At 46.1% G+C, this 143,274-nt stretch overlaps 7 protein-coding genes and 1 long non-coding RNA gene across 15 annotated transcripts in view; 4 read left to right on the forward strand and 4 right to left on the reverse strand.

The window, feature by feature from the left end:
* Window positions 1-2,591: 2,591 nt before the first annotated feature.
* On the reverse strand, window positions 2,592-42,985 carry LOC135396787 (mitogen-activated protein kinase kinase kinase kinase 5-like). Of its 6 annotated transcripts, none has more exons than XM_064627951.1 (26): window positions 42,759-42,985; window positions 38,567-38,624; window positions 38,392-38,409; window positions 37,532-37,687; window positions 35,942-36,088; window positions 35,770-35,842; window positions 32,787-32,981; window positions 32,631-32,712; window positions 32,450-32,560; window positions 31,984-32,056; window positions 31,070-31,125; window positions 28,388-28,467; window positions 27,253-27,381; window positions 23,948-23,995; window positions 22,866-22,899; window positions 20,942-21,032; window positions 19,631-19,764; window positions 19,417-19,543; window positions 19,275-19,354; window positions 19,046-19,106; window positions 17,823-18,103; window positions 16,717-16,814; window positions 13,347-13,519; window positions 8,450-8,542; window positions 8,230-8,356; window positions 2,592-7,616 (listed from the first exon to the last, which is right to left on the reverse strand). In XM_064627951.1, exons 1-26 carry the CDS (start codon window positions 42,858-42,860, stop codon window positions 7,529-7,531), a joined length of 2,715 nt encoding a protein of 904 aa, XP_064484021.1. In that variant the 5' UTR covers window positions 42,861-42,985; the 3' UTR covers window positions 2,592-7,528. The 6 variants fall into 6 exon arrangements, with proteins under 6 accessions (XP_064484021.1, XP_064484020.1, XP_064484022.1 ...); XM_064627950.1 differs by having other exon boundaries at window positions 31,070-31,128; XM_064627952.1 differs by lacking the exon at window positions 38,392-38,409 and having other exon boundaries at window positions 31,070-31,128.
* A 3,159-nt stretch (window positions 42,986-46,144) lies between these two features.
* On the reverse strand, window positions 46,145-55,088 carry LOC135396790 (flavin reductase (NADPH)-like). Of its 2 annotated transcripts, XM_064627960.1 has the most exons (6): window positions 54,907-55,088; window positions 52,564-52,725; window positions 49,399-49,488; window positions 49,163-49,294; window positions 47,953-48,126; window positions 46,145-47,217 (listed from the first exon to the last, which is right to left on the reverse strand). In XM_064627960.1, exons 1-5 carry the CDS (start codon window positions 54,992-54,994, stop codon window positions 47,963-47,965), a joined length of 636 nt encoding a protein of 211 aa, XP_064484030.1. In that variant the 5' UTR covers window positions 54,995-55,088; the 3' UTR covers window positions 46,145-47,217; window positions 47,953-47,962. The 2 variants fall into 2 exon arrangements, with proteins under 2 accessions (XP_064484030.1, XP_064484029.1); XM_064627959.1 differs by lacking the exon at window positions 46,145-47,217 and having other exon boundaries at window positions 47,876-48,126.
* LOC135396789 (methylglutaconyl-CoA hydratase, mitochondrial-like) lies at window positions 53,407-54,873 on the reverse strand. The gene is made up of 2 exons (XM_064627958.1): window positions 54,507-54,873; window positions 53,407-54,118 (listed from the first exon to the last, which is right to left on the reverse strand). Exons 1-2 carry the CDS (start codon window positions 54,711-54,713, stop codon window positions 53,444-53,446), a joined length of 882 nt encoding a protein of 293 aa, XP_064484028.1. The 5' UTR covers window positions 54,714-54,873; the 3' UTR covers window positions 53,407-53,443.
* Window positions 55,089-57,835: 2,747 nt separating the features above from the next.
* On the reverse strand, window positions 57,836-59,114 carry LOC135398099 (uncharacterized). Its single transcript, XR_010423998.1, has 2 exons — window positions 59,017-59,114; window positions 57,836-58,881 (listed from the first exon to the last, which is right to left on the reverse strand). It is a non-coding gene; the product is annotated as an uncharacterized LOC135398099 (long non-coding RNA).
* A 1,927-nt stretch (window positions 59,115-61,041) lies between these two features.
* Window positions 61,042-61,791, forward strand: LOC135398659 (tetraspanin-9-like). Its single transcript, XM_064630044.1, has one exon. It carries the CDS (start codon window positions 61,042-61,044, stop codon window positions 61,789-61,791), a length of 750 nt encoding a protein of 249 aa, XP_064486114.1.
* A 12,248-nt stretch (window positions 61,792-74,039) lies between these two features.
* LOC135398100 (lactosylceramide 4-alpha-galactosyltransferase-like) lies at window positions 74,040-75,354 on the forward strand. Its single transcript, XM_064629525.1, has 3 exons — window positions 74,040-74,174; window positions 74,285-74,347; window positions 74,475-75,354. Exons 1-3 carry the CDS (start codon window positions 74,102-74,104, stop codon window positions 75,335-75,337), a joined length of 999 nt encoding a protein of 332 aa, XP_064485595.1. The 5' UTR covers window positions 74,040-74,101; the 3' UTR covers window positions 75,338-75,354.
* A 13,165-nt stretch (window positions 75,355-88,519) lies between these two features.
* Window positions 88,520-114,715, forward strand: LOC135396791 (galectin-6-like). The gene is made up of 11 exons (XM_064627961.1): window positions 88,520-88,716; window positions 98,219-98,307; window positions 105,288-105,495; window positions 105,549-105,677; window positions 106,149-106,237; window positions 108,102-108,426; window positions 110,684-110,755; window positions 111,974-112,042; window positions 112,145-112,233; window positions 113,399-113,573; window positions 113,636-114,715. The coding sequence occupies exons 1-11, from the start codon at window positions 88,648-88,650 to the stop codon at window positions 113,780-113,782; spliced, it is 1,461 nt and encodes a 486-aa protein (XP_064484031.1). The 5' UTR covers window positions 88,520-88,647; the 3' UTR covers window positions 113,783-114,715.
* A 15,494-nt stretch (window positions 114,716-130,209) lies between these two features.
* The window catches only part of LOC135396792 (uncharacterized), a 14,470-nt gene continuing 1,405 nt past the window's right edge, over window positions 130,210-143,274 (forward strand). Inside the window, exons 1-10 of one of the 2 annotated variants that reach the window (XM_064627964.1) lie at window positions 130,210-130,301; window positions 130,689-130,780; window positions 133,900-134,288; window positions 135,159-135,247; window positions 135,345-135,534; window positions 137,950-138,075; window positions 138,156-138,244; window positions 141,621-141,945; window positions 142,216-142,281; window positions 142,341-142,423. In XM_064627964.1, coding sequence (XP_064484034.1) covers window positions 130,717-130,780; window positions 133,900-134,288; window positions 135,159-135,247; window positions 135,345-135,534; window positions 137,950-138,075; window positions 138,156-138,244; window positions 141,621-141,945; window positions 142,216-142,281; window positions 142,341-142,423 — 1,421 coding nt within the window. In that variant the 5' untranslated portion in view covers window positions 130,210-130,301; window positions 130,689-130,716. Of the gene's footprint in view, window positions 130,375-130,688; window positions 130,781-133,899; window positions 134,289-135,158; window positions 135,248-135,344; window positions 135,535-137,949; window positions 138,076-138,155; window positions 138,245-141,620; window positions 141,946-142,215; window positions 142,282-142,340; window positions 142,424-143,274 lie in introns of both variants that reach the window. The other variant, XM_064627962.1, reaches the window with a different exon arrangement.

The following is a 143,274-nucleotide window of genomic DNA, read 5'->3' on the forward strand; positions in this document are numbered from 1 at the left end:
GTGGTCAGTAACGAAGCCTTCAGTACAGAGTGGACATGCACAACATCAGCTGAGTAGGACATGAAGCAAAACGAGAAACCATAAAAACATATCCGATAATGCCAAAACTGCAAGACCCAGTACACAGCATAGTGATTCTGCTTATAAGATGATTTGAGACAATGAGGAAAAGTTATGACTTTTTGTGTGTGCCTGCCTAATGCACCGAGGCATCACCCGCTTCCGAACTACAAGTCCTCTGCAGTTTTTTACCCTCCACATCTGCATCACTGCATATCTACAAACTGTCTTCAAATAGCTGCCAGCAGTTGACTTTAGACATCATGGGGAATGGACTGTGTGACATCATCAATGTTGTACCCACAATGTAAGCACAGCTGAGTGCAGTACAATGCTTAACAACACAATACAAAAGGCATTTTGTGCAATGATGTTGACGAAGCTGCACAAAGGCCTTTGATGTGGTCCCGATATCTTCGTTGCAAATATTGATGTACAAGAAGCAGAGTTGACAATGAATATTTCAGATGCAGGTGTGTGTACAGATGTTTAGTGGATGAGCTCATGTGTGTGCACTCGTTTTCCAATTATGAAAACTCATTCATGCTCAGCTTGAAATTGTGCACACAAAGTTGCATGCAATGAAAACCTTCTTTGTTGACTCTGAGTGGAGTCTGAACTTTGATAGTCCAGCTTGGGAGTCCTCAACTATGGTGAGTTACGGTTCACTGGAACCCTACAATACCCTCATGTATGGAAATTTGCTCTGGAAAGCTGCTTTGTGTACCTGGTGATGTTTGAAAGTTCCCTTTCGTTTATTTGTACATGAAGGACCCCTTATAGGCGGTTCTATATGTATAACAGACTGGACTTGTTGTTACTTACATTTTGTTTCTATACTTCTAAAATGTGTAAAATTCCATTATAAGTTATATAAAATATATTAAAAAATAAATTAAGTTTAATCCAAGTTCAATATGTCAAACATGTTATGTGAAATATATTGGAATTAATTAGAATTAGAAAAATATTAGAAAGTCGTTGTGCTCTGTCGAGAAATGCTACGATACATTCTATTCTCTCTTTTAGTGTTAAAGTGCTCTAATACCAACCAATGGGCATGAAATTCCAAATAACCTAATTCAATGTTTTGATATCTCTTTATACTTTACAACTGTTTTACGGTTTTCTTAAAACTGTCACATTCGGACCAACATAAAAGGGCTTGCCATTTTTTTCTTTTTCAACGGCAAATTACCACCAGTCATGTTGGCCGCTGACTAACTAAGCAGGACAACAGGCATTGCTGTAGCACAGCCAGAGATGGAATAGCCAAATTATCATATAGCTTACTTTATCTATGTACAACCATACAATTATGAGAGATGATGACATGGAACCCCCTGCATATGTTTTTCACCAGAAAGACAGTGAGTATGATGAAGATATGAAAGGAATAAAACAAAAAGGGGAATTCCAGGCAGTAGTGTAGCCAGAATTCTTCTTCTAGGAAAACTGGAAGTTTTGTGGATGGTGTGGAGACCAGTCTTAGGTAGTAACTAAGTTAGTACTTGTAACTGTAACCAGTTACTTTTGCAGTGACTAGAGTTACTTTTCTACAAAAGCAACTTGTAACTAACTAGTCACCACGTTTGGTAGATAACAATAAAGTAACTTTCATATAGTAACAGTAGCTATAACTAATTACATTTCAAAAAGAGTAAATGCAACTCAGTTACTTCTTTTAGTAGTAGCTTATCCATGACTGGTGCAGACATTCCTGCAGAAGATGCATTCCCAGTCAAGCTAAAATATTCAGGGGGTTTCAGCCCCCCAAACCGCTTACTTGCTAAGCCCCAGTTCTCTTTGAACACCTGTTATAACAGGGATCCCTACTGTCTGTCTTCTAAGTTCTACATGAACCAAAAGCAAAACGTGGGTACTGTACTCAGACACAACATGGGAGCTACAGTCACAGTGTTATAGTATCATCTTTAGTGGAGAATGTTGCATTGAGAAAAGGGATGGTGGATGTAGACAGACGTGGAAGCACATTTACATGAAATATGGCAGTCGTTAAAAAAGCCGGACAGTGGCAGGATTTGAACCACGCATTTCTCGATTGCTGGTTTGAGTGCATGAACCAATTACTCTATGCTGGCATCTACCCTTCCGACGACTTACCAAAGCCCCACCGTTACTTAGGCACCTTGGAGCTTGCATTGTGTTTGTCTGTTTCAGCAACAGTTACTTTCCATTGTGTTCACCAGATTTACATATTTTGGTACAAACATTTTACACATTTGCTTTGAAAGCATGCAAGTGTGCTCCAAGTATGCCATATCCAATGAGTTTTTGCAACATGGTCAGTGTACAATCCGCAGTTTGAAGCATGTGGGCACACTACATTGTGACTTACACACATTATACGCCTGTCTATGCCAATCATTTCCGTTTTCAGACTTGTGAGTGGAACTGACATTTCCTGAAGTATAGTACGGCATCACCAAAGCTACGTAAACAGAAGAAAGCCACTTATGGCTTCTCACAGCATTTTTCTTTTGTAACTCCAACAAGTGAAAGAAGTTACATGGTATTTCTCTGTTTATTCCTACGGCAGGCCTGTTCAATCAGTTACCTTCAGACACACTGACAGAGTCACACGGCACATGCTTTGTACAGCAAAACTGCATTCCTCGTTGTGCACTATGCATTGTGCACTCCAGTACTTATAAAAAGATTGGCATACTGTAACATCCAAGCATCTATTGGAACCCAGCATGCACACTGAACTTGCAGAGGCAAAAAGAAAAGAAAGGAATAAATAACACACATTTGTTTGAGTGTGATTTTTGCATTTTATGTCCAATGTCTCTCGAACATGTAAACTATACTCACAAAGTGCCACAATGGACTAAATCTACTGTTTCCCAAATCAAACCAAATTCACTATAAGAAAATGGATGCACGTATCATAAAATTAATCTCTGCTTGTCAGACATAGCATAACTAGGGCACGACTTTTTCGGGTTATCTATTCCAGCAAAATCAGGGAGTAAATATAGAGTTATATTTTGCTTCAATAATTCGGGTGTAATTGGGTTGAACAAAACCTGATTCAACCCAATTCTGGTTGAACTTAATTGGATCAGGCTTAAATCTTCAGTTTACTCGGCATAATACACGGCACACCAGTAGACACAGAGCATCAATATTTAGTCCATGTATCTAAAAGGCAGAAGGGTCTCTGTCTTGACAGTTTGTATGAGCACATTTAGGCATTTACAACACAGTTTCCAGAGTTCCATGTTAGTAGTGATGACTACAGATCCTCCTGGTCGAGCAGATTTTTGGGATCTGCCAGATTAAACCACAGATTTTTTTTTTTTAATTTAAATCGGGAGGTAAACATTGGGCGTAATTGGATATAACCCTAAAAAGACATGCCCTAAGTATAACTTCACATTGCGCCCAACGTGCCACCTATCTGGCAACATTGTTTCTCCAAGGTCGTGTCGTGTGTCCAACTTAGGGTGGAAACACAGACTGGAAAGGTGCCTGCACTGTTGTCAGCAGATGCCTGCCTCAGCACACACCCGGGTCATATGGGTATCGTGTGCTCTGGAACTTGACGTTGCCTACTCTTGGAGGATCCCAAACTATGAGCCTTGCTGGGCATTTTGAAAATTCATGGAGGTGTGCAAGGTTTGCTGACGGCATTTACATTTTGTACATCGAGTCTTCGCGCAAGTTTGATTCATATACAAAACAAAACAAAAAACGGCACTTTTTAGTCCAGAGTGGCACTTTAAAGATTCTGGGAGAAAGACATTAAACTTAAAGACGAAAGACAGCCAGTGGCAGAGCCAGAGATCGTACTTTTGGTAGTGCACTTGGGATGGGGAAAACGGGAGGTAAAAATCCTCCCCCCATGTAAAGTTCTAAAAGAACCCCTCTCTAAGCATTTTTCTGGCTACACTACTGGCCACAGCACGTCTCATGCAGAAGACAGATTCGACAGTAGGACAGGTAAGACCACAACGTGTGCAGCCACAGCCAGATTTAACTGTAACACTGGAGCATGTGGTCTGCGCAGATGCCACCAACGCGGAGCATTACTAGTGGACCAATAGCCTTCGGATTTGAGACTGTGTCTCAAACATAGGTCTGGAAGTACCGTAATTTCACGCGTATAAGCCGCACCGGAGATAAGCCACAGGACCAGTTTTTTTCAATACTTTAAAAATTTTCAGGCAGATAAGCTGCACTCACAGATAAGCCACGGGCAATACAAAGCGACCACAAATTTGTGCGACAAAGGAGACCATAGAGAAGGCCATAAACCCTGTGGTCATTACTCCGGGGTCGGCATGGTGTACAACAAAGGAGGTCAGTTCTAGTGTTTTACCAAGATCGGAATGTGCCCGTGTTGTGTTTTTCATGGATGGACGGGTTAGTGGCCTTCCAGAGGACATGAACCACTGTCACCACTTCCGTTAAAGCTGCTTGAGGGAAGGCTACTCGAAGATGGACGGCGCCCCTGTTATGCATTGTTCGTGCATTCGTTCATGCGTCGTTGGGTGGTGCTGTTTAAGAGACACTGTTGGTCCTTTCTTTAAAACCGGTGTATAAGAAAAATTGGGAAAACTAGTCATTAGATAAGCCACGCCTGTGAGAAACAAAAAATTGTGCACAAGCCGCAGCTAGGTAATTCGCGTGAAATTACGGTAGGCTGAAACATGCACCACCGCACAACAGTGTCCTGGCATGTGTAGTTGAGCAGTTATCACATCTACAATCAGCCTCTGCTCCACACTCATCACAGGCCACACTGCGTTGGCTGCATGTGCATGGCGACCTAGTCTAGTACCCACGCAAACGCTGCGTAGGCCACTCTCTTCTGTGTTACACTCAAGTCTGATGGTGGCTGTACTCCATCAAATAACTTGAAGGGTATAGTGTAGAAAGTCCATTCGTTGTGTTACATGTCGTCTCATGATATAGTTGTTATCAAACAGATTAAACAGGGGACACAGAGTGAACACTGTATGTGTATGACAGTTAGCAGGAATTCTTATCCAGTGGCAACACTATCACTATTTGGATCACTTATGTTGTCTTTTCAATTTATTGCATTGTTTAGATATCTACTGCTAGAGACTGACAGGCCCAGTCCTAGAAGAAAACTGTTGTGATGTTATATAAATCATGTGCGCACAGTTAGTATATCACAATCGAAAATCTTCTGATGTTGGAACGAAGCAATGTGGAGCGCTAAAAAATGGCAAAAAAAAAACACAAATGAAAGAAGACAAAAAAACAAACAAACAATTGAGCTCCGTATCATTAGCGCAATGAAATTTGCATTACCATCCGACATACCAAAATTTTAATGTAGCCCGCTGCTACGCTGATTGCCTGTATTAACCTTGGCCAAGACATTGCCAGATACAAGATCAGATTAATGATTATTTTTACTCTGAGATGCAGATGAACTACATGTTCTGCAGTTTGCACCTGTAAGCCTTCTATCTCATGAGCCCTGCATGCGTCACAGCACATGCCTGTACGTAGAAAACCGGCCTTCCTCTACAAACCAACAAGCTTAGACTCGCGTTTAAAGGATCCTGTTCATATAATACTATTTACAAGTTTATATATATGCATATATACAGTATGTCTGTCGTAATTATAGAGAGAATTTTAAAAAATTGGGAAATGCCTTTTTTTCTCCAATTATACTGAACTGCAGGTGTAGTATTAACAAATTACTGCAAGTAAAGTGTGTTAACAGTGGACATTTAACATTTCCTCGTGCTTAAAAGTATTTGGCAATAGTTGCAAACATAAATAGTCACAATACTGTTAAAGACTGTGACATGCAATATAGTGTCTGAAAAGAACTTAACTTACGACTAACTGCAATTAGCAGTCATATTAACAATAATGAACCAGCAGTGCAAACACTGGAAAGTAATGACACAGCTTAGGTTTCCACAGCCCAAATAGCCAGAGGATCGTTATCGAGGAACCTGGCGCTGCTCAGCAGCAGTTTCATGACATGGCCTATATTTAGGGTCAGACTTTTTCGGGTTAAACCCGATTCTGCCGCATTATTCTCTCCCGAATCAGTTTAGGACCATTTCGGGTTAAACCCGATTCCTCCCCGAATTCTAATCACGTATCAGGTTGAACAGGGTATCACGTGCAGTATTTCATAGCAATATGTATGCATATCTGACGCATATATTATTTGACTGCAACAATAAAGCACGCAAAACACATTTGATGTTACAACATGTGGTGCTCATGGCATATATGTTTGACCAACATATGCACTTGAACTGTACTCGGCTGGCTAGGTGGAGAGCAAAAAATCATAAGGGTGGCAAGCTGGGGTAGTTGGTTCAAGTTCAAATAAAAAAATAATAACCTGACAACACCCGAATGTATCAATAGCAGCCGATTTCATCCCGAATTGCAGGTTAAAAAATAGCACCCAATTTTTCCCTCCCAAATGCAGTAAAGACATTTAACCCGAAAAAGTCAGGCCCCACCTATAATGGCTTGATCCTTTATCTGAAAAACGACAACGGCATCGACTCACCAAAAAAAGATGTTGTCATCGTGCCAAGCTTCTATCTCTCGTAATTAAAAAGTTAATTGGTCAAAATGAATGAGGATAATGCCCCAGGAGGTTGCTAATGCGCTCATAAGGTGGGCCATTTGACTTAAAACATATAGCCGTTTCTCGTAAAAGAAAAACAAAACAAAACGAAACAAGTATTTCCCCATTTTATAAAATTCTGTCCACAGTTAGCGTGGACACCCTGTACATATATATGTATTTATCTTCCTTTTTTGCTTATTTCATAGTTCTACACATGTACAAAAAATACTGTACAAGGATATCTCCAGCAAAGCAACAAAGTGCTTGCATTGCCCTATGAGGTTGCAGCAATGCGGAAGCTGTCAACAGTTCTTGCCGCAATGATTTTACGTTCCTCTGCTGCAGATAAAGAAGAAAAAAAAATCTGTACAAGGAACACGTGGTTATCACATTCACTCCCATCAATGTATAATGCTGCATTAAAATTATACTTTACACCTTCACGCACCAGCGCAAATATACAGACCCCATCCTGCATTCATCTTCTTTTTAAAACACTGTCATATCATTCAACCATTGCATTAAGAAAGCATATTAAAACCTACGTGTCACACTGAACAAGTGCATTCTACAGGGACCTAGTCAAGTTTCTACAAAGCTAAAAAAAAGGCACCCTCAGACAAAGGTACTAAAAACGGAGAGTACCTAACACGACGGCCGAGAATGCCGTTAAATGAACCGGGTTCTAATGTAATATACTTTGCATCATAGGTAGACCCTCCAAGGACAAAGGAATCTCTCGATGGCAATGTCCCACGAACTGAGTCCTGTGTTGGTGGGTGATTGCCGGAAGGAGGAGGGATGACAGGGTTGCCTGCCCATTCTTTCTGGTCAGATGAGCACCCTCAGGTGATGGGCTCAGAAGCTGTTCTCATGTCCAGCAAGGATGTGAAGATTTGATGGCCCACTGGGCTCCTCGGTAGGACTGCTTTCAAGCACCACGATTCTGCGTGCCAATCAACCGAGTTAAAATAGTCAAGCGGACAGGACATTTTGCTAAAACGTGGCTGCAGTGAGGAAGTTTCTAACAAGTAACAAAACTCGATTTTATTGTTATTTTTGTGTCTCAATGAATGCAATAGCAGCTGCAACAGTTGTTGCAACGGCAGTTGCAACATGGTTGCTGCAGTTTACAGAGGATTGTTACAGAAACAGCTGGCGTAGGGAATCCCTGTGTTCCAAATTGCTCTCGCCAGTTAGAGAATGAAAGTTGCGAGAACAGCGTGTGTTTGTTAAAACTGTGACTGTGAGGTGGCTGAAGATGTTATGGCATAGTTTTGTCGCCCATGGCGCAAGTTGACACACACACAAAAAAATATATATAATAATTGGCACAACATTTCTGCCTGAGCCTACCAAGCGCTGCCTTCGGCAGCCAATCAAGCGAGGGCTTAGCGCGCTATACTCTGTGCGCATCGGACAGCATAGTTCCGTTAAAATGCCTTCAATGCTAAATGAATTACATGCTTGACACTTGTAACCATTCATACTGCACTACACAATAAAGATGACATGGACGCATGCTACGCATGTAAAATTAAAAAGTCCCACTACATTACCTGTCAGAGCCAAGCACACGAAATGCATGTGTGGGGTCTGTAATTTCCTGCACCACCTGCCCGTCCAGCAGACTTCTGCCTTGCATTCCATGTCGGTGAAATGCCAACACACTGTCTGGCAGGCACACTGGAACAGTGTAACAAGCATATTTCTATGGTTATTTCCATTCCATCTTGATACCCTAGGAAACAAGGAAGGATAATGTTTACGTTGACTCACCAATGTTTTCCACCTTGAACTCAAAGCAGAGCTCTGTAGGTAGAGCTTTACTTTGCTTCAAGTGGCCCTCTAGGTCAAGTAGCTTCACCTTATCTAGATGACAAAAAAAAGAAAGAAAGAAAGGAAAAACTGGTGTCACAAGCAACAACAAACTAGCACTGATAATAATAAAGATCAAGATTTTATTTTATGTTTGGCTAGATTTGAAGGGAAGTTCCACAAATCTATTCACGTCGAGAACTTGAAGGTTAGTGTTCCCAAATCATTGAGCATCAGGTCTGGAGCTGCTGACGTTTTGAATAGACATTGCTCTTCGTCTGTGCAACAAAGCAAAGCAGTACTAATACTTCCCATTTGAGACTGATATGCAACACACATGCAGATCATGAGCAACAATCATAAACGATCAGTATTCATACAGATTGCTCATACCAAGACAGGAACGAAGTCAAACTGCTGTCTGTACCAATCCACATTTGACAAAAGTTGGTTATGTATATGCACCTGTGAAACCTTACAACATTACAAAACGTGGCACACTAGATAAATGTTAGATTTAAAAGATTTGTGTTGAAATGAAGGGAACTTAGGTATGTGCATCATCAGTACATATTAGTGAGTTTTGGGGCAACGTACACTATCGCAAAGACCCAGAGTTCATCGTGGAATCCTTTGTTTGGCATGGAATTCCACGGAATCCCTTATTTTTAGGGGTGTGCGGATATTCGAGTTCTCGAATTCGAATCAAATATCAATCACTCGATGTATTTCATCCGCGAATCGAATATCCAATACTCGGATTTCCGAATATCCGACTATTCGCAGAATATGAATGACACCTCCCGAAAGTGGGCTTCACCTGACGCTTCCCTGCACGAGGTGAAGCTTGCTTTACGAAAGTGTCCATGCTGCAGGACTAACACAGCAGTGTTGCGGATTTGACGAGTCAAATCGGATTTAAATCAAATCGATGTTTTTCGGAACACCGCAAATCAAATCCAAATCAAATCCGGATTTAAACATGAGGTGACAAATCAAATCATTTTAAATCCGGACTTGTTTTTGGTGTGCTAAATCAAATCCAGTTTTAAATCGGGATTTATCAAATCCGTCAACGAATCCGGGGCCTAAAGTTCCCGAAATAACTGTAGCATGCAGCTGACCATGTCTACAAGTTAAAATTACTACATGCATTCGCTGGATAAGACCCGTGACATGGTATAAACACTTATAAATGTCACCTGCAGCGGAGAGTATGAACAACCAACATAGCGATGCGAAGGTTGAAACTGTCAATTTTATTTTCACGTGGATATCGGAGTAACATATTTGTCAAATACGCCTACTCGGCACATATGAGAAAGCCACCTGTCGGGAATTATGTTACGTTAAATGCGATGGCTGCGTGCTGCACACCGCAGTTGTGTTATAACAAACTCAATGGTACATCCGCCCAACATCCGTAAGCAGTCTTATTCTCTCAGGTTTTTGTTTAGAAAGACCAGCTGCTCCAATGTAGCTGGATGCAGCCTGTTTCTTTTCACAGTCTTGATCAGGCTGGCTGCAGAGAACACTCGTTCAGCAACTCCAGAACTTGCAGGTACCGCAAATACATTGTTCGCTACTTTCGAAAGCAGCGAGTAGCGGGCCGCTGCGGACATCCAATAGCCGAGAGGGGAAACATCATCATCTACTGTGCACTCGCTTAAATAGAGGCCTACTTCGTCGTTCGTTCTTGCAGCACGAGTTCTGCAGTGGCATCAAGTTGGCCATAAGCAAGCCACTATGAAAAAAGGCGACCAACATTCACATTCCTGTTCCTGGACACAATGACCTCATACGACTGGTTCTCATGTGCACATTTCAGGACTTATTTTAGCAATCTCTGGGACACGAGAACGCGACGTCAGTCGCAGTTCAGAAACAACAAAACAGACGAAAAGCATGTATGGTACCCCTTTTCTCGAAAGTGCTTTGCCTGAGCTCAGCGAACCATTGCTGTGCTTTCTCTAATGCGTTCCATTTCTAAGAAATCATAGAAAGCTGTGATACCGCTGTGAATTAGACGTCAAACTGCCCATGTGATTATGTGTGAGAGTATTGCCTGACGTACCCTTAGTGTTCGGAAGGAAAGATGTAGGCCTCAGAGGTGGTGTACCTGACAGACAGACCACCTCTTAAGCTTGAAGCCGTCTACAGACAGTGTCCCTAGACTGCATCACGCAATCAAAAAATCACGGGATTTATTTTTGAATGAAACAGAATTTTCGACGGGACACTGGGAACCGAGATGGCGGGACGTAAGGCAAGCCATCCCAAATCCAAAAATTTTTTAAGCCTTCTCTTAAGTTGCATTGCGTCATGTGTAAACATATGTGAAATGCAATTCAGCCAAATGTCTTGTAAAAACGTAATTATATTGACGGCCTCGGATACGACTGACAAAAAATCTGCCTGCCCGGCAACGTCAAATTTTGCAGCAGTCAAAATCCAACCATTTCCCTTAGGGAGCTTGATCAAATACACATCCAATTCCGTAAAAAAAAAACGTGATTCAATCCAAATCATCTGTCAAAAATGTGATTCAATCCAAATCCTCGCCATATTTTCCCCGTAAATCAAATCCCAAATCAAATCCACGAGCCCTTTGATGGATTTAAATCCACAACACTGCAACACAGACAGATTGTAGTTTAGCACAAGTGTACGAAGTTGGGATAGTTGGTATCTTGACATGTTGTTGAATACAGCAAGAAACAACACAGAGGTAAAGGAGGTAAGGACTCCCCTTTTGCACTGGAGCAGCACCCTTAAGCAGCCGTGGCGTCAACTTCGTTCTTCCCTGTGTTGTTTCTTGCTGCATTCAACAATATGTAGTTTAGCTTAAGATAAGAGATTTTGATTTGACGTTTGGGAGTTTGCCTTTAAAGGCTCTTAAATAATGCCTACAGCCCAAAAACAAAAAGGGTGTCCTAAAGATGTGACTTCCACAGGGCATGTATTGTAAGCTCCTTCCTATAATCTTCCCATAAAGTTCCTATAAACTCTGTAGATGCCGAAAGATCTTTCAGCAGGCATAAAATGATTGCAGGCGACAGACGGCATTCTTTGTCAGAGTAGGGACACAAGATATCATGTATGTAATGCTGAGCCACAACAGTGCTTTGAATCTGTAATTTGATAAAATATTTTTGTTCCCACATTATCCAAGAAAATAAAGTATTTCCCATTTCAAGCAGCCGTTGCCTGCTTGCTGCAGAAAATCGCCGAATTTACAAGTCAGTGCCGCAGAATTTTGAATTTGCCGCAGCAGAAAACCACGAACCTATTGCCTTTGCATATGTAAAGGATATCATTGGTGCTACGCAAGTGCAAAACCTAGAGGGAGCTTTGCGCAGTGCACAGAACCACAACAGTATCCCTTGCGTACAAGGTGATAGCGTACGATGCACTAAAACACTCTATTATCAGAGATAAAGGAGTTATTCGACCAAAGGAACACGTTACACGTCATGAAAATGAACTTAAAGATCCGAAGTTACTTGCTATGTAATATGCATTCCTTAGCTCTTAAACCTCAGGTCTTGATGCAATGGGTGGGGCAAGGTATTTTATGACAGTTTTGATACAAAATTAGACAAATCTTCTATATGATGAAATGAGCCGCACTTCTATGTGCATTCTTAAGCTGGCGTCTGACAATTTTGGTGTTGATATAAACTTCTTCCACCGAGAACAAAGCAGGCACTGGAATTTTAGACGAGATGACTTGCTCAGTGCATATTTTGTAGAACCGCAATAAGTGTGACATTTTAGTTTGCGTACCAGAACAAAAGGAACTTGGAACTTACCCCAAGTTCCAAAGTTACATAAAAAAGGAACAAGTTTCTCAAGGAGTTATTGGGACTCAAAACTAACGAGTTAGGCTAAAACATACCAAGCAAAGGAACTCAGTTACAGTAACCCTCAAGACTGAGTGGTATAACAGGGATATGTTTTCAGAACATAGTATTCGTCTTTCGAGAGTCTCTTCATCTCTCTTGAGATCGAGATCGAATCTCTCGATTCGTCTTTCAAAGAGCGAGTACAGTCGCCGACCGATTTTTCGGACATGCTCGATTATTCGGACTCGTTCGCGGAACGGCCGCGGGTCCCATAGAGGTGATGTATAAGAACGTCCAAAATTTCGGACACCGTGCAGCTCCGTCGCTCGATATTTCGGACTCTGTTTGCCCAACCCGCGAATTTCTCTCATGGGGTGACGGAAAACACTGGTATCATCTGAAATTCGTATCAAAAGAAATCAACCAACTAAAATATTGAGGCAAAAAGATAGGCAGTGATGATTGTTGATTTCCCATTCCTCTGAGTGGAAGAGGTCTGTCGTAGCGCTTTTGCGTCTTCGTTTTTGGCCAACGGCCCAGCACGTGCTGTCCGCCCGCGAGTCGCGCGACAGCGCTGTAAAGCACCTTCACTAAGCTTCACCTAAAGCACGCATGCATTCGGTGAAGCCGACTTGCGGACTTGATGACTGCGGCGCCTCTGTCAGTGTACTTACAGTGACGAAATGTCGCTTCGGGAAATAGAAGCTGATGTTATCAGGCAGAGCTGGAAGCGCGTTAGGAAAGCATCGACAAATTTTTCCAGCCTACTAGGGCTTAGTAAATTTTATTTTGAAGCAAAATTCGTTTTTTCGGACTGCTCGATTATTCGGGCTCTTGCCCGATCCCTGTCGAGTCCGAAAAATCGGACGGCGACTGTACACTGGTCTGCTTTATAGATCTTATTAGGTATGTCTTGCTGGCGCAGTCTGCAACATCTGTCTCAACAAACAATATGTGCACGTTGCACTGTACCTGACATAACATGCATAGAATGGACCTCAAATAGGACTCACTGTAGCAGCAAAGAAGCAATGTGTCTTTGTCAAGCTGGGTCAAGTGGAGTGCTGGGAGAGGATCTCGACGTGGTACCATTGTTTCGCTTCCTTCCTCGTCGTCATGGCCAGCAAACCAGCAGGCAGAAGAATTTAAATCCACTGTGTCCAATTTCACGTGCTCTGTCCCATAGCTAATAGAAACGATAGACATGTGGCACCACCTTCCGTAGCTTTGTGGTGAGACACTTGACTCAGACACTGAAGGCCATGGTTCAAGACCCATTAGGTACGTACAAAACAATTTTTGTCAGAGTTTCAGATTTTTTTCCTCTCTCTTTTCTGAGCAAGCAGAGAAGGAAGTCAGAGAGAGGGAAAGCAAAGACTGTGCAACACCAGAAAAATTCAGTGCATCCATGAAAATGCATTTTGCATTACGACTTGCAGTGAACAATCCCACACAAGGGCTACACTGTGCTGCTCTATTTTTAACAGAGACACAGCGAATAACCTGCACTAAAGGTGGTGTCATACATAAGTCGACCTCAATTTTGTGAAGAAAAAGCAGGGACAAGACAGTCCATTGGTACGGTGCATGCAATCATTAGGAGAAAGAGAATATCCTATAGGGACTGTGCGACAAACTGATGGCGCCGCGATGCGGCCTCCGGAGAAAGTACCTTGCGTGATAGCCGCCGGGTAGCCAGCTTTGTTTACATGTGAAGTGCGGGTATCTTTTTTTGCCACAGCATTGCTAACTGTGCCAGCACCTAAAAGAACTCTTCATTAGGGACCAGATGCTTCATTTCTCGTGATTTCTATGCTTCCAATACCACCGAGGTCACTAGACTCGCAGCGAATAGCGTTTGTGACGCGCGTTCGGCCATTGCATGAGGTGTGCACAACATGAGCGAATATATGCTATTTCTTTTGTTCTAGTTTCAATGAAACTGAATGAGGACCTGCAAAATGATCAATGAATTACAGTTGCCACTTTCGTGACGGTGAAACACCGCTGGATACTGTACCAACGTCAAATGCACCGACCAAACGGCAACCTATTTCGAGATAATGATTGAGGTGTTTCATCGCCAGTGCCCAGAGCCGATATTGCTCTCGGTATGACGAGTCTCACAGTGAGAACAGAAGTTCTACGTTGTCCAAAAGGTTTAGTATTTACTCACCGACCATTTCACAGCTGTCGTCCCGCAAGCTTATGGCGGTAGCTGAGGTAAAAACTCATATACTTTCTTCTTTGCGGATCTCTTTAGAGTTATTGTATCTGAAGATACTGGAAAAACTGCAGTACAAGTTCAGGAAATAAGTTGTGACCCCACGTGTTTATTTGTATGGATAAAACGGACGCACGATGTAAATTTCAGTGACGAAGCTATGTGTGTGCAAAGACGACAAAAGGAATACAAGACTCAGTCAAAAACATGATATTACAAATGGCTGGAGTCAGAGGAATACACGTATATAGCCTTCGCTAGCAAGCCATTTTATGAGGAGTCAAATAACCTTCCTCTCGACGTATCACTTACAGGTGTTTTGACTGGGCGGACGCGAGTGGCTGTTCTCCTTCTGTACTGTTAGATGCATTATAAATACGGTGGTTGCTTCTGTGCAGTTCGTCTCTATTCTCTTCGTTCGCGCCCCAGAAAGGTTCCACATTATTTGCACTTCGAAAATTAACCCTTCTAATTACGGAGGTCGCCACGCAAGCTACGGTTCCACTTGAGAATGCATAGAACGGGCGGCGTGGTATCACGTCGGATACGTCCAAGACCGCCACTGGCGGCGCTGTCGTGACGGAGCAGCGCGCCCCCTGTAGGTGTCGCACGGTCCCTATATATATATATATATATATATATTCTATACCCTATATATCCTTCATATATTCATATATCCTATAAAGGCGATACACTGCAATCCCATTAATTCAAGCTTGACGGGGGTGGAAGATTTGTTAGAATAAAGAGGAGTTCCAACTAAAGGGAGCCACTCTGAATGGGGGCTTGATGCATTGGCAGCGCATACTAACTGCGTTGGACACGAATCATGGCTTGCTAGGCCTTGCCTCACGTTCGTGGCAGATTGTAATGGCGAAAATACAAGAGGCTCATTCTTTCCAGAACATTTATATACAGGTAGGCCAGTATATGGTGATGCATTCCATGCACCTCTTTCCTCTAGCAGACGTATTGCTTTTACGAGAAATGGACTTATAAGCAAACAATTACAGGACGGTTACGACTCGTGTAACACGAAAGTCAGCGTCAGCTTCGCGTGTGGTGAAATGAGGTAGGATGAAAGTGTGTAGACAAATGTATTTAAGCGTGATGAGTATTGATTTGTGGTCACTAAATGGTTGGCAAGGTGAGTGGTGTCCTGAACGAGGGGGCTGTTCTGGAACACCAAGTCTATGCATGACGCATGTCTGCGTAAGGTCCAGTGCTTCGGACATATCACTTAGGAAAGTCATGTTCTTGGCCAGTGAAACGTCCACAGTGAAGTCTCCGACGCCGAGAAGCTTGTGCGTGCGGTAAGGCGCAAGTGCATGTTTGATAAAGCGCCGCGTGACATTTCCCACGCCATCGGCAAACTTTGCAGACGTCCTTTGGTTTCTATCTGACCTTCCATCAACAGAGGTTGTAAACTGCACTCTGACTGCATTGCACTCAAATTTTACTCTATCATGGAACATATAAAAAGATATAATGGGACATAGGATGCTCTAAATCATATCTATTAGAATCTGACGCTTTAACTAGCTTTAAGCATTGCACTGATCATTATTACCAATACTTGCGAGTGTACTGAAAATGTCCAACGAACATCACAATAACAGCAACAACGAAAAGAGAAGGCAATTGATGTTCTGACGCTGGAACACATAGGCACTCAAGTGCCTAAGAATTAATGATGAAAGAAGGAAGTCACTGAAAAGGTTAGCCAGCTGTAGGACCCGAACCCACATCTTCTGGATTACCGGTCCAGGGCTCTTACCAATTGAGCTAAGCTAGCACACCTTCCCAGCAACTTCCAAGGGCGAGTCATCTGAAGGGACAAACCAACCACTCTCACTCATTCCACTTTCACTCAACAGATGCCGCTTGCGTCGATCCCAATGTATGAGTGAGAAAACATTTAAGAGTGAAACTGGAATGAGTGAGAGAGTGGTTGGTTTGTCCCTTCAGATGACGCACCCTCGTAAGTCGGTGGGGAGGTGTGTTAGCTTAGCTGAATTGGTAAGATCCCTGGACCGATAATCCAGAAGATGTAGGTTCGACTGGCTAACCTTTTCAGTGACTTCCTTCTTTCATCAATGAAAATAGGTATGGTCACAAAACTTAGAAGTAGAAAAAAAGACAAGTTTATGAAGCTTCACCTTTTCCTTACTCCGATGCATAACACAGGGTATTCCAAGTCTGGAGTGATGATCATCTCGAATACCTCCAGCTTTGATGGCATCATGCATTCAAATACCTGATGAAAAAGAAAAGACAGTGAAATTTTCTGCCCTTTCTGAATGCAGAAGCATGCTAAAATGACCTCAGCTGACATCAAACTCTTCCGAAGATTGTTCTTTTTTGTGCATTTGTCACACTTGCCTTGGCCAATGATTTAACAGGTGCTTAGTACTTGTTCATCATAATTAAAATCTTCATATGAAAGCAGGATTACTCGTCAGATATTCATTCAGGCTTCAAGTACATTTTTCTGAACAACGAAACATAATGTAGGAGGACAATGACCTGAGATTTGAAGTAAGCCCTCATTATAATGACCCCGCTTTATTTGAATTATCACTTGATTGAAACTTTTACGCATACCTGGCCAAAGTGCACGTGCTTCAACAAAGATTATTCAAACAGTACTCAAGCAGACTGTGAAGGGTGAGCCGACAGAAGCCCATATGACAAAACCATCTCCAGTCTTTTTCTGCAACTAAACTGCCAAAGTGCTTATCACCAACACTTATTTTCTTGTTTAAATACGTTTTTCAAGACTCCTGTGGTGCTTCTGTACATTTCTGAGGGTACATCTCTCTTTCTGTGGAGCATCTACTTATATCAAACTGCCACTTCTATAGAATTTTTTCGAAAAATTGTTCTTTTTTATATAATTCCATGTTCGCACCGTGAAGCAACTGTGGCTACGAGCAGCGTAAGACGTTGACAGATGGAGAGAGGACAGCAGGAAGGAGTGGGGGACAGGGAGGGGGGGGGGTTATTATGCGTCCTGGGCCGACTTCAGGGGAAACTGTTCCGACATTCGTCTGGAAGGTCTTCGGAAAACCCAGGGAAAACCTCAGACAGCACAGCGGGTGACAGGATTCGAACCCACGTGTCACCTCCCAGTCTCCGCGTGGAAAGCGATCATCTTAACCATTATGCCATTAGGGAGCTGGGGTCAGTCTTGTTCACTTCATTATAATGAGGCTTTACTGTACTTCGGTAAAATGCACACAGATCTTGCAACTGAAAACTGTACCTTGAGAAGCATAAACTTGCCCAGTGGGTCATACCACTGCATGAGGAACACCCTGCTGGGCTGGGCTCCACATAGGTACTTGTAGCCGTTGTAAGGATTTCGCCCAACACAGCACTTCATTGTTCCTTTGGTGTCACACACTTTAGTGGAAGCTGTATGACGCACAAATAGCCGTTCAGGCACCAAGCGTTCAGGTATTCCTGCAAAACGCAGGCTTCCTCCTCCCCCACTCCCTCGGTGGAGGGCAACGAGATCGTGACGATAAAGATGCTGGGCCTTGCCTGCACAGTGCATTACATTACATTAGCAGTTCAGCTCAAATGAATGCCAAGGGGCTCTCCATTAGGTTGAATTCTTCCCCCTTTTGGAAAAAAGCATTATTCAAACTTTGATTTGCTTTTGAAGAGCATAATTTACATCTGGGTGTTTGCATTGCAAAGGGTATAGAGTAAAACCTTGTTAATGACACTCACTAACACGACATCCTTGCTTCATGACCCTCTTTCTCAGGAACCGCTCCCTCCCAATGGCCTCCACACTAAAGGGACCGTGAAAGGATATTTGACGAGCCTATGATAATTTTCTTATTTGTTCCCCTGTACTAAATCATTCATCCCGTGAAATATGGTAATATTATTGGCTGAATATATATGGGCTAAATATTAATGGCCGTGGTCATACTAACAAGTTTCGACTGTACCCTCAAACTATGCAAAGCTCTTTCACCAGAATGCCATATTTGTAACAGTTGAGGAGATGCTACCCTTAAAGGTGGTGTCTGCGAGGTATCTGAAATTCTAAAGTTAATTCTAATGTGATATCCACTTGGAGGTGCCTTCCAAGGAGAAACCACAAAGAAAGTTTCACAAAATTTGCTCGTGTTTTTTCCCCATAAAACATTGAAAACATCGAATTCGAAACCAACTGCCAGCTTCCGGTTGAAAAAGCTAATTTTCTAATGTTTCTGACTGTTCCAAACGAACGAACGTTCATATGTTACCACAATGCACAAACTCAAGCGCGCAACCGGCAACGGCTTGGTAATGATGTGGTATGATATTTTAAGAAAATTGAATATTCCAAAGGGTTCGAATATCAATTTTCAAATACGAATCGAATATCCGAAATATTCCAAATTTTGAATATTCGCCCACCTCTAGACAACAGCCATAGAGCCCGATAAACAATGTAGGTTGGTATCAATAATTATCGGAATGGCTCACCAGATAATGACATGAGGACATTTTTTATGACAAATAGCCACGTTGTTCTCCTTGGAAATATCTGAAAGTATATTGTGACACATAAAACTTGAAAGCAACTGCACAAAATTTATAGGCTTATTCTTAGCCTCAAATTTCGTATTCTTTTTTCACATTTGAAGAGGTAAAAAAAAGCGCAAATTCTTACGAATACAAAATTAATGTGCACAATGGTCAACGCAAGACATACCTGGTCCATGCATGAATCATGAAGCTCATTGAGATTTAGTGTGTAGATGCCTTCCTCACAGCCAAATAATAAATGTTGATCTATCAAGTACGAATAAATCGTTCAGTATAATAAAAAAAAATGTGCAAGAGCAGAAACACACCTCTTGTGTCTGGGTGAATCCAACTCGCACTGCAGAGTATGTGCAAAGGACATCCATTGAACACTTTAGAGAAGCAGGCACCCATGTGAACTTTAGGTGTTGGGGGCAATCCATTACAGATAGGTTTCTGTAACACGGACAAATAAAAATGTAAATCCATCTACCAAAATACACATTGTAAAACAAACAAGGAAGAAGAAATGGGAAACACTACCGGCTGTGCCTGTCGATAAGGCCTACGCGACAACCGCGGAGGTGCTTCTGGTGGCTCCCCAGCTTCTTCGACAGCATGATGCTCTTCTTCGTTTTGTTGTATTATCACCTCTTCCGGCTCCTCAGGCATGTGCACTGCAGTGACGATAAAACATACCCCAATGCAATGCTGACTTGCAAAATGGAGCTGTGCACCAAAAGAGCAATAGTGGTGACATGAAGTGGGCTTCACCTAACTCTTGGATGTATTGAGGCGAAGCCCACTTGCAGAATGGCGATAATGACACCTCGCTTCAGTACTACATAGCTACAGCTACTGTATTCGAAAAATATTCGAAAATTTCGGATACTGAAAATAGGCTACGAATATCATTCGAATGGCATCAGATATTCGTTTCATACTGTATAACTGGTTAAATTCGCGGGCTCAATAATTCGCGAATTTGCGAAGAGCCAGGTTCATGCAATTATTCGCGGAACCTTAAATTCGCGGTACAGCAGTGCGTCACCCCCGCACGAGGCATCTTTGGGACTGTCCACCTTGAACTAACAAAAGGAAAACAACCCTCAACAATAACCCATTTCATCGCTTTTAAGCACTTCTGACTCAGAGTGCTACAATGAGGGGTCATTGCCGAATTTGTGTGTCTCCCGTCATTCTTGTGTCCGCATCGACACAGTGAACACAGTGACAGCTTCGTATTTTTCAACTCATTACCGCAATGTTCTTGCTCCAGTACTTGAAGGTAACATCGCCACGTCCTCCTTCTTCAACCAGCCACCACGTGCATGGACTGCCTGACAGTTCCGTCCTCCATGCGGTAGGCGACAAACAAACTTTTTCTGCTGCCAATGAACATGCCTCTCGCGCAGTCGCTGATCGGCACAACCAGAAGCGTAAACATCGCAACAACTACAGTACTGAAGTTAGGTGCAGAACTGAAAGCGCAGTATAAGGGCATAAATAAGATGCATCAGCATCCAGGGCCCTATTTCTTTCTCGTATTTTTCTGTCATCGCTTCGAATATTTCGCGGGACTTTAAATTCGAGGAAAAAAAGGGCGTTCGCGAATTTCGCGGAAAATAGGTCCTCGCGAAAATTACTACTTATACAGTATTCGAAATTTCGAATATTCGTACAGCTCTAGTACACAGCCATGAAGGCACACACTTGTCCTCCGTTTCCCTGTGCCCCGTGCATTCGCTTCTTGATGGAGTCACCCGAAGTGACGCGATTCGAGGTGTAAAAACGGGTTTTACTGCGCTTAACCCCTGAAGTGCAACAGAGAACATACAACAACTAAGAACATACCTGTGAGGGCCCCTACTTCCAGTGTGGCATCTCTTGGTTTCTCAACTTCCGCAACATCCCCATTATGTTGTGGTTGTTCTAGGTGCCATGCCTGTGGGCAAGAAGTTAGCTGGTTACCAAGTGACACCAAACTTACAGGAATCCCTGCACAGTATACAGGGTTTCACCTGAAGTGTAAAAAAATACTGCGAAAAAGCTGCTCATATGTAGTAATATAGGGGTCAACCCTACTGACCTTTCAGAAACCTTTGCAATGCACTGCAAGTAATTCTATGTTATGGCTACTGTGAGGAATTATTTTTCACAAATTGAGCTCTAAAATTTGCCTGCACTGTTTGGTCTGGAACAGAAAGCACGTGACAAAAGTCATGACAGTATGTAGTTGAAAAAAGAAGAGCAAAACTCAGAAAATTGTTTCGAGAAGCACAATTACCCAGCTCAATTCTCATTCGCTACTGAGTTCACTGTGTGATTACATCGAGAAGTATCATGACTGACACAATGCAGGCAGAGAATGTTGTGTACACAGTGTTGGCCAGCGCGTACTGTAACAGTCTTTGCTCATGACTTTGTAACATATTCGTACTGGCCATTTGACCTATTTGCTGTCCCTCCTTTCCCAAGCAGGTCGGGCTGCTCTCGTGCCTGACCTGCCCCCTTAAAACTAGGAGGAAGTCCATCATAAGTAGGGCCTGACTTTTTCGGGTTATACTTTCCAGCAAAATTGGGGGGGGGGGGGGGGGGGGGGGTATATATCGGCCTATATTTTGCTTCAATAATTTGGGTGTAATCAGGTTGAACTGAACTTAATTCAACCTAATTCTGGTTGCATCAGGTTGGATCAGGCGTAAATCTTTGGTTTACTCAGCATAATACACATGACACACCAGTAGACACATAGTATCAATGTTTAGTCTATGCATCTAAGAGGCAGCAGGGTCTCTGTTTTGACAGTTTGTACAGTCGCCGACCGATTTTTCGGACGCCGATTATTCGGACATGCCCGATTATTCGGACTCGTTCGCGGAACGGCCACGGGTCCCATAGAGTTGATGTATAAGAGCGTCCAAAATTTTGGACGCCGTACAGCTCCGTCGCTCGATATTTCGGACTCTGTTTGCCCAACCAGCGAATTTCTTTCTTGGGGTGACGGAAAATATTGGTATTGTCCGAAATTCGTATCGAAAGAAATCAACCAACTAAAATATTGAAGCAAAATAACAGGCAGTGATGATTGTTCATTTTCCATTCCTCTGAATAGAAGAGGTATGTCATGGCGCCTTTGAGTCTTCGATTTGGCCAACGGCCCAGCACGTGCTCTCCGCCCACGAGTCGCGCGACAGCGCTGTAAAGCGAGCGTCACCTAAAGCATGCTTGCGTTAGGCGAAGCCGACTTGCGGACTTGATGACGGCGGTGCCTCTGACAGTGTACACTGACGAAATGTCGCTTCGGGAGATAGAAGCTGATGTTATCAGGCAGAGTTGGAAGCGCGTTAGGAAAGCATCGACAAGTTTTTCCAGTCTACTAGGGCTTAGTAAAGTTTATTTTGAAGTGAAATTCGTTTTTTCGGACCGCTCGATTATTCGGACTTTTGCACGATCCCCGCCGAGTCCGACAAATCGGACGGCGACTGTATTAGCATATTTATGCACCACACAGTTTCCAAAGTTGTGTGTTAGTTGTGATGACTTCGGACTCCCCTGGTCCAGCAGTTTTCGGGGAAATAATCAGCTATACCCTGTTTTTCCTGAGTTGAATCAGGAGGTAAATATCGGGCATAATCGGGTATAACCCCCAAAAAGTCAGGCCCTAATCATAAGTGACAAGATTTGGTTCTGTAGAAATATCTTAAGCACATCTGTTCTGTTAGTGGATGCAGCTCGTCAACTATGACGCTACAAATCAATGTACAAGGAAACTTACACAGCCATCTTTTCGTTCCAGAGGAAGCGTAGCCCTAGAGCGGAAGAAAATCAAAGATTAGCCACCAGTGGTGGAAGAGCAACTTAAATCATGATCTTTTCAAACTCAGATTTTTAAAAGTAGAGACCCACATACTCACACACACACACTCGGAAAATCTAGTACACATATCAGATACTCTACGTCGTTAGACTAACGAGAGTTAGTGGAGGCAGTAAAATGCATTGTGCTAAGTAATGCTGATTTCCAGGACAAAGATAGTACCCATCACCAGTGTGTTGACATGTAAGAATAAATTACTAATCACTAATTATTCATATCATTACTAATCAATGCTTCCAAAGTACCAAATCAATTTATATAATCACCAAAACAAAGTTGCTGTGTTGCTTCTAAAGCATACAACAGCTACTGCAATGGCATTTAGCAACACTTTTAATTTATATAAACTAGTGAGCCTGTGCAGCACTCTCCTCCTACAATAAACTCGTCTGGGACTCCAGTATGTCTATCCTCCACAAGCATTTTTAGTTCAAATAACATTTTTGCTTTACAAAAGCCACATTATAGTACCACATATGGCACAGGAAGCTTCAGCCCTGTCTGTTGCCACGCTTATGTGAATGGCAACTCAGACAAAAAATTACACCCAAGAACACCTTATATGTACACTAACATACAATTATATTACATCAAGTTCAGACTAAACTCCACTTTACATTCGCAGCATTCCCCCGCGATTTCAGTGGTGTGATGCACGTAGCTCCCTGCTCTGACTACCTTCATTAGGAACTACATTTTTGTCAACAAACAGCACAATCTTGAAAAAAAGGAAACCCAGAGCATAACAAGGACTGAAGAACAGTGAGCAGCACAAAAGTAACTAAAATGTGCCAGGAGATGGCACACGGGACAAGACAAGTCAGTGCTGCTTGCAGCAAAGCAGCAGCAGCAGCCTATTCTACAAAGTGCTTTGCAGTGTCTGCAACCACCTAAAGCGGGCAGGGCAAAGCAATGTTAGTAAGAGCAGGACGAACAGCCAAGCAAGTGTTAGTGAGGACGCAGGTCTGACATCAGCTTACTCTTGCGAGTACTTGAGGTCCAGGTCAAACAGCCGTTCCGTGTGACCCCTGAAAACCACGGACATGTACAGAACACACCAAATATTTTTCACTCGATCATCTAGGCTTGTATGTGCATCAGGATGGTTAGTACACAGGGTTAAAAGATGGGCTAGCCGGCATTTCATCTCTGTCTATAAACACTGGACCCTCTTACACGAATGTTGAGGAAATTCTTCAGGGCTGTCCTCACCAGCCTTGCCAGTGCTCTATGCATGAGCAGCGTTGAGGACACTAGCATGTGCCCAAAGCACTACCAAAGCTACAGAGGACGCCACTGAGAGAAATTTCCTCAACGTTCATGCAAGCCGGGCCCTGGAGCGTTATGTGGAATCAGAGTTGTTCCCAAGGGGGTGTGAGAGGGGCAGATGGCCCGGTTGTCTTGCCTAGAGGGGATGCCGGTTGGCAGGGGCCACGGAAGCTCATAAATCTGGATAATAGAGAGAATTTTCGCTCTGGAATTTAGCCTAGAAGTTTTCTAATCCACTTTTTGCCATTTCGCTTTCTTTTTACAGCTAGAGCCTCTGTAGAGCTTCGAAGTGCTGCACATTTATGCAACAGAATAAATTGCCAGGCATATGCACGTAGCTAATGATGGAGAGCACATACGTAAATTCTGCAGCTAAATTTTTTTTTCTGGCTTTTGTGCAACCTTTAAAGGATGCTTTTTGAGGGGTGTATGGGGTGGGGGGGGGCGCTCCACGGGCATCCTCACCCAGGTGAAAGTTGGCCTCAGGACGACTCTGGGTGGAATGCAGTGGAGTGCAGTGATTGTCAATATTAAGTCACTCACGCACTAATTGTAAATTTTAATGCACATGCATTTTCATTCGGTGCGCTAAAAATGTACTTGAACTAAGCCACAATCAACATAACAACGAGAATATTGGTTGCTGTGATGGTGGTGCAAACATTAGGAGTCATTCTAAAACACATGTCTGTCATTAAATGAGACAGCAAGAGGTGAGAAAGAGCCAAACCTAGTTTGTACAAGCAAGCAAACACGAACAAATTACTTGTATAGACATGTTCATTTGCTCCTACAAGTATCGCTGCAGGTAAGCATAGGGATCTCCACTCTTCATACAGCACGGCAAGAAATATCAACATTGCAAAGTTGCGGTATGCAACGTAGTGCTGTACATGTAGTATTGGGCATAGAGTAGCGTTTCATTGGTGGACACAGCTGAGTTCCCAGAGCACAGTAATTTTACCTATGTGCATGCTGCATCTGTGCATTTAGTTGCTACGATCGTATTGCACCCTTATGACGATGGTGCGCACATGCATTTGCCCCAATGACCATGCGCATGTCATCAGTAGAAATACAGTAGAAGGAAGTTGGCATACCAATGCGTTGCACAAAAAGTTAAAAAACTGCCTTTTTTTGGAACGAGGGCAGTAATGTGGAGAACACTGACACACAATGATTAGGGCCTGACTTTTTAGGGTTAAACCCGTATCCGCCCGATATTTACCCCCCGAACAAAATCTGTAAAATTCGGGTTTAACCCGAATCTACCCGAAAACGTCCGGGTCGCGTGGTACACTCATAAGCGTGCATTAAAATAAAGTTTGATAACATTGCTAAACATTAGTTCCATGTTAAGACGAATTTTTATTAAACAAAAAAAAAAATCACTCGAATACACCCCAAATTCCTGACGACAGAATATGCCGTAATGGGATTTAACCCGAATACACCCGAATTTTCAAATGAAAAATATCACCCGATATTTACCCCCCGACTTTGGCCAAAAATAAAACCCGAAAAAGTCAGGCCCTAACAATGATGAGCTTTATGGCACCAAGATTTTTTACTGTACCTACACATAAGCAGTATTAGTATTACGTATTAGTAGGGCCCGATTTTTTCGGGTTTTATTTTTCAGCAAAGAAAAAGGGGGGGGGGGGTAAATACTATCGGGTTATATTTTGTTTCAATCATTCGGGTGTAATCAGGTTGAAATGAACCTGATTCAGCCCAGGCGTAAGTCTTCGGTTTACTCGGCATAATACACACCAGTAGACACAGAGTCCCTACATGTAAGAGGCAGCAGAGTCTCTGTTTTGACAGTTTGTATGAGTATTTTTATGCATTTACAACAGTTTCCAAAGTTCTGTGTTAGTTGTGATGATTTCGGATCCCCCTGGTCCAGCAGTTTTCGAGGAAATGTCGGGTTAAACCCTGATTTTGCTGATTTGAATCGGGGGGGAGAAAAAAATCGGGCGTGGTCGGGTATAACCCCAAAAAGTCAGGCCCTATTAGTAACGCTGTGCAACTTCCCTCACACCTCCTTCAAGAAAAGGCGTTGTTGCACCTACCAACGGTACATATGCAAGCATTGCACCACTTCCTCATCAGTCTATTTCCGCCACCCTGTCGACTCTACCAGCTATTCAGTATGTGTGTGGACATTATTGAAATCTACAATGAAAATAAGCGGCCAGACTTTTCTGCAACAGTTTGTGAGGTGAAGCTGCTTTGTATGAAAACAATACAGCATCCCTATAGAAATTACGAGCAAATTTGAATTCCCACGTGCTATTCGCTCAGAGATCGAACAGTGTCGGTGCGCTGCGAAGAACAGAGAACTACCACAGTGTGGACACGTCGTCTGCTTCTACACGTTTATTCCGCGTTCAGTGCAGTAGGTGGAGCATTGGGGAATCGAACAGTATCGTACCAACGTGGCACAAGTGATCTTCCGGTGAATATGCACTAGAATTACGAAAAAGAACCGTCAACGCCGAACATCGGCCCATGTGTAATCGACACTAGAATTGTGACAGTGTCGCCTCCTATAGGTCGATCTCGCAGGGAATATCACACTCTTATGCCTGTTACATACACTACTGAGAATGAACCCAATGAGAAGACAGGTGCACAGCCCCCCCGTGTCTCTCAGGACATTTTATGTATTTCATACCACTGAAAGTGTGACAGCACCCACAAAAAGTGATAGCAGAAGATGAAGTAGTGTACTGTAATTACACAGTAGATGAGGCAATGGGACAATGAAGGACGTGTTTCTTGGTGTGGCTTTGCACATTGAAATTATGTATTAACACGGTCCACTGGTGCCAACAGTATAGTACTGTCAGGAACTCATTATGACATGGCGAAGATGACGATGATGACTTCATGTTTAGTGGCGAAAACACGACAAAACAAGTAGTTATATAGTCGTCTAGATAGTGAGTACATGTGAGTAGAACGAGGTGCAATGCGAGGAGGAGTTAGAGGGAAGTAGCAGGCAGCCTACCTGCGCTGCAGCTCCTCATCCACTATGTCCAACAGGCTGCGTAGTGCTACATTGAACTTGGCTTCAGCATCGTTCTCCACCTCGGCCTGCATGTTGTTGTCACCTTCACCACTGCTACCACCACCACCACTGCACCCACCAGGACACGTGTAACCAATTTAAATTCCATATTTCCTTCTCTCTGTATCTTCAAGTGAAGCCAAGTGACCTGTTTGCTCCAGTTTCTATCTTAAGACAATGTGCACAACATAGAGCATATTTGCGATACTGTATGACTACGGTTCCGAGTTTTCAGAGTTTTCATTTTGGAAAATTCGGAGTTTCTCTGAGGATTAAACAGTCTGAACAATGAACGGCGCCGATTTCTGAGTATTTCGGAGCAGTCATTGCAGAGACAATGAAAGAAAAGAAGTGCAAAAGTGACTGAGAACACACGATGTAGTGCACGAATGTTTTACTATGCAGAGCTACTGAAGTACAAACAAGTGTACAGTATTTGCACAAATTGTGAATGGTGCTCAGGCTCAAAATGAGCAGCAGCTGTGACAAACACAGAACTGTTCTGTTCCAACCTAGCCCAGTGTCCGGGTTCAAGGAGAGTCACGAGAGTCGAGGATGCATAGAAACAGATGGGACACGTGTGTATACTATCCTCCTTTTGGGCCATTCATGCGTCCAGCGACCCTGAAGGAGGATACCACGTGTGACCCATGTTTTGGGTTGTAGATCAGTTTTAAGTCGAAAAGTAGGCGTGGAAGAAGGGGGACAAAGCAAGAAGGAAACGGGAGAGACCGTAACGCCACCACATGGGCAATGGAAAAATTGGAGTTCACCCGATAAATCCAATTTTTTGCAAAAAACATCAGAGGCAGTTTATCGGATAAATCTGGAAAGTCGGAAGCCTATGTATGACCTAACGTCAGTGTGGCTTGAAACCGGCAGGAACACGTGGGTAGCCACATAAAGTGTTCTGTGAGGACTGGCTCACTTGAAAGTGTGTCAGTGTCATGTTTGTTGTGAAAGGCTGGCTTCGCATGGGATGAGCCGAAATGAAGGGCTGACTACTCTCACACCATACGAAGCAAACATGCGGGTCTCCTGCAAGTTATGAATGTTCCGCTAGCCATGAACTCACCCGTGAACTTCATCTGCAGCTGGATCCCTCTCCATCCATGCTGTGGCGACATTAAAAGAATCCTCATCAGGTTCAGGAACCTAGCCAAAATGTAAAACAGAGTTGATTATGCTAACAATGCAGTGCAATTTCGAACTCTGGTCCCGGCACAGCCAGGTGTATTTCGATGGGCGAAAAACACCCGATAATTCGAACATATGAACGTGTGCACCGGTATATTCGAGCAAGATTGCAGGGTCGCACCTCACTCCTGACCACGCATCGGCTCGGAAGTGCCGGATGCGCGCTGCTGGAGCGTCAGGGACACCTTTACTCTTTAAATGCTCAGTTTGCTTATTCCTTAGACATCCATTTGTCATCAAAGCAATACTTCTTCCAAACGAAAGAGGAATAAGTAACGCATACTCGCCGTCGGAAAAGCAAGCAAGCTTCGCTGTTTTGAGGGGGATCAAGACCCCTCCGGTTGACTATTACCGTAATTTCACGCGTATTAGCCGCGGCTTATGCGCGATTTTTTTTCTCACGGGCGCTCTGCGGCTTATCCACCGGTGCGGCTTGTCTGATGACTACTTTTTTCTGGTATTTTCCCCATACCCTGGTTTTAACGAAAGGGCTGACAGTGCCTCTGGAGCAGCACTGCCCTGCCGATGCACGAACAGTGCGTAACAGGGACGGGTCCACATTCGAATAGATTGATCTTCCTGGCGCATTCCCCCAAGCAGCTTTCACAAAAGCAGTGGCAGTGATTCATGTCTTCTGGAAGACCACTGACCCATCAATCCACGAAAAACGCCCAACAAGGGCACAATCCGATCTTCGTAGAACTCTAGAGGTGACCTACTTTGCCGTACACTATGCCGACCCTGTAGTATGGACCACAAGGTTTATGGCCTTCTCTATGGTCTCCTTTGTCTCACAAATCAGTCGTCTCGTATTGCCCGTGGCTTATCTGCGAGTGCGGCTTATCTGCCAGAAAATTTTCAAAACGTTCCTAAAAATGCGTCGTGCGGCTTATCCGCGGTGCGGCTTATACACGTGAAATTACGGTACATAGCCAAGAAAAGGCAGCAATCTGATATTTTCTCGAAGTGGGTTGGCAACATTCGAGTTTGTGGGGATCGCGATTCGGTTGGGCTTAACATCGCAAACAATGTCTATAGAGTTGCAGCTGAAGAAACAAACGCAAGCACGTACAGGAGAATCTCGATGATCCGATCACGGATGATACGAATTATTTTCCTGTCTCGGCCGGAATGCCTATTCTTCCCACGTATTAGAGTACGGATGATACCAACGCGTTATCTTGCCTTTGCGGATGATACGAACAAGCTGAGGATGCGACAGAGGTCTTTCCCCCGTGACGCCAGAGCGCGCGATTCATGCTACTCCTCCTTTCAAAAAGGGAGGGAGATCCTCACTATCCTCATCACGAACTCTCTCACATCACGTTGCGCACTGCAAGCAATGACACTCCTTTTGGTGGTGGTGGTGGTGATGAGATGAAAGGGATTACACAAACCTGAACCTTACCACCTTATCTCTGTTTTGACCTTTTTACATCGCAATGGCGGAAAACAACGATCAAAACACGTGGAGGGAACATTATCTGTACAGCTTCTGGTATCATTACGCGTCACCATTCCATAAGTCGGCTTCACCTAATGCCTGCGTGCTTTAGGAGAAGCTCGCCTTAGAACACTGCCGCACGACACACGGGTGGAAAGCACGTGCTGTGCCTTTTAATCGTTTCGCGAATTTGGGCAGCATTGGCCAAAATCTGAGACACAAAAGTGTTCCGACCAACCTCTTTCACTGCATGAAATAACAATACAATAACAAACAATGTTACAACAACAGGAGCTGAGAGACTGCTTTGCGGAATGAATCTGGGTTAGTTATCTCAACTATGTTACGTGGAAGGTGGTTCCACTCAGTTGCTGTACGCGAGAAAAATGAATTAAAGGAAGGATTAGCGTTACATGAAGGAATGTGAACTTTACAACAATGGTCAGTGCGGGACGAGATGTAAAAGGGGCGAGTGATAAATTGTGTACTCAATCCAGCATGCTGATAAATTTTATGAGAGCGACAAAGTCTAGATATTTTCCTGCGTATCTGAAGTGACGGCAAACCCAGAGATTCTTTCATTTATGTAGCTGCTAGTGCGATGGTAGTTTGATAGGATAAAACGTGTAGAATGGTTTTGTATCATTTCAATGGCAGCAGTTAGTGTGGAAGAACTAGGATCTCAAATGGTAGATGTGTATTCCAATTCTGGATGAATTAAAGTCTAGTAACATTCTGATTAATGTCGTTGTCATCAATACTCAGTGCTGCTGATGACAATTATGTGCTTACTGGTATAAATCCAAGTAATCAGTGCCCTCATATCTTTTTGGTTGTATCGATTCCAAATGATCTCATGCCACTGACCATCTCAATGTACAGTGTCGGGGGCACCAACTTGTGAGCTTTGCCCACGGCATTCCACGTAACCATAAATTGAGTCATCACCTAAAGTATCATTTGAGGAATAAAACTGTGGCCAGAATGTGTGCTTCTGTTACATGCGCCATCTCCTACATGGACATATTCAATTCCCGCAAAACAACCTGTGCACCCCATCTCTACTAACAGGAGACTCCGGCTGCGATCACAAGCAAGAGTCTGTTATGAGCTCACCTTATCAGTCGCATCTGTCACTTCTGTATATAACCTCTCTTCAACGTTAGCATTTTCTGCTGAAAATAAAAACAAAAATCAGAACATGAAGCCAGAAACAGTGGCATTTGCGCAAACATTTGCAGGAACAATACAGTAGGCACGGCTTACAGTCAACATCACAGGAACCATAGTACATATGCTTATGCTTACACGGATCTAAACAACATCAAGAGATTTGACACATTTGCCAAACAGAAGTTAGGTAGGACTGACGAATGGCCTACCTAATAACTAGACTCCTGAACAGGAAGGATATGGTGTTTCAAGGTGGTACTAGCTTACTTTTGTAGTACATCTCACATGTGAATGGGCAGAATACCTTAGCTATGGCTCAAAACAGGTGAAGAAAGTTTGAAGGAAAGGTCTTCAGAGGCTTAGCGCTGGGCTCAAGAGTGACTGTACTGACCATGCAACATGTAGCATACAGTGATGTTACTCCCAAAATGTAATTTGGAGCAATTTTTGGAACAATGAAAGAAGCATTTTCGGAACATTTTGGAGCAAAACAATAACGATTTTCAGAATACCCTGACAGCAGTACTACTAAGCCTTGGTTTGGCTCTGCGCAACCTCAAATGTCGTGATTTCTCTTCCAACTGGCATATGCGCCAATTTCCCCCACTTGTGAATTGTTGTGCAGCCCCGGCAACTGTTGTTTGAAATAAAATCGCACGGAATAATGTGCGGAGACAATTCTCAGCAGCACATACATGTAGATCTCTAACTGCGAAGTAACATGCAGGAACTACAATACAGTAACATGCAAGCCTCCCTCGCTCCTGGTCAGAAAACGCAAGGATAGTCAAATTGGGAGGTTCAAATTTTTGGAGTCCGAAATATCGGTCGGCGATTGCAATGCATATTTAAACTACCTTTTCTGCGTTCTCTCTCTGCTGTCATGGCGGATCTCCGTGATGCTATCCGCTGAGGAACGTTAGAAAGTATCTGAAACAAAAGTGACAGGGAATTACAAAACGTTCGGTACCTCACCTGATAAAAAGTACGTATGTACGTGTTGTCACGTCCAGTTTATCTGGGTCATTCCCTCAGCCAAACTGTCCAGTTAACAAGTCTCTTGATACACAAGTGTCACATTAAACGTGCTCCCAGAGTGCTTCAGCAAGCACTGCCTTTTGCGGCGTGCAACTCGACATTGTGGCTTATTTCACTCATAAACACAAACGACACAACGAATGATTCCCGTTCCTTTTGTGTTGCTGTCAAGGTAACTGCATCATTCATTCTGTGCAGAGAAGTTCTGCACTTTAGTGCCCCTTTAAGAAGAAATGCGAGACAGAGAGCAGCAAGAAGCATAACAGCAAAAACCAAAGCCTTTACCACATCATCATCCAGGTCAAGCTCTGCATGGTAGTTCTGGTGCGGGTTGTTCACTTTGTCCATGAGCTCAATGGCTAGACGCCTTGTCAGATCACCACTGAAGAAGGGGTGCTAGAATACCAACGCATTATGGCACACACACCCAGACGCCGTAGAAGGTAGCAGTGGCACTAAAACTCACCATGATTAATCTCTCAGCCGAAGGTCGTTTCTTTGGGTTTTTTGTGAGCGCCACTTTTACAAAGTGGTGAAAATTTGGTGACCTGCAGAATGGCATTCATGTACAAGTGACAGTGTTGCAACATAGCAGTGAAGGTTAGTCAATGCATCATCCTACCACTTGAGCTTGTCCTTGAGTTGTGGTGGCTTAAAACCAGATTTGGCCATGAGAAAGAGTGCACGCATGGGATGCAGATCGAACATGGGTGGCTGTAGTTCAGCCAACTCAATGGACGTGATGCCCACTGCCCAGATGTCACACTGCTGGTTGTAACCACCCTTGCGCTCTACAGCTGCCACCTCTGGTGCCATCCTGCAATGTTTAGGCCGAAGATGAGCCAACTTACTAATACTTAGGGTTCCTCGTTTTCGGGTTAAACCCGATTTTTGATGATAGCTCCTCCCCGAAGAAGTTTTCAAGAATTCAGGTAAAACCCGATATCTACCCGAAATCCGTGTGGTCCTTCAACTTGTAGTTCTAGGTAAACTGTCGGAAAAGGGAATTGTAATATCAGCAAAGAGAGGTCTTCGTGACAACCTATTTGTCTTCCTTTTATAATCCGCTCCTGCAGGAGTCAGACAAGCTTTTGTGGAGCTCGGACGAGTGTTTGAATACTGGGGTCATTTACTTCCCCAGTTCCAAATGGAAATGTAAAGATTCTTGTTTCTCGTCCCAGTGTCACAGCAGTGCCTTGTTTCGTATGTGTTTCATTTCATTCGAAAATTCCCCGATGACATATCAAACAGAGATTGTAGCGCCCGATTTCTCCCTGAATTCTCGTGTGTAAATAGCACCCAATTTTTCCACCCCGAATTTGAAAAAACCATAAAACCCGAAAATGAAGAACCTTACTAATACTGTGGACTGCATTACAATGGTTCATGTCTGCCGTTTGCAACAGGGTTGACATCCATTTATTCAAATACGCGATAGAATGTATTCAAGGAGGGACAGGCAGCTGGTGGATATTCTGGTGGTTTGCAAAATGTAGCTGAGACCCCAAAAGTTATACTGTAGAGTCTCGATGATACGAATCTCACGGGGTCGCGGAAAAAATTCGTATCATCCGAAATTCGTATCAAACGAATTAAACCAAAATTAAAAATTGAGGCAAGAAAATAGACAGTGACTGTTCATTTTCCGTTACTGACAATGAAAGAGGTCGGTTGTAATGCTTTTGTGTCTCCGTTTTTGGCCAATGCTGCCCAAATACGCGAGATGATTCAAAAGACGTAGCACGTGCTTTTCACCCGCAAGTCGCGCGACGGTGGTCTAAAGCGAGCTTCTCCTAAAGTACGCAGGCGTCAGGTGAAGCCGACTTGCGGAATGGTGACGCGTAATGTTGTCCTGATAGGTTCCCTCCACGTGTTCTGGGGTTCTGGTCGCTGTTTTCAGCCAGAGCAATGTCACACAGCTTCGCAGTTTATTGTAGCGAGGGGGGGGGGGGGGTAATTAGGTCAAAACAGAGATAAGGTGATAAGGTTCCGGGCCGTTCAATCCCTTTGATCTAATCTCCACCACCACCACCAAAAGGAAAGTCATTGCTTGCATTGCGCTACATGATGTAAGGGGGTTCGTGGTGAGGATCGCCCTCCCCTTTCGAAAGACGCGGCAGCATGACTCGCGCGCCCCACGGGGGAACGACCTCTGTCGCATCCTCGGCTCATTCGTATCATCCGTAAAGGCAAGATAACGCGTTCGTATCGTCCGAACTCTAATACATGGGAAGAATAGGCATTCCGGCCGGGACCGGAAAAGTATTCATATCATCCCAAAATTCGTATCATCCGTGACCGTATCATCGAGATTCTACTGTATAGACAATGCCCTTTTGTGGGCAAAAACCCTTTACCAAACCATAACAAAACAAACAACCCTTTGAGGTCAGGAGTCTTTTTAAGCTTGATGCTCGTTCTATCAGAAACTATTTTGAGCACGTAGCTGAATGGAAGAGAGGGAGAGAGAGAAGAAGAAAAATAAGCTAAGTACCAGTAGATGGTAAAATTTATACAAGACGAACAAGGCACAAAGAGCGGGGGAGAGGTATGGTACTTGACTGGCACAGCACTTTTGCGCTGTGATTCGCACAAGTGACAGCCAACTGTAATTATCACTGCTCATGCAATTATTGTAGGAGGACTAATGCAGAGACAGAAAACAAGATATTCACTGAAAAGTTTCGAAGCACAAAGGTCTGTTTGGCCTGCAGGCGACTGATAATCAACATCCATCCAGGAAAACTATGGTATTTGAACATAGCCTGTGATGTATTGGTTACTGAAGAAGTGTACAATGATGCCATTGTTCACAAAGTTCAAATGGGCACTGATTATGACATATCTGATGAAGCTGAGGATGTTTTGCCACCCATTACATGTTCTATTGCCTTTTGCACGATCAACGCTTCAAGTGTTTTCATCACGGAGCGCTGACTTTCCTCATAGTACGTTATGTTGCTGGATTCCTTTCGGCATGATGCTGTGAAGATCAGCAACTGCCAGACGCAATCTAAGCTAACAAGTTATTTTGTATAAATATTTATTTCTCATAGTCTCTTTCGCTGAGTCTGTTTCCCCTGTCGTTCGTGGGGGAATGCACATCACGCAGGCTCGCGGGCATGGTGCTATTTTAAGTCGGCCCTCCCGTACCGATATTCCTCATGATTAGAGCCTGAAGTTTTCGGGAAATGTTTGTTTCTAAATTCAGGCGGTACAAATAAGGTAAACAAACATGTGCTCTAAATCCATGCGAATTCGGATGAAAGAGCTTCCAGTATGCTAAATTCGGGGAGAAATCGGGTTCAGTTACTCAAACTCACTGTACTCGTTTGGTACAAATGGTGATGTAACTGCATTTGCTGCCAAAAAAGTTAGTGTGCATTCGTACAGGCGTCTCAGTGAGGGCAGTTTGCTGGGTAAAAATCGGGTTTCACCCTAAAGAGGCAACCTTCAATTTGGGGTGCAAATTCTGAGAAAAATTTGGTTAAACCCTAAAACTTCAGGCTCTAATAATGATTAAGCTTGTTACTACCACTGGCATTATTATATGCGGGATTTACTGCACAAAATATCTGTTCTAAAACACAAATGAAGAAGTGTACCAATAGGGAGTTCCGATGAATGACTTTCGTTTGCTTATCGTAGCTGTGATCTGGGCAGATACTCCAAAGTCAGCTGAGAAAAGAAACATAAGTTGCACATCAATAGAAATTCATCAGTCTATTCACCAGAAATGTTGTAGCAGAGTGAACCTAAGGCCAGTGACAAGCTTACCTAACTTGACACCTCCCTCGTGTGTAAGCAGAATATTAGCTCCCTTCACATCACGATGCATCCGGCCTAAGGAGTGGAGGTAGGCCAGACCCTGAAGAGTTTCACGGCAGACGTAAGCTATCTGTTGCTCTGTCAGGGGTCCCGTTACTGCACATGGTAAAATTCGTTTTGGCAATAAACATGCAACATCCAGATCCTCTAACACTTTAATTTGATATAGCTGTACGCATGGGTGGTTATATGTACTTGGTCGAATTTATAGTTTGTGTCAGGTATCAGCTGTCGAGTGCTATGAAGCAGATTCCAGATAACATAGACCAAGATTTAAAGAAAGACTGAGCGCTCTATGCGAATTAAACCAGCTGAATGTTGTTAGCCGTGGTGCATGCATTCCTCTTGTTGGTACTTTCTTCCTGTGCCCAATTAATTAATTGATTAGCTACGATTAATGATTTAACTTAGATATATAGGTTCAAGGGCTGAAGTGTCTATTCGAGCATTGTAAAAGGAAGGGAACCTGAGACAGGGATTAAGAGACGACGCAACAAATTCTCAAAATTCTCAAAGATCTGATCACGCACCAGCTTGTCAGCGCCTTGTGTTTTCTATCGAGCATTGTAGTGTGCCCTGAGAAAACGCAGGTGTTTCAAAAAAAGGTATGTTTTGCGTGACTTTGTTGTAACCCTTTGAAGAGTGGGCAAAAATTACAATTGCATGCCAAAACGGGTAAGGCTTCACAAGCAACGTACACACCTGATGAATCGTGGAAAGTTATTTATCAAGTATTCCCATGAATAGTCTGAAAGCCATTGATAGTCATATTGCTTGGTTACTTTGGTTATGTCTGCCAGAAAATGTCTTGTGTTTTTCTACTTGTCTGCAAAGGTTCAAGAGAGTGTGGTACTGCTTGAAGGCATAGCTGTACCCAAAAGCCTTTGTCGTACTCAACACATATGAATTTGATGTCCTTCTGAAGCTGAGCGTTCCGCGTTGCTTGTTGGCTCAGTCAAAGCGCCTCCTGCGTGTTTGGCTTCCCTGCGCCGCTGTCTGGAGTATGGGCGATGCCCACTCTTCAAGCGATATTACCAGAGTTGAACCTCTATATAACGAATTTGTAAATACTGGCTCTTTTTTTCCGTTAAATAGAGAAATTCGTTAAACGAAAAACACCCCAACTAAAAAAAAAAAAACATGGCCGCTGCCACGACCTGCGCCGTGCGTACCGGAAAACGTTATTTGTCATAAAACAGGTATTGAGCTATGAAGGGCATAAAATATCAAGCTTCCCTTTAAGTATCAAGTATCCTAAATTTTAAGGTAGAAAAAAGGAAAAAAAAGGCTATAGGTAACGGATAAATTGTCTGAACACTCATGGAAGGTGCCTCACAGAAAGTGTCTTGGTGAAGAATGTCACTATTTTTTACGGGATACAAAAATAATACTGTTACACAGCGACTCTGTGGTATCTTTTCTCATGGCACTACGGTGTCTTCCAGTTCAGTCCCATTGTTTGTGCTTTCAACCACCAAAATTCCCCAATATGTATGTCAAATAAGTACGAGCCACATTGTAACAAAACAATGATCTCACTGTGATAGATATCCTGTAAGGAGCCTCCCCCACAGTACTCCATGCAAATCCACAGCTTGTCTCTGCGAAGGTAGCTGCCGAAGTAGGCGACAATGTTAGGGTGCCGACAGCCACGCATCATCAAGATCTCTTGCTGCAGCACCCCAAGCTCGTCCCCTGAAGCAAGTAAAGAAATGTTCAGTCAAATCTGCAATTTTACTGTGTTGCATGCAATTATTAACGTAAAGAGCACGAAAAGCAAATTTAAGAAGTGCGTTTCGGAGTGAGTCAAAGAAACATAAAGTGAAAGCCAAAATATGGCAGCAACAAGAACAGTGGTTTATCCAGAATCCCAAGCACAAAGGGGTGTCAGAAAAAAATTTGGGGGGTCATTATTATAGTCATGTCATTCCTCCTTAACATATCATTACCGACATGAGTCTAAAGCTGAAATCGTACGGGCACCCCCTGTAGGGGGTATACAGCTGAAAAAGGTGGGGGGGTGTCACTGAACATGGGGGGCACTAGGGGTGTGTGTGTGGGGGGGGGGTCTGGATAAGTCACTGAACCAGAATATCTTTGTTTTCCAGTAGTCAAGCAAGCTATATGTGTTTGCCTGTAGCAGTCTCATTGCTATCTTGCACACTTAGAAGAGCTCATATTGAAGAGCTCACAGTTCACTATGACCAGTGAGCCAGCAAACGTGTGTGAGATGTAATAAAAGACTACATGGCCCGAAAGGGGTCGAGACATTTGGTGTTTAGAGGACCCTTGTGATAAGCCACCAAAGGAGGAGGGTAAGGGTGCTATGAAAGAAAGGAGCAAAAAGCATGGTGCAAAGTAACAACAAAGGTGTGCTTCTAAAAAAATCTTCCACTTACAGTTAGAGGAATTACGTTCTGCAAAGTAAGACACTTCTGTTTACTGAAACAATCAATTTGGTGCGGTATGCGAGAGGTCACAACGAAGTGAACTTGTCGCAAAAATAATCGTGCTACTAGGAAAACACTGCAAGTTGACAGGTGCAATAATGGACACGAAAGAAGTACAACCCACCTGGCTCCAGCTTTATCACCTTGATAGCCGCCATCTCACCCGTGGATAATCTTTTCGCCTACAAGACGCAGAAACAGACTTTTTAGGTGCTGTCCTCAATGCTGTTACCTCGTCAAAAAGTGTGTCACAACAGCGAGAAGCAAGGATCAGGTGTAAATTCTACCAGAATTCTAAACTCTAAAATAATAATTCTAAATACCAGCTAAATTCCAGTAAATACTAAAATACCAGCACCGGACAGCTGTTCAGTGCCTGTACGGCAACATTTGACTACTTATAAACTCATACACTGCATGCAGCCAAAGAGCTTAGTCTTCTTTTTTTCTCTCTCTTAGGTGTGAATTCTGGTACTTAGTACTGTTACTGGGACATAGTTCCCATTGAATTTTGCACCAAAAATTCAAAGGTCTTTGTGATGAAGAACCCCCGCGATGAAAAACAGTTTATGACCAGGGCTTCAATACTTCTCAAACATATTTATAAGCTACAGGTAGTGCACGAGGGAATACATTGAGATTTCACAATAGTGATCCGTTCACAAACGTGATTGACAATTCCTGAATATTAGAGATAATCGAATACAAAGGAACATTAATGAATACAACGGAGGGTGCCGTTCATTTCCCGCACTTCTGGTTTCCACTACTGATTGCTATTGCAATGAGCGCTAACTCTTGTGGCTTTGAAACCATAATTCTGACTCCGGAAAAGCAGAATTTGCACTAGCAGCTCTACGAGAATAAGAAAAGATACAACATCAAGGGTCTTCAATGACTGAGGAAAATTCCAGGGTTTTTCAGACCTCAAAAATTCCATTTTTGAATTCCAGGGTGTTTCAAGGACCAGTGGGAAGCATGCTTTGATCGACGATAATGAGAGCGCGAATATACAAATGGGTCCACAAATATACGACATTCTGGAGGTTATCTACAGTGCTATTCATATGCATTCTGGCGAATGGTCAGCAAAAATCAAGCTCATGGTTATTTTTGTGCAAAGGTGGGGTGAAGAGTGGTAGTCCCCCCTCGGAATGTGGCACAGAAGGAAGAAATAATTTATTCGGGATAACTAGACTGCCCTCGAGAGAATAAATATCATGCACAAACAAAAGGGTGAAGTTAATGGTGGTAATGCTTTTCCTGTTTTCTTCCCCATCTCGCAATACATTTATTCAGAAAGTCTGAATAAGTGCATTAAAACGAACTTAAAGTGCACAGATTTCAATTGCATACAGTACAGCAGCAACTTCCACTTCATATATATTGTTGGAAATGCATTGTGCATTAAAACTGTACAGTGTACGTATGATCATTCGGTGTTACACTGATTCAACAATAAACAGCAATGCCCTGGAATTGATCTGCGATTTACAGTGCCTCTACTAGCATATAAACATAAAATAAATCACAGCCACAAATATCTTGCACTATTTAATATATTGTTTGTGCAAGGACCTATGCAAGCTGCAATCCAAACAAAGCAGAATGGACATACTGCAACATCACAACTCAACACAAATTAAAATTATGCCAAAGGGAATAAGCAACAGAACAATTTAGTACGAAAAAATCCGGTAAATTACAATATTTAAATTTAATATCACACTACATTAAATCACTACACATTACATTATCTGCACAAAGTGCTCATTCCTTAAGAATGACCGAGAGCATTTAGGACCTTCTGTCACATGCTCCATGTCATCTGTAAACATACTGAGATGAACAGAAGAACATTTTGTAAACTAGAACATCAACATTATGAACAAGTTATTGGGGTTGTTGTTCATGAACAAAAATGTTTATCCAGTTGGCAGAAACCTGTTGCTAAATAATTCTCAAATAGGATCTTCAAGACAACTGACAACTTGATATGTCAGTTTTTTAAGCCATCTAGAAGTGCATTCACAATCACAAACTTCTCCAAATTTTTTTTCTCACTGTTCTTAAAAGCATGAGGTACCTACACAGAAGAATTTAAAATGAAAACAGATATGTTTCTCTTTATTATTAGTGTGTGGTTATGCTTTATTACTATGGCGAGCTAACCCATATTATTTTACTTAGCAGGTTGTCATGCCGTTCTATATTTTGCCCATAATTTTTGGCGAACTTATCAACCACATGTTGTTATTGATAATAAAAAATCGAAGTAACAAACACCTCATATTCATGCACAATGCAAAACCCCGAGACTAGGGAACACGAAGGGAAAAACACAAGACGAGGTCTCAAACACAGCTGAAAACTTTACATGTTCCCTAATCAAGGGGTTTTACATTATGCATCAACTTCACCCGCTCGCTTGCTTCTTAGCCATCTTTTCATTCGCATATTCATGTATATGGTGTATGTAACATCATATTCATGTATGTAATTTTAAAATAAGTTAACTCACAGGAGCCAAGTGAAGTACGCAAGAAGTGCATCACAATAAGTATTCAAGTGATTTTATTTAGGACTAGGACATTTATTTATTTATTTATTTCACATACCACAAGGGTCCTAATGAACATTACATGGGGTACAGCGGTAATTAAGAAAGGAATGATTCATCAACTGACTGCTGAAGAGCACGGATATAGCAGGAGGCACATCAACGATAACCAGGAAACAAAAAGGATGGATCAATAGTTATGATGTCTGTGATGCCACCTCACAATATCAAATATATGTGACACCTGCTCGTGTTCGGTCAAGCGAAGAGAACATGCAAAGCATAAATTATGCGTCAGGGTGAAACCTAGGAAGGGCATGCCGTACGGTCGACTTGTCACAGAGAAGGCTCGGAATGTGCTGCATGGAAGCTACGTATCGCTAAGGTTCGCATGCCTCTGTGCTAGAAGCAATGTTCGAACAGAAATATTTGTGCAATCTACAAATGTGCATGAAGATCAGGGGCGGATCCAGACACCCGGTGTCTTTCTCCCAGACACAGGGGCGGCTTCTTTGTCGAAGCGCGTAGTGGGGTTGGGGAGAGAGGGAAACCCGATGTATAAACTGACACATTTGGTCACGGTTTATGGTGAAGATTCCCCCCCCCCCCTCCTCCCTGGATCCGCCATTGGTGAAGATGAGGGTGCCTCTATCATACGGTAAGAAATAGTGGCATGCCATCGTCGTCCACGTGCTGTCATCTCATCGAAATACGAAGAACAAAACTTTCTTTCTGAATTACATTCCAAATTATGTGTGACACACAGATTTTGTGCATTCCAAACACAATTTATGGACAAGCTGCAATTTGCTGCTGTTACTTGCTTGATAGTGCAACAACTAAACATGAAGAAAGTTACACATGAAAAGAGTGTGAGGAGGGCGATGTGGGGAACAGAACCAAATCACAGCCAGCTTCCCCTCCCCTACTTTGTTGATATATTATGTATATAACCACTGCAAATACCAGAGATGTTTCTGCAAATATGATGTTCTTTACCTGTACAGAATCAATGAACTGCTCTCATTTATCTCTCGGTGCACCACTGACATTGTCAGTTGTCTATGCAAGTCTACCGCGTGCATCACTTGTGCCTCATTAGGGTCTATTCTCGCACAGGTGATGCTCTAAATAAAGAATTACCGGCAGTTCCAACGCTTAAAGTAGAGCAACGCGCCAAAACAAAAGCTATTCTGAAGAAGCGTGAACGTAAACAAGCCGTATCACTTTCCAATACCGTGCCAGAACGACCGCAATCAACTCTTATCTGTTTACACGGAATTTTTAAACCCCGATACGCATACAAATAACTGTCTCCGCAGCGCACGAACTTTCAATGGAAAGAGAGGTGCCAGTGAGCAAATGTACTGGAAATCTTAACCATGTGTTCACATTCTCAATGGAAGGAAGACCAACGAAATAAACAAGCACTTCGAAATCTTCTGCCTCAATTGCGGAGTTACGATCACTAAGTTCTCCTGTGCCAGTTTCTTCCACACGAGAAAGGAATCCTTTTGTGAAGGTAATTACTCGTGAAAGCCTGCTGGAAATCAGTCAAGAGTGCTACTTGTCTGGTGACTGCTGGGTGTGGAGTCGTGGGGTGCATCTGCCGCAATCACCTACTCGAACTTTTTCGAAGTATTCTGGTCCACCCAGAAAAATCAGCATACCCTAGAATGCCCAGCACACAACGTGCCCATTTACATGTCAATGTAACTGTTTGGGGTGAAATATTGTACGGTATATATGAGCATACCTTGTAGACATCTCCGTAGGTTCCGCTACCGACTCTCTGCACCAAGTCGTATTCATCCTGAGGATTACGCCGCGATATTTCCAGCGAAGACGCAGTGGCCATTCTAACCTAACAACCTGATCATTGTGCATTGAAATTCCCTAATAAATTAATTTCACTGGGGATCACCTCACAGAAAGTACAAAAGCACGCAACATGGCAAAAGAGCGGTGCACTTCCGGTCATGCGCGGTGGATTGCTTTGGATTGGATTGGTTGTTGATGGTGATGACATGGTGGCTGGACCTTGCTATCAATCCGCTGCCAGAGTGTTTCAATTGTTCTCTTGATGTCCTTCGTGTCTTTTTTTGCGCCGTACACCTTTCCCCCTTCAACATATTTATGAGCGACATTTTTTTTGTTCGTACTTGTCGTCCACTCCATCAGCGAAGATGAACCCGTGGCTCTGTACGAAAAAAAAAAAGTGAAATCCACAAAATTTATGAACACAAGCAGGGCAAAGCAGCCCTTCATACATATGTTTCTGATCCCTGCAAGAATTGTACACAAAGTAACTCGTTTCTCAGAGAACCGTACCAGATCTAACATTCAAAGTGAGGAAACATTCTTCTGAAAATTGTCGATGCAGAAAACCATATCCCCCACACAGCAAATAATACTTGGGTGCAATCAGGATTTTTACCCCCAAAAGTGGGCTATAGACAGGGGCGTCGGAAGGAGGGGCAGAGGGGACCATCGCCCCCCGAGTTCTGGCTTCCCCTGTACTTTTGCTCTGAGGGCCCTGCCATGTACCTATCTCGTTTCCGTAAGTCTCATCCGAGACAGGTTCACTTTCAGCTTTGTCACTGAAAGACGAATACCGGTTCAAAAAGTTGAAGACAAAATTCCTCCTACGCGAAGAGCAGCACCACACCATTCAGTAGCCTTGCTTGGAAAGAAAATGCAGATTTGCTCTTCAGCAAACACCACCGCCTTGTTTTGATCAATGCAGGGAAGCATTCGTGGCTAAACAGCTCACATCCTGTGGCGGTTCGCAGTTACATTAGATAGCTCATGCGATTAAGCTGGTTTTACATGAGCCCATGGCCAAACACTTGACAGAGCCATTTTAATACAGCAATGACACCTTTTGCAGACGAAACCATTGCACTTTTGATGAACACAAAAATAAAAAATAAAGAAACATGCCACCACTCGCTTGCTTCTATGAATTTGTCTTATCGCACTTAAAGAAACCATCAACAAGTATTTGAGTTTGTGCTGCACCACTGGCATAGCCAGACCGCCAAGGTTGGGTGGGCTCGATACGAAAGCTCGCCCCTCCCCCTCTGATCCTGGGTGCAACAACACACAATACTTGTGCACACCGCAAAATGCGGTAATTAATTTAGGCTTTCACAATACGATTACGCAGTGATGTCCAATGAGGCGGTGTCACGAGATCGGAAGGATTTTGAAAAGCTCATACTTTGAAAACCATTCAAGAGTGCCATTTAGATGGACGCCATGAACCGCAAGAACTTTCGCGATCGTCACACGGTCCCCCCCCCCCCCCATATTATTTTCTCCTCGGATTTGCGCGATTTGCGTGGGTCCGTCGTGGCAGGTAGGGGGGCTCGAGCCCCCCCTACCTGCCCCCCCGTGGCTACGCCACTGTGTTGCACTAATGTCAATTTCTTTTTCGCCTCGAGGTAATCAAGAAAGCAAGATGGCCTCCCCCATCTGTGTTACAACCATAGGTCGGCGCAATCATGATCGCAATGCCTTATCAAAGCCTGATGATCGCGATCATCAGTGCAATCACGAAGCACTGGCAAGGCTGCCGCGATCATGATCGCGCCGACCTATGGTTACAACCTCAACCTCCAGTCATCGGATTGCTTGGATGAGTCATTTCTAATAACACACACACACATCAATGGCTCCTATTTTTATACTTGCCGCACTTCTCAATCTAGAACCATACACTGTAGTGCTCTCCCCTAGGTGTGGTTAGGCTGGGTCAGGCTAGGGCTCCCTGTGTACGAGAACGTGTCGTGTTGTCCCTCCTCTGTCCCTTTCTCGGGTTCCATTTTTTCACCATGTACAAGCTGGCCTGCACCCTTGCCCTTTTGCCATTAGGGCTCGCCCCCCACTGCCGTGAAGAACTTCCGATACCCCTGGCTATGTGGACTTGCTGAAATTCAGTTTGTGCTATGTTGCACTCTTCGCTAGGCAAGGTGACGAGGTCTGAAGTGAACTGGCTGTCCCGTTGTCTGGACTGTAACTGTGAGGTGCTGTAGGAAGCGTTCTTTCAGCCATAGTTTGTCAAAGTCTGTGGCATTTGGCCAAGGTTCTTCACATGTAGCAAGAACTCCGGCATTAGCTTGTCTCCGACAAGAGTTGTTGTAGAGGGAAGGAAGGAGGCTGTTGCCCTTTCGATGATGGCCACCATCAGGGAGTTTCCGAGGTGGCACGTTCGGGTCACCATTCATGTAGAGGAGCTAGAGCTATTGACGAACTAGAATGTTCTAGAAAGAATTGAAGGTTGGTGGCCACATGCTTCACTGATTACCTCGTCATCATCATGGATGGGTTTCGTCTATGGACTCCAGCAGACAATCATGCCATACCAATATTATCTTGACAGTCTTGCTGGGATGGCAGAAGTTCTTTCGGTGCTAAGGGATTCCCCCACCCCTCCTCCAACTATCTGCTGGAAAAGCCAATTGACACAGCTAGGTGGTTTGCTCCCCCTAGATATGGATTTCCAACTTTCCACTGTGCTACTTGGGATATCACTGCCGCCTGAACTAAAGTCATGCCACATACAATGCAAAAAATGTGAAGATGATGAGAGTTCTGCTTTTAAAACATAATAGGAAAAAAGGGGGGCCTTAAACATGTTTGCTTTCATAATGACATTGTTTTTTTTATTGCCTTTATTTCCTAAAAATAAATAGATTTGATTACCTATATTCCAGGTGTAGGATCTTGCAATGGACATTATTTAAGTGACCGTTGTTCTGGATGACACTCCCATTTGGAACATTACTTGGCGTATCGTGAGCTAGACTTTTTCCAGACACGTTGAGACAAATGTTCGTGCAGTTCTCTCCATGCAAGGACCTATCCAAGCGTCATGCTGCCGCTTACCAGCAGACAGGCTACTTGGTAAAGACAACTGCCCACCAGCACCACAATGTTTGGAAATTTCTCCAGAAAACAACAACAAAGAGCACTCATCGCATGTTCCCTTGTACAGCTTCACACAGCCTCCAAGCTTGCATACTTGATGCCCTCCCCATTCCCTTCAGCTCTGACATTTATGAATAGCGCCTTGTGCAAAATGTATGTTGCACTGAAAAGTTTTTCTTTACCTTAGCCTTATCAAGAGGTGGTTCAGAGTCAACGTTGTACAATTTATTTGGAGATTCAAAACTTTTCCTGCATTCAAGGAATGTTAAAATTCACACCCTGCAGATGCTTTGCTGCCTCTTAAAGTAACAGCACCACAATAAAGTGCAGTATACTTAGGGAGTGACTTTTTTGGGTTAAATGCCTTTCATAGATTCGGGGGATAAAAATCGGGCACTAATTTTAAATCTAATTCGGGGAGAAATTGGGCAATAATTGTGTCATCGGGTGTTTCTCCTCGTCTATTAAGTCCTGTCCTAATATTATTTTTTTTCTTTGGGGTTAGGGGGGGGTGACCTAACAGCGCTAATCCCCGAAGGCTGACCGTGCTGACACACATGGGTGTATTCCTGGGAACGTAAGTGACCTATTCTTACATGTGTTAAACGTGGCGACCTTTGTTCAGCTTTAGTGGAAACATCACTTGAGGATTCCATAGTGACCGGAAATCAGGGAGAAATTGGGTTTAACCCGAATTGGTCGGAGGTCAGTTCGGGGAGGGGGGGAATAACCAGGTGGAATCTGGTTTAACCCGAAAAAGTCACTCCCTAAGTATACAGTATTGCCTCATTAATATGGACACTTTCATCCCCGACCAAAATCGTCCATAAAGCGAGTCGTCCATATTATCGAATACCAAGGGAATAGCAAAAACAATGATGGAGATTTATTGAAAATTTCCTGAATGAGTGCCTGCTTACAGGTATACTTCGTTGCACGTTGCTTTAACCATAGCAAAACGTCGGCAACACGTAGAGCCTGCTACTTATCACCACTGTCCTCAATGAATTGAAAAGCCGTTTGTAAGTCCCGCTTGAGCCATACCAGGTGTGACCATTAGCTTGGCGTCGCTCAAGTCGTCGACATCAGAGCTTGACAACTTGCCACCTCTGTTCCCATAAGCTTCCGAGCTACTGCACCAAGTTCAACTAAATACACAACTCCCTGAACGAGGGGTCAATCGCCTATGGACGTGTTCGGAACACTCGTGACGTCATATTGCATGTTCCTGGCACTTTTTGTCCACAAATAACCCCCTTTCTTCTTATAGTTCTTGTGGACGGCTGCGAAGAAGAGTTCATAGCTCCTTTTGTAAAACGGAACGTCCTACTTTAAAAAGTTCTCTGGTATAATGGAGGAGAGGCATGCCCACCATATCGATATCGTACATAATAACGAGACAAAGCTACGTGGACTACATAATGGTGTGTACCTTGCTGAACCATTCATTGTCCAAAAAGCGGGTTTCCATATTAACGAGACGAAAATGCATTGAAAAAGTTTGGTCCTCACAAAAATCGTCCGTAATTCGACTTGTCCATATTAACGGGGTCCATACTAACGAGGCACGACTGTACTGTATATTACAATAACAACGGATCAAAATAGGAGATTCAAATTTGTTCCCAGCAGATAATACTGCAGTATGTTCAAAACAGACTATGTCTAGAATTGTTTGAGTTCAACCCCTACTTGATTCATACTCGCTTCAAACCAAAAGTCCATTATGTATGCACACAGCTGCTGAAACAAATGCACACTTCAGTATCACAAGTTAGAGCTAAGAATAACAATAATCATAAGTCGAAAAGAAAGAAAAGTTTCAACATAAGTATCCAAAAGTATTCGTATAGGCTGCATAGTAAAAAAAAAAAAATGCACTGCTGCATTTATCAGTCAAATACAGCATAACTCTTGCATTGAAGATGTACCAAAACCAAGAAAAGTTACATCCTGTTAAAGCATTCAGTTTACACAAAAATGGCTCATGGACGGTTACATATTTTTTCTCAGAATACCTCCTCAGTGTCATTTGGGCTTTTCAGTCGGCAGGTAGCCCATTCCAATGACGTGTCCAACGTACTCATCCATGGTCAGAACTTTGATCATAATTTCAGCCAGATCTTGCTTTGTGATGACCCTTCCTACCGGTGCCTCACTGCGCAGAACGTAGTTTCCTCGTGCTGGTTCATCTGCAAGGCAGTAACAATTAACTAACGATTCTGATGAGCAGTAAATGGCAAAGAATTAGGAACAGACCCAGGAAAAACATGGTAGGGAACGCAGGAGGACATTGACATGGACGAACATGTTTCTCACAGGTCCTCACCAAGACACTCTCTAAGCCAATCAATTAAGTCTGTTTACTTATTCCATGGAGAGGGCATTATAAATGCATATGCTCTCCCTGCAGGCCCAGGAAGTCGTCAGGGGTGCGTGCGCCACACTACTAGGAGTGGAGTGACACATGTGTTTAGTTTTTACCAGTTTCCTATACATTTTGAAACACTTCTAAGACAGCCCTGCCATGTCCCCATCTTCCTCCTTTAGCAGTCACTAATGGACTCATAGCTGCAAAGCAGAAAAACCAGGGTGTTCTGGCAACTACAATGCAGCCACCTGATGAATGTGAGAGAGATCACATTTTTCAGAAAGAGAGAAACCTGCTGATGATGGGATATACGATGACTATTTCCTCATGTCGTCTCAGCGTTGAACCTCAGCCAAATTATGTGATGATCAGACCTCAACTAGAAGGGTATGGGCTTGATGCTTAAAGAAGTGGTGGCCAGTGCAGAGCCCTCAGGAGAAGAGTGTGAAATGTCAAGAGAGACAAAGAAAATTTGGATAAATACTCTACTCAGAAAAACTTTGAATGACAGCTTCCAAGAAGGTGTAAACTGTTCAATGTGGAATGCGGAAAATAGTTAAAAAGTGTTGAAGCTATAAAACGGTAAAATCATGTCATATCGTGTAAAAGAATAGATTTTGGGTTGGAAAAAAATAAAAAGCAAAAAGAAGAACATGTGGGATGGCGAGAAGCAGAGTCAAGTGCAAAGTATTCAGTGTTCCCCTGAGCCCGTATAAGTTCCCGTGTTTGGCGAGTTCCATTCTCTGGGTTTTCCAGGTCATACCGAAAAGTGACGATGATGCAAATTGGGAGGAGAGGCAAGAACAGGACTTTACCGGGTTCCATCGTAAAACACAAGGCTCCAAGAACAGACCTACCTGCTATGTGAGGCGGAAATGCGGCAATCCACTCTGTCTGAGAGGCCTTGATCACTTCATACATGCGCTCATGGTCTTCAGTGATATCTTTATACTGAGCGGGGACCTTGGACCGTTCCCAAAAGAGGAAAGCTATAATACATGAGGTAAGTGTGGCAATTCTTTCACATAGGCACATGTTATAATAGTATTGCATGCAAAGTGCAAATGTTCATGAAGCAAAGATGGTTACTGACATGATATGATACAAGAGATTCGTTTGACGCCATGCTTCTCCATGGCTGCCACAATGTTCTTTAGTCCTTCTGACAACATTGTAGTTGGTGCTGAAACAGAGTGATTAAGGATATATCAACTTTCACCACCTTTAATTTCTGGTGCCACTTATCAACATGTGTCTCATCTACTGATAACAGTTATGGGGCTCACAGTTTCATGCATACTGTTGGAATGGCTGCAGGCATAAAATAGAGCTGCGCAAATAGCAAAATTTCCATTGCAAACAGTTTACGAATATTCCACTTACGTACTGTGAATCAGACCCGAATAATTTCTTCAGATGGTGAAACGAATTCAAATAATCAGAAAAGTCCCAATTTGAATAATTTCGAATACCTCAAGATGAAATATTTTATGATGTTGTGCTCATTAGATGATGTTCTGCTCCAAATATGTGAGCCTTTTCGACCTGCATAACATATCGTGACAGAAGGGTCCCTCTGTGTTGTGTATGGTAGACTGCATTAGTGGGATGAACTGCATTGAGAGTTAGTCAACACGTTCCATGCAGCCCGCTTTGTGTGTATCTCCTCATTTCTATGTTACATTGTGAATGTCCTGTACTTTTTTTTAGAAACTGCACATATTTCCATCTGTTACTGAACATAACTCTGCAAGTTGGGAGTACACTTAGTGGAACCTGCTATGCCTAGAGTATAGTGTTGACCATGAGCTCACAAAATTTGTAGACTTTAACGACAGAATATAGTAAACAGTGTAAAGTGGACTTCACCTAACGCTCGTGAGTTATGAGGTGAAGCCGACTTGCAGGATGACGCCGCGCAAAAAAAACAATGGCAGTAACGTGAAGCGGGCTTCACCTAACTTTTGTATGTAGTGAGGCGAAGCGCACTTGATAACCCGCTTCGTCACTATTCGAAATATCCAAAATGTTCGCAAAATATTCGAAAATTTCGAATACTGAAGATAGGTTGGGAATACCATTCGAATAGCATCAGATATTAGCTTCATATTCGAAATTTCGAATATTTGCGGTGCACCATATGCAGGTATGCATGATACCTTTGGTGTCTACATGCTCTTTGTACAGTGTGCAAACTTTTATATTTCATCGTTCTACTCTTATGGTGTGAGTGGTGAGTCAACGTGTTCCACTAATATTGAACGACTTCATGGTCACTGGGCCTAACGCTACCTATGTCTCAATTACATATAGCAAGTAATAATAACAAAAATAAGAATAATAATGATACTTCTATATGTACTTGTGACATAGGTGGGGTTGACATACAGAAGTCTGTGCAAGCCACCTGTCTTGGAGCTTGGCTGCTACCATGCCCATTCTCACGTGCCTGCAAGTGAGGACTTCATCCGGTGCAACCCAATGCTGCCTCTACAACTTATGATACAGAGATACTAGCACTGATGTGCATTGCAAAAATATTTCATTTTCTTTTATGCAAAGTCATTTAAATGTCAGTATCCTGTCTGTTGGCTTGAGCACTGCATTCTTGTCACCCATCCCTAAACTATGGTTGGACACAGTTGTCAGTCGTATACAAGAGCAGTAGAACCTCTTCATAGTGAAGCTGGTCGGACAGCTAAAAAAAAACTTCACTTTTACTCCATTACATCCATATCTTGACTATATAGAGGTTCAACTGTACTGCACAATTCAATACATAGTATATGGAGACTCTGCTTGTTCTCTGGGGGAAGAAAAATGGTGCAGAATGTGAAACTGTGTGCGATAACATGCAAAATCAATTATGTAACAACCATAAAAATTGTGCCATAGCATGCAGATCATGTTGCATGACACTCTGCACAATTGCACATACAGAGTGTTTATTTTTATCCTTTACAGAATATTTATTAAAAACATACGAGAGCAGCACGGATGTCGTTTTTGCAATCCAGTTATATGGCCAGGCAGACATCCTCTTGAAGAAATTATGCAACCACAACATGACTAGTTACCTAAAATTAATTAACTCTTTAATTATGGGATTTCGGGCAAAAGCGAGATACTATCCTCGTTGAAAGCCATTCCATGTCTAACAAATCCTGAAACACGCACATGCATTAAAAGATACATCCCCGAATTTTGATATGCAAATGAGCCAAAACCGCAGCAACCAGGAACACAGGGAGCACAGCGCTCATTTCAAGTCAGAGGGCCATGTGATCTGGAGCGATGGAGATAATTAGAGTAGGTGCCTACCTGCAGGCCAGATAAACCGCTTTCCGGCCAGATGAGCCTCCGTCCGCGTAGATTATGCGCTCTTGAGGCGTGCTTTTTCAGTTTCGCCTCATTTGCACACTGAAATTCAACTACGGTTATTTCACGGCACACTCTTTTCTTGATTTTTAAAAGATAGAATAGCCATTCTATCTTTTAAACATCAAGAAAAGAGTGTCAACGAGGATTGTCTCCCGTTCTGCTACCTCACTTTTGCCCAAAATTCCCCAATTAAAGAGTTAATACATTTTAGGTAATTACTCATCTTGCAGTTTAGAGCACTGCACGGGCTCGAGCTTACACGAAAACCCGTGCCCGGACCGTGGGAAGGGTTGTGTAAAGCTTTCTTTTTACGGACATGGGCTACACTCGGGTTTGACCATTATGGGCCCAGGTCGGGCCCGTACATTGCCGGGTCTAGGTGGGTTTCGAGCCTATGTTACCCCTCTGTTAGATATCCACGGTCATATTTTACAGCCCGATACACTGGGCCAGGCTGGGACGGGTAAATTTCTCAGGCTTGGGATCCTTCGGGCACCGGCTGGGCACGGGCTAGGTATACAGTCGTCGGGCCGGGACCGGGCGGGTAAATCGGGCCGGGCCTAAAACTGTGGCCCGTGCAGTTTTGCTCTATTGGAGTTACATACTCTCTTCCAGGGGATGTCCGCCTGGCCGTAAAACCCAGTTGCAAAAATGCCATCTGTGCTGGTCTCACAGCTTTTTTGTTTTTAAATTCTGTAAAGGATAAAAATAAACGCCCTGCATTGTATCTGCATCCCATTCCAGTTGCATGCACAAAATTGAAAGCGCTGAACTTTTTAAAGGAGCAATGCCTTTCCCAGCTTCTCCTATCCAATTCACATTTCATTTTCAGACAACCATTCTAGCAAACCTACTGAGACAAGCACTCAGAGCTCACAGAGATCGTTCCTTGTTCCCAGAGCCACAATGACCGCATCTTGGCCTTTTACGGTAGTCTCAACCACGTCTGCATTTAGTACGTCACCCTGCACTATCCTGCACACCTTAACTCCGGGAGGAAGCTTGGATGGATCCCTCACAAGCACTGTCACCTCATAACCTGCAAAGACCAGTAGCCAAATCCACAACTGTAGCTTTGTGCACATAAATGCATACGACAGAGTACTTATCAAAGGCGAAAACTGTGTGGTCACTAAGGAGGTTCATACAATGAGACAGGAGGGAAGCCAAAAGATGACACCATGTGGTATTTGTCCTAATGTCCAAGTGTTCCATGAGGAGTTTTCGAAAGTATGTTGTGAGCTTTCCTTCCCCCGAGGTTTTTTGTTGTAACACTTACAATGGGCTAATCTAGATGGAATTTTATGAAGAACACAGGTAAAAAAGTTATAAGGAAGCAACCAAACTGGCAGAGATAGACTTGAGTCTTATAATTAAGGTTTCATTTTTGGCAATTATAATTCTTGAGACCTCCCAAAACGCGGCAGAAATGAGTGCCAAACCAAATTGCAGTAATGCAAGTTTGAATTGGCGTATAACATCATGAGAAAGCAAGATAACTTCTCTTTGTCACGTATAGTCGCCCTATCTCGTAATACCTCGAAAAATATAATTGCCGAAAACAAGGAACCCAGTTGTCTCCCAATGTGTGTGCCTCAAATCAATCTCTTTCTGTCTGAAGATCAAACACTTGTTAACCTGTAAAGCTTCCTTACGGAGTTAATAAAAAGAGTGTTATTTCTTTAAAGTTGTAGCATTAATTCTCCCATAAATTCCCATAGAAACAACGAAAGAAACTCTTTATTGATATCTACAATTCATTCTCCTTTATACATAGGATCTCGCTTTTCTCTGAATGCTTTCAGTGCTTCGACTCTATCTGCTGTTGGCAACACCTGAGCGTAGCACGCTTCCTCAAATGCAAGTCCGCTGGCCAAAGGCAGCTCGCATCCTCTTTCCAACGCTGTCTTTGCCAACCTAAGTGCCAAAGGTCCAGCCTGCTTTGCCATCCTTCCAGCAAGGTTTAACGCCGCATGGAACGCAGCATCGCCCTTTTCGTTTTGATCAACAACTTCGTTAACTAAACCCCAGTCGTAGGCTTGGTTGCCGTCCAGTACACGTGCAGTTAAAATCATTTCCTTTGCACGTCCCAACCCGACAACTCGTGCCAGACGCTGCGTGCCACCGGCTCCAGGGATTATCGCTAGCTTAGTTTCCACAAGCCCCATCTTGGCCGAGGATGACGCGATACGGAGGTCACAGGCGAGGGCAAATTCTAGTCCGCCTCCGAGGGCAGCTCCGTCTAGGGCTGCAATTGTTGGTACAGGAATGGATGCAAGCGCGGTAGCAGCATCACGAAGTCTCTTCACAAAGGGTCCCACATCACGTTCGCTCATCGTGGCACGTTCTTTGAGGTCTGCTCCAGCACAGAAGACTCCAGGAACGAGGCTTCGAAGTAGGAGGACTCGCAAGGAGGTGTCCCGCTGTAGAGTCTGCAAGGTCAAAAGCCACATCTGAAGGGCTGTGCTTCGTGCAAGTTGAATTGTTAAAGTCAAGCAATGCAGAATCTTCCAGGTCAAATGATAGTCCCTTATATGTAGGTGTAAATGAGGCTGCAAGTAGTTGGGAGATTGCATGGTGTTGCTGGCTGTAGTTTATGCGTGACATGTTTTCATAATGCCATCGTGGGCAATTTAATGTTTCGATATCTTGTGTGTTTCGTGTTTAGTTCCCCTTGCCACGGGTTTTTTTATTATCTTCTCATGCCAGCACACCCCTGCACTCATGTTTTGTTTGTACGTTATTTTGCATAAGACCTATTTTGAGTATCTCAGATCTGTGTATTACAAACTGGTGGGAAATGAAAATCGACGTACGAACCTGTACTACGTCCTCGGTGGCCTCCAAGAGCGAGCGGCTTATAGCATTTCGTGCAGCCGGTCGGTTGAGTGCCAACACAGCTACTCCTTCGTTCTTCCCAGAAAGTCTTTCGAGCAAAACTTCCGATGAGCTCGACGACGTTTGAGTGGCGAACCTTCGCAAACTGAACGCTTTCGCGTTTAGGTTTCTTACAAGCTGCCACCTCATTCCGTAGAACTTCGTTTATTAAGGTGATCACAGCTTATGTAGATGCGATGTAATCCTATGCGAGTAGGTGCTAGGTGGACGCACAAGGCACAAGCGCGAGTACAGCGACGTCGTACGGCGAAATGCGGAGTGTTCAAAGCGACCAAAGCCGACACCGGCAACAGGCTACACTGCAATACAAAAATACACGTACCGTGCTCCACCGCGGACGCTAATATCGCTTGCCCTGTGTTCCCTGTGGCACCAAATAACGCTATCTTCTTAACAGAAGTCATGGCCATTTACAAATGAACACCCTGAAATGAAAGTACCGCGAATGAAAGTCACCGCTACGCAGGCTGTGCACGAGAAGGCTGCAATGGAAAGGAGGCGGGAATCTTGCATCTGCGCGAGATGGCGCTACGTGACCTGTCACATATAGTTTCCCGTACGTTTCAAACCGAGTGACACTGTCCGTTGATGCGTGGAATTCTACGGATCAAGTCATTCTTGGCAATCTGCTTGCAGTAAATAACAAAATTAAGTGAGTTGTGAAAGACCACAAAGAACTTCACATCAGACAACACAGGGCTATTTAGTTTCGCTTTCGCTTCAGTGCGCCGCCATAGGCTTCCTCGTCTTTCTTGCTGAAAATGTGGGGGCAAGAGTGAGGTCTATTAGACCTCTCCCTGTTTGTAAACAAATGACATCATAGTGTTCGACAGCGCCACCAATTTGGTCGAGTTGAACTACGCTCCAAGCTTGGGGGCGAACAGGTCGCTCCCGAAAGCCACGTTCTTGAAGGGATTATAATGGTCCCTGAAAGGGACGCGACCTTCGGTCCTACTTTTCTTTCTATAGGAGGCAGCGAACAAGTGCCCATTCGTGGAACCCAGCCCTCCCCTTCCGATCTGTCTCGGTTTCGGTATGCCTATACCAACGTCATGATGGTGTTTCTCGGGTAGAGGTCTACTATATTATCTCTATGGGTCTAATGGCCTCTCCCTGTTCATAAACAAATGACGTCAAATAGTACAACAGCGCCGCCAACTTGGTAGACTGGAACTACTATAGCAAAAATCAATGTCACAAGAAGGCCATGTTTAAATATAGTTTTTCATATGGTAAGGTTTTTATGAAATTCCTTGCATATTATTGGAAGGGAGTTGCCTCAGGACAGAAGCCGCCAATATTTCGAACAGAGACTGCTCTTCTTCCGGAACAGAGACTGTTCTGAAGAACAGTCTCTGTTCGAAATATCGACGGCTTCTGTCCTGAGGCAACTCCCTTCCTACATCTCTACCGGTTCGCTGGATTTCTACCCATCTACTTGCATATTATTAGTTGTATGGCCTTGTTCTTGTTGTGCTCCATTCTACCAGTAAACCTATCTTTTCGGTGGACTTTTCTGAGGATGGCTACTGCGCTTGTCTATCTTCAGGAGCCTGAAAGAGTTTCTCTCGGAGTGCACGTGGTGTCGGAGTGAATACAAAAGTACGCGCGAACAAAGTCGTAATACCAAACCACATTCCGCACAGGATTTCGACGTTGACTTTCGAGACGATGCAACCAACCCTTGGGTGGAGACTTTTTTTCTTTCCTCGGTGGACCGGGAACACGAATCAAGACACCAAAGGGACTCAATCGTGACCTCATTTGTGTGTACCTCTAATACAAAGACGCGACATGCCGACTGCGCGCAACATGCATACGATTTCATGTCAACAAGCATGGCGGCCACCGCCTGGGCATACGCAGACACGCACACAGAAATGGTCAATTACAAAATGATCAAAATATTACTTCTTTTCCTTTTATATTTCGCAAGCACCATATGGTGCTTGCGAAATATAAAAGGAAAAGATTATAAAAGGATGAAGACAGATTTTTTTAGGTGAACTGGAGGGAAAGGCGCATATGCGCCTTTCCCTCCAGTTCACCTAAAAAAATCTGTCTTCATCAACCTAAATATTTTATTACGACATTTCATATAAAATCCTATTTGTCCTGCTGCATGCTGTCCCGACTATACAAGTAAAAGTAAAATCAGGGAACTGTCATTCAAAACAGTAATAACCATAAACCATACTTAATCGCAATTTCGGTGAATGAATGCACTCGCACAACAGTCGAGAGGTACGGTTCATCTCCCCACGGCCTTCGAAGAGCTGCCTTTCCACTGAGCGTCTGCTTCAGTCTCTGTGCAGTCGTCATCAGCACGACCAACCAGAGAGCAATGCAAACTCCGCTAACCACCGTGGACGGGAAGAGTATGTTAAAATAATCGTGCACTGCTGGGCCGCAGCCATCTTCGTAGTACTCCAAGCATCCTCTGTCGCTGTGCTCAACCAGACAACAGGACCGTGGCACTTTCGCTCTGGCATGTCTTCCACCTTCTCCGTGTGTCTTATTGGTCGCCAATTTCGTAGCAACTGCGCTTTTCTATCTTCAGGAGCCTGAAAGGCACGATTTTCTCTCGGAGTAGTATGCTGCCCAGGGCTTGACTCCCCTCAGGAAAATATACTAGATCTGCCCTTGATTCCAATCACAGATGTGATCACAGATTACATATCACAGATAGTGACGCATAATATAAAATTTAATTGTAAGCTCAATGGACCATTTCCATGTACGCGTCGCTCCTCGCGGCGAGAGACGACATGATGAGAAGACGACGAAGCAATGATGACAAATTAGCCCCATGAGGGCGTAGCCGGTATTTTTCGAGAATATAACATTTGTTTTGAATGGTATAGCCTGTTCCTGTGGAAGCACACAACACGTGATACACCCCAACTATCATGCTGACGCTCGTACCACTTCCGCTTGCTGTACTTCTTTTGGTCTTGCTTTTCCTGTGGGAAGCCGAAGAATCGAACGCCTGCATTGCCATGAATGCTTCGGCAGTCGACGACGCAACACATTACAGGATTGCGAACAAAAGCTTCGTCACCGGCCTACACTGTACACAAGCAGCCATTATGCTTTCATGCCAACAAACATGGCGGCCGCCGCCTGGGCATACGCAGACAGGCACACACAAAATGGTCAATTACAAAATGATCAAAATATTACTTCTTTTCCTTTTATATTTCGCAAGCACCATGCGCCTTTCCCTCCAGTTCACCTAAAAAAAATCTGTCTTCATCAACCTAAATATTTTATTACGACATTTCATATAAAATCCTATTTGTCCTGCCGCATGCTGTCCCGACTATACAAGTAAAAGTAAAATCAGGGAACTGCCATTCAAAACAGTAATAACAATAAACCATACTTAATCGCAATTTCGGTGTATGAATGCACTCGCACAACAGTCGAGAGGTACGGTTCATCTCCCCACGGCCTTCGAAGAAGCTGTCTTTCCACTGAGCGTCTGCTTCAGTCTCTGTGCAGTCGTCATCAACACGACCAACCAGAGAGCAATGCAAACTCCGCTAACCACCGTGGACGGGAAGAGTATGTTAAAATAATCGTGCACTGCTGGGCCGCAGCCATCTTCGTAGTACTCCAAGCATCCTCCGTCGCTGTGCTCAACCAGACAACAGGACCGTGGCACTTTCGCTCTGGCGTGTCTTTCACCTTCTCCGTGTGTCTTATTCGTCGCCAATTTCGTGGCAGCTGTCCAATCAGTAAACCTGTTCAGACCGCAACAGCTAAAGTCCTTGTGGAGGTTATCGAGTGGCTCCCTGGACGTATCATCCACAAAGTACTGGTACATCGTGTACCGCAAATCTTGGTCTGAGGTCTTCCTCATGTCTTTTATGTGGTGTACGACGATAGTAGCGTTGATTACCAAGCTTACAAGCATAACGAGAGCCATTGCGGTGTAGACATCGCAACCTTTTACGGCTTTGTCTCCAGGATGCTTCTTGCGAAGTTTATGTGAGATGCAGATGCCAAAGAGTGACACAAATATCAGTGTTAAACCCGTCAGAATGAAGAAAATTATCACTAGAGCTGGGTGGTGGCTTCGGAATATGGTGGTGATGTGGCGCTGCCAGTTTAGTCCGATAAAAGAACCGATGATTACGATGATAAAGGCTTGGATGGCCAAAAGAGCGTTGCCCCACATCAAACCGTTTGCAAGAAGTACGCGCATGGCTTCCGAAACGGTGGTGATGAACTGTCAACAGCGGCAAGACGTACCGCCAGTGCACGATGTGCGGGTGGACATTTTCTCCTTGACCTGATAGCAAGAATGGTACACGATTAACAGGCCCAGCACTCTTGCTGTCAAGATAGTAACAAGCGACAGTTCCCTACGCTTTTATCAGGTTATATATATTACAGTTATGCAACGAAACATTGGTGTAAAACGTACCAGGAGTTGGTCCCGCCGAAGACCGGCCGCTTGCGAAGGGATGACGATGCCTTCTGAACGTGCAACGGCCCCTCGTGCCGTCACTTCGTTCTCTATTCAAAAAAGGTAGCTGAAGATGGCCGGTGCTTTAGTACGCGTCGGATAAAACGCGCAGTCCTTGTAACGCTTGTGTTATGGTGAGCTCACCATACTTGTGTGGCCCGTTTCAGAGTTCATCTGATAGGTCAACATCTCTACGCATAGTGTGGAACAGTCCACTGGTCTGTGTGTTGTTTAGTTCACGCACAATATACTAACATTGCGATCAGCATTATAGCGATCATTTTGACGTCCTGCACCAACTGAGTGCAGGACGCAGGAGTGCAGGAGTACAACTGAAAACAGTGTATGCAACTGCCTCATTCTTTTGAGTGTATTTATGTGGCAGCAGTTATTTACATACGGGTACGTACTAGGTCAAGTGTGTCTAAGGTTCGATCCCGGTCGAGGACGGTGTGGGGGAGGTACACGTTGCTTCCAGCACCGTGTGTCGGATATTTCCGGCGCACGTCAAAAGAACCTCTGGTGGTCGAAATTATCCGCAGTCCAAAAAAAAAAAAAAAAAAAACGCATCGATGCACACAAACCCTTCTTTGCAGGAGATCTCATCTCTCATCTGCATCGTGAGATCTCCTGCAAAGAAGGGTTTGTTTGCATCGATGCGTTTTTCAAAGTAAATAACAGTCCAATCCGGTTGTTCCAATACGATCCAGTGTACCGTTCACGCCTGTTTATAGCAATTTCTAACATCAATGATCCAGCCATACACAGGAACTTATGTTTCCTCGTATTATCACTCTGTCTCTATGTGTGCTCATCCACTCCTCACCACTTTCCCTTTCCCGCGATCCTTTCCCTTTCTCTCTATTCCACCTCCTATCCCTCAGCCGGTATTTTCCACAACGAAAGGTGGCAACACTGGTGGTTGTGTCGAGCCAGATAGAACCACCAATAGCTTTGCACAACCACTGACCTTGTCCCCTCCGAACACAAGACCTAATGAATAACAATGATGATAATAGTAATGAATAACTTGGTAAACGACTGGTGGCTGTGGAGTTGGGTCTGTGCTCCAGATTTATTCAAGCTGCCAGTGGAATGTTGAATGAGAACTCCCGCAAAAGCCCCTGTGAAAGGTCTTGGGCCACAAATACCGGCAAAAGGCTGCCGGTGGTACTTTCTTACCGGCAACCTGCAGAGCGAGCAAATAACCGGCAGTGCCGGTATAATACCGGCCTGATGGTAACCCTAAGTGCGACCCAAGGGATAAAGAACAAAGGAGGAAGGTACCGATCGCGCGTGCTTGTATATGTAGAAGAACCTGGGTAACCTATTGTAACCTGGGTTCCAGGCCATTGTGGGCTCCCGCTCAACGAGGCCGCTGACACCCTGGCGAAGATGGCCCTGTCCGGCCCCGTGCTTCCCATCCTCCCGCCGGTTGCTGCCGTTGTCCGTGCCCGTTACAAACGCTATCTATCCCTTGCTCGGCCTCCTCCCCGCCTCGGCTACGAACACCTCTCTTTTGCTTGGAACCCGCGCTATTGCCGCTCTCGACGTGCAGAAGTCTGTCTGACGCGTCTTCGGTGTCTTGCCCTCCCGCTTAACTTTTACTTCCATCGCAGTGGGGTGCAACCTTCCCCAGGGTGTCCTGAATGCGGTCACGACGAAACCCTCCAACATTTTGTTCTCGACTGTAGTACCTACCGCCGCCTTCGCCTACAGTCCCTCACCCTTCCACTGCTAAGGTTTAGCGTGCCTCTCTCATTATGCGCATTACTCTCGTTCGGTGCGTCCCATACCGGAAAATGGAATCCCGTCATCGCAGATAATCTCATCTCATTCGTTGCCGGCTCCAACCGGTTCTAGCCCTTAGTGTCACTGTCACACTCATATCATACTGAATTAGCCCTGGCCAATCTCCCTTGCGGATCGCGGCCATCTTCCTGGGGAGAAGAAGAAGAAGAAGAAGTGCACCGAAGATGAACCATGCGTCTGCTCCTCGCTAACGGTTTGATGTGGGGCAACGCTGTCCTTGCTGGTCAGGCACTTATCATCACTATCGTTGGTACGGCAATGGGACTTAGTTGGCGGCGTCACCTCAACACCATATTCCGAAGCCAGCACCTCAATTTAGTGATTGCCTTTTTCCTCTTCACCGGCTTCACCATGATAGTGGTCGCCGTTTTCGGCATCTACATATCGCGCAAACTCTGTAAGGCGGATCAGGATCATCGTGCCATACACGGATCCAGTATCTACAATGCCTTGTCATCGATCGTGCTAGTGAGCATACTTGTCAGCGCTGCCTTGACGACGTATCACGTCAAAGGAGCCAGGAAAGTAGCAGAACAGGACTTGCGATACACGATGTATCAATATTTCGTAGATGACGCGGCTAGGCCTCCACTAGATCATCTTCATGCAAACTTCAAGTGCTGCGGAGTGAACAATTTTACTGACTGGACATTGGCGACGCAATCGACAAATTTGAAGAAGGATTTAAGCGGAGAGGTTCCTACGAAACCGTTCGTTCCAAGTTCGTGCTGCGTAGTTCCTCGACAAGATGGAACCTGCTTCAAGTATTACGAAAATGGATGTGGACCAGCGGTACAGGAGTATCTGGACATGCTAGTGCCGACCATAATTTTCACTGTCGTCTGCATTGTGGTGTGGCTGTTTCTGCTTTCGGCCACCTCACGCAAGCTGCAGGAAGCTGTCACGAAAAAAACGCTGTGAAGACACATCGCAACGATGCATACCGGTCTCGTTGATCGTTAGATAATCACTGATTAGCGCTAATCAGTTATTAAACCTTATTAAATGCCTGCCTTTATTTTGTCCATGCCCTTATGACACTTCTTTCGCTGCTCTCCGTATGGGAGCCCGATCTCTCCCTCCTGTTTTGTTATTATAGCTAAAATTAGCTGCGGGGCAGAATCGTCCAACGTTTTACTCATCTATACGCGACGTCTTGTAGATGGAGACTGGGCAAAAATTGCACGCCAGAGCTGTCAACAAAATCTTGGTAAAAAGCAAACAGGAATCTGAAGTATTCTCCATTCTGGCTTTTGTTGATTTGTGCCCTACAGTCTCTATACTCAGACGCAACAACACTGCACATACCGGTGAACTACTCGATAGATTATCGAAAATGAGTAATTATAATTGCACCGTTGTGTTTTGTACGTGCACGGCTAAGGGATGAAAAAGTGAATTATCGAAGTGGTTATGCGTAACCCTCGTGCGTCAGACAACATTCGCGCTCCAACGCCAAAGCTGAAACAATATTTTAAATTTTATTATGTCAACATAATTTCACGTACCTCCTCTCCTTACAGTATATGTGCTATATGTGTGTGTACGGACTCCTAGAGGAAAGCGAAGGACACAAGGAGTAACTGGACGAATGAAGTAATTGGACTCCTACAATGAGTAATTGGACCATATAAACCGACCGTGAACGGTAATGCATCTGTACCTGAATCTGTATCTGCAACGTTTGCTTGGTACATGACAACTGTCAGGTGAAAGCGAGGTAGCGGTAATGAAGTATACAAAGAAAAGATTGAATTGAAATCAAAAGCATCAGAATTCATGTGGATTCTTCCTTCCTTTTCCCCCTTTTTGTTCTTCTATTCTTAGTATGCTGGGGATAACATTTATTCAGGCCTGTTCTCTGCTTATCATTGTCTTACGTATGCAACATCACCGTCTTTAGTGGTCGATCCGCTACAACTGTAGGCTGGCATACAGCACAGAAATACAAGAGAAACTTCAGATATTCTCGTTCGCACAATGTCATTTAAGACCGAGTTTACGATCTGAACGGCGATGACGCTGAGACGATTTGCAGTGATTGATCTCCGCAGCAGGATTGATAGTATCACTAAATGAGGCTGCGCTCTTACGGTCACGAGCACGTCACAAGGACACTGGACTTGCCAAGAAAGTCTCAGCTCTCTCCTAGACATCAATCTGGGACAAACTTCATCGTCTCAGTGTCATTCTTCTCGAACTTGACTTCCGGTACTGGTGCCTATATTTTCCACTTCAGTCGTATCACGAAACATTGCTTTACCAGTCGTAGAAGTTGCCGGTTCAGTCACAACTTCAGTGGACGTCGTAGACGTTATCGTCCGCATCGTCGTGGGCTCTGTCGTCTGCTTCGTTCTGGACGGTGTTGTCGTCGTCTGCTTGGTCGTAGACCTGGGCGTTGTTGAAGCAGACGCTGTTGAAGACTCCTCCTCTTGCACAGACGCCGGCTGCGGCGATGTCACCGGAGAGCAGACGGACGCTTCCTTTGGAACAGAAGTGGCGGCCTGTGGAACTTCACTCCGCATGTTTGGATCCCATAGGAAAACATAGTAAAGAGAGAGGACAATGGCGGCGAGCGACACGGATAATACATACGCCATGACAGTCATAAGTCGCACGATCTTTTTGTGTCGCTTCGTTTCGTAGATCTTGGCCTTGCTGCTGTCGAAAGGCAGGCCATTTGTAGCAGAAGGGTTCGCTAGAGGGATGCCTGGCAACGCCGTGGCGGTAGTGCCCGGAGCGGCATCTTGCTGCGTTGATGATGCCTGCATCTTCTTGCGCAGCTAACTCTGGCCTTTCGAAAGGACCGAAGAAGATGGGGGAGGACGGAGGATGGAGAAATGGATCGATGGGTGCCGTTGCGGGAAGAGAATGCGCAGAGCATTGCCGACGGCGGCGGCATCTAGAGGTCTCTCAAGCAGATGAGGAAAGCGGTAATAGCGGATATATGTGGCTTGTTACACTGGTTTCGTTCGGTTGTATAGTTCGGTGCCCCTTGACATCGTCGGCGGGCATCGGAATACGTGTCGAGGATACTCAGGTTGTACAGAAATCAGAGTTAAACCTCATTGAACGTGAAAGCAGTACAACAAGCTGTAACAACTGGAATATCTTATTGTATTGCGCTCCGCAACGCTGTTCGTGTCAGCCAGTATGATTTTGACGGTCTTGCATTACTTTTTTTTTATATTTGTGCTTGCATGAATACTTAAGTTTCGCCCGCGGTGAGCCCTGAAACTTCACAGGCTCAGTACTGACATGACCTCATTAACTGGACAGATTTCTGTGTGATTGCTCGCATTTCCATTCCGTATTGACATTCCCCGTTATCTTCATATCGTATACCGTTGTCGTTATCGCCAGTAAATTATCAGAAGCGGTATCATGTAACGAGTGCAACATGACAGTATTAACACACATCGCATCGTGACATGGGGCCGGCGTCAACCAACACGCTACAGAAGTTGCGTAGCTTTTACTTGTACCGTCCAGCAGTGCACGAACGCTGTGTGCCACACGTTTGTCGTACTGACATAGTTAAACAAGTTCATTCAACAAGTTCATAGTTTAAAAAGCTCAACAATTTGTTGCATGCAGCAAATATGACCGGCTTATGGGCTGGCTCGACGGGTGGATGTCTGAGAAAAACGAAATGGAAATGTTTGTTGCTACAGACTTACGACACGTATGCAACGTGACTTATCTGTGAGAACCGGTGTAGGCTTATCGCTGTGCGTTACACCACGTAGGGTTCAGGTGAGCGAGTGTGCCCTCTTGTAGGCCACATCGGTCTCGTCTTCATATCGTCATTATAGGGAGGATGTCATTATAGGGCGAGGAATGCTTTAGGATGTATTCCATGTCCTCCACCATCACGCCAATTATAATCCAACGACTTTCTCCAATTTAGGCTGAAGGACACGGTAAGAACGTGTGGACTAAGTTCGATTGCTAAGAAATTACGTATAAAATAATAATAATAATAATAAATTAATCGAATTAACAGATTATACATTGTTGCCCTATTGTCAGAGCCCGAAACTTACCCGTGTATCCACAGTGCGTCGTAGCTCGCGAGAAAAAGCAACCGAACAAAAAAGAAACAAACACCGTTTATTTTTGTTACAAATCTGAATTCTCCAAAGGCGCTAGCCCAAAGTATGAATCACGAAGTCCATGTAGTGCACTTCTCGCTAGGATTCATCAGGGTGTCGGAGCCACAGCTCCAGAAGGTTGGAAAACGAAACGAATTTCGTATCACACCATTCACCCTTAGATAGCTGACGCCACGCGTAGATTGCCCGACGACCTGCCTTTCCCAGGCCAATTCCGCGGTTTCGCAAATTCCCTTCGCGTAGGCGATGAAGAACAGTTGTTTTGCCGTGATGTTATTTCCACCTAGAAGACCTTCAATGTTAACCTGGTTTACCTTCTTCAAATATAGTTTCAATGCCGGAAGAAGTGCCATGCTGTCCACGACGCTCCATTCTGGTGCTATCAGATTGCGAATTCTCCCTGCGCTCAACATTTCGTATTGCTTCTCTAAGCAAATCTGTAAATCACGATATGCCATTCGGGTATCCGCACTCCATTTTAGTTTGGCAGGTGGAAAATTCTGCTCGTGAACGCCTTGAAAAAGCGCCCCGATCAATTTAGCAGCAATGTGCGGTACTTGAAGCAACATTAAGTCACTATCCACCAGGTACGCTGGGTCAAACATCGCCATCGGGACGAAAACGCTATTAGACTCCTTGTCGAACAACGGTTCCGTGTCGAACACCGACCCTTTCCATTCAGGCTCTTGCACACGACGAGACATCGTTACTCTGGACAGCTCCTTTTCCACGAAATGCTTTGCCATCGTGTGGTACATCAAGATAACGCCGTGTTTGCCGTGAGTACAAGGTGCCGACAGGTCGTCGGGTGGATCAGTCCAGGACCTGTAGAAGACATTGAGCTTTATCTTCGCTAGTCTTCGCTTGAGCAGTTCCTTATCGGCGACACTGATCCAAGGCGCATTGTTGATGTTTAGGATAAAACCTGCCTGAATCTCGTTGAGAAGGGCCCATGTCTTATCCTGGTTGACTACATGTCCTTGTGTGGTCTGAGCGTACGTTTGTTGGAACACGTGCGGTGCGACGCGTTCAAATACCCTCAGACATCTGCGCCACCTTGGCCACGAAGGCCTGATGTATCCTGTTATTTCTCTCATCTGGACGGACGCCAGGTCTGCGGCTTGTTCCGGAAGCAACGGCGAGATGTGCAGCAAGGCTCGGAAGCCTAAATAATTGAGGACATCGATGGGCCTACTGAGGTGCAGCGCAGAACTCAACGACCTGATGTATGATTCCGACTTCACGATGACTTTTGTCTGACCATGAACTACTGTGATGTTGTTGAACACAACCGTTAGCAGTGGGATAAAGCTCCTGTAGTGTCTAAGTTGCACCGCCTTGTACCATTTTCCACCGAAGGATTCGTCACCGCGATTTACAGATATATCAGCTAGCTTGCTCGAAAAATCGAGAACTCTTTTCGGGATATCCACATACTTGCCAGAGGTGAAGACTTTGAAACAGGATGTGATCGCCATATGATACCACTGTGGTAGAGTGCTGTTCTTCGCTTCATACTGTCCTATCAAGAGACTCGGCTCTCCCAACGCGATTATGTAACGGCTTTCAACGTCGGGATCGACTTCAACGTTCACTGAGAGAAGGGTTGAAAGTCCCAAGTGCCGTATCATCAAGCCAGCAGGCTTCCATATGTTTGTGTGCGATCTGGTCACGAAAGGCCATCCTTGAAGACCCAAACTCGACATGTAATTAAGGAGGGACGATCGCGGTTCGTCTAAGAATGGCTTGTGAACGCACGTATCGATAATCTGCCCGAGTAACCTCATTTGTGAGGCATGTCCTTCTTTGGCCATGAGTGTGTGGTAGATTATCTCTTCCATTTTCTTCACCAGTAAAGAATCTAGAGATGTTCCGATTTCAGGGTGCAACTGCTTCCACCGACCACAAACAAAACCGTAAAAATCGCTGCAAGGATTCGTGCTCCAGTTCAAGTACTTCGTAATGTAGACAGACTCCTCTTCACACACTTTTGTCTCACACCATCCGATATTCGTAATTTTGGCCGCCGACCTTGACGGGACAGAAGACTTGCCTCTTCCTCTTACTGTTGTCCTTTGTTTCGCAGAACCATTGGTGGCAGCACGATCACGTGCACTATTTGCAATATTAACGGGAGTCGTGGCTCCTAATTCGACGCCTGAAGCGTCACGTTCTGGGTACAACTTCATGCCTTCCCACACGATCGCTTTTTTACGACGTCGATCTTCTGGAGTCACGACGTGCCCTACTATGTGCCCGTCACCCCGAGGTCTTAATGAGAAAGCCATCGAAGAGCTTCTAACCGTCGGCTTCTGTATGGCAGAAAAGTGGCCTGATTTGCGAAGTACGGAGCTTCTTCGCGTTCTTTTCACCGAGATACGCCCGGTGTTGAGCTCCTCCTGACGCGAGTCACTGATAATGGACCGTGTAATTGTAAGGGGCAATAATTCATGCCGACCAGCATGGTACGAACGAAAAACGAATAACGCCATGATAATCACGGCGAGGACTCCAAGGGACAGAAGGCAAGTCATCGGCCCTCGGGATACGCCATTTGTCCAGCCTGATAACTGTGACTCTTTCGAACTATTCGTAGAGCTACTAGCAGTGGTATACTTGCTGGCCCCGCTTGAGTTCCATGGTTCGGAAGAGCTGGCGTTGGATGTTTCAAAACTGGACCTGTTCTTGAAGTAACTCGGAAGGATGACATTCGAGAGCTGCTTGACGGCACCGCGCAGCGTCTTGTAGGACGGCAGTCTCTCACGATTCGTACTTTGCCACGATTCATCGGTGCTGTACGTTGTGTCCTGGCCGATAGTCGCTTGGGAAGTGTCCCAGGAATAGAGATCGGTGCTCTGGGAAAGAGAGCTAGGCTCGGAGAGACTACGGCGTTGTGTGTAGGTCCGTCCACTCGTAGAGCCGGGCTGCGGTGACCACGTTGATTCAGCGGAGCAATCCGTGATAGTTGGGATCGCGAACCGTACTGTTCTTGCATGACGATTACTCCTGCGCCCCTTGCCGTAGTTGGGAGAAGTATGATGTTCCAACATGACGACGGATAGCGACTGAATCCGAACAAGCAGCTGTCTCGCTCGAGATGGTTTGAACGAGCATTCGCCACGCGCTTTTTCCGATGACAATGCTCGTGATACCGCACCTGGCGGAAACCCGCTCGCTACATATTGACGCTTCATGACGGTGAAGTAGTTCACCATAATGCTGTGCATATGCTGGTGCCCTGCTATGGTGGACGGTTATTGTGTTAGGTGGCGGGTGGTGGTGTGCTATTTCCGAGCTATCTGCTTGCCGCTGTGGTACTTATGCGTCAACTGGATACATAACTGGATGCAGTCTCTGCATGCTCTTAGCCAAGACCTATTCTATACTAGAGACCTATGGCGATCGCCTATGAGAGAGCCGGGTCATTGGTTAGTTACCCTAGTGGCCGCTGCAAGCGCCACATAAATTATTGGAGGGGATGACATGTACACTGTTATCATCATTGCCACCTTCGTTCGTCTGGTACACGGGGCTCTCTGGTACACGGGGTATATAGCACTATGGCGGGATAGTGGTACATAAGCTGTTGCTAAGCGCGCGCTACCCTCTTCCGTACCTCTTCGTCGTTGTCAATACAGCCCACCATACATTGCCGTGGATTCGGCAAACACGTGGTAACGAATAGTGGTAGCTAGCGCCAAATCCCCTAGGTTTTTTTTAAGGAGTAGCAAGCCGGCACTTGCCTGGCTGACATCTCCTTCTGTGTGAATAAACATATACCCCCCCCCCCCCCCCATAGCGAGGCGGAAGATTGCCAGAAGAAGAAGGAATATTGCCAGAAGATTGCCAGAACACTACCCCGGTGCTGGGAGCTTTGCGGATGTCCAGGTGTCTGGTATGTTAATAGGTTGTGGCGTAGCGATCATTGTGTGCTGGACAAGTTTCCCTCTGTTCTTTCTCCCCTATTTGGTTTTCTTTCTGCTCTTGTTCCTGCAAATACACGGCATTAAGACGCTATACATAGTCAGTGACGGCAGAAGGCTACGCAAGCGGAGAGGAAGGCACCGAGGCGCCTTCTCAACTTCTGGTAGCAGCACAACTGGCACGAGACGTATCTTCGTCTTGGGGCACGGTCGTGAGCAGAGAGCAGCTCCTAGACGCTCAGAGAGCAGACGGCCTTTGTCAGCGGGTGTCGAAGTGGATAGCTGAGCAAGACTCGGCGGACACCTGAACGACTGACGGACGGCACGACTTCTATCTGCTGGGCGAGGATGGCATCCTGTTCAGATACATACACCAGGCGGATGAGGACGACGGCTCATCCCCGTTCACAGTCGTGGTGCCAGGGAAGTTGCGTAAGTCTTTCATACGTTACTTTCATGACTCGGCCTTGGCAGGTCACAGCAGCGGCACGAAAACTTATGAAAAGTTGTGTCGTGTTGCGACATGGCCAGGAATGAGGCAGGATGTAGCAAAGTATGTCCGTACTTGTCCCGTATGCCAGAGAGCAAAACCTTGTGGTGGTTTACCCCCTGGGTGCTTACAGCCTGTTCAGAGCAATAGACCCTGGCAGATAGTTGCTTGTGATGTGATGGGACCATTTCCCCGTAGTCCTAGAGGTAACCAGTATTTGCTTGTGGTTACTGATCATTTCACGAAATGGGTTGAGCTGTTTACTCGCTGACTTCCCAGAGAGTGTGGGAAAGACTACTAGACACCTTTTGCCGGTTCGGGTTCCCACACGCTATAGGCCATCCACGTCGGCATCATGAAGAATAACCATAGCTGATTTAGAATAAGATATCTGAATTCCGAGTCGAGACTGGTAGGTGATCCGGGTTCGAATCCCACTGTGTTGTCTGGACTTGTTTTTAGAGCACACGTCTTAGGCGCCCGTTCCTGCGTTGAGCGGCGTCGGCGTTGTAACCGGCAGAGCGAACGAGGAGCGAAGCGAAGGATGGAAGTACGGGATAGCGTGAGGAGGAGAGCATCGGGGAAGCGTACGGCGAGAGTGAAGACGGCGCAAGGAGGAAGGCGAAGGAGGAGGGCGCACTTGGGGAAGCCGGATCGCATCTGGTCGCAGTTCGGTGAGCTTGGCTACAAACTTGCGACTGGAACCGTGGCGGCGGCAAAATCGCACGTATTAAAAAGTCGTGTACTCCTATGCCAAGAGTCACCCGCGAAAGTTGGTATACGTGGACTGAGTCGCGCTCCAGACATAACCGGGTTCTACCATAGCAACGTGGGCAACGACTTCGCAAAGACTTCACGAACTGGGATAGGAGTGCTACCTGAAGAAAGTGCTATGTGTGGAAAATAAAAACAGCTGCGCTCAAATTTCGCATTACCTACGATCGCAGTCATCCAGTGTTTCTTCGCTTTTCCTCCAGCTCCCCAAGGAATATGATCTTAACGAAGTCGACCCTGAACACTCCAGGGTACTCCTGGAGAAGCTTGCCACTATATCGCCAGGCATATAGCTCGGAAAATAACGATATAATTAGACACATCAGGGGAAATATTGGAGATAGACTAATGGACCAATATCGAAATTTTTCAAGCATCGTACTATTATTCGTAGTCAAGAGGCACTTTTCTGGACTAATTTCAACGCAATTTCTGCTCGGGGTTTTACAATTATTCTGTCACTGAAAAATACGTTTCAGTTTCGGTATAAAACACTGGCGTTACTTGACGTGTATTTGTGAGCTGTTTGGCCTTTTTTCGCGCTTTTGAGCAGAATTGTCTCGAAAATGATTTGATTTGAGTGGTTTGCGTGAACGTAGATTTGCTAAAGGTGTAAGAGGTGCTGCTCGCTTTTAACTTTTAACCTCATGCCACTTCTGAGATCGGTCTTAGGCCAGGTGACATTTCAAGAAGGGGGCCCGGAGTCTGAAATCCTTATTTGTGTCCAGTCTGAACGACGAAGCCATGCGGATCTCTGAATAATTTGAGATGTTTATACCCGAGATTGTGTATGAACACACCTCTCAGTAAAGCTCTTAACTCGGCACTTACGTGTTGTTACTTCTGGTCTGTGCTACTACAGACTACTAGCAGTAGATTTAAAACAGTGCTCATCTACAGTGCTTATTACCATCGAGGGTTTTACGTGCCATATCAATGGGCATGTTCGGTAGAAGATACATACAAAAAAGAAAATAACTTCTACAGCGTTCTGTCTGGCCTCGTAGGTCTGGACATTTATTGTTTTCATATGGGTTTTAATGCCACTTGAGCTATACTTGATCGCTGTTCTCTTCAGTGGGAGTGTTGTCTGTTGGGTCAGTGTGTTTGGCATGTGTCGCCATGTATTTTGTGTAGTGTAAGACTGTTCTGTGAAACGTGCTTGAGTCAACACATACATGCAGTGTCAATAAACTCGTTTGAATAAGCGCAAGCTGGTTCCTTACATTACAGCGTCTTTTTAGGTCTCTTTTTAGAACGCGTTCACGTTTTGGCAGCATGCAAAGCGGGCGAATGAGCAGCCCGTGTACTACCGGTGGTATATACAGGCAGCGTATATCGATTAATTCGTGACTAAAAGCGCTAAGCCGGGATGAGATGATATGATATGCGATACAGTGTTCGTGACACTGCATCGCTCTATCACTCTGCACGATGGTCAGCATGTATGTGTCTAGTTTAAGAGTGTAGGTAAATTTCGCGACCAGCTCGCGTGGCTCAATGGTTAACGTGCTTCTCGCGTCACGTCGAGACTGGGAGGTACCCGGGTTCGAATCCTGGTGCCGGCTGTGCTGTCTGGGATTTTTCTTGGATTTTCCCCTGACGCTCTCACTGTGAGGCTGACAACGGCGAGCCCTTTCAGAAGCACCACCACCAGGTGAATTTCATCATGACGGATCGGTACACGCTGTGTGATGCAGAAACTCCGACGTCTTCAACAGTTTCAAACTGACATGCGAGGTTGTAAGAGAGGAGAGGAGAAAGAAATGAGTGAAGCTAAGCAAGGGCGCACCACAGTTAAAAAATACGCAATAGCAGCAGCTGATGAACACATAACAATGATAGAGGGGTGGTATAAAAGGCAATCGATATACTGTTCAAAGCTGCCTGTTGGTAATGTGGATGAATTCATGATCAAAAGTGCTAAACCCTGAACAAGGACGAAATATTCGTATTCGTTCGAATCCTATTACCGGCTGTGCTGTACCAACTCGCCCAACCATTGCTTTCGCTGTATGAGGTTTTCCCCTGGTTTTGCAGCATACTTTCCGGACGAATGTCGGCACAGTTCTCCCTGCAGGATGAACCCCCCACTCCATTCCTGTTGTCCTCTCTCCATTTGTCCATGTCTGTACGCTGCTCATAGCCACAGTTGCCTCGCGGCCCTAACATGGAATGAAAAAAAAAAACATACTTGAGGTTGTCCCGACTTGTCTTTCCCCTTCAGGACTCCATTGTTTCAAGTTTGCCCTGTTTTTTCTTCTTTTTTTTATTCTAAACTTTTTTCACTTAATGTTCCGGATTTCTGAGTTGGGGTGGGGGTGGGGGGGGGGGGGGTGGCCGCTCTTATTATCGCTCTATGCCAGGGTGTCGAACCGTATATGAATACGTGTTCGGTTCGGGTCTGAGTTCGCGTTGCTTTGATTTCATTCCGGTTCAGTTCCGGTTCGGCCACGCCAAAAGTCGAACCGGTTCAACGCTTCCACTTTATATGTTTCATAAAACTGCTTTTATCAGGAAATGCGTGGCTAATAGCTTACTGCTGTTGCCTGCATTGACGTTTTTAGCGGTCAGATACTCCCTTTAGCGAGAGAAAGGAGAAATGGATGAACACTTATTGCAAATAGAGTCCACGCTGATGAAGCGGTGTAGTCCTGCTATTTTCTGTTCCCAGATTCTCTTTTTTTCGCACGCACTGTGCCAGCAAGATACACTTAAAGGAAGCCTAATAAGATGGGCAGCGTTACATAGACGAGGGTACTTGCCGGCACACTGCCTCCGCAGCGTGAATCGATCTGAAACCGAACTGAACCATATCGAAAATAAGCCTGCCAGCCTTACTGTGTCCGACTCCGAGCTCACAGCTGTGCACTAGTTAATCCACAACACAAAGGCAATGTGTCACGACACAATTGCACTACCAATAAGAAGGACTGCATTTACTTTTCAAACCACGACCAATCAAACAGGAACCGTTCTGCATACGCTCCTTCTCCACTTCTCATGTTTCTGACTTGTTTAATTTTTACTGCTCACGTGGAAAGGGAAATGTTGGGTGCTTACTTAATCACATATTCGTCCTATAGAGCTACATAACTGGCCTACTCGATTCCTGTTTCATTCGTCCGCGTGGAGCCTCGTCTCTGAAGAATAGACGCCGCAGCGCGTGCGTGGGGCGCTAGCTGCGGCGCTCACAAGGACAACTGCGCTTCAAGGTGTTAAAAAGACGCTGAAGGTATACTTACTATACGTCCTCGTCTGACTGCTAGGTGAAAATTTCCGAAATCCATGATATGGACACGTGATGATGATACCAATGTGTCTTCGTTCGGGGATTGAGAAGAACTCTTATGCCGACTTCTTTTTTGTCCGAACCGTTTTGTTGCGAACCGGTTACCGCTATTATTTTTAACGGTTCTGCTCCGGTTCGGGTTCAACAGTGTCATGAAATTTTCGGTTCGGGTTCGGGTTCGTTTCCGGTAAAAATAACGGTTCGGGTACGGTTTTCGATTCGGGTTCGGTTCGACACCCTGCTCTATGCCTTATTAATGCGTCCGATCCACCTGGCGTAATATCACTGAGGTAATTGAAGTAGGTTTACGCGTAAGGTGTGTCAGCCTATTCGTGTGGTGAATGCTGCACGTGCCGCAGGATAGGGCTATATCACTTCCTGAGAATACAGCTTCTCGCTATATAGCAAAAGTACGTATAGCACATGCATGAATGAATAGTCGGATGCGGTTTATGCGACATATAAATTAGAAACAGATGGTTCTTTCAGCCTTATACACGAGCGCTTCTTTATTATAGTAGCTTCTTTTCCGACGTATCAATGCACATTGTGCGCTACCAACGCAACATGTGGAACATACCCGCGTCGGATAGGACCGGTTTTTTAAACTTGCTTGGGAGACACAAAATAGTCATCTATGGTGCGGATACCTGCAAGAAAGTATTGTGCTACGGGACTTCTAATAGCGACGTTTCTGTGTGTCGGTATATGTGAGTTCCTTGAACAGTTATCGAGTGCCATCACTACGAAGAGTTCTTGCTGGTTTCGAAAGATACAGGGGGGGGGGGGCGACTAATATTTATCCTTAACTATTTTGCAGGTATCTGGCTTCGAAGGCAATGGTATTTTTCTCAACATCGTGTTCCTGGAGCACACCCACGCGGTAGGTTTGAACGACTTTCATGTCCCCATGGCGCGATTTACATCTTCACACGAATTTCATGTTGTCTGTATCTCGTTTGGCCGCACGTGAATATGATCGTTAAAACGTACAAAAACTAACGCTTCAGATTTCGCCACTTCATGTTCAAACTGTCCTCGGCGTACATTCTTCTTCGTGGAGACTTCCGGCACAGACCGACTGAATGCTCGACAAGCTTGTTCCGTAGAATCGGCTGCTGTGCACCACCCAAACATTACTGTCAAGCTGCTGATGACCGCAAGGCCAAACGCTGCCTCCTTATACCTGCGTATCCTCAGGAAGATCCGCAATATCCGCATCGGACGCATCATTCCTCAAGCAGCCTTCCAGAACACTTCGCTCGAGTCTTGGTACGTGTCTCCCTCGCGACTGAAGAGCCCATTTGCAGTAGCCCATCTTAGTGACGCGCTAAGACTTCTGCTGTTGTGGCGTCATGGAGGATTGTACGCCGATACTGACGTCATCGTACAACGGTCGATGATAGATCTAAGGAACGTTTTGGGAAAGCAGGATCATCACTCCCTAGGCAATGGAGTGCTCGTCTTCGACAAAGGTCACCCGCTGCTGCTCGAAACGATGGAAGCATTCTCAAAAACTTATAACCCCATGGTGTGGTCTGGAAGCGGGCCGCTGCTCCTAGAGGAAGTTTTGAAGGGCCACTGTTCAGATTTTCTAAATAAAACGGGGTACGAACGGTGTGGTGAAGTGGATGCATTACCGACGAACGCTTTCTATGCTGTACAGTACCCGTTTTGGAATGATCTCTTCATTCCCCAGAGGACGGCGGAAGTGCTGAGGCGAACAAATGACAGTTTCTTGATCCACTTCTGGAATATGCTCAGTAGGAACACACCCGTGTTTGTTGGACAGGGTTCAACCTACGATGTTTCAGCAAGGAAACACTGTCCCTCTGTGTACCAAGCGGTGAAAAGGATTTTTGTGAGTTTTTAATGCAAAGTTGGTCCTGGCGTCGTGTTTTGTAAATGTTATCGGTGTTGTCTCTGTAACGTGCTGCAGATTAAGACCAGACGCTTCCTACGTTTGAAGTATGGCAGTCATCGAAGAAGCCAGACAGCGGCGAGATTTGAACCACGCATCTCTCGATTACCGAGCGACCGCCTTGACCAATTCGACCACGCTGGCATCCACTTTCCGATGACTTGCCTGGGAGACTCATTTCACTGCCGGGACACACAATCATCTTATAAGGCATGAGCTCAACCGCGGGCTACGAACCAGACTTGTACCTAACGCGTTACAAGTAATTGCGTTACATGTAATCAATTACGTTTTGGAGTAAGTTTTCGAGTAATCGATTGCATTTTTGAACAAGTAATTTTTCAAGTAATTCGATTACAATTTTGAGTAACCAATTACTTTTGAAGTAGAGCCTGACTCAAAATAAGAATGCTCTGTGACAAATTTCCTGTGTGTTTGTTGGGCTATTCTACTGTAGTAACCGGGAAAAATATTATTGCTACTTCTCAGGCGCGAGTCGCTCGCGCTATTTCAGCTGTCCCAATCACTCGGGAGTTGGTTTTCTTTTCTTTCTTTTTTCGAAGCACACAGAGGCGGAAATTTTTGGATGAATTGAAAGTAACGGCCCGAGTAACATGTTACTTTTATGCTCGTTACTCAATTCCATTTTGAGTCGAGTAATTTGTAACAGTAATCAATTGCTTTTGCTAGAAGAGTAACGGTATTTAATTACTTGTTTGGAGTAACCGGCACAAGTCTGCCACGAACTCACGTGAAGGTCGACACGGCGTATCGCTGTGCTGGATCTGCCGCATATATTAGCACACTCACTGGATAACGTCACACGTGCGACCAGAGCATGCGTTATTTTTCCGATCTCTGGTCACAGGTGTGATGTTATCTGCTGAGTGCGCGGCATGATCGAGCTCAGCGATACGCCACATGTGTCGTCCTTCACGTGAGTTTGTAGCACGTGGCTATGCTGCCGAGCTCTGCTGCGCTGTGTATATGGCCCGCTATACTTGTGGTGTGCTCTCTCTTCTTCTGTTTGTGGAATGTGTTGTCTGGGCGCCGAAATTATTTAATCAGGATGGGACGTCCTAATACGTCGCCTGCACAACAAGCTGCCTCCAAAGAACGGCGCCGAGTCAAGCAACGAGAATGGATGCAACGAGTTCGGTTGAATGCTACGGTTGATAACATCGGTGAAATCTGCGGCGTCCGCAATTAGACAGTGGACTCTTGGTTGCCACAGTCTGCTTCTCACCCACAGCAACACAGACACAGGTTCTGAACTTCATAGTTTCCGCACTCACAGTACATCGACACGAAACAATTATTCAACTAGGTGATTTCAACGCGGATGCTAATAAGACCACATTCCCAACCGAGCTCCCAACCAGATGGCATTGTATCTGTGCAGCAAACTGACAGAACCCACCACCAACTACAACTCGTGCATAGACCTGGGGGCTTAATCCCTTCGTCGTCGTTACGGTCGTTACAAGCTAACGAGTGGCGGGAAATTCAAAAAGGTGGGCACGTGACACATTGCGCGTGACGTGTACCACGGCCTTCACGTATCGCGCGAAGAGCGCCGTGCATGTGTTTCATCACGTGCCCACCTTTTTAAATTTCCCGCCCACCTTTTTAAATTTCCCGCCCGCCTTTTTGAATTTCCCGCCACTCGTTAGCTTGTAACGACCGTAACGACGATGAAGCGATTAGGCCCCCTGGTCTTCGAGAACCGAACATTGGTGCAAGAAGTAACTCTCACAAAGCTTTTCTCAGATCACAAAGAAAATGAAATAAGATACAGTCAGTAGAAACTCTGATGTAAAATGCTTTAATCACCATTTGTCAACAATGTACCGACGAAGGTGCCTACACCCCTCCTCAGCAGCTGCCGCTGCTAATTCGTGTTAAATCCAAGCGTTAACCGTCCCTCAAGTTTTTGTTGTGGTCTGGGGGGTGGATTCAAAACCTCACTTGGGGGCGGGGGAGATTTTTTTGTCGGAACGCGTGGCGGTGGAGGAGGTAAAAAGACCATAAGTAATTCACGAAAAACCCAAAGCGGAGTAAAGCAAAAGCGGAGCTCGCCTCGGCTCGTTTCCCTATCTGTTCTCGTAAAGAGGAAACCTAATAATGGTTAACCTAAGAATTATGTGTGTGTGGGGGGGGGGGGGGGGGGGGGGGGAGGTCGAGCCCTCCTGGATCCGCCTCCAGTTGTGTTGAATTTAATTGTTCGCACGACCTCTGCAATTTACGTTAGCATGACACTAGCGCGCCTGGAGTACACAGGTAGCTACCAAGAACCCCACGAACATTTCTGAAGGCCTCAACGCCCTATTAAAAAAAAAGAAAAAGAAGAAGAAACCTGAAAGGAAGACGTCTGAATCATCCTGGTGTTTTTAGTGGCTGTGAGTTTAGGAAAAATCTTCCTGGGAACAGCAGTGCAAAAGGACACTGCCCTGACGTCCGTTTTTATTGGCCACGCAATCAAGGACACGGCCCACCCGGGGGCGGACCGCGTTATCAAGGGACCCTTCTCCAATATATGAAGGATCGGCTGCCCTTGGCTTCCCTCCACCGTGTACGTGATTTGGTGCGTATTGTCATCAAGTAACGAACCTGCCTATGAAAGCAGGCCCTTATACACGTACTGCAACTCTAGCCTATACATACTGGAGAACAATTCCACCCGAAGGTGGATTGCTGTGCGTATCCGAGAGACCATGCGAACAACCCAGAACTCAGGAATAGTCGTTTCGGAGGCTAGTACGGTCCTAGCTCTGCGGCTAGAACATAATCTCCCACTCACCTTGGACATGGCCGAAAAGACGTGTGGATGACAACCACCGACGCGAACACGTACTCCAGGGCACCATACAGGCTCCTACTCACGTCCAAGGTGCGTACGAAGGCCAGCACGAATGGCTTGATGGCACCCTGCGCTTCCGGAGTCTGGGCCACCGAACGCTAAGCGCCACCGGCTAATACACACTTGGAAGTTAATTTCTTGGGAGGATTTTAGGAAAAATCTCCCGGGAAGGATACGACCACGACGACCGTTGTATTGCCAACTGTAGGATGGGTTTGGGAGATTTGTGGTGTTTCTTTCTCTGATGTTAACATGAGAAATTCCACACACACATGTATTGGCATCGGAGCGGAACACGGACTAGGCTAGGACTACGTAGTTGCCAACTCTAGAGCAGATCACTGCATGTCAAAGATTGATATGTGTGCTGGACGTCACCACGCAACGATTGAAGACTTGCGGAAGGCTGCGTACGTGACATCAGGGGGGGGGGGGGATTCATTGGCAGAAAAAAAAAGAAAGGGGAAAGGTCAGCCATGCAGCACGCCGGCTTGCTATTCCCTAAACAAACAAAAAGGAAAAATGACATCGGCACAGTCAACATGGCCACCTAATAGTGAAGCACATACGTACCTCTGCCATCTTCAAAGAGGACCGAAGATGTCTTCCACCGCCTTGCGAAGTGCACATCTTCCAGCACTGCTGTCTCTCTCTGCGAAGGGCTCAGGAATCCCTGCTGGTACAAGATTTAACGCTTTGGCTACACTACAAACCCGGCTACCCTGTGCTGCAATGCAGCGAGCAATCCACACCTGGTAATCGATCTCGACTGCCAGAAGAAGGAACTGTTTCCTATCGCGATGCGGGACGGGAAGAGCAACTGAATGGCACACCACCGCATCCGCGGGACGCCGCACGGGACCTCAACTCTGTGCCATGGCGTATTGTGAACACGGCAGTGATGAAAGGCATGCTGTCTAGTCTCATGCAGGCACAGAATGGACAGAAAAGAATGGCAACTCCGATCAGAGACAGACGGTCCTGAAGCGGTAAAACAAACAACGTGGACGGTAAAAAACAACGTGGACTCCGGGAAAATGTCTCTGAGGTCTGTAACAGCTCAGGAAATTGTGCACCGCGAGGTTTGGCTTTTTGGAAAATCTGTCAGGACTGAGCCTATACTTCGCTTTTTTTTTTAGCTTTCCTTATCTTTTCTCATCCTTGGCCATGTCGCAACACGACATAACTTTTCATAAGTTCTCCTGCCGCTCCTGTGACCTGCAAAGGCCGCGTCATGGAAATCGCGTATGAAAGACCGAAAGATTAAAAAAAGAAAAGTAAATCAAAGGATTACGCTGCTTGCGTGGTATCACGGCTCTGAAGGGAGAACATTCGTCATCGTCCACCTGGGGAATATAAGTACCTATGCAAAACGTCATCTTCGCCCACTAGGTAGGAGTCGTATCGTCGTGTTATTGCCGGAGCCTCGCTCCCGTAACCATTGCGACACACGCTGACATAGTGCGTCCTGCCGTGAGTATATCTCGGAGCTCGTCCCTGCTCAGTGCTCACTATGGCTCCCCACGGCTGAGATGAGTCCTGCGATGCCTGTACAGGTGCAAGAAGTTTCGCAGTTAGTTCAGCGCTTTCCTTGGCATTGGCTTTGGCTTTCCAGTGGCATTGAAGGCACTGACATATAGGACCAACATTACAAATTGGCCATGTAGGCAGGTTGGCCAGGTTCCTAGGCAGTGGAAAGTCGGCCAAGTGGTACCGTTGCTAAAACCAGGAAAACACCCATCCCAATTGGCATCATTTCGCCCGGTAACTCTTACCAGCTGCTTGGGGAAAGTTGTGGAAATAATGGTCTTGCGTAGAATTGAGTGGTGGCTCGAAAGCCGTGCCTTCGTCCCTCAACAGCAAGGTGGGTTTCGACAGCACCGCAGTTCGATAGATTCTGTCCTCGACTTGGTCACGTCGGTGGAAGAGGCACGACGAGGCGCGGGAAGATCTCGGCGGCGGTATTTCTTGATGTTAAGAGAGCATACGACACCGTCAGTCATCCATCAATCTTACATGCTTTATACAGCGCTGCGCTCTCACGTACAACGTTGCTTTGGATATCTGATTTCCTCAGTCAAGGAGGTATTTTTGTCCGGACAAGACAAGGCGACACAGAGCAATTCCCCATCTCTCAGGGGGTACCACAAGGAAGCGCCCTAAGTCCGCACCTCTGTAAGCCGTTATGGCGGGCACTGGAACCTGTATTCAGCGGAAAGTCAACTTGTCCCTGTATGCCGATGATTTGGACTACAGGCACTTCCCGTCCGGCACTCCGTGAGCGTCTTCAGCGCACGTTAGGTGCCATTCGCCTCTATTTACTCCAGGCAGGAATGGAGATATCCGTAGAGAAAAGCGCAATTCAAGCCTTCACGAGCAAAGACATGCATAGATGTCGTCTGTATATTGGTGGAAGCCCACTGGAGCAGGTGACACATCACAATTTTCTCGGCGTAACTCTATCATGGAATTTGTCGTGGAAGCGCCACATAGACGTTATTGAAAAGAAAGTCCAACGCTGGGTCAACGTCATTCGTCACTTCGCAGGTATGAGATGGGGGCGAGAAGGATCTCCTCATGCTGCACAATGCCCTGGTTCGTGGCTCAGTGATGTACAGTCTTCCCGTCCTGCACGGACTTAATTTAATAATTGAGTGTCTACGTCGCGAGACAACTGAGCCTGCACGGACTTCCTCAGACACTGATCCAAAGGATTCGAGCCCTGCTCGCGCGAAGCCTTCGGGTATGTCTCGGGGTCCTGCGAGGCGCTGAAACCCGTCTAGTAGTGGCTGAGGCCAGGGACATCCCCATTGAGGTTCTTCGTACTCGGGAAACTGCACCCCACTATCTGCGTCTACGTGCCCATCATAACCGTCACTCTCTGATTCGCAAGCTTCACGCTAGACGGAACGCAACGGTTCATGCTGCTGTGACATCATTCAGACCTCATATCCCCAAATTCATAGTCTACCCGACGGCGCCCAAAGTGCCTCCATGGACGTTACCATCGCCGCCTGTCACTGTCTCCATACCCGGCCTCAAGAACAACAAAAAGAGCTATCCTAATGTTATCCTTAGGCAACTTACCCTTGACTTCATCGAGGCTCAATACCGCAACAGTACCGCTGTATCCACGGATGGATCGCCGACCAGGGACATTTCATCTTCAACCTTTGCCATTCCATCAGAGTCCGTTACACGTGGGTGTCGTCTGTCTCACCGTACCTCATCGACATCCGCTGAACTTTATGCTATCTTGTTATTCTTGACATATGCGGAAGACTGTGAACAGCGGCACTGGGTAATTTACACCGACTCCAAAGCAGCTCTCCTGTGCATTAAAAACATCGGCATTCGCGGTTCCCTTTCCTCAGTGGTGATAGATATCCTGTGCCCCCTGAAGTCCCTACAAGATCGCTCCCACTCCATTGCCTTTCAGTGGGTTCCAGGGCATTGCGGAGTAACTGGGAACCACGAGGCCGACGCTGCCGCTGCCGCTGCACATCAACAACGGCCTTCTATGCCCATTATACTCTCGAGAGGAGACAGAGATCCCTCCTCTGGCATTTGTTTGATTCCTGGTCTACCCTACAGGGGCAACACAACATTCCAACTAGGTCCTCTTTGGGAAGTGTAGACCCAACGCTGTTATACCGGCTGCCTGCTAAGCTTCCTCGTCCTCTGAAGTCACTCATCCACAGGCTAAGTCTGAACGTGGCCTTCACTCCGTTCTATCGCTACCAGCTAGGCTGTGAGGCTAGCCCTATGTGCAACGAGTGTGGTGTACTTGCCAACTTAGAACACATACTCCTCCGCTACCGGACCTATATGAACGAGGGGCGTACACTGCAGTCACAGCTGAATAGAATATTAATTTCACTTGTCTACGAAATGTTCAAAATATCACAAAGCCTGACTGCTGAAAAATCTGAGACCAGTGTGCCACACGGTCGCCGTCCTTTCAAAACAACATGATGTCATTTACCTTCTCCAGTTCCAGTATACAAAAAATGTAAGGTACGTGCTATAAGTGCATTAACTTGTGGTTGCCTAACTAAGAGAAGTACACTATGTATAGATGAGCCCCGTTAGTCGTACACGTCCGTTGTGAAGAGCAACGTGGCAGCAGGACCACTGTCGCAAAAACTCCTGCTCACCCAACAAAAACAGTCTGTGTTCTAAGTAGTCTGTCACCAGTTGAGTCACCATGGAGAGTCTAGAGTGCATCAGGCGGTTTCTTCTATTCTGAGCTACGGCTGTGCAGCGAAATTTCCAAAGCGTAAAAGCTGTCATTATCATCATTAGCTGTTCGAACCTTGTCCTCATCTGTTGCATCCGCCGATACCGAATGGAAAAGTGGCGACACACGAGTGTCCACAGAGTCCTTGCTGTGACACACTCTCGTAGCACATGGTCGCTATTCTCCTCGGCGCGGCAGTTGGAACATGAGGGACTGCTGAGAAGACCCCATCTGGCCAGTTTGTCTTTCGTTGGCAATATCTGCCAACTAGCTTTCCAGAAAAAATCGCTCACTTCACTGTTCAGACCAGTGGGCTGCCTTCCCTTCTTGAACCTGCCCAAGTGTGCGTCACCTTGTTCGATGCTCTTGTTGTGGAAGAGTTCTTCGCATAAGCGAGAAACTGAGGCGAGTCGACGGTCCGGATCAGGCACAGCTTCCTGTAAACGATTGGAGATCAGGACTACCTTTTTGTAAATCAATAGTGGTTCTTCAACCGCCGGACATCTGTTTCCGAGTCCTAGCCAGAACAGTACCAGCGGCCGAGCAGGGGAGTCAACTCGTTCCAGAATGTGCAGTACTCCTTTCATGGCAAAGATAGAGGAATACATCTCGATACACGGAAAGCTCCAGCCACCTTCTGACTTAGGCCATCGCAAGATGTCCCGTGGTAACCAGTGTTTTCTTCCGTTCCAGAAAAAACGAAATACAAGAGAGTTGATTTTAGCTGTGATTCTGGCTGGGGGATACATGATGCGGGCAGCATACCACAACTTGCTACAGAACACGGACTTGATCAAGAACACCCGTTCTTGGAAAGAGAAGTTGAACTGGTGGGCCACTCCAATTTGTCCAGCAAGTTTCTCCAAGATCACGATCCAGTTTCGCTCGCTGGCTCCGGCTTGTGTGAAAAGCACGCCGAGGATGTTTATTTCTGGGGTGTATGATATGTTTGGAGGAAGTGGCTCCCTGAAACCCACCACCGTAAGCGCCTTTGACTTTCGTAAATTCAGCTGGGCTCCCGAGAGTTTTCCATACTTCCGAAAAATCTCGAACATGTGTGTTACACTGTCGCTGTCCCTTAGAAATAAAACGATGTCATCCGCATAGGCTGATATTTTAACTTCTCCAGTCCCAGGGAGAGGAAACCCATTGATGCGTGCAGATAGCGCAACATTACGAACAAATGGCTCGAGACTGATTATAAAAAGCATGGGGGACAGCGGGCATCCTTGTCTGACCCCTCTTGTGACTCTAAAAGGGGCTGATACTTCTGCATTGACGACGATTTCTGAAGATATATCGCTGTATAGGTTTTTCACCCACTCAGTGAACTTGGGAGGAAAACCAAAACACTGCAGCACCCACAGAAGGTAGTCATGCTCCACTCTGTCAAAAGCCTGTCCTTTGGTCCAGGGACAGCAAAACACGTGCTTGACCGCTCGAGTTCATATAGCCTAACATGTCTCTCATAAGTGTAAGGCGCTCGAAGATGTTTCTACCTTGCACTTCACATGTCTGGTAAGGGCTTATGATAAACGGAAGAACTGACGCCAACCTCCTGGCAAGCACTGTGCTCAGAATTTTGCTGTCAACGTTCAGGAGCGTTATTGGCCTCCACGCGCCAGGGTCTGATGGATCACTGTTTCCTTCTTTTGGTAACAAAATCACCCGACCACGTTTGAAGAAAGCTGGCATGACACCAGATGTTAGAATTCCATTCAACAGGGTTACCAGACCCTTTCCTATAACCGGCCAGAAAGACTTATAGAACTCTATGGGAAACCCATCTGGCCCTGGAGCCGATCCTGTCTTCATGGCTTGGATGGTTTCGTATACTTCATAGGCCGTGGCTGGTACTGTAAGCGGGGTATGGTACTCTGCCGGCACTTGAGGAAGATTTGAACAAAACCCTCTGCACTAGGCGGGGGCCATTCTCCTTGCCGTTCAGACTCGAACAGATCTTCAAAAAAAAAAAAAAAGAAACAGTGAACCGAGCTAGTATCTCTTCCTGGTCATATGTAAGGGAGTCATCATCACGGCGAACGCACTCAATTCGGCGCCGTACATTGTGACCAATTTCAGCATTGTGAACATAGCGCAGCATGTCTTTGTTTTGGATCGGGCAATTACGACTTCGCAGGATACAAGATGCCTTGTTAAGCCATTGCAAGGTGCGTCTCTGCTCCATTAGCAGTTGGTGCAGATTGTCTTGTGCCAGTAGAGTAGCTGCGCCACCTCTTTTTATTATCTTAATCTTACTTTGCTTCCTTTCTTTGCCGGCTTGTACGCACGATTGTCGCCATTGGTCCTTACAGTCATCCCAACGTCTTCATAAGTTCTCACTTGCCGCTAGCGTGGTGGTTATAACACCTGTTAGGGATTGTACGGCATCCGGCTCCCGTAATAGCGAAGTATCAAAACGCCAGAAGTGTTCTTGAAAAGGTTGAATTTGAAATTCTGTAAGTTCAACAAGCACAGGGAAATGATCTGAGACGTGGCCTGCGGCAGCTGGAAACATCAAGACTTCACAGCCTGAAACATTTTGTGATAAGCAGTCGGAGACGTAAAAACGATCGTGTCGTGAGAGTGATGTCCCGCGGGACCATGTGTGACATAACGTATTCGGGTGCACCAAATCCCAGCAGTCTTTCAATTTGAATTGCGCAACGAGCTGGCGGAGTTCACGCGCGTGCCAAGCTGGCCGTAATGCCCCTTGGCCTCGTGTGTCTTTGTTTGCGTCCAGGACACAGTTGAAGTCGCCGCCCAAAATCACGGGGTGGGGGTCGAGCAGGAACACATCGAGTTCTTTGAAGAAAATGTTGCCATGTCCTTGACGAGCTGGAGCGTACACATTGATTATGCGCACTTTATCCGGACCACTTACAAACTCAACGGAAATAACGCGGCCTTCCGTGTCACTTGTGAAAGTGCATCTCGACACCAATTGATGCCGAAGAACAACGAGTGCAACCACTTGTGATCTTCGAGTCGCAAAAGAGAAGAAAACTTTCACATTATGCTGATTCTCGAATTCTACAACGTCACTCCACTTCGTGAAGTTCGTTTCTTGAACAAGCACAATGTCGCATCCTTCAGCACGGGCTAGTTGTAGGACGGTGTGCTGATTGGTGTCGCTTTTGAACCCTTGTGCATTTAACGTTAGTATTCTTGCTGACATAAAAAGGAAAAGAAACATGACGCTTTTAGTCTGTAAAACCATCACTAGTTTCTGAAGAACTGCCTACTTTCATTCTCTTGCTGCTTACTAGACCTGAGGCTGACGAGGATGAATCGCGATCACTTTGCAGTTGCAGTGTAAGTTTAGTTACGGCATTATGTTCAGGATTAGTGTTCTCTAGAGTACCACTTTTCCGGTCGTTAGAAACACCTCGTGCTACGCTTAACCTTTTGACAGCTAATGACGCAGGCCGCTCTAGTCGTTGGGCTTCTGGATGACCACTGGTGGTTGAAACTTGAGGGTGCGGCAACTCCAAGGAATGTCCTATGTCGTTTCCGCCAAGCTGTACCGGATCCTCAACCTTCTCCTCTGCTTCAAAGTTGCTAGGGCTCATTTCACCCTCATTGTCCTCATCCAACATTGACGAAGACTCACCATGGCTGTCTATGGCTTCGCCGTAAATAGTTGTGCTGTCGGTTTCCTCCCCACAGTTCCCTGATTTCCGGTCCTCATCCACAAAGTTATCGATAGAAAGTTTTGGAGCACCAGCCGTAACCGACGCCACTATGTTTCCTTCCTGAAGCTCTTGACCGGGTGTTTGCTGCTGCAGAACCTCACTGTCATCGTTGTTGGTCTGCATTGCGGACACAGCTTCAGCAAAAGTTTTACGCCTGGTGCAGTCCGCCGTGGCATGATCCTTCTTGCATTTCCGGCAGCGACTTTCACACTCCGAGACTTCATGGCCAAAGTTGGAGCATCTTCCACAGAAAGGTTCTTTGCAGTCTGACCGGAAATGTCCAGCTTTCTTGCACCTGCTGCAGACTCGTTGGATACCATGGTAGTCACATGCATAGCTGGGCGCCCTCACTCCTGAGGTCTCTCATGAAGACGCCTCACCCTCACCTCACGACGATGAGGTGAGGATGAGTGAGGCCAGACCACGCTGAACGTTCCTCGCGAGGACAGTCGTGAGGCATTGTTCCTCATGAGGCCCACCGTGAGGGCCCTCATGAGGCTAGTCGTCGTGAGGCCATCAATACGTGAGGTACAACGTATTCCGTGAGGAGCCTTACGGATGAGGCCGTGAGGCCCTTTGTGAGGAACCTCGCGGATGAGGCTGTGAGGTCCTTTGTGTGGAACCCCACGGATGAGGCCGTGAGGCCTTTCGTGAGGGACCTCAAGGATGAGGCCGTGAGGCCTTTCGTGAGGGACCTCAGGAATGAGATATTGTTGAATGCAGCAAGAAACAACACAGGAAGAACGAAGTTGACGCCACGGCTGCTTTGCTCAGAGATGAGGCCGTGGGGAATTTCGTGAGGGATCTCACGGATGAGGCCATGAGGCCTTTCGTGAGGTACCTCACGAATGAGGCCATGAGGCGTTTCGTGATGGGCCTCACGGATGAGGTGATAAGTTCGGGCTTCTCTTTGGTGATGCCAAACACTAACGTTCAACATCACTGTGATAGTAACAACTGTTCCAAGCACAGCACGAAACCCAAATAAACAGTTTAATGCCGCGAGTATCATTAGTACCAACTATCCACAGTAGTTCAACGCCGACGTGTCATGTGAACATGACGGAACGTTCTTTTGAGGCTCATGTGCCTCTTAGTGATTTGAAGACACGTCAGGCCATGAGTGTATTCACGAGACGAGGGCTCGTGAGGATGAGGGGTCGTGAGGCAATGAGGGTCCTCATGAGGTGAGGACACGTGAGGATGAGGACCCTCATGAGGTGAAGATACGTGAGGTCATAAGGGTTATGAATAGCCTCATGAGGTGAAGGAATGTGAGGATGAGAATGGTGAGGCCTCTCGGGATCCCGATGCCCTGAGGTGAGGTTTGTGAGGGCAAAATTTAAAATGGCATGTGAGGGTGAGGGCGACTGAGGTTTAGTTACTGGTAAGAAAAATTTGGTGAGGGTGAGTGAGGCCAATGAAGTCTGTGCTTCGTGAGGTGAGGATGAGTGAGGCCGCAGGAAAATGCCCACCTATGGTCACATGTCACACGGTATCCCATAACTCTAATAAAGTTGGCTGCCCTTGGCTGCCGCCCCTTCAACTTGTCGACCACCGTCGGCTCTTGGGACACCGCGGCCCACTCAAGGGCGACCTTACGTCATGTGGTTGGCTTTTTTTAGGCGACAGGCCTAAAGGACTCATTATGACCCCAGCAGCGCTCTCGGACATTCCCACCATCACGATCACGTTCAGCATCCCCATCGCCGCTCCGATCATTACCGTCATCTCTCGTCGTCAACACTCATCATTGTCACCACTCACATTAGACCCCCTTGCTATGGTGTAACGTTCCACTCCTAGAGTGGAAAACCTCCCCACTTCATCATCAGAATATATATGTTGTTGTTGTTGTTGGCCATGTAGGGTATGCTCAGAAAGGTGAGTGGGAATGTTCTTGTTTTTTCACCCAAGTAAAAATCAGACGTAGGGGCAGGTTTAGAGAGTCATCGACTGTTAGAGTGTGTGACTGTTAGAGGCCAATGGCAACAGTTTTCTATCACTAACCAACGCAAGATCAACTGCACGAGTAGAGAGCCCAATCGCTGGGCCACAACCGTTTATGAATACCTCAGCCCGATTTTTTTTTGGCACCCCTGGCTTAAAGTGACGCTCATGCGCTGTGTCCCTTTCCAGTTTATCCCTCTACATTTTAAAACTCGATTTTGAGTGACTGTAAAATGCGCACTAAAGATACCACGGTTTCGGAACTACAAGAACACTAATCCACGAATTAGCCCCTTTCACAACTTTTGAATCCCCCGCGACCAAAAATCATTCAGCTTTCCAGCACCAGAAGGCGACACCACACTGGTTCATCCAAACAACTGCCCCTCCCACCTCTCGAACCGGCTCCACGGCAGCCCTCCCACCTGCAACTCTATCAAAGGTTTGCCAAGTACAAGTTGTGCCCCGCTGAATTATTGCGATTTCTAGTTCGGAAGAGTGATAATTTCTATCAGTTATGGAAGCAACGGTGAGGCATCAGCTTGCCCAGGCAGATACTACAGCCGGCCTGCATTTTCGCAATACGGTGAGACGTTTTCCTCTATTTTTAGTCATGGGTGTGGCACGAAAGCTACCACCAATTCCTCGCAATGTGTACATCGCAGACTGTGGGTGGAGACAGAATTGTCATTGACGAGTCCAGTGAATGTAGCCACGCTCTTGAAAGGAAGCGGAATGTCACAGGGAGCGCTTACAGGGAACAGGGATGTTCTCAGCCTTCCTCTCGTACCCCTAACATCCCCAAACGCCTGCAAAATATTTCCAAAAAAGCCCGAAAAGTCACCAGGCATGGGTGACACACCCGCCTAAGGAATTCCAACAACCCCTGAGAGGAGAGTCCTACGCAAGTCCGTGGCCATTCTGAACTGACACAGGCAATGAAGCAAAGATATGAGTACAGAGTTTCGAACAATGAGACGAGGTGCAATATTTTGAAGTAGAAAGCTATCTAACGATGGTGGGATTTTGTTATTACTTTGGAGGGTGCTTCTTGAGACAGCGTTCAGCGAGCACTGTTTCCAAACCGGTCGCCAAGTCGCATAGCTATATAGTTAGTCTTACACAGAAAGGAGTGCACTAGGATATGCCGCTTACAGAAGGCCCAGATGATTTTAATGACAGATTTGATGTTTGATAACGTACTGATATTGTAATGTTCTAACTTTAGCAGCAACGTCTGTCCTACGAGTATTGACAATATTAAAGGGGCAGAAGTGTTGACAACTGGTGCCGTTAACTCATGACGCTCTGAAAAAGAAACGACAGACGATGACACACGGACGTTCATACACAAATACAAAATGTCGTTTGTGTATAAGTGTTCAAGAATTGAACGGGAATTTTATATACTATGTCAGAGGAAATAGAACTTAATCTTGGCTGTAAAACGCATCTCAATGGCCTCTTTGACATACTTAACGTGTCTTGTCAGAGCGTGCAATACGTGACGAGTGTGTATGAAAGCTTGTACTTAGTCGAGAGCCAGACAGGGCATTTGGGGGCAGTGCACTTCTTGCATTCGTAGAGGACCCAAAATAGCATCGCCCTACCAGCACAAAGAGCAGGGGCTTTGCTCTTTTTCGCCTTTCTTCTTTTCTCTTTGTAATCACTCTGAATGTGAAAGACACTATAGAACGCGAAGACAAAACTGTATTTTGCGCGTCACTATGAGTTATGAAGAGAACAGCTTTCAGCGCTTTCAGCATGGCATACTGCTTAACATTGCTATCAGTGGTTTAACACCCGCACAAAGTCGTTGTATTATAAAGCAGAATAGGTCATTACGGAAAATACAACTCGAAATAAAACACATGGGAGAGGGAGAGATCTCCACGGACAGTGAAAACAGCAGTGACACCTGCACTCTTTATGATACTCCTATATCTATATTGCACATTCGGCATTCAGTTTCGTGCCAGAGTACCCCACCCGAGTATGTTTGTTATAGTATATTTGTTCCTACTCGTGTGCACAACTTGCACGCAACTAACTACATTTAAGCCGAAATGGGTCCGAGTAATCGTATCCTTTTTGTCGCTGTCATTGCATATATTTCATTAGAGTACACTAAGTACTAAAGTAGCTAGTCCTGACCCCGTTTGGACAAACATATCTCAATTTATATTTCCCCCTCTAATCTAATCTAGGGAGCGACCGAACGCATTCTTCTTTTTAGATCGCTAAATAGGGCACCACACTGTTTTAGCAATTACAAGTTGGATTAACGCCGGACTGGTTAGTTTAACTGAGACAACGTCCTTGCTAGCGTTGATTGCACGCATGAACATGAATGTTATGAAGAGGCACATGTATGGTCCACTGGTGGCTAAAACTTGTCAGTTGACTGTAGCCCGCTCTTTCCCGCAATCCGAGTTAAAACCACAAGTGGCCCTCTGACGCTTGACGAAAGGAGAGTCGACGCTCAGCAGATTTCAACCAGTACAATGCGTATATGGAGGTTTCACCGCTGCTTGGTACGCGTGGTATATGAATGAGATCATTCTTTGGGCGGCATCTAACTTTAATCGTGATTAACGGGAAACGCCCATACTCCCATCCAACCACTCTTTCCGCATGTCTGCTGTATTACGTGGTCTCTCCCCGGCACACGCAGCAGTCACATTCGGTTAGCATCACGTGCAATTTTAGATAATGATTCAGTGATGGGGAGTACTTGAAGTACCAACGTTTCGAGCTCAGGTGAAACAAAAAGCGTAAAAAAAAAGCACAACATCGACTGACACACACACACACATAAAGATGGGGCTGATGCCGGCCAGCAGGCTGGGCGCTGCCCCAGTGCCGTTTGTAGATAGTGAGAGATGATGACGGAGGTGAGAATTCAGGTGACCAAAGCAGGGTGGAGAGGCCTGTTGATGACAGGAAATCCCAAAGGTGACGGAGACCTTGGTGCATATGAAGTTTATGAACGCTACTGAACCAGGGGCCTAGCACCTTGCCTATATGGTAAAGGGGTGGTGGTCGACTGCATATGCATTCCGTGCTGCAAGATCTTTCGCTGGTAGACAGGGCAGTCCATAAGCATGTGGTGCAGGTCAGCGCGCACATTGCATGATAACATCGACTGAAACTGCAGTATTGTATGGCGAAAATGATACATTTGCACGCAGTATGATTTGATCTTAAGATTGTTTGACTCGTTCGTGGGGCTGGTCGTATCGCCTAATAGCTCTGCTTCCTACCCCCCCCCCCCCCGTTTTATTGATTATTATTGTTGTTATTTTTTTGTAACACTCAAATTACCTTAGTTCACATTACCACGTTAAAATATCCTTGCTTGGTCGCAAAATTCGTGCTTGGCTGTGTCCGTTTTCTGGATCTTTGTCGCTTTTCCTGGTTGTTAATTTTATAATACGATACTATACTACTGATATACCACTCATGATACTTGGACCACCACCGCCACTAATTTTGTCGCCACAATTTTTCGCCCGCTAACCCGAAATCCAGGCACGTGACATTATTCGATACCTATACCTTAATTCGGTACTTTACTTTTTAATTGTACGAGCAGACAGCTGCACGCTCTGTATACTGCCAACCTTGTCAACGCACAGACAGTCACACGTTTGCAGAAGCGTAACGCTCCATTATATACAGCTGCACAAGGCCGTCGGTATGCAGCCTTCAGGTGTCTGTGGCAATAGGGTATGAACGTAGGTTTGCATGCGTAATGAAAGCGCATCATGCCTTCGTGGCCGTAAGAGGTGACAATGGGCCGGCTATTTTCAGCCGCCCATTGGAATGCAGAGCAGCAGGAGCTGTGCGTCTCTCTAGACGCGAACGGTTTCGGGGAATTGCGTGGTTGAGTAACAAAAAAATAGCTTGGCAAGCTGGTGAAACAGATTCTCATTAACTCCACTTAGTTCAGTGACTCACTTCAAGAACTTCATTTAGTTTTCTTTTTTAACTCTCTCTCTCTTGAATGTACCTCTTTCCGGTCCGGTTTACGTGGATGAAACTTAAGAAACGTCATGTAACGTTCTGGCGTTACGGTTTGGTGTGGGGTTAAATTACTTGATGATTTGTAATTAATTTGATTTTGATTTTTCAGTCAGTTAATTAGTGTAATCAATAAAATTAAGTTAATTAATGGGATTAAATTAACAGTCACCACAGTAAATTCGACGTCCAAAACATCGCGGCCTTCTCCATTCGACTATAGCTTTTCCAGAAACATGTGATAGGGAATCATAATCCTGAATCATAATCACAAATTGATCTATATAAGTATCGAAACATAAATTACCATGTTAAGTTGTATGTATGCTCCATTAAACATCAAACATCATCATCTCCATCCGAGAAAGGCCTCCTATTTTTTTCTTATTCTTTTTGCTACTAGCATATCGTTATCAGTAACGCGACTATAACGCGACAATGGTGCGTTCTTCTTTTTCCTTTCGTGTGATTAAATATGAAGTCGCCTCAAAGTGTCAAGTTCAAACATTTTCTCGTTCTGGACGTGAGGCTATCTGGTATTCCAGGAAATGATCCTTGATTTTTTTTTTTTCGCAAAAGTAGAGAGATAACAGATTCTCGACTAATAAAATATTACCATGCAACATGCATATTACAATATCGTTAAGAATCAGAAGGTCGCCTGAGTTGTGCTTAAGGCAACGAACAAAATGCATAACTCCGTAAAGTTTCAACTTCATTCCTCATACCATGTTCCAGCCTCAGTTTATCAGTTCTTTCATGTTCATACCATGCGCTTCGATCATTCAACACTCAATCACGAGCTCTTGAACCACTCCTAGTCCACAGTTATCCAAAAGGGCCGAAATGTTCGGCCGCTCTTGTTACATCATTTGTGCATTAGCAGTACTGCAGCAAATCTTTTGCTCCATCGCAATAGAGGGCAAGGGAGAAAGCGCGGTCTTGGCAGAGCGCCAAAAATGACCCCCACAAAATCTGCCTCATCTCCGGTGCCATTTCCTCCCCTTATATTGGGTTGGTCGTTTTTCTGAAAACAGCAACAAAACAGTCTGGAAACAAAAAGGAGTATATGTTGTTGTCGCGTCCCGATCCTATTTTTCATACTTGCAAGAAAGAGCAATTTTACTTTCAATAATGTAATGAGTGCTGATTGGGTTTATGGAATCTGTTTCGGCAGTGAAGTTTATCGATCTTGGTTAGGTTTTCCAGCTTTGGCGCGTATGATACGGCTTCTCTGCTTTATAACTAATTATAGTCTTATACGGACAGTGATTGTTTCCATGATTGTGTAGTGCGGTGATTGTCGTAATGTTATGTACATTTTCTTTTTCTTCTTCGTTTTGTGCCCCCGCTACTCTATGCCTCAAGGCGATGCAGCGTAACAAGCATAAAAAAAGAATAGAAGTTCAGCATTCAAAATTAATTACACTTGATCTAGAATATATGACGATTTATGATAATACAAAAGAGGTATTCCCTATTTGATGAAATTGTTTCTATAGTTGTATCGCGCCTGTGACACTCAATGCGCCTGCGCTGCACCCAGTTCCGTCTTTCTTGGTGTTGTTGGACTTCACATACGAGCTTTGAAATCTACCAATGTCGTCACCGCTGAAAGTCACGTGCAGCTAACCTGGGAAGTGGAGAATTGAAACACAAATCACTCGCCTACGCGCGCACTCGTTTGAGGTTAGCACGAAGTGCGGACGGCTAGACGGAAGTAACCTTGTCGACCGACGTTCCTGAACACCTGACAGTCTGTTTGCGCACCTGTAGAGCTGCACGACGAATCGTGCCAAAAATAGTTTAATGAAGTGGTTGTTGCTGCTGAGGAAACAAAGGCGGCGCCCTGACAAATAGCTTCTTCCTAGCAAGCAGCACACGTACAAGCAGCACAACAAAAACTCGTGTTTCTGATGAACGTGTCTCAAAGAATAATACGAATAAAAATATACGATACATGACCTCTTTTATCTGGCATCGAACACGCCGACTAATACATTGAATGATACTATGCCAAGTTCGTTTCTTTTTTTTTTTTTTTTCGTGTTAGCGCACCGAAGCAACTGTGGCTATGTGCGACGTAGAGACCTGGGCAGATGGAGAGACGACAGCAGGAGGGAGAGTGGGACAGGGGGTTAGTGTACGTCCTGGGCCGACTTCAGAAGGAACTGTGCCGATGTTCGTCTGCTAGTCCGTTGTTTACGAACTTTTCGCGAACCTGGGGATATGTGCGGTTCGACGAACTTTAAAATTGCTGTAGACGGGTAGAAAATGCAGCGAACCGGTAAGGGAGTATGAAGGGAAGTCCCCCAGGACGAGAGCCGCCGATGGGTGCGTTTTTTTATTCTACCCAGGTAACTAGGGGGTAATCCTTACTGGGCGAAAAATCGAGGGTGACGGAAGTGACGTCATAACATAACCTACCGGCGAAAATTAAACTCTCGCCGCTCGAGGGTTACTCTGGGTACCTACTCTCACTGACCCAGCTCAGCAGGTGGGTAGCAGAGGGTTATGACGTCACACGACGTCAAGTGAGAGTCCCGCGTCTTTTAACTTTCGGATTCCGAGCATGCAGGCGGTGCAGCCACTGAAGTGCCCGTATGAGATATCACTTATATAATCTTCCCCTTCGTCAAATGCGTCAAGCAGCACAAGTGCCGCAACTTCTACAATCATGCCCTCGTCAAAAACGTCGTCTGCCTCTGCCGCCATGTTCGCTGAGACGGGGGTACCTACCCACAGGTCACGTGACATCTCACTCGGGTCACGTGGTACGTAACCCGGGGGTTACCCGGGTAGAATAAAAAAAAACGCACCCGATATTTCGAACCGAGACTACTCTTCCTCTGTTCCTGTTCCTCTTGTTTGCGCCGTCCTCATCATTGGCATGGTATTCTAAGGGTTAGGGGTGCGAATTGTGGGTCGACAGCCAGGAGGAAGAAAAGGCCCATTCAGTCGTTTACGACCGAGGTGAATGGGCCGCTGGATGGGATTACGTGAAGGAAGGCATCTTTGCGAAGAGAGAGAGAGATACATGATGACGATGATATGGGGATGACTTCCGCTCATTGAGCAGAATGCTACCCCATTGCTATTGGGGGGAAATGAGAGGATGGTGATCAGGATGATGCTGACGACGCTGACTGGGGTCTTTGAGGGAGTTGATCAGGCCGGTAGTTTCCAGGAATTTGATGAATGATCGCAAGACCGACATCTGCTTTCGTTTGTCCCATGGTCCCAAAATGAGTATGAGGTCAAGGGGTCGGCTGTCAATCCGCGCAAAGTCGTTTGCCAACAAATGACGCTCCCTCCAAGTGTCACATGCGATGATCACATGGTCCGCGGTCCGCGGTTTTTGCGAAATTGCTGGTTGGAATTCCCCATGGTGCGCAAAGATTCGCGCACTTTCTAATCAAATCCGAAAATATTGTTGATATAGTTGGTACAATTGAAAAAGTGAGTTTGAAATCGAATGTTACGAATGTGCAAGACACACAGAAGAATTTGAAAGACGTTTATTTGTGTAACGTCGTCACCACAAGAGCTCGCTCGGTAGTGCGCATAACAGGTATCTTCCAGGGTATCTTCCTCTTTGAGTGTGACCTCACCGGTGTCCCAGTGACGCATGTGTCTCAGTGGCTACTGCCTGCAGCTACAGCAAATGAATGCGGAGTATAGCAGGTCCTCATAACTGCGACTAACCTCTCCGCGTAACTTTACCCTCTCCTTCTCCCATTGTTTTCGTCTGACTAACACAAGTTGGAATCAACACACTTTCACTTACTAAATAGACTTCACTTACTTCTTCTGCGCCTGCTGAAACGCATTACTGTTTTGGGTTCGCAGTGGAAGTTCGAAGCTCCCAAGCGGCGATTCCGTGCGGATCCCGAAAGAAATATTTCACACAGAATGTGTGTACGTCAGTGAGAAGGACATATATTTTTTTCACGAAAATCGGCGATGGTTTAGCCACGCCATTGGGACGTTTGAGCTGGAATTACCCCCTCCTTCTCCCATGGTTTTCGTCTGACTAAAACAAGTTGGAATCAACACACTTTCACTTACTAAATAGACTTACATCGTCATGACAGTGGCTGCTTTTCGGGTCATAGAACGCCCGCTTCCTGATTCGAAAAACAGGAAGACGCGCATGCGCAGTGCAGTCGAACCTCGGAGAACTTTTTCGAATGTCCCCAATGAAAAGTTGGAAATTGGTGAGCTTTTGCGAATTAGAAGCTCGGTATGTTCGTGACATGACCAGATCTTATGAGCAACATGGACCACACTCTGGTTTCACTGTCCACTTCTAATACAAGGATTCCCAGATAACTGGAAGGAACAGATGCAATGTGGTAAGGTACGTCAACTTCTGCAGTGAAACGCCTCACGTCATCATCGCCATCTTGTTTCTGTTGCTGTTTCGATGCATGGATTTTCGTCCTTTCATGCTCCATTACGCAAGAGTCCTCAGCCCATAGTATATCGCTTCGCTGATCAATGTCAATCAAACTGAGCAAAAGTCAACTTTTCCATATTTGCCAATGCTCGGGTCGTCAATTCGGTGTTGTTGAAAGCACTTACATACCTGTTCTTCTGCTACAATAACAACAACGACAACAATTAAATGGTGGCACACGTCGCCCGCATTGTTTTCCACACTTTCCGCGCCAAATGAGGACCACCCAATTGAGAGAGAAAGGTGTCTTTTCGCCCTCTCCCAGCTATGTAACAGTTTTGACACCATGATGCTTCTCTTTCTCACTTGTAGCCCCTCACAGTTGACTCATACACTTATTTCGAGACCCAAAGCGACCCAGTAATGGGGAAAAAAATATATTGGCGTTGGCTCAAGGTTGCGCAAGCCCTTGTCCTGACCCCCAGAGCCTCCTTTCCCCTTCCTGGGAAAAACCCTCCACCCGCACCCGACACAACCACAGTGTGCAAGGTATCCTTTCCGTGCTCCCCGGCGTTCCAATCCTTATTTCTGCAAGTCTGTGAGAGCGGCGTAGCGCTAAGGTACGTAAACTGTTTTCCGAATAATTACCCTGGACGTTCAGCACTCTCAGCTTTGAACTGAGGGTTCGACAGGCTGTTTGCGAGATTTATTTATTTTTTAAGCGCCCATTCATAGAATGTATACTTCCCCAACAAGTACCAGTGCTGAGGTGTACAACTGCAACAAGAAGCACTCGATATACATGCTTTGTAAGCTCTTGAGGAAGTGTACATCATCAGTATAGCAGGTCGATGTTAGTAGGTTGTAGGTAGGTAGTACCGGTAGCACTATGTGGTAGTGGTGGCGTGATATTTCCGAGTAGGAGGTCGTGGGTGGTGCAGAGTGCAGACAACAAACAGATGATGAAGACGACAAGGGGTGTTTCACCGCAGACTACGTGCTCTCAGTTAATGAGTTGATATGTATTTTGTTTGACTACTTCGACTCGTTTGTCCACAATGCGCAAGTCTGTCTAATATATCATGTGTCTTTAACCGAAGTAAACGTCTTTCGAGCTTTTTCTTTCCCACTCTTTTAGAAAAACACTGAGGACGTGTTCTATAACACTGTGACAATCATTTTCCCCTTCGCTCTTGGATGACCTTTCCTTTTTCATCTATTTCATTCGCCCTTTCACCAAATCAAACGTGTGTGAAAAATATCGTTGGAGAGCTGAATTAGTGATGATGCATGGGGAGACTCGATTCGTGCGGTGGAACAGGTGAAACCTCTGTGTGATAGCCTGCGATGTGTGTGTGTGCACATATAAAGATATCATATCTCGTTCCGTTAACGATGTGCGAAAGCTATCTGGAGCCCTTGGGAATGATTTATGTATGCTACCGTTTTGAGAGGCTGCGAGGGAGGAGGCGGTGAGTCATGCGGCCCAAATAGACCTGAAACCCCTCCTGTCGGTTGGCTATACATAGTGAGGAAGCTCCGATCAAAGAAAAAAAAAAGAAAAACCATTGCGCAAAAATCTTCTGGTATCCAATTACTGTTGCTGTCGCGCTTCCAAGAACGAACACCACCGTGACATTTTATTTCTTCTTATTTATTATTGCAGTCCGTTCCTTATGCCTGTCCAATACCCAGCGGCCTTACCTATGGATCCAGGATCTACATACAAGGATTGGTACCTAAGGTATCCTTACGGTAAGAGACTATAAATTGTCATCTCGGACCTCCTCGTTTTCCTACCTGTCGGAGGGAGTTTTCGCCTACGTCACATTGTGACGTGTTAGTGACGTACCACGCTCGTAGGCTCCTCCAACTGGTGGTCACTTTTCGTGCTAGCGGCATTGAAAGATGACAAACTGCGCTATTTCTCAATGCGACAACCGTAGTTTTCATAAAAGAAAATGTGAGAACGACAATGACAGTGTCTTCGGGATAAGAGAAGGGTACGGACGAGACCGGATTTCAAAACACGATTCAAGGCTTCGTTTTTCGAGCAGGTGCTAGGTAATCTCAACAGCTGCGCCGAAAAAGTGACCACCGTGATAGCGGACAAACGCGTTCGTCTGACGTCATATCAAAACACCCTATTGGGATATCTGTATGTGCGCGACCCCTGACTGACAGTGCATTCTGAGCACCGGGGCATCAAGGCAAAGAACGCGAAAAGAACAGATAGGAAGCAAGCGAGCTAGTGACTAGAATACATATGATAAAGAAATATTTTAAAAAATCGAGACTAGGGGACGACGAAAAACGCACGCACACAGACGAAGTCTCAAAAAGAGACTTCTGTCTGTGTGTGCGTGTGTGTGTTTCGTCGTCTCGCTATCTCGGGGTTTTTCACATCATGCACGAAGACAAAGAAGATATTTAGTGAAATAAGGGTTCGGAATCCCGGGACTTCGGGATTTCCAAATGTGTATCCCGCGACGGGATCGGGATGTTCGTGCAACTGTGCCCACGAGGACCGTGTCCCCGACTTTCCCATGCGACTGTATCCCCTTGCGCATCCACGATATTGCAAATGTACCGCGCGTCTCCTACCTATAGAATGCGTTTTGCTCTTCTCTTTTTATTTCTTCATAGCAACTATTGTGTTCTGGTTTGGAGTAGCCGAGTCTAGTTTTCTGGAAAAGCTGTCTCCATTTTTCCATATCCGGTCCACATCGTTTGAAAATGCAGACATGGTTCCTGCAGCGCAGTTACTCGTGGCTAACTCGATTGAGAAGGATCAAGTTTTGCCCCACGACAGGCGTGGGTCAAGTGCCCACTCCCGGTGGCGCCAAACCTCTTTACGTACCCACTTTAAAGGTACTGTAAAGCAGCAGGCAAGCTGTTAATATTGGCAGCGGCATTTGAAAGCTTATTCCGAAAGGAACACACACTGCAAATTAGATGTGCGACAGAAAATTCTTTGTTTTTTTTAATCACGACTGAAATTGCTGTGGAAAGACGCGGGGGTGGGAAACAATCGCCCTTTCGTCGAGCAACAGTGTTACATGTACCCAACCCTCTATCGGCTAAGTCATGGGCTAAGTAGCTGGCTTCTTGAACTTTCTTTGAAAAGTTTGTTAAAACGAGATAGTTCTTCACATATATCCCCTCAAAATGCAAGAACATTGGTACATCGTGGAAATGAGTAACAGAACTGTCCGCAGAATTACCATGAGAGCCTACGCAGAAATGCACCACGTCCGGCGAGCCGGCGTGGTGATGATAGCGGTCCATAGATGTCGCCATGCGTTCCCATTGTTATTGGGATGTTTATGTTCGCCACCCTACATGGCGGGAACTGCGGAGTTCGTGCCGGGTCTTAGACACAGGGTTACCCGTAATATTAAATTGAATGTTCTTAATAACTACGAGGTGGATTTGAACGAAACTTTTGCGGTGTTTGCATACTGAGCACCCAGGCCGGCAAATGAGCCAGCAGTTTAAAATTGTATGCCTCCTGCTTTACATCGGTGGGAATAATAATAATTGGGGGTTTACGTCGCGAGACAACTGAGGCCTCGGTGGGGACGCTGCTCAATCAGTTTCTTCGCTTGGATTCGATTGACCACGCCATGTGCTCAGTGACACTCCAAGGATTCTTCGGAATCACGACCTGTAGTACTTGTTTGTTCGCGCCGCAATAATTTAGCCGCAGCCAACAATACAAACTCGGAAAAACTCCCCAACATTATCGCCCTCATTTGTCGCTGCGCACACCCGTTCTCTCGTGTCACGCTCTGCATGTATTGCTCATGCGAATTAGCGGGTCCAAAAGTGCCGTCCCTTAAAGCCGGAAGTCCAATTTTTCTTTCCGTACGTACCGAAGGCTTTTCGTTGGCGGTGGTATCAGAGAGGGTCAGTATGACAAAATCAAAATATTAACAAAATGAGAAAGCGCTACGGGCAACCGTAGTAATCGTTAACCGTAGTTATCGCCGTGAGGTTATCTATCTTGGAATGACACAGCAGCGCGTTCGTCGCCGACATCCTACACAGATAGCGTTCTGGCGAGAACGTTCTGAGCGAAAGGGAGCTCTTTACACAAAAGCAATTATGTTGTTTCACGTGATCAATGCAAACAGATTGAAGAGCAAGCCGTGTAAACAGTGATGTGTGATTGCAGATTGCGGTTTCGGCTAAGAGTAATCCGAGTGAACCGAGTTCTCGCCAGAACCCGTGTAGATTTGATTACTCATTTTAGATATCCCTCAATCTTTGGCGATGATGACGCAAACAAAAAACTCAAAGTCGTAAGGAAGGGAGTTGCCTCAGGACAGAAGCCGCTGATATTTCGAACAGAGACTGTTTTTCTTCTGGGCACCGTCCTCATCATTGGCATGGTATTTTAAGGGTTAGGTGTGACGTGTTTAAAGGTTCATGCGAATTGTGGGTCAACAGCCCGGAGGGAAGAAAGGTTCCGTACTGTCAAAGTCGTAAGGTTTCTACTCAGACTTCGCCAATTTTCGAACATTTTATGTCCGGACTACACCTTCACCCGGATACCGAACGCAAGCCTTGAATTTCCGTGTTCGGGAGAAATCCGGATATGTGGCAAACCCTAATCTGCAGTCATACATTATTGTTTGCACAATTTGCTCTTCAAGGTACTTACATTGTCCGCGAGAAACTACAAAATTGCTTTTGTGTAAAGAGCTTCCAATCGCTCAGTACGTTCTCGCAGGAACGGTATCTGTGCAGGACGTCGGCGACGAACGCGCTGCTGTGTCATTCCAAGATAGATAACCTCACGGCGATAACTACGGCTGCCCGTTGCGCTCTCTCATATTGTTGATATTTTGATTTTGTCATACTGACCCTCACTCATACCGCCGCCAACTAAATGCGGAAATGTGAAAGAAACATTGGACTTCGGGCTTTAAATGCAATACACGCAACACGTTTTGCAGCTTTCTCGGATAAAAACTAGGACTTAGCTCTGCCAATGGAATTCGCCCCCCCCCCCCCATCACCAACATAGATTACAAAACCCCAGGACAGACTTGTACGTATCTGGAGTACGTACATAAAATACAGTATTTGAAATGCGTTTCCGGTATTTTGGTACTCTACGCAATACCTTTCGTGAAATATATTTTAAATTGTACTTAAAATACTTCTTTCAGTATTTGCTACTCAGTGCTCAAAATACTTGCCTTCCTCGTCAAGCCGTATCCGGCACACTTCCCCGCAGTGTCCAGATTTTCAGCTCACCGGAGCTTTCCCCAACCCTTTTTTTTTGGGGGGGGGGGGGGGGATTCGCGCATCTTTCATTTATCGTCCTGTACAACAGGCTGGTCCCACGCTTGTCAGTAGCCCGACCCCATCGTCAGAAAACTGTTCCTATTCATATTGCTAGGTGAATCCCCAGGGTATTAGGCGCAAGAGAATCCCGGCATTTATGTCCTTGGTCACCAAAGCAATAAACACGCGCCAGAAGTTGAAAGACCCGAGCTGACATACAGGAGGGATTACGAAGTTTTGGGCCAGAACATATCACCAAAGTTCACCAAACATTACTTGACACCAAGACCTTGCAGATAAAAGATATCCTGAAGTATGGCGGATGAAGTTTATTCCTTATATTTGTACGACCACGTTCAGAATACGCCTTTCACTTACTGCTAATAGCAAAGTACTTGAAAGAGTATCTTAAATACTCAGAGTATTCACTACTCTACTCAAATTACTTTCAGTTACGAGTATTTTGTACTCTGTTTTACTTGTACTTACTCTGTAATACTTTTTACGCGGAGTATTTAAAATATTATTTTAAATACTTTTGCGCAGTATTTTGTACATGTCTGCGCCAGGATAACAATAACATTATGCTCAGATATGAGCTGTCTTTAGCAGGGCTCGAAACCGTTATTTTTGGAGATTCGGTTCAAGTTCCGGTTCAAGGTTATCGGTTCGGGTTCAGCGCAACCAAAATAACAGTTTGAACCGATATTAATCGGCTCGAACCGCTTTACGTGTGCTGTGCAAATCAGTGTACTACATATGAGAGCTAATATCAGATTCCGGCTATGGCTTGCTCATCCTTCCTTCCTCTTGCTCTCTCGCCTCTACACTTCATAGGAACAGTGCTGGACAAAAGTTTACGTAACACGCTCCGGCGCTTTCCTCCATCAGAGTGACACGCTAGCAGCGAATGGTACCATACAACTTGCAAATAAGTGACTTGGTTACCTAGGCACACGTCTGTAAGTCCGTGTGGTCACATTCGTTCCTAGTGTGTCACCCTGCGAAAGGAATGTGCCGGGGCGTGTTCCGTAAAGTTTTGTCCATCACTGTACAAAGAAATATGCAGTTCATAGCAGATCATCCTTGACTGTACCGAAAAGTGCCTGGAAATGGCCTACACATACCATTGAACCCTGTGCAAAAGGCTATCGCTAATTTCTAAAAACAAAGAGAAGAAAGCGGTCACGTGGTAGATGAGAGTATCCCAAAGTCCGATGCGCAGGCAGGCACGCTGCTCCCCGTTGAAAAGAGGGCGAGAGGCCGCTCTTGTATTTCCTTCCTCCATGCTCAGGACCACACGCCAACCGCTTTCCCGTACTCGCTAGAGGTCTGCGTTGCTTGTGGATGTCACTGTGAACTATTAAAATGTGTATCGCCTTCACTCTGCGGCGCTGAATGAAAGGAAGCAGCCGAGGCAACGATGCTTAGCGTAGCTGTCGTGTAGCACATATTTCTTTTACACCTCGAGTCACAAAAATGTATAGGGGTGTCGTGAACCTTTTGGAGGAGAGGCTGTAGGAGGTGCACGGGCTCACCACTTCTTGGTTCATCAATTTGTCCACTGTATGAATTCGGCAAGATTCCGAGCGATGCAGGTAGCTGGTGAGCGGCAGTCGAGTGGGAAGGTATAGGCGTTTTTACCGTCTGGCGAACCGGTTAGCGCATCATATTTTTTTGGTTCAGTTCCGGTCCGTTCAAGGGGAGAGAAAAAAATGTTTACTGTTCGGTTCGGTTCGGCAAAAAATAACGATTTTTTGCGGTTTTCGCTTACGGTTCCCTTCCGGTTTCGACCCCTGGTCTTTAGTGCTGCAGTTAATGTACCGCGCTTTATCAAGCTTCTCCAAGAAACAACTGTCTCAATAGAGAGTTTTAGTACATCGTACGCAAAGGCGATAGCGTACGTAACAAATAGCGTTCGTGGTTCTGCGCACTGCGCAAAGCTCCCTTTCTCTTATGGGCGTGCGCAGAACCATCAACGCCATCCATTGCGTACGCAAAGGGGATAACCTCTCTAATGACTCAACTTCGAACGCGGCGACACGATGCCCGTTATCTTGGTCATGTCCATACGCTCACTGGGTCGCTGGGAGGAGCTTAATATGCATGACGCAAAATGCGTCACCCGCCCTCGCCTTCTCCCACGCTGGCCGCCATCTTTACACGGTCGTCGGGAGCTGTCGACGGCGCCTATGTTGACACACTTGCATGGGGCATCATCGAATCTAACGACTTATTACCCATGTACTTTATTTCGAGCGTTGTTTTCACTAAACTTTTGCGGCTTTGGGGGCTTTCTTTATTTGTATCAAAGTTATTTGGATGCAAAGGTGTAGGGTCACAAGCGGAAATAACCACATTATGCTCCGCGAATAATCCAACACACATATCACATGCATATCTACATCAACATCATCATCTACATCTGCTACATATGTGCTGATATCTACAATATATACACAACACAACACTTTGCTCCGCCCTCGTGGCCTCCTTTCCACCTCATTATCGCTCGATGCAACAATAGCTGTCCCAACTCTGGTCCATACGATAGAGAATGCGAGGGCCCACAAAGCTACTGGCAAATTGAAAGCAGAAACAGAACACGCGCGAGATACTTCAGGGCAACAAATATAAACTCGAACAATGAAGTGTACGAAACTGCTTGTCTCATTCTAATGTTGCCTAGCTCTCGACAAGCTCTCGAGACACTTGGAAGGTTGGAAATGTTTCTCATTGCACTCGTTCGACAACCAGTGTCTTGCTCTGCGAGCGTGCAACCAGATCTACAGCATGAGCTCGGCCACATTTTTATAACTGTCCATGTGTGACAGCATCAAAGCACATGTCGAACAAGTAACTGCGAACACGATGGAGAGTAACTGTTGTGAGGCTGGAACACACAAATTAGGAAACACAGCACAATATTTCAAAGTACTTAAACGCCTCGAAATGTGGAAGATCCATCGATCTGGTGCAGGAAGATTGAATCAGAAGCCTCAGGTCGGGGCGCCGCCGATGTCTCGAAAAGGGACTGCTCTTCTACTTTATGCTGGACCGGATAAATTTTGACATGTAAACTTTTTCAAGAAACCGAGAGAAACGTTCTCTTCGAATTATGCGTGCAGCTCCTAAGAAAGCGCAGAATTTTAGACGTAAATGCTGCCTAACCACACGAATACTGTTCAATGTACAGAATCACTGTACGAAAATCGTGAAATATGGCATATTTACCGTTCAGTAGAAAGTACAGTCGCTTCAGGACGCGCAACACTGGTGAGATGTCGAACCAAATACGGTCCTTACTTGAAGTTCAATATAACAATAAATCAATGTGTGCTACGCTATCACGATTTCAATGTTCTGGAAACCCTAGAAGCCGTGGTTCTTGTGGGGACCACTGTATCTCACCTATCTATACTGCATTGTTTTTGCTGCAGGTTTTCCGTTAATCTTCAGAGAGGAACTGGGGAGGACAGCGACATATTCCTCCATTTTAACCCGCGCTTTGAACCGACGGACCAAGCTGTTGTCTGCAACAGCCGCAAGGCGAAATCGTGGGGTAGTGAAGAACGTGAGGGAAAATCCCCTTTCGCCCAGGGACGACCCTTTCTACTCATCATCACGCCCTTCGCCCAGGGCTATGAAGTACGTACCTTTTCTTCTTCAAACCATCCAACTAAAATGAAATTGATATGCAGCTGGAGGTTAATGGGGTTCCTTTCACGACGTTCAATTATCGAGAGGGACTGGCGCTTGCCGATGTCACTCACCTGTGCATCAACGGGAACGTCTACATCAGGTCGATACACATACCTGTTTCCACAATGGTAAGCCTATTCTGACTCTGTTGCCCCGCGTTACAAATGATTCCAAATCGTACAAGAGATGTCTAGAAGAGCGCTATGCCTTCCGTTATGTCGTCGCTTTCAAGTCGTACGATCGAGTCCCTAGTATATCTGTGTCTTTGTCGTCTCTTATGTCGTCTGAGGAGCAGCCTCCAAGAATTGCCCCGTGTATATCGCGTTGTATCTGCAACGTAAATAAGGCGACGCAAGGGGTTGTTGTATTGCCACTTGCGAAATTGTTAAAAATATTATGCTAATTAGCAGATTTCTTAATTAGTTTTTCTTCCTGCCGCGACAACAGAGGCAGCTTCTTTAGCTCATCCACAAAATGCTATTCTCGTTACGCAAAAGGGTTCCACCCTTTTTATCTCCTTGTGTAACTTGCATACTGCATGTGGTAATTATATTGTACCACGGTAGTTTATAGCAAATAATCTTTGTTATCTTTTACAGCCGAAGCGATTACGCGTCACTGTACCAGGGAAGGCTAAGGTCGGAGACGTTTTCACAGTTAGGGGGGAGGTACCAGCGGGAGCAGAGAGGTATGTAACTAAGTCAACTGTCCTCTATTTAAGTGGTACTCGGGTACCAGTACGCAGGTGAAGAAGAGTTGTCTTGGAAGGAAAATGTGTCCGATTATTATAACAACAGCAGGTACTTCTCCACGGCACTTGCGAAGGCTGCTGGTCACGTGGTAGCGTGGTGGCAGACGATGACCCTGTCAGGAAGTGATGGGAAAAGTACTTTCACATTCGATATTAAGTAAAGCACCAAGTACCAGGCGTCGTTGGTGCTTTTGGTAGAGAAGAAAGTAGTATGAAAGCACAACTGGCACTTAAGTAAAAATTAGTAAGTGAAACACTTTAAAGTCCTAGTCAAGTACGTTGTAAGTATCCTCGTCGATCCACGTTTTAGTCTTTGGCGGTGAAAGATAGTGAATCCCTTCCCTGCTACAGTTTTGTATCTCAATTGACTTTTCAGTTTTCCACGGTGGTTTGTCAGCAGGTTTACCTTACCCTAGCTGTGGTAGGGTCCTGTGGCTACCACGGGAGTGGGATGTGTTGGATGTGGTTACCACATCAAACGTCATCATCACATTTACATCATTTATTGTTGTTATTGTTACCTTATCCAGGTTTCCTCGTTCTACACCGTATACCACGTTACTTTGCATCCCTTGTGCATAAACTTGGTTTCGGTGTAATCTTTACTCCACAGTTACAAAACAGGGTCGGATACACTGACACAAACTTATGCTATAACTGCATCATCGCGGCCAGCACGTCCTTGGAGACTGTGACCCATACAGAACATATAGAGGCGAATACTTAGGGCTTCCTACTTGATTATATCGCCAGTAGGAAGCCACTCGGCCTAACAGCTAATTCCAGTCCCTTTGCATAGCCCCGCGCAACACCGTCTGGGTCTTTGATTATTTATGGTGTTATTTAGGAGCGCTTACGGTTGGGTTAGTTGGTACATAGCTCCGGAATGGTAGTCCAGCTCTCATGGTGCTGCAGTCTTCCTGGAGATATTTCTCGACGATCACTTATATCCTTCTGACTCTAGTCACGCGTCCTGGTATATCTACCGTTGTCCTTTTTTCGTTTTTTTCTTATTCTTTCGTGCACGTAAGAATAAAAAAGTTCTTTCATCTGGCATTAAACAACGTTCCATTGTAGAATGCGGTTGTCGTGGTCCCTTGCTCTACAATTTTATTCTGTCTTACTATATATTCTCTCTATTATTATCTGCCATCTGACGACTTCTGCGTTTTACCTATGTTTTTACATACTAAATAAGGGTGTCCGTAATTGTTAACTAAGATCTGCCATTATTCGAAAAGACCTTCGCACTTTAAAGTCGTCATCTGTGCTAAATAAAGCTACCCAATTCCAGGACAAAAGTCATTAATTAATTTTCTTTTTTGCCGCGCACCATCGAGAAATCGAACAACTGCCAATACATGGAATTCATAATCCTATGCTTTACGTAATCCAAATCTTAACTATCAGCCTTCAATATCAAGTGGTCATGCCGGAGTGAGAAATATAGCTCAATATGTTTTTTTTTCTTGTGGTCGTGCGTATATATGTTAGAGATTATGCTAAATTGCGCTCTGCTGTATGATTTCTTATTTTATTTTATATTTGTATATTGATGACGATAATGGTTTGAGAAGAAATATGGACACGTGATCCCGCTCTCCGCGGGACAAGCTACTCCAGACCAAGTAGAAGAAAAAAGGGGGGAATAAGTGTAAAAAGACGAGAGCTATTTGTATTTTCCCCACTCCTGCAATAGCTCCGATGAGAGTTGACGATATTTTCGACATAAATATATCAATGTTAACGAACGATGTTCTAAGGCACAGGATGAACACCCTAAACCTCTTCATGTACACAGGTTTGTACTAAACCTCCAAGACGGGCCAGGCATGGAAGAAGACATAGCATTACACATCAACCCGCGCTTTGGCGAGGGTGTCATTGTTCGCAACGATCGTAAGAAAGGCAAATGGGGTGCGGAGGAAAGCGAAGGAGACATGGTGCTGTCTCCTGGTGGGACCTTCATCATCCAGGTGCACGTTCTAGAAGAGGCTTTCAAGATGATGATCGACGGGAGCCACTTCGCGCATTTCGTCCACAGACACAAGGTCAACAAGACTGGGAACATCATCGTGGAAGGCGATGTTCTCCTGCACGACGTCCGCGTAGAGTCAACATTGCCGGTGCGTATCTTGAGCAGTGATGGGCGAAGTACCTCAAAATTATACTTAAAGTACCAAGCACCTGGCGTCATTAGTACTTCAAGTACAGTACAAAGTACTAGGCAAAGTACTTCAAGTACTCATCAAGTACATCGCCAGTTTAATTTGTATCACTTTGCGTTTCACTGTTTAGTATCTGTGTCTTGCTTTTTTGGCAACACTTTATCGAGCATTCTTGGCAAATGCTCTGAAGCCGTAAAGTCCTACACTCATAGAAATGAACTTCACCGCATAGCACGCTCCTAGCCAACCATCATCTCGAATGATATCGTTATCAGCCCTGATTTGTTGAAAACGGGAGACGTACGCCATTTTTGTGACAATTATGAACAGCATAAGTGTCACAAAAAAGACGTACGCCTACCGTTTTGAACAAATCAGGGCTCATAGCGATATCATTCGAGATGATGGTTGGCTAGGAGCGTGCTATGCGGTGAAGTTCATTTTTAAGAGTGTAGGTTAAGTGCTAACGCGCGAATATGAACTTAATCAGATGGCATAATTTGCAGTTACATGTAGAGAGGTAATCAGTCAGCTGTGCTGTGATTATGCAAAATAGTATTATACCCTGACTGATCCAAGATCACCCGCTCTAGTGTGGTGTTCCGGTACTGATCTTCTGCTATAACAGGCTAGGAAATTTCAAGGGGGAAAAAAAAGTACAAGCCAACAGAGATTATACATTTCTGGGCATTCAAGCTGCTTTTTGAAATAGAACATGTTTAAAAAAAAGAATATGAAGAAAGTAAAAAAGGATGAAGCACAATTTAAGCCTTCATTTTTATACGACTGTCGAATGTTCATCATGTAATGCAATCACACATTGTGATATACAATGATTATTAATTGCCGATAAAGGAACCGATATAAAAAAAGCATAGCACCCCGCATTGGGAGAACTGAAATGACAACTGACCAATTCATTGTGCTGCCGGTTGCAGTGTCATAATGTGTGCGTGTCTTTGCACTCCATTCGTTTTACATAATCATAGAAGCGATGATGCTTTTTCAACATTTCAAGCCTCCCGACAATAGATTCGCTTCGATAAATATGCTCTTTAAAAGCATAACAATCCTTTTTGGTAAAATGTCAGACTGGGGCTGTTGTACTGCATCCCACTAAAAGTGATGGCAAGAAGACGAAAACACACAGATAGCCCTATCTGTGTGTTTTCGTTTTCTTGTTGTCATTTTAGCGCTTGTAGAAGGATGCATTTTTTGTAATATTTTTTGTTTTTTTGTCTGGAGTCCAGGTTTGGGTACTTGAGTACTTGATGGGGAAGTACCCGGAAAAAGTACTTTAAGTACGGTACAAAGTGCACGATTTAAAAAAAAATACTTAAAGTAAAGTACAAGTACACAGAAATGCACTTAAAGTACTACTTGTGTACTGGGTACTTCAAGTACCGCCCATCACTGATCTTGAGGAACCGTAGGGAGCATGTAGTTTTATATTTGCCCGTCCTGGAACACTCCTGTCTCAAAGTGCTGGACGACGACGTCTGAAAGGTCATCGATATTTCGGAATTCTCTATGTACTGTAGGGGACACTGCGGTCTAAAATCAGCACTCCGTGGTTTATCTCGTCTCAAATCTCCAGGTGTTGCAAGACTATTTGATTCGAGTAATAAACACGTGCAGCACATGGTCTACCTTCACATACAATATTTGCACAACACTTTCTAGCGCAAGAGAGGTAATATGGGACGGCGAAGTACCGACAGGCGATTTTAGCTAACCGTGTCCCCAACAGTACATACAATGGTAAGACCAGGCAAAAAGACGTTTCCTCATCTGTGTGTATTCGTCGAAAAAACACGTAGGAATTAGATTACGGGTATGTTTTACATGCGTAGTTTTTTTTTTTTTTTTTCGCAAGGCACATGACACTCTTTCTGACAACCTCGAAATCACTTAACGCTATCACTCTATTTCACGCTTCTCTCTCCTGGAGGCAATCAAACCCATATCCCTATGATGTACTAAAAAAGAAAAGAGAAAGAAAAATTTTGCTAGCGTCTCGGCCAGAGTATTAGCCTGCAACAATACGATACGTAATCTAGCGCCAGTTTGCTTACGTGAGCAACTTACGTCCGAACCACCAAAGACCTACGTCACATTTTCCGACCACCCCCCAGCATGGACTGAATGCCATGTTTTCCACGCGTTGTGCAGTAAAGCTTATATGACTTATAGCTTTTCTGTCTCGAACTTTCAGCAAGACGTGCCACTCGAGTCTGAGGACAACTGGAATCCTATTCCCGATGTTCCTGAAGAGCTGCAATACGTGGTAAGCAGGTTTTTGGTGTGATTTGAAAAAGCAAGAATATATATAGAGAGCGGTCGCCCTCAACCCTACATTGGGCTGGCTACTTCAGCACACTTAGGGAGACCGGTTTTGCTGCCAGATTTCAAGAAGGATGTGTTGTTCCAGACGAGTCCTGAGGAAGGGCTAAAAAAGTGTAAAGTCGAGGATCTTCAGCGTGCTACGAGACAGTTGCTCAGCCAAAAACTTTAGCTCTGGGGCCGCAGCTGAGACATATTGCAGTAGATTGTTTATGGACACGAGGCTCACATCAGATATGACCACAACATCGCCAACTTCTGCTATCACGCTGCATTACCAGATTGCTTGCACCTTACCTCTCCTTTCGGTATTAGGACACATCCGTCCGATAAGCGACTATGGCCAGTTGTCGAGTGCTTTCCCGATTGTCAAGAGGTCCGATTGTCAAGAGGTCCGATTGACATATCTGTGCAATGCATTCTGTAGCTCTTCACGACTTGCTGTGTATCGCATGGTATGATCTATGTTCTCTACGTCCTCTGGCACTCTAGGGTGGTGAGGAGGGTATCTCGATTCGGTGTAGGAACGCGTGACTGATGGGGACGTCCAACCGGAACCGGTGACGTAGTGGTTCCAGTGTATCATAGGTATTCTATGGATATCATAGGTATTCCATGAGAAGTGGGAATATATCATATAGAGCAGTGACGGAGCAAGCAGGATTGCGACGGTATTTGGTGTTACTTATTGAGCACTAATTTTTGCTTAGTTACAAAACCGTATCTCTTGTATTTGATTTCCGACATTTTCTATATCAGATTTTGTGCTCATGACAAGTTCTTCAGCGAAACCCTAGCAGATGCTGGGGTTTCGCTAAGGAGATGATGCTTTGAGTGTCGGTATTCGAATTGTTCGCAGAAGTCTGCACACCACCACCACTTGTTAGGGAGCGTCTCATCGTTATTGTCGGCTCCGGATAGTGTATAGCGTTCATGTTCGCCCTCGCTGGAGGCATGCGTAGTGGTGGTGAACAAGTAAAACGGAACAGCACAATCTCTGCGCGCAGGTGCGGCATCAGTGTTTCAGTTGCCGTGAGAAACTCATGGGTGATGGGTATTTCCCTAGAGTGTAACTCTTACGACTCAGAGTGTTATTGCCTACGTCGATTTGGAAGTCTCTGCTTGCCCGTTTGTCTTACCGTGTACCTGTGTTTTCACGCAGAGTGAAATGCCTCAACTTCTGGCAGAAATGATGGAATCCAGCCCACCCAAGTTGGAACTTTTACAACCGGTAATGAAGCCGATAAATAGTGACACCGATAAAATATGAATGATTACTGGTCCCCTAGGTTTCATCCAGTTCACTGTGGCATCACTATGTGCTTACTTGCAGGCGAAACCGTTCTCCCGGAGGCTTCCGTCAGTCATGTCTCCTGGTACTCGAGTGATTGTTTCAGGAATGGTGGACGAGAATCCAACAAGGTAAATCTCATCATCCCATACTGTTATGCGAGCGTTCCTTCAACGGATACTTCTAGACATAAGACTTCCTTCTGCACAGATTGAGACACACTGAAAGTTACCAGCGAAGTTTTGCGATGACTTCTTGAGGCGATTCTTTTCAAATTGTGCTCAAATGATCCTCTCTCCCTCACGAGAGAGACGTGAAAAATGAAATTGAACTGATGATGAATGGAAATATGCTGATATATAATATCATATTAAATATATATAACTAAATGATAAAGGGATGCTGACGACGGCAGCAACAACGACGACGATGATTATGATGCAAAAAGATAAATTAATTAAATGAAATATATATATATATATATATGGAGATGCGAGTCCCGAAAGAGTCTGAATAGGTACTCCGCGAATGGGAAATACAGTAGAAAAACAGACGAAACGAACATTTCCTTTAGTCTGAGGACGGGACTGGGGTCAGCTTCATCTACATACCAGCTCGCATTCCTTTTTCTATTTTGTTCTAGAAAAACAAAACAAATGCAACCCCAAAATGACCAAGAGTCATAACAAAGAACAAGCAGGGTCCAACTAATGAATGAGTCCAGTTAATGAGACAATATTTCAAATGACCGTAGGCTACATACACCAATACACCCTCAATGTACCGCACAATGTACCCTGTCCGCAGGACAGTCGCCGAGAAACGCTCAGAGGGTGCCGAGAATGTCTATGATTTCAAAAACTGCATAGCTGCGTGCATGGCCGGCAGCTGGTGACCCACAAGCCAGCACCCAAGAACTTTGTCGGTGCTGAAAAGGCGGTTCGTCCAGGTGGGCCATCAACGATTCTAAGATACGGCGATGTTCTCCGTATTTGGTCCAGTCTTGAATGACGTGTGCAATGTCTTCTATGCCACATTCGCTACAATTTGGCTAGGAACCTTTCCGAGTTTAAACAGGAGACCGCATAACTTATATACACAAGACGTGGGGCTCCAAGGTCTGCTCGTATTCCGTTTGTGAAAGATGTTGGTGTACAAATCGAACATTCGATCACAATAAGAAACATAGTTTTTAGTGTAGCTTATTACTTCATTAGACAGGCATGCGCAAGTACGCATACAGTATATTTCCAAACAAGTCAGTTGTTTAATTTTCAGTAACAATTTCTGGCGCAGGTTTTACATCAACCTGCAGACGGACGTGGGAGACACCGCCGACATAGGACTGCACTTCAATCCTCGTTTCGATGACAAAGCGTCCGTTAGGCTTAATTCTCGGGATCACGATTCATGGCAGGAGGAAGTAACAGTCGCTGAGAAACCGCCCTTCTTCGCAGGAAAACCTTTCTATGTACGATCTATTTACAGTCTCGCATTCGGACCCTTTCTAACTCCACCAATCCGTTGCTCCAGGTTGACATTGAGTGTCAAAATGACGGCTACAACATCGTTGTGAACAAGAAGTTCCTCGCCCACTTCCCTCATCGACTTGATATGGAACGCATCGACTACTTGACAATCGACGGCAGCATCACCATCGACCGTGTCGCCGTCCTTTGAGCGGCGGACGAAATACGCAAACTGCGTTCTGCTGGCTTTCAGCTTGGAAGACAACCTAGATTCGTGGATGTAGTGTTGATGCTTACAATGATGCGTGGTAAAACCGACCCAAATTGTATGTACTGTCCGCGGATAATGCGCGTCTTTCAAATTGAACGTGAGCTTTGCCTAGGCAGCGACGGTCTAACGTCTTCAGTGAATGAAACTGTGATGTGTTTCGTTTCACCATTGTCTTCTTTCTTGCCTTAGTGCCTATATGTAGCATATTTGCATGGTGTTTGCATATTTTGATGCTGTTGCAATGTACAAAACGTTAAAAACGCGTGCTAGAACTAGCTCCACTTTCTTTTGGCTACAGCTACTGCAGTAATTAAGTGGCCTTGCAACGCAAGCTATCAGTCCACATGACACTTCTCTGGTGGAATATGTTATGTACTGTTCAAAGTAGGAATGTTACGCTTTTATTGTATAGGACAGAACTGCTTAGCTTGCACAACTAGTCGCACGCAGCGCTGTTATCGATAAATACGCTATGACAGTTTGTTTCCGCGCAGGGGAGATGGGAGAGTTTCGAGAAACCACGTGACGTCTGTCCACTGATATGCAAGCAATAAGGGCTTATTCGTAGAAACCACGTGCGCCTCCACTTAAAATATTACCCTCTTCGTTGGGAGAGGGACCAATCAGGTTGTTCCACGTACAGTAGAGGAGAGATGGAAACTGGGGGACTGCGCAGATAGCTGACCTCCTTGCATAGCGTATATCAACGGCATGTTAAAGGAAAGGTAAGGTGCTTCCATGGGTGCTTGTAATATATGCTATTTTGAGTTTGAGGATGATGCACACTTCTGCGGTATTCTTTGTAACACGATAAGCGCCGTTTATTTTGTTAATAAATCTCGTAACGTGGCAATGTCCGAGGTTGAAATTTGATTTTGTACTACTGTATGTCACTTTGTGTGTGCTTCCTTCTCTTCTCGTACAGAGTTGGCGGTCAGAATAGTGAGAGCCATATCATTTGACGAAACAGGAAATTGATGCTAAAAACGAATATTGCATAAAGTGGTTGTGATTCGCGCATGCACTGCACTGCATGCCAGTTGAGGAACAAAAGATTTCTCCAAGTGTCGTATTTTGCGAGATATTAAGCCCTTGAACACACGGCCGTGTCAATCTCTCGCATCACAGGAGCTAGAGCTATGACCATTTCCATTGGCAGTCGTAAGCGACTTCTCCCGCGTTGCCTCACTGGTTAGAGCCACGAGAAACGACCACGCCAGATTTAGCGGAATGTGGCAGTCCGTAAAGGCGACTCCCCCCCCCCTCCTCCCAATACCAGCAGCATGGCCGAGCGGGTTAAGGCGTCCCGCTTGTTGGAGGAAGCTAAGGTCGTGCTGAAGACTGGGAGGTGGTGGGTTCGAACCCTACCGCCGGCTGTGCTGTCTGAGGCTTTCCCTGGGTTTTCCGAAATATTTTCCGGACGAATGTCGGCACATACCCTCTGAAGTCGGCCCAGGACGCATACTAAACCCCTGTCCCCCACTCCTTCCTGCTGCCCTCTCTCTATCAGTCCACATCTGCACGCCGCTCATAGCCACAGTTGCTTTGCGATACTAACACGGAATAATAATAATAAAAAACGAAAACCCTCGATGCCATATAGATGTTGGCTGTCACGCTGCAGGGACGGAGTCCGACCCGCTGGTCTGCGCAGAGCATGGCGGAGAGGAAAGAATACGTCGCCCAGCGCATCCGCTCTGGCTGCTGTCTCGCCTTGGCTAGAAAGCAAAATAGATGAGCCATGTTGCTCGCCGAGTTGTGCGGTTGTTGTGCGGTGTGCGAGGAGTTGTCCGGTTGAGCGCTGAGCAGTCTTTTCGTCTGTTTCTTCATCCGCGTGTGTGTCTTTTCTGTGCTCCTCATACACAAGGAATATGATTCTTTCAAGTCGACCCTTTCATGCGTCTTTTTGTACAGTTCGGAGACTGCTGCATGAACGCCAGATTTAGGAAGCGATGTGCTACATACAATCATTCAAAGTACGCATACCGTGTATTCACACGAAGGACATTCCCCAGAATACAGCGGAAAATGCAAAAAAAGTCATAGCTTCCTGCTGTCACGTGAGCGCGAGCACTCAATGTCGTGTCTTCACGTACACTGCTAACCGTGAGGAATATCCTGCGACACAGCCACAACATATTCCGTAGCAGACGACAGGACAGGACAGGACGCTGACGATGTCGTCTGCCAAGTGTCGTCTGCTATGACTGGCGCCATGTGAATGCTGGACATATAACTTGGGATGGGTCGGAGCTTCGGCTCTGAGGGCAGTGTTTTCGCTTTTCCTTCCACTAGAATCTTCCGTAAGGGTGTCCTCCGTGTGAATGCACGGATAGTAGAACGGAATAAAATCAACGAACGAGTAGAGAAATGTCCAGGGAAGAGCATCAGGCATAAGAGTAGCAGATAAATACACTTGTCGACTGAAGTGACAAAGCGGAGACTAGCTGGTGCATACTGAGGGTTGGAACCTGAGACAAGGAAGAACAAAATAAGTTTTCGCTCTTGTCATACATTTGTCATTTGGGTGGTTCTTCCGCCACACTATGTGGAAAATATTTTTTTTATATTCAGTGTTAGCGCCGCGAAGCAGCTGTGGCTATGAGCGGCCTACAGATGTGGACAGATGGAGAGAGGACAGCAGGAAGGAGTGGGGGACAGGGGGGTTAGTATGCGTCCTGGGGCGACTGGAAAAGGATGTCACACTAATTCTGCTACACGCAACACATTCCCTGTAAACAGACTGTTGTTTGTTCTATCCCATTCAAGTAGTTTCTGTTACCTTTAAAATAAATAATAGATAAAGGGCGCACGTATGAACGTTTGCTCCAGCATTTCTGCGACGGAAAGAAAACGAAAGCTGCAAGAGCACTGATGGGAGCGAGTTTGTTTGGACCAAACGTAGACATGATGCGGAAAGAAGACAGGATTGCTACAGAGACATTTTAACACACCGCTTTGTATGCTTTGTGAGCTGCAGATTGCGAGTTAACGCGAGTTCCGTCTATAGACCGTTTACAGCAGGCAGTTGCTTCGAGCGCTGGTAGATGGCGCCACAGTAGCCACGCCATTGCTTGCCTTCTGCGAGTGCCTGTGTGCCTTTGCCTGTGTGAGTGCTTCCGACCTTTTTTGCCGCTGTGCTACAGTTCTGTGCAAAATCTGGAAAAGCAGAGGGAAGACTTGTTCCGTGATTGAGTGTAGAAACTGTGACAGAGATCTGATCGTGTGGGACGAAGCTGTTTGCTAAATTCACGACCCGTCGCTATACAAAGACTGCCCGCGTTCGAGGCCTTTTGCAATGCACGGGTTTCCACAAAGAGAGAAAAACAAGCTATTTCCACAACGGTATTTATTCATATACCCTCAAGGTCCAGGGAGCATTAAAGAGGGAAGTGAACAGGACACGATGCAAGGTCAAAGCACAGTAACAATTGATAAACATGCGGACGCAACATAACGACAATAAACGAGCAACTTCGCCAAGAACATCCCAGTAAACCATTCATATCCATAGGACATCCCCATAAGATCGCGAACGTCCTGAATATCTCGACAACCATGCGATATCTACTGGATGTCTCAGAACGACATTCGCGTTTCGGTTTTACCCAGTGAATAACAGATGTCGTAGGTACATCTGCAGGATATCGCGTTTTGGATATTTGACTGGAGGAAGCAGCCTGGAGATCCCTGGGATATCCATGTAAGGTCCAGTACACGAGATTTTGGACACTGGTTGAACGTCACAGGGATGTCGTCTGGAGATATACAGATAAATATGAGGTTTATGACATCTTGTTCTGACAGCCACATTTTTGTTGCGCTGAAAGCAAGCAAAAACTTCTGTAAACGCTAACTGGATATGGGGGAACAAGGAAAATCGTTATATATTTTTTATCGTTCGCGTGCTGCTTGCCGTGAAAGTATTTATCTATGCGTAACGCTCGTCAAGCAACAGTGGAATTCGATCAGTTTTACAGCTCCACTAAACAGCTAATCGCATTATAGACAATAGGTTGAATTAAAAACATAGCATTTGACAGGAAGGAATGTGAGACACGTTATTGGTTATGAATTGACTCTGCAGGGACACGGGTTAATTGGAAAGAAGCACCTCCTCACCGCTACAAATGTATCGCGGCCCAATACACTCAACGAATGTGCCCCAGCAACTTGTATTTCAGTATATGCTTTGGCCATTTTGTCAACAAAGACTGTTGTGCTGTGGCCTCCCTTCAAAAATGCGTACGCGGTGGAGGGGGCAAAAGGGTGGACCTTAGTGGACCGTGTGTCGGAGTGTGGCCGAACGCTGGCGGGCACACTACAGTTCCTGCACTTTTTTTTCTTCCCTGTTGTTGATATTCGAGGCGTTCATTTCAACAAACATGTGATAATTAACTTACGTAATATGTTTGGTAATAAATATGTACTTTCCGTTTATATCAGCGAGGCGTCGTCATCTCAGATATGTATTAAACTAAAAGTAAGTATGCGCAAGTTAATATTAAATTTTAAGTCAGAAGTACTTGTGACGTCCAATTTGTGTCCAGATATCCACTAAAATACCTTGCGGGGACATATCTGGGATGACAAAGGAGGGTTAAAATGTATATCTCACGGACGTCCTGTAGATGTAAGTTGGATCCTCACGAACCTCCAGCAGATATCCGAATATCCGGAATTAGATATCACATAGATATTGCCTGGATGTAAATGGTTTACTGGGATATTAGTGAGATAAACGCGACAATATACAATGACATTATATGTGAAGGAGGTCGCACAAGCTGTTTTTGAATTATGTTATTATATTTCGAATTAATGGTAGGTATCGAATCTTCAGAGGAATGATTTCAAACCGGGAAAGTCTGTGAGGGAAAGTAATGTAGCCCTCAAAGTGGCGCAGCATTTCTGTGTGAGCCCCATGCTCTGCTGTAGTCGTTGCCTGCTGCTTGTGAGAATAAACTTCCCCATAGTAGCAGGGGTCACGTCCCTTGCAGTTGAACGGTTCCATGTACATGCCTTGTCAGTGCACGAAGCACTCGTGAGCCCCTTGTTTGTCGCCTCTACAACCTTGGTGAGCAGAGCTTTACATGTGCATGTTGCCGCCAAGGTGGGCTCGAAGCGAGTCTCTGTACTACACATTCGGCTCACTGTTTGTGTAGACCTGATGTCGGCCTTTAAAATTCATACACCATCGTTGCACTGGCACAGTACTTCACCGACATGGCCACTGTCAAACAGCTTCGTTCCCTTTGCAAAGTATCTGTAGTTCAGCGCAGGCTTTCCGTCTCCCTCTAGCCCCTTGATCATGTGGTTGTATACATCTGAAATCAGCAATTAAAGTATGCTACTTCATAACGACAACATAACTTACATGCATATCTTTCTCAGGTAGTTGCACGGAAACTCTTGAATTAAAAAGCAAGAAATCACGATCTTACGATATTACATATGAGCGTACCCACAACGTGACGTATGCGCAACAAAAGAAGAGGGGAAAAAAAACCCCGCCGAAATATGTAGTAACTCGAGCATACTGGGGCCGATCATGTGGGACGCATGAGGACAGAAATATCAAGCAAATGCACTCCCCTGACCGTTGAAGCTCCGGCCAAAGCTTCATGTCATCCTTCCATCCGGAATTCGTTGCAAAAAGTTTAAGGGAAAGCGTCTCTGGATTGCACCGCCGTACTATGTGCGCCGTGCCAACAGGCAGCCGAAAGAGAAGGCAAGCAGTGGCGCGCAAGGTCACGTGCGCTAAGATGGCGGCGCCCAGATAGCTCTGCTGTAAACGGTCTATACCCGGTGTGTGTCCCATATTGTCGCAGAGTCACGTTCTTCACCGTGCAACCTGCCAGCTTTGGAAGTTTTTGAGCCTGGAATCATTTTGGAAGACGCGGGGAGACCTTGCACACCGGGCTGTATTGTCCAACCACCTGTAACTCCCGTTCCTTTATACACAATTCTTATGGTGACGAAGAAAGAGCGACCTCAACTGAGAAAATTTCGAAATTCCATTCGTAAAAACAATGAAGCTGAAATGAAAGAGAGACTGACCTCCGGACGCAGGTCATAAAAGAATCCGCGCATAATGTGCGCGGCTAAAAGAGCCGCGTCCCATGGCGCTTGCCTAACTCCAGCGCTATCCATGGCGCTGCAATCCAGAAAAGAGACTATTCATCCACCCATCCACAGCGCATGCCAGACGTAATCTGGCCAAAATGCCGCGTGTACAGTGGCAAGAAAGGGATACATGGGCTGTAATAAAGTTATAGGAAGACAATTTAGATGACCCGCGTCATTACAGAAACACAGAAATGGTGAAGTCTACGCCCGTATCGCCGAGGCATCGAAGAAATCCGGAGCCTCCTAAGAGATAATGCGAGATCGCCATTGTCGTGTGTTAGCGGCGCGAACTCCTTTCCCTAAGGTGTCCTTCAACGCTGTAAAGGATCCCTTACTTCAAAGGAGTTCTAGCCTGCCCGTGTGTCTCTCGCAGCACGCACTTGGAGTAGGTGAACGCTGCCCATACCCGAAGGTTGAGATCGACTCTGCATTGCAGAAAGAAGATAATAGCATAAAGCTCCGCAGCTGTTGGTGAGGTTTGGTGCGAAAGACGTCGTTCTTGCACTACGCCGACAGATGATGTGGTCGGTGGCGGGGGTCGGACAAAGGACGTTGCATCTTGCAGCTAGGTTAGTAAGTTGTAATGCATCTTAATAACTCGTTCGATGTCAGCCGGTAGTTTTGACAAGGACATATCCTATAATCAACAAAGTTTATCGCTGACAGGGTGACCTCGGACGTTGTCACGCGATTGCACTACATTCAGCAGTGCTTAACGCCCCCCATAGCACAACGCACAATTTTAGTCTAACCACAGAGGAGCTATATACCACACAAGTCCACTGCTTTCGGTTTACGACATATTGGTATTCCCTTCCGTAGGTGTGCAAAACAATACCCGACACATGGAACAATGTTGCTGGGTTAATGAAGCAAGCCAGACGAAGTCTAAAAGTAATACGTTGACACTTGCGCTGACGCTCTTTAGGGCTGGAATTTTTGGCTGACGTCCTGTAGAAGAGCAACGATTTGAACAGAAAACGCGGATGGAATTCCTCATCGGGACCGCTGGGATTTTCGAGAAATAGGAAAAAAAATTAGGAAGATCCATTGGTGAATCCCTTCGAAATGCGTTAGCATAAGCCTTTGATTCTTTCTTTTGATTCCTCTTTCGGTTCACTACAGGATTTCTTGCATTTCTGGTGTCCAAATGCCGTCTACGACTTCTTTTGGGGGAGGGTCCTTATGGAGAGACACAAGGAGTGGCACGCCATGTACAGCACCTCGTCAACCACAGGCGTCGTTTGGTAGACGTGGTCCACACAGTGGTCCTCGGTCAGAGGAGATAAAACCTTTGGGGACGGCAGAACGGACAAAGCACAGAGAACGCATATCTGAGGCGAACTAGAAGTCTTTCACATCGTCTTGGTTGAACTCTCCCACCATGACGACCCATTCCGGAGTAAGCATAACGCAGTCCATCATGTCGCATAAAGCGGTTGCCGCTTGCTTGTGTGTAATCCCTGACTGCAGGTACACAGCAACGGCGTTGAGATATGTGGGAAGGTGCACGGCACAGGACTCACCGTATGTTCGTGAACGTTGCTGCGAATCTCTCGAGGTGTAACGCTGATGCTTAGCCCTGTCGCTTAGCCCTCCTGGCTGCTGCTCGCACCACTCGAAGTGCTGGTTTTGCATCCCTCGAGCTCGTTTTGTCCTTGCTTCTGTCGCGCGATATCCGGCCTCTGCTTGATGCTTCTTGCGGCGCATTTCAACTTACCGTGCGAGCCGCTGCTTTCGTTCTTCCTCTTGTTCGATCTCGTTTGCGCGCTTTCGGCGTTGAGCCGTGGCGTCCGCATACCGGCGTTGCTTACGTTGTTGTTCAGTCTCGGCAGTTCGTCGCCGTCGATCGCATAAGGTGCTGTCACACTGGACCGACACAACACCGACACTGACACGGCGCCGACGCCCACGGAAGACAGACGTTGTCACCATACATTGTATTGCCAAGCACACCTGTCACACTGCGCCGACGGACATAGGCCGACGCAAGTTGACAAAATGTCGTTTCAGTGTGACAGATTTCGATAACAAAAGGCAGACAGACAGTGTCTGACGACATGTCAACAGCAGTTTGATCGTTGCTCAAAAATGCGATGACCGACATACGGCATCCACTGCGCGAAAAGATAATATTTTTTGAAAAATCCATGTTGTGGGTGTTGCGATTATTATTTCAAAAATCAGCGCCTCTGACGGAGGTGTGTTCGCGAAAACGGTTGTCTTTTGGAAAGCTTTCGCTGCGCGCGTCGTGCTGCCCCTCAGCTATGGAGTTCACAACGGAAGATGAGAAAACGTTGATATCTACAATGGAGACAAAGCATGAGATTCTCGTAGCATCCCATGCTTTTTCGTCGCACGAGCCACTTCCTACTCCACAATGATCGTGGCTTTTCGTCCGAGTCGAGCGCAAGATAAAACGCCACGGCGCACATTCCCATACGCTTCTGCTGTGCAGTACGCCATCTTCGAACAAAGTGGTGGCGGCAGTAGCGATGTTGCTGTCGTTCAGTGTGACATGCATGTTTGTCAGCGGCGGGTGCCGACAGCGTCCAGCCGTGACGGCCGGCAGACAGACAGACGCGTCGCCCGTCTTTGGTCTGTGCAGTGTGACAGGTGCAAGGACACCGTGTCTTTCGATGTCGGCATACAAATTTTGTCGGCTGTCGGTCCAGTGTGACAGCACCTGTACTGTTTTCCTTTGTCCCCTACTTGATCCGGTGCTCGTACTACTACTTCTTCTTCGTCGTCGTCCAAGGAGATGATGGCCGTGAGCCACTAAGGTACATTGGCCAGGACAAAAGGGGCAAACGATGCTTGTCTATGTCTATGTCTGTGCAGTAATAGTAGGGACTAAGGCCAGGTCAGACTAAAGTAACTTATGACATACGAGATATATGATGTGCGATGACTAATACATGAACAAAAGGGTATATGCACGTATGTAGGAATATGCGTATGACGACTATATACATGGCCAAAAGTATGACTGTATGAATGTGTGTGTACGTGAAAGTGTATGAGAGGAGAAAGGAAGTGCCTAGAAGCGGTTGGAGAGCACGATGTACGAAACAAGACCCGCTACCACAGCCCTATGACAGAGCGCAGTGTGTGGTGCTCCGAGAGACAGCACTGACGCCAATGAGAATGAGGCTCCTAACAAGCGCAAAGGGGTCCAAATATACCTGTGGCGTAATATTGGCCAACCTGAGAACAGGTTAGCAAAAAGTGTTCAGTTGTTTCATCCTGGCCACAGTGGAAGCAAGCAGGGGACAAAGACCGTCCAGCACGGTGGAGGTAAAAATTTAGCGGTAGCGCCAGGCATCGAGCTCTCGTCACTAAGACTTCTGTCTGCCTGGAGCTGCAGAGGTTAGGGTTCCACGAAAAGACCAGATGTTCATAGGGTGGGCGTGGGGGGCCAGCTCGAGACAGACTTGTGAGCCGTCTATACCTGGCAACAGAAGTGCGAACAAGTACTGGGAGGAGAGGAAGTATCTCTCCAGAGAGGGACATTTTAGCGAGGGTGTCAGCGGTTTCGTTAAGGGTGAGTCCGCGGTGGCCAGAAATCCACGTGATGATGACATTGCGAAGATGAGGCGGGGCAAGACGTACCAAAATGGACACCGATGACTCTGAGGACGGCAGGAAACCTGAGGGCGACGCTAAGGCTGAAATGACGGATAGGGAGTCCGACAGCAAGAGAACTTGTTCGAAGGCAGGAGGAACCCTCCCAAGGGCAAGGGCCATAGCTAAGAACTCGCTGTCAAAGTGTGGGGTAAAGTCAGGGAGGCGAACCGGAAACTGGAAACAAAGTTGCGGGAAAACCACGCCAGCTCCAGCGCGTTCCTCAGAAACCGACGCGTCCGTTGCAACGATAAGGTACTGCGCGTAGCGATTTAGGTGGTCCGTTATGTCCTCTGTAGAGTCATTAGTGGAAGACGCTTGGCATCCGCATGAAATATGTCGGAGACCTGAACCAAGGGTGCATCCCGTCTAGGACCAACTACACACACATCCGCCAAAGAGATCCTCAGTGGCGCGAGGAGCTGTTCGGCGAAAAGCAGCTGCGGTGTGTTCCTACGGTGCCAACGACGTGTTAGCCAAAGCCGACAGTCTCTCATCGACTCATTATTCCCCAACGCAACCGGGTGTTGCCTTTGCGAGAGGTAGCAACAGATAGTAAGAAGCCGAAAGCGTTCTTTCAGTGAAGGCAGACGGGCTTTAGAGAGGAGTGCGTCGTTTGCCGCATATTTAGGGAGACCTAAGCAGAGCCGTAGGGCCCGCCTCTCTAAGATGTATAGCTTACTCAAGCGCCAGTCAGGAAGAGAAGAAAACAGAACACAGCCGAACTCTAATATAGGCCGGATGTACAGTTTATATATATATAGCAGAGCAGCCCTGCGCATACCAATGCGAGGGCTGCAGCATCGATGAAGTATGCTGAGAACTTTCGACGCCTTGGCGCTCAAGTAGTCGGATGCGTTGGGACCAGCACAGAGCCTCATCATACCACAGACCCAGGTATTTTAGCTGGCTCACCTGACGGACAGACTGGAGCCCCACCCTGAGATCAATAGAGATGGCCACATCCAGCGGGAAGACGAGGATAGCAGACTTAGCCACGTTGAGCAACAGATGGACAGAATCTAACTACGTGGACAGGGTGTTCATATAGGCTTGCAACTTCGTATACAGCTCTGGCAAAGATGGTGCCGAAGCGAAGATCGCGATGTCGTCGGCAAACGTTATGGTGAGGACTTCAGGGTCACAAGGGAGAGAGCTCATGAGAATGTTAAACAGTATAGGGGACAGGACCGAGCCCTGGGGGACTCCTGTACTCTGGGGGTACGCTGAGGAGACAAATCGGCCGTCTGAACAGAAAAAGGTACGACCCGAGAGAAAGTTCGCAATCCAAGTGAGCAGATACGGACGGGTGGCGGTGTCTAGAAGCCTCTGGAGGAGCACAGCATGTATGCCACTGTCGTAGGCTTTGGCGATGTCCAGGGCAACAAGTGCTGAAAGGTGTCTCATCTCCCTTGCAAGGCGAGTTTGGCTCTCAATGTTCGTATGGGCGAGCCATATCGAGCAACGAGGGCGAAAGCCTATCTGGTGGGCACCGAGAATGCCACGGGATTCCACATGGGAGAGAAGTCGCCGATTAATAATACGCTCAACAGTCTTGCAGAGCACAGATGTTAAAGCGATAGGCCTAATATTGTCTAACGTAAGGCCACTGGAAGGGACTTTCTTAACGATGACAATGCGCGCCACCTTCCAGGTAGCGGGAATCCATGCATATTGAAGAGACGTATTCACAAGGTTCAGTAAAGCCGGCCGATGTTTGGCCCACAGAGATGTCACTGTGGCAGCAGAAATTCCATCGGGTCCAGGGGCTGTTCCGGGCAAGGTCTGCACCACAAATTCCAACTCATCGGCAGAGACATCGTGATAACCCACACAAGAAGAGGGAAGGGCTGATCCGAGGGGCACAGCGTTGAAAAACCGCAATGAGACACCCTTGGCAATTTCTTCAAGGCGCGCCTTAAAATCCGTGTCCGAGAGGACAGTGAGGTTCGAGGAGATGGCAGACGAAGAGGAGCGAAGCAAGGCAATATGCCTATGAAGCGCTTTCCTACGATTCGGTGCAGAAAGGAAGGTGTTGCGTCCGGAGTAAAACTCACGCTTTGCTGCAGCAACAGATCGCTTGAAGAGAGCTTTACAAAACTGGTAGTTCTTCCACTTCACATAGCAGGTGTTGGCAAGCACTTGTTTCCATGCAGCCTTGCGGCGCCTATACGCTCTTGCACAGTCGTCGTTCCACCAAGGTGCACAAGGGGATGTAGTCCGCTTCGTAACGCAGGAGGAGGACTGCTGCAGGGACTGGGCGACGGAGGACAGTGTGTGAGATGCCCAGTCGACCGAAGAAAGACTATGACATTGGGCCAATAGAGCATCCAGCTTCTGACTCTGCAGTCGGCGGTTATTGAGGATCCGAGAGGAGGAGTTACGCGTGGCAGAGCAGGGAACCACGAATAGTATGGGAAGGTGGTCGCTGTTGGTAGATGAATCAATGGTCTCCCATGACGACATCTTGGATTGAGAGGAACACAAAGAGAGATCAATAGCAGATCTCGCCAGTCTACGGAGGAAGGTAGAAGAGCTATCATTAGCCACGCACAAATTCCGCTTACAAACCCAATTCCACAAGTCACGACCACGCACATCAGTCTAAGAGCCTCACATAACATGGTGAGAGTTGAAGTCACCACCGACAATAACCCTCCCAGATGCCTGAGTGACGGCAGAGTCAATAGAGCAGTCTGATAAGAACCCCCGAGGGTAATAAGCGTTAATAACAGAAAGGGCGTCATTCGGCAAGGACAAGTGGACCCCTGGAACTTCGCAGTCCGGCGACGTATGTGTGAAAAAAAACAGAAGACGAATGAACCAAAGCAGTAGAAACAAGAGTCAACAGGCCACCACCCTTACCAGCTGGCCTGTCTAAGCGGTAAGAATAAAAGCCACGAAAAGAGAAACCACGGTCAGGGGTTAGCCACGTTTCCTGGAGAAGAATCACGTCGGGAGAATAAGATGAGACTAATGCGGTAAGATAAGGAAGGGATGCAAAAACGGAGTAACAATTCCACTGAATCACTTTAACACTATCCATCACAGAGTATGGAGCTTGCTACAGCATCTGCAAGGACATCGTTGTTCACATTCGGCCGGCCACCCTTTCTGTTCCGCTTTCCTATGGGACTTTCAGACCCAGACCCAGACTTAGAGGGAGAGGCACCGCGTTTAGAGAGAGAAGAAGTTGGAGTCATTTCAGTGTCTATGTCAGGGGAAGGACAAATAGAGATAGGCGTACAGGCTACCGGGGAGGGGCGATGTGGAGGAGATGGGGGCACCGTTGAAGGCGGTAGAACCTGCTCGCCCTCAGTGGCCAATGGCATAACAGTGGGAGCAGCACGCGTCACGGACGAGACCACGGTCGAGACTACATCCTGCAAAGCAGCAGACAAGGATGCCAGGAGAGTGTTGATCGAGGAAATTTCATCTCTCAGTTTGGCAACAGCGTTATCCACGGCAGAGTTAATCATTTTTTCAAGTTTGTCAAGTAGGTCCTGTAGTCTGAGCCATGGTAGCGTAGGAGCTGCCACGACCCTTCAAGATGGCAGCAGCGTCGCTGCGACAGCAGTGGCGAGAATCCATGACCCCCAACACAGAAGCCTCGTGGCTACGTGCAGGGCAGCCTTGATAATCAGAAAGGTGCTCACCACCGCACAAACAGCACTTCAAGAGCGAGCCTGGAGGACACTCGGACTCGTCATGGGAGTCAGCGCACCGACGGCAACGCACCCCAGACTTGCAGTGTTTCGTAACATGCCCGAAGCGTAAAAAGCGTATACACTGAAGCGGCCTACGCATAAAGTGATCCACGCGAAAAATTAATGGCCAAGACTTGATTTCAGAAGGTCGGTTATGACCAGCAAAGGTGACGATGACCGACTCTGTAGGAACACGGTCCCCGTTTACTGACCTGCTGCACCGGTAGACCTCTACTGCGCCGGTATGCGAGAAAAGATCGAGGACCTCTAGTGAAGAAAGTGCCACATCCACTCCCTTCACAATGCCTTTGACACAAGTCAAATGAGGGGGGACGAAAGCCCTCGCTGGGCTTCCGCCGAACGACGATAACTTGACTAACGACCGGACAACAGCAACATTTGAGGATCGACAGACAAGCCCGTCGCCTCCATACTGGCGCACTTCAGAGATGTCCCTATAGTCATCTGTAATACCTTCAAGGCATTGTGTGAGGAATTTAGGGTTCTTCGCGCAAGTGGAAGAGCCACTCAAGGGTCGTAGGACAACAGGGATGGATACCAGTCCATTATCGAGAAAGTGTTCTAAGGGGAATGATAAAATGTCCTGTGTTGCGGCTCAATACGGGTCAGGCCCCCCGCCGGGCGGCATTGTGTAAGTCGCGCAAGCGCCGGCCAATCTCCCTTACCTCAGGCCGGAGGAGTGTTCCACCAGGGTATCTTCCACCCACTTATCAATGTAAGTCGGTTCTCCAAGCAAAGCAAGCAACGCTTCAGCAAGCGTCCGAACGTCCGAGCGTCCTTCGTCATTGCTGTTATCCATTGTATACTTCTTCTTCTTCTTCGTCCCACGGAGAATGGCCATTAGCCCCAAGGAGATCGGCCAGGGCTATGAGGACGTCCAACGGTACTATAACTTGACCGTGACAATTTGGGTGGGGAATGTGGGGAAGGTTGGTGGAGAAAGTAATGATGATTGAAGTGGTGGGGGTGCTGAAGTTCGCTTGTTTTGGCTCCATGGCACGAGGGCAAGCGTCGTGCATGTCGTGGTTATTTGCGTAATTGACAAGTAGAGGCATTGTGGTATTCGTTAGCAGTAGACATTGTAGTGGAGTCATTGTGTAGTAGTCAGTGTAGATGCGTGGCTGTGTGTTTGGCCGTAGCTTTCTATTCCAGGTAAGTAGGATCCCGCGGGGTTGGATACACTACACTGAAAGCGTGGCGCGAAGTTATACTTGGATTAAACCAAAGCAGTCAGATGCCATTGTAAGCTTCGGCCACCCTTTGCAGACTTATGTTGCTTTGACTCGCCTCGTGCGGGGGAGCCACCGGAATTTCTCGGACCTAATGGGCTCCTTCGGCGTGCACGGAGCACACGGCGTGGTAACACTCAGTGGGTGATGGTGGGTGGGACGGTGAATGGGTGGATGCAAAGCTGGGATGATGCAAAGGTGGGCTAGAAGCGGCGCGAGCGAGAAAGGAAGTATGCAAGCCCAGCCGCTACCGACATATCCCAGCTGGAAGTGCTGGAGGCTCCAAACGAAAGGAGGGCTGCTAGGGACACGGGAACCCCCAGCAGACGGAGTGGAAGATTAATATAGGCCTCCCGAAGCCTAGCGTAAGAGCTGCATTGCATGAGGAAGTGCTCTACCGTCTCGTCCTGGCCACAGTGGGGACACGCGGCAGATGAGGAGCGGCCGGCTCGGTGGAGATAGAAGTTGAGGGGGAGGGCGAGGCAGCGAGCGCGCGTCAACGAGACCTCTGACTGCCGAGAGAGACAGGAATTCGGCTTCCACGGGAAGCACAGATGGGCGTACTTAGGGCGCAAAATGGGGCCAGAGGATATCCGTGCAAAATGTTTGTATCTAGCGATACACACGTGTGCAAGGGGGGGCAGCAGGCCAATAACCGCCCCAGAGAGGGACATTTTTGCGAGGCAGTCAGCGGTCTCGTTTACGGCAAGCCCACGGTGACCAGGGACCCACGTTATGATGATATCGCGTATGTGCGAGGGAGCGAGCGTAAGCAGAGTGGAGAGCAAGTTCTGGGAAGGAGTCGCCAAAGCGGAAACGACTGAGAGTGAATCTGAAAGCAAGAGCACCCTTTCCCAGGTGGGCGGGACCCTTTTAAGAGCTAGTATCATAGCGAGGAACTCGCTATGAAATGGAGGGGTGAAATCTGGGAGCCGCACCGGGAACTGGAAGTCGAGCTGAGGGAAGAAAAGGCCGACCCCAGAGCGCTCCTCTGAGACAGAGGCGTCAGTTGCGACCACAAGATGTAGTGGAAATCGATGAAGATGGTTCGTTAGCACTGTCTGCAGAGTACGCAAAGGAGCATGACGAACACTCGTGGGGAAGATGTCAATGACACTCACAGAAGGAGGGTCCAGCGGGGCCCCAAGTGGGAGGACATCCAAGAGCGAAACCTTTAATGGCAGAAGAAGTTGCTGGGCGAAAACTAATTGCGGAGTATTTCTGCGGTGCCACTGCCGAGTTAGCCACAGCCGAGCATCCTTGAGAGCCGCATTATTTGACAGCGCAATGGGGTTCTGGCGCTGAGACAGGAAGACGCTCACAGTAAGTAGCCGGAACCGAGCCTTGAGAGAAGGCAACCGGGCCTCAAGGAGGAGGAGGACTTCTTCTTCATGACGCTTCTTCTTCTTCTTCGTCTACCAATGAGATGATGACCGTGAGCCACTGAGGGAGATTGGCCAGGACAAAAGGGGCGAAAGGGGCTTTCAATATTTTTTTAAAACTCGGTGGCCCCGCTACGGGGCCACACCCCAGAACGTTCACTGAGATGTACATGCTTTTCAGGAGCTTCCACTTTGAATTACTTGTCTGAAAGCTACGACTATTTGTTGGAATGTATTACGAAAACCACTGCCATCGGCATTTGAACGTTGCTGCACCGTACCCGAAAGACGAAGCAGGCATTGGTGTGGCGCGTGTGGTGCACGTTCAGAACGTATCAGCCAGCCAGCCCGTCCGAACTGGTCTTCGGTGGGTGTCGGACCCTTTTATAATCTTGCTTTACTTGCTCCTCCTTGAGCTTGGCTGCTTTTCAGCTACAGACGTAAGTTTCACGGTTTCGTCGGTTCGTGGCAGTGTCCGCAATTAGGAGGCATCTCGAGCCTCTCTGTTTCTTAGGTAGACCTATTGCAAATGGGATTGAAGACGAGTCAGACACAGCGTCCTCGGCAGCAGACGTATAGAGAACTCGAGTCGCGGTATTTTTTGTTTGTATGATGTGAAAACGATGCGGTGTATAGCGGTATATAATGTATGCGCGTGGCGCTAAGATGTGAAGCTGTCCGCTGCGGTGTTGTCATCGTACTCATCGTGTCAGTTTTCATGCTGTTACCTGCTGAAGCAGTTTGCCTCTTTCAGTTACACAGCGAGACTACGCTGACTTGCCATGGCTGAGGAAGCTCCACACCCACCACCCACGACCGAAGCAGCACCACCTCCCGCATCAGACGGTAAGAGCACGTAATTTCCTGATCTGTCTGCGTATTGCATATACAGGGTGTTCCAACCAGAGCTGTTATTAAGTTAGCTACAGTTACTCCCAGTCTTGGGTAAGTTACTTCTAAAAGGTAACTGAGTTAGTTACAGTTGATCTGCCAAAAATAGTAACTAAGTTAGTTATAGTTACTTACTTGGTCGATTAACTAGTTAGTTACAGTTACTGAGAGAAAGTAACTTAGTTACACTACAGTTACTTTTTATAAAATTGACCATGAGAGGGTGATACAATTATTAAAAACATACATTTATTTACATTTACTGGAGTGCAATAAAAGTTGTCTTGCACTTAACCAGAAGCAGTATAAGTTAATACGCGGTTATCCCGCACGGAAAAATACGACATGTGCATGAGACCTGGCGCATAGCGGTGAAAAAGAAGAGCATGGTGACAGTGACACGCACGCGTTTCGTAGCGTGTAGAGAGACATACACAAGAACAAGGAACTCGCCTTAGGTGCTTTTTCAGGTTTCAAGTTTGCCGAGTACGTCTTATCCCATAGCTTGCACTTTACAGTTAAATTATTATCGTCCTTCCATGATAAAAACTCAAAGGTTGCTTCATAGAGCGGCTACGGAAGCTGGTAGCAGCAACCGGAGAAGGATTAGGCATTGCACATGTCGTAGCGCACCGGGACGGGAGCACTGGTGAGCTGACCGGGAAGTTTCTCTTTGTGCATAATCATTTCCTTGTCCATATCCACAGGAGGCAGGATCCCGTGCTAGGGCAGTGACACTATTACTCACATATGACTCACTCCGACCGTTGAGGGTCACTAACTTAAACAATTTTCTGTTCGCAAAGCTGGAATTCCCCGCTTGGTCAAGAGCCTAAGGCACGGGGCACATACCGATTACGGATAAAAGGAACGCTTCGGATAAAAGGAAGGCAGACACTGTTAGGGGGAAGTAGGGGAAGGTAGAGCAAAGAAAAAAAAAGGAACGACATTTATTCGAGTAACTAGTTACATTTTGCAGTTACTTTGACAGAAATAGTAACTAGTTACAGTTAAAAGCTACTTCTCTGGAAATGTAACTAGTTACTCCCAAAAGTAACTAGTTACAGTTACAAGTTCAAAGTAACTTAGTTACTACCCAAGATTGGTTACTCCTCAAATGCAATTGTATTTAAAGCCACACCTTACAAACCCCCCCCCCCCCCACACACAAAGTAATTAAAAGCAAACATTTGTCATATGTTGGCTGTTGTGTCGACTATCAACTTCTGCTATGAGTCATAGCAGAAGCTGACAGTCGACACAACAGGCAACATACGACAAAGGTTTATGTGAACAACGCAGCTTATATGCCGAAAACTGAATATCTGAACGGAACGCAGAACAGAAACCACATCTAACAGTGGTGTCAAATTAATATGGCACTTGACACGTTACTTAACGTTAAGGTGTTACACACAGACCATAAAAAATATATTTATAAAAACAGGAGTTGTGTTTACATCGTTCGCTTGGTGAAACGAGTGTCACGTGCACAATTCACTCCTTGTTGACATTTTAAATAAATATTGCAACTTCTGATTAAACCGACAGAGAAAGTAAAATCAAAACATACGCAGCAGGGGCAAAGTGTCAGCCTTTGTAAAGCGAAAGGACTACAGAAAGATACAGCTAAATCTTCGTATCTCTTAACGTCTCAAGGCATCTGTCTCAAGTTATTCCGGACAAGCGTAAAATGAAAATATTTGCACCGATGTGAACCTGCATTTCAAGTTTTATAGCAAATGGGTAATAGACGCGTAGCAAACTGGCACCACGAATATCGACATCACTATCCTGTTCTGACATCACAGCAGGCGTCCCCGCCAGTAAGGAAGCGCGAGAGAGGTCACGTGCTTACAACTACAAATGGGAATGGCCGGAGCTATGTTTGTCGAGTGCGTGTGTTCGAGGGCTTATATCTCGCCAAGTACGAAGAGTTCGAAAAATACTTTTTTTTTTTCTGAATACTCTAGTGCGCATTACAATGTGTGTATGATGTAATGAACCACATCTATCAAACTGTCGCAACCCCTGTAAAGGGACGATCGCATCTGTTTCAGTCGGTCCCGAAAGTAGTGTCATTTCGTCGCACCACTGACCACGATATCGAAAATCCCACGCGAAGGAGTGACTGCTATTCGACGGAATACATGACGGATGTTGAGAGCATCCCGGAATTCCCTCTCTCGAAAAACGAGAAAACGTCCCTCCCAAAGAACCAATGAGGGCGCGACCTTGAGAAGAGGAATACCGCGGCCGTGCGGTATTCCTTGGTGGGCGCGTCTCACAGTTAAGGCGCGTTCCCACTGCCGGGCGAGTGCCCGGTACGGCGCCCGCAACGGCTGGCCCGTTCTCCGGCACCGTCCAAGCAGTCTCACCTTGCGCGACAGACGCCGTCCGACGGGTGATGACCAACCAATCGTGGCGAAGGAGAGCAAGGCATCAGTTTCCGGTTCCGCGTGTGGCGGTTGTTTTGCCTGAAATGGAGAGCTGAGCAACTGACTGGACAGCGGAGACCGAAGTGGCGCATGTCTCGCTCTCGCCGAGATACCTCGAGGTTACGGCGGCCGTCGGGTGACCCTTGGGGATGAACACTCTTGCCGTTCTCCGGTCGCAGTTTCAAACAACGGGTTGCGGGCGCCCAGCAGTGGGGAACCCGGCTTTGCGGGACGTCTTGACGGGGCCTTTCCTCCCCTGGGCGCCGCACTCTCACTCTTCCGCTTAGGGAGTGACGTCACGTCACCGGAGCTTCTGGGGCTGCGAAAGCAGCGCTGGTACTTAAAATTTTTTTGATTAGTATCTATAAACACTTTTCGCAAAAAAAAAAAAAAAATCATAAAAACTAGCCAGGTTGATTTTCGGCCGATGCCGAACAGTGGTATCGGTTTCGTCGATGGATTTCCGGATGCGACTGTCCCTTTAACTCGAATGCATCTTAATATCTTTTGCAATTAGGTTTTGGCAGGAACGTGTAATACAGTGAAGCTCTGCAAATTTATCAGACCAAGTTCTGCACCATCGCATAGAGCTTCTCGGAAGTTCTCCGCTAACCACTGACTAATTGCTGTTTCCAGCGCCACCTGCAGCAGACGCTGCTGCTGCACATCCGCCCGATGCTGCAGCACATCCGCCCGATGCTGCCGCACATCCGCCCGATGCTGCCGCACATCCGCCCGATGCTGCCGCTGCAGCCGCTCCGGCGGCGGAGGCTGCTGCAGCCGCTCCAGCAGCGGAGGGTGCTGCAGCCGCTCCAGCAGCGGAGGGTGCTGCAGCCGCTCCAGCAGCGGAAGGCGCTGCAGCCGCCCCAGCGGCGGAGGGCGCTGCAGCCGCCCCAGCAGCGGAGGCTGCTCCAGCTGCTCCAGCCGCTCCGGCTGCTCCGGATGGCACCAAGAGTCCTGTGCAGGATGCGGCCGATATGCTGCGCAGAGTGCGCCAGGAAGATGGCATCCACTACCGCCTGCCGGTAAGAGACTATGCAGTGCAAAGTCATGTTCTACTAGCCGACATATCGATATATCTATGGGAGAAACTAATTAGGCGGGCTTAGGTGTACGTTCTAGCCATGGGTTGAGTACTCAGTTACAGCTAGCTTGCGAAAATACTGAGTTGCAATTAGTTGCAAAGGAAAGAGTGACTTAGGTGCCTTACAGTCTCTTTTTAAGAAACGAAAGCTGGGTAAATGCAACTCTCAAAAACGTTTACTTGTAGAGCTTGGGACAAAAGTTTACGGAACACGGCACCTGCGTATTTTTTCATCAGATCGGTCCCCTGCTGGATATCAGGATGAGACTGAATTAGAAACGGGTGATCACATATTCTATCCATCTCTCGGTATCTATGCCGCCTGCTGTTTGCTGTTAGGGTGTCGCCCCAATGGAGAAATGTGACACCCGGGTGTTCCGTAAACTTTTGTCTCAAGCTGTACATCAGTGTTGTTTGAACTATTGTTACATGTACACACTCTTTACTTACAATCAATGTACCGCTACTACCGCTTCCATCACTTCCATAACCCACACAGTTCATAACCCACCCAAAGACCTTTAACCGAGCGATCTTTTTCCTCGGCCAACAAACATCGGATTTGGGCAGAACTTAATACTGTAGTCACTTCTGCATCTTGCAAGGCAACAGTGAGCATTGGGCCGGCTGCTGAGTGTGCCGGACGCGCGCAACGCGCTCGGCCAGACTCTTAGCTGGAGCGCGATTGTTTTTCGATGGTGGATTTGGTCCCCTCATACCAGATTTACTTGCCTTGTGGCCGATCCGGGTTCTCCCTGCTGATCGACCAGTTATACCTTCGTAACACGTCGTGGTTTCGTCTCCTCTCCAGGACACCCCAGATGACTTCGTTATTCCTGGCGTTTTGACCCCCGAGACCGAAATCTACATCTTTGGCTTGTTCTCGCCACAGATGGCAACGTAAGACATCGGATCTTGTCTATTGAAAATCAGCCTGTCAAGGGTGAACAGGTTCATCTTTTTGAATAACACTATAGTGCACAACTGGTTTTTGCAGCACCGAGCTACAGTTCCGGGAGACCATGAAGCGGGACAACGTCTCTGTATCGGTATTGATGACACCGGGCAAAGTGTCGCTCCGAACCGTTGAACACAAGGAGGCAAAGGAAGAAACAAGTGGCGAGGCCCCTTTGACTCCGTCCGAATCCCTTGTCATTCGAGCCAAGACATACGCGAACAGCATGAAGGTACGAATTACGAATGAGATTCAACTGGCAAAAAGATGTTTGAGAGAATGAGTACTGCCGTATTAGCGTTAAGCTAAGCATCACACGTGTCAAAGGCACGGTTTCACCAATGCGAGTTAGCACTTGAACCGAGGTCAGACTCCCCTAAGCTTGGTGTTAATTACAGCCCTGTTTCGCCAAGGCAGGATAGCGAGGTTTCCCGCTAATCAGGGTTACATAGATCCCTTGGGCCTGCTCCGGGAACGAGAGTACACGAATAAAGCTTGACAGAGTTGACCTGTACGAGTCACGTGGAGAGAAGAGTGCTTGCATTTGCCTTTCGAATAATTGAAATTGAAGCTCTCTTTCGCTTCGCCATGTTTACAGAGTAGATGGAACAGCAGGAAGTTCAATTGGAGGCGCGCGGGAAAGCGTAGTTTCCGGACTACTTGTTTACTACTTGTTAAAACTACTTGTTAGGTAGACACACCAAGGGCAGATTCCTCAGGGTGCTCGGGAAAGCACACGCCGGAGCCTACTTAATGCGCCCATTGCCATTGGTAACGGATGGCTGAAGATTAAAACAAAGTTTAGGGAAGTCTAATCTCAAATGTTGAATTCCAATGGCAAACTTGAAGCCGCCTGCACAGGGAGCGCCTTGCTCCTGCAGAGAGCACACGATCTGTATCTGCGATTGGAACATTCACGGATGCAGCACCTGCAGCTGGAGCTACTGCCAACGAAAGCGAATGGAGGGAAGCGGTAGGAACCGGAAGCACAAACCACGTGATGCGGGAGTTCCGGCCAAATCTGCAGATTTTGGCGAAGCAGTCGGAGTTGCTCCGTGGAACGACCTTGGCTCCAAGGCCGCGCGAAAGCTTCCATTGGAAGACTTGCACTCTGCTCGCAATCCGCCAACAGAACAGAATTGCTCCAGACAGAGCAACCAAACTGGCTCCGGAAGTGCTCCCCTTCCGATGTGGGTGCCCGTGGTCTGGTGAACGATGTGCCCCAGCTGCCGCGCGCCACTGCGCCCAGCCAGCCAGTTCCACTGGCACCTCTTAGCGTGAGGCCACGATCATCTGCCCGCTGCGACCATCATCGCCGCTCGGGATGCGCGTAGAGGAACATCTCCTACATTTGGTTACCCGAACAACGAACATCATGTTCGGCGTAATAAGGCCTTCAACCATCCCAAATTTTGCGGCCTAATACGGCCTTCAACCAACCAAACAACAGCTTCGACGGCATGCTGCAAAGCATCGCAACCTGGAAGTCTCCCAACCCAACGACGCCCTACGCCAGCGCAACTACCCGAACCATACAACTGCGACTCGACTCCTTCGAACCAGCTCATTCACACGCCTCGACCTGGCCACATTTTCGACGGTTTCCCGAACTCTGCAAGACCACCGCTGTGCTATTGATGCCGTATTGCGAACCACATCGCTCCGGCACACAGGCGACTTCGCTTTTCTTTGTCACATTCCGCGTACCAGACCTGCCGGGTATGTTGCGGCAGCTGACGCCACGGCACGACTTCTTCAGTCGGCGTATTGGCACTCATTACGCACTCGTCACACCTGGGACTCTCCGAACTTTCGCTGCCGCGCCGGTCGCGGTACCCCAGACCGCCTCGACCGCGGCTCCTTACATTCGTTGCCCATTTCGTCGTCTTCAAGCGCAATCAAGTATATTGTGTGAAGTGTCGCCAATGACTGCCGTGCTGTCCGTTCTCGGTCGTCCTTTCTTCCTTCCTTCGGTTACGACCCGGCTGTCTTCAATATTATCACCGCTCCGCGTCTAAGGGGGGTGGGGTGCGGGGTGAAGGTATGCCTCAGCTCGCGCGCCACTGCGCCTGCCAGGCGATAAGGCGCAACTCTCCTTTCTGCCGGCACCGTCTTAGCGTGAGGCCACGATCATCTCGGCGTTTCGGGCCTTCGAAACTCACGAGCACAATTATCTGATAAGGCGTGAGTTCGGGCCCTGCTACGCACTCATGTGAAGGTCGACATGGCGCATCGGTGAGCTCGGATCATGCTGCGTACTAGCGCAATCACCAGATAACATCACATCTCTGTGAAGTGTGATATCATCCGGTGAGTGCACCAATATGCGGCATGATCGACCTCGTCGATACGCCATGTCGACCTTCACGTGAGTTCGTAGTAGGGCCCGAACTCACGCCTTATGAGATAATTGTGATCGTGAGTTTCGAAGGCCCGAAACGCAGAGGTATGTCTGTCCGTTGGGACAATCCATCATCGCCTGTCGGGACACCTCCCCCGTGTAGGAACATCTCCTCTACACTGCCATTGGAATTCAACAAAAAAAGAAAAGAAGGTTTTGGGGTAGTACTGTGTAAGACACGTGGGTTGCAATGGTAAGATTCTCAAGATTTCGTCCGTACCGTCCACACGCTTTGTCTTTCTTCAGATAACGGTCAACGACAAAGAGTTCACGTTCAACGAAAAACCAGAACTTCCCCTTGGCAAGTGCAAGTACTTCTCCGTGTTTGGAGACGCCTTTATCGCATCTGTCAGCATTTTCAAACCCATATGGGTAAGTGCAGTGAAAGGTTCTAATGAGTGGAGAGATTCATGCTCGGCATGTTAGTGACCCTGGACACTTGCTTCACGCAGCCGGATCACTTTTACGTGACCTTGGCCAGTCATATCGCTGCGGGCTACCACTTCACAGTCGTAGGAACAGTCGCTCCAGAAGCAGACAAGTGAGAACACTCATATCGTACACACTGACCACCGGCATTCGATGTCGTACATAATTTTTTTTACAGTGATAGTCGTAAGAGGGAACTTTGTCAAAGTAACGTCGTGGCCCGTAACATGTCATTCGGCGCGCCATTGGTTAGCGCAGCAGCAAATATGAGAGCGGACGTAAAGAAAAAAAGGAAAGCGGCAGCCTTGTGGTGCGAGCGCCGTCAGTGTATAATGGTGCGTCGTCACTATGCGCACGCGCAAGACAAACGCTACGCAAACGTGCTTTGCGCATTGCGCTGAACCACCACGCTATCAGCTTTGCGTACGCAATAATAGCATTGGCACGCGCAAGACGCGAGTGAACAAGCAGCCCAACGCGCATTGGATGCTTGAAAACATGCCCCAACAGTGAGGGAACGCAAAGCGGTTGCGATGAGACGAAACCGAGAAGATCCGAAAGTTGGGGAGCGCGAAGCCGAGGCCATTGCGACCTGCTGCCGATGCCAAGGCAGGAGAACGAACAAGAACGCGAGCACAAAGACACTGCGGACTGTTGGCCAGGGAGCTCATGGACGAACGTGGACGTCACTTACAGTAGTTCGTTGCAGCGCGATTGCTGTTCGCGTTGCTCGCGGGCTAACGGATACGTGTATTGAAGTATTCAGAAAACTTTGCCCAGTGGACGATATAGCTGTCGCTGTCACTTCTCCGCACATGGGTGCAAAAATGGGCCTGAATTTTTCTTGGACAGAGGAACAAGGGGGGGGGGGGGGTTCATCCTTTTGCTTGCGCTGTGTGATATCAAACGAAAAACACTCGCCACTTGAGAAACGCGCAATTTTCACGAAATGTAAACCAGATTCTCGCAGGCAGTACTAGACGCTGTTTCTATATTTAGACGACGTAACTGCAGGTACTAGCGATTTAGCGAGGATTTAGCGATCTGCGATAAGAGCTGTTGCCAGTAGTGACGCAAAAGTATCGATACATTGACCATCGATTTTTGTTTCTTGTGTACTATCGATAGCTAGATTTAGATTTATAGATAGATAGCAAAACAATCACGTGCCCTTCATACTTCATACTCCTTTCATACTTCCCTACCGGTTCGCTGGATTTCTAGCTGTCTACGTGCGACATAAGTTCCCAAGCAGCACAATGTACTAGGGGGGACGGTATGTATCTTATCAATGTTCTTTAGTGTCACGAGTCTGTTCAAGGCCTTGCACCTACCCGTCCACCCCTACCGCGCCCGACTTTCAGTACATTGTGCTGCTTGGATTATTTCCGTTTAGCCGTAATGTATGAATTCGAGCTCTCTATTAAACGTTTAAACGTCGAAACGTTTTCTTAAGAAGCGCATTTTGTAACACGTTTCAGGTTAAACGTTTTCTTAAAACACGTTTAAACGTTGATGAAGGAACGAACAACCGAGAGACACGGGACACGAAGACAAGCACAAGAGTTCTCAGATCTTCGTGTCCCGTGTCTCTCGGTTATTCGTTCCTTCATCATCATGCACCAGTTAGTCTGCGCCCTATCTCTATTAACGTTTAAACGTGTTCTGTTAGATGTACGTTCAACAGCACGTATACGTATTTAAACGTTTTCCCAGGATACGTTTAAACGTTTACGTTTGCATAAACGTACAGCGGGACGTATACGTATATAAACGTTTTGCTAGGAAACGTTTAATCGTTTTCTTTTACATAAAACGTCTCACGGTACGAATACGTACGTAACCGTTTTTTCAGGAAACGTTCCCTTTGTTTTCTTTTTGGGTTAGTATAAGCGATAGATCTCATGTGCATTACACACGGCCCGTTATTGTTCGTTATTTGTATACGTTACGATGACCACGGAAGGAAGAAGTGAACTGCAAATTTGCGTGTTTTTTTTCTTTCCTCCTCTAAATATTTCAGCTTGCTTTCCTTGAAAGACAGTGCAGGGTATCGTTAAAGTGGCCTGTTACTTTGTCCCGCTCATTTGTGATCGTCTTATGTTTAATAAAGAACAGTCACAGCGCAGGGCGCATTTTATTCCGTTTCTTGGTGGTTAATAGAGCGTTGCCACGACCCCGTTCGCAGCGTACACCGAACTCCGCTCCGCGTGCACTCGTGGCATTGGGATCGCTGACACACCAAAAGCGGAGCTTTATCTCATCGACATCGTCCGGCAGAATTACAATTCCGGGTGCTCTCCTTTTCTCCATCCGAATTTGTTCATAACGGGAGGTGTATGGCTCTTTGTAGGAATTCGCGTCAGTGCATGATGCCACAAAAGTTGTGCTCATCCCTTTTTTCTCACTCTGGCGCAAGAATGATATCATTCGGGACAGTGATTGGTTCTTAACGCGTAATTGGCAAATGTTCTGAACCAGAAGGAAAGAGCAGGTACATGCTTCAGGCTAAAGTAGTCGCTAAAGGTCAAAATCTTCCGCGTTGGTCTTCTCACCAAAATACTACTCGCGTAAAGAACATAAATACGGAATTTTTAGTATAAACTACCCAAAAGATTCAAACGTCATCACCGCCATTACGAGCTCGACATGTTTAAAACTGTAGTGAAACACGTCGGTTCATAATGAAATGTACGACGAAAATGAACACAGATAGGGTTGCTTAAAAGCCAAATATGAACTGAAGTTACTTATAAGACAGTGAGAAACTGGCGTAGTTGGTAATTACTGATGGGAAGCATGGACGCGCCAGGCCTAACGGGGACAACTCCTGTCTCTGTACCCGTAATGCCTGGCGCGTCCATGTTTCTCATTAATAAAGATAAGTTTCTTAAATAGCTATCCGTTTCGAAAGGCGTTGCATTTCGTATTAACAAGACGTTTAAACGCTTCACCTTGACATAACGTTCAACCGCTTCATTTTAACAAAACGCTTAAACGTTTCGCATCAAACAAACGTTTTCCAGACTATACGTTAATCTAAACGGCGTATAAAACGTTTAAACGGAAACGTTTTCAACGAAAATCGGAAAAACGTGTTAGACCCTGAGCCCTAGTATGAATGATGCACTGCAAGCAGCGAAAGGAGATGCTTATCATAAAATCGTACACACTCAGACGGCACTGCAGTGCAGAGAGCATGACGTGACCCTGCGGTTGGGATTGAGCATGATCAGAGGGAAAGCTGCTTGGTGTTGTATTGTAAAACTTGTAAGAGTAAGGCTTCTTCTTGTTCTATTCTCTTTTTCTGCGCCCTGATAGTTTTCTGATAGCCGATTGTCGCTATAGCCCGCTTTCTGTACACTGGCACGTGGAACCGGAGCCTTCAGACGTAGGTTTTCAGGCTATACTCTATGCTGCATGTCCCGTCCGTTTTCCTTCTCTGGAGAATAATTGGGAATCGAATTCTATTGCATTTTATGACGCAGGTGCTCTGTATGTGTGCTAGCTACACCAGAAAACCACGACCAGACGTTAATCCAGGTGTCTGCAATCTTCGAGCCAGAGAAAAAGCTTGTCCGTAACACGAAACAGGAAGGCGTGTGGCTAGAGGAACAAGTAGATCCTGAGTGCCCGCTCGACAAGGGTCAACCATTTACCCTTGATGTGTTCATTGGAGAAACAGACTTTTCAATGTCTATCAACGATAAACCTCTGCCAGACTACAAGCACAAGGTCTTCTATGGTCTCGCAAAGTGCATATGTATTGAACGCAACATTCAAGTGAAGTCCATTCGAATCTGCAGTATCAGTGTGAGTAGAACGCGTGTTCCAGTTCTGCCATAGAGCCGAATTAGAAACGACACTCCCAAACTGGTTTCGTTGGTTGATGGTGCTGCAGAGAATTTTTTAGGGTTACGCGTGTATCGCACGCCGTCAGCATGCATGGCGAAGCTATCCAATCAAGGAACAGTCATCTACTGCTATTTTGTAATGCCCATACAAGCTATTTATAATATACAAATGAACGTAGGGCAATTACGTAAAATGACCATGCATCATTTTGGCTTTCCTGCTTCGCAGCATCCCAAGCACTGGAACAATAAGCCGCCTAATGTAAAGCAAGCTCATCTACTCTTCTACAACCATGTATGTAGTCTGGATGTTAGTCGCCTACACAGCATGCTAATTGCGCCACCCGCTTGCAGGAAGTACCAGCGTGTGCCCCAGTTACCTTGCAGACGGGACACTGTGTCTATGTGCAGGCCACACCGCCGCCTCATGGCAAAACGTAAGCACGTTCCTGAGCACGTCAAACACTCTCAGCGTCTGCGTGTTGTATACCACTGGCTTATCTTGTGATTCACAAGTTGTGATCCAAGTTGTGAAGTTGTGATCCAAGTTCCACAAGTAGAAAGGTTTCAGAAGCACAGTCTCTGTTCGAAATATCGGCAACTCTGGAGGAGTTCAAGATGCATAGTATCGCTGGCAATTGTTCTACTGTCCTACCTTAAAACCTGCCGTCGAGGCTACGCACTCTGTTTGCCGAAGTGAAGTGAGTTTGGGGAACTCACTAAATCGTTAGTGCACTTTCTGCCGAGTGTCACTGATGACGAGTGTCAAAGATGCCGTGTGACAGCACACGAATGACACTAGTACAAGTGTCACCCCATGATAGTGAGACAGTCCGTGTGACAGGCAGTATTACTGGTAGGTGGGCCTACTTTGGTCCCTTCCGGTGCGTGACACTGGAGCAACATCTCAATGGCGTGTATTACCCGCAATCAGAAATAGTACTCTCGTATGGCGCTCGTAATGGAACAGCGTGCACGAGGTAAATAAGCTTCAAGAGGTCGTGGCAGTCCAGAGTGTCGTGAGTACAGCTAAAATATCAAGGCAATGCCGTGCATGATGCCTAAGAAAACGTCGTCGTCAACGGGGAAATAACAGTATAGAAGACGAGGCGGTAAACCATTCAGCAGTGTGATCGCTTGCCTTGTTTACGTTCGCAACTGCAGTTTTCCCACGAGCAGCTGTTGATGGCATACCGACATGTCCAATGTATTCATTGTACATTGGCAAATGTAGAGGAGACGAGAACAGTAATTTTGCAGTAATAAGGCTATAGGAACAGTAATAAGG

This window comes from Ornithodoros turicata, chromosome 6 (assembly GCF_037126465.1).
Source record: "Ornithodoros turicata isolate Travis chromosome 6, ASM3712646v1, whole genome shotgun sequence".
NCBI lineage: Eukaryota > Metazoa > Arthropoda > Arachnida > Ixodida > Argasidae > Ornithodoros > Ornithodoros turicata.

What these genes read in the sequence shown, in the direction of transcription:
- LOC135396787 (XM_064627950.1), bottom strand. Translation starts at nt 42,860, where the DNA reads ATGGCCACTGCGTCTTCGCTGGAAATATCGCGGCGTAATCCTCAGGAT. An exon ending in CCTACGGAGATGTCTACAAG is followed by an intron (nt 38,625 to 42,758) that starts GTATGCTCATAT and finishes TGCGTCTTGTAG; the next exon opens with GCGAAAAGATTATCCACGGG. An exon ending in GGAAGTAGGGGCCCTCACAG is followed by an intron (nt 19,765 to 20,941) that starts GTATGTTCTTAG and finishes TCGTCACTGCAG; the next exon opens with TGCACATGCCTGAGGAGCCG.
- LOC135396789 (XM_064627958.1), bottom strand. Translation starts at nt 54,713, where the DNA reads ATGAGGTGGCAGCTTGTAAGAAACCTAAACGCGAAAGCGTTCAGTTTG. An exon ending in CCACCGAGGACGTAGTACAG is followed by an intron (nt 54,119 to 54,506) that starts GTTCGTACGTCG and finishes TTGACCTTGCAG; the next exon opens with ACTCTACAGCGGGACACCTC.
- LOC135396790 (XM_064627960.1), bottom strand. Translation starts at nt 54,994, where the DNA reads ATGGCCATGACTTCTGTTAAGAAGATAGCGTTATTTGGTGCCACAGGG. An exon ending in GGGAACAAGGAACGATCTCT is followed by an intron (nt 49,489 to 52,563) that starts GTGAGCTCTGAG and finishes ACTCTGTTTCAG; the next exon opens with CACCAACTACAATGTTGTCA. An exon ending in ATTTCCGCCTCACATAGCAG is followed by an intron (nt 48,127 to 49,162) that starts GTAGGTCTGTTC and finishes ACTGCCTTGCAG; the next exon opens with ATGAACCAGCACGAGGAAAC.
- LOC135398659 (XM_064630044.1), top strand. Translation starts at nt 61,042, where the DNA reads ATGCGTCTGCTCCTCGCTAACGGTTTGATGTGGGGCAACGCTGTCCTT.
- LOC135398100 (XM_064629525.1), top strand. Translation starts at nt 74,102, where the DNA reads ATGGTGCGGATACCTGCAAGAAAGTATTGTGCTACGGGACTTCTAATA. An exon ending in GTTTCTGTGTGTCGGTATAT is followed by an intron (nt 74,175 to 74,284) that starts GTGAGTTCCTTG and finishes ACTATTTTGCAG; the next exon opens with GTATCTGGCTTCGAAGGCAA. An exon ending in TCCTGGAGCACACCCACGCG is followed by an intron (nt 74,348 to 74,474) that starts GTAGGTTTGAAC and finishes CTAACGCTTCAG; the next exon opens with ATTTCGCCACTTCATGTTCA.
- LOC135396791 (XM_064627961.1), top strand. Translation starts at nt 88,648, where the DNA reads ATGGAAGCAACGGTGAGGCATCAGCTTGCCCAGGCAGATACTACAGCC. An exon ending in CTGAAGAGCTGCAATACGTG is followed by an intron (nt 110,756 to 111,973) that starts GTAAGCAGGTTT and finishes GTTTTCACGCAG; the next exon opens with AGTGAAATGCCTCAACTTCT. An exon ending in TCGCAGGAAAACCTTTCTAT is followed by an intron (nt 113,574 to 113,635) that starts GTACGATCTATT and finishes CCGTTGCTCCAG; the next exon opens with GTTGACATTGAGTGTCAAAA.